The sequence below is a fragment of the Pimephales promelas genome, chromosome 15 (assembly GCF_988280905.1).
Source record: "Pimephales promelas chromosome 15, fPimPro1.hap1.1, whole genome shotgun sequence".
In the NCBI taxonomy this organism is placed as follows: Eukaryota; Metazoa; Chordata; class Actinopteri; order Cypriniformes; family Leuciscidae; genus Pimephales; species Pimephales promelas.
Genome location: NC_142783.1, coordinates 23659325 through 23788262, shown reverse-complemented (window position 1 = coordinate 23788262; position 128938 = coordinate 23659325). Strand labels below are relative to the sequence as shown.

Genomic DNA, 128938 nt, shown 5'->3' with positions numbered 1-128938 from the left:
AAGCATAAAACAAAAGAGATTATGTGTAGGTGCAGGAACACCAGATCTGGGTCAATTGTGATATCTAAAGAGAGAGAGAAATCACACACTGCTGAGGTGAAGTGAAGAGTGGCAAGGGAGTGTGTGCGTGAGTGTCATTGAGTATATATGAGTGAGAGTAAAATCACATATAAACCTAAACTAAAAGAAAACATGAAATGGCTTTCTCTTGCTTGGTACGTGTATGGTCAGATGTTGGTGGATCCTGTTCTCTCCACCCAGTCCGTAGACCACCACGTCATTCATGGCTCTATGGCTCCCCAGGGGTCTGCAGTAAAGATTACGGCAAACACACCGTCCTTCATCACTCACACAGGGACCACGGTCTTTACACCAAACAATATATCCAAGACATACTTGAGTCAATGACATATACGAATGTATAAAACACTACACAAATTGTACTCTTTGTATTCATGTTGGTTTTTATTAAGTTTTGAAAAGAATAGTACCATTTTCGAGAAAAGTAAGTAGACTAAGTAATAAGAATGTCATGTGGCTTTAACCATCAAGTAAAAGTAAATCATTATTTAAAAAAAAAAATATATATATATATACTATATTTTTCAAGGTACATTTTTTGTTTTACAAATGTCATATATTAATAACTCATACATTTTATATATATATATATATATATATATATATATATATATATACAATTAGTATAATTTAAAGTCCATTTTATTACTTTAAATTATATAATTATATATAATTTAAAGTAATAAAATGGAATACAATTTTATGTCAAGGTGAATGTGTATGTTTATGTGTGTGTGATTGGTTCTCATGGTGGTCCAAAGGATAAGGACAGTGGTTGTACAGGCATTTGTGTGTGTGTGCAGAGTAACAGCAGATGTGTTTGAGTCTGATAAGAGCGTCTGGCTGAGGAAGAGGAGGAGCGAGGATCAGACAGCAGAACCCCACCAATCTGCAGCATGAGAGAGAAGAAGATCTCTTCAGACTCCTGCCGAAAAACCATTGGCCTCCTGTGAGCCTTCTTCAAAACACACCACGCTACACACCAGCACTACTTTAAAGAGACACCGTTTTCAAAGAGGTCGATATTAGAAAAGACTGCTCAACGAAACAAGATGTTACAGAATTTTAGAATTGCTAAAATGCACATGACGTCAAGCTAAAACAACACATGCAACCCATTTTACTTCAATAATCTGATGTACGTCTGAGTGAAACAGGATTTCAACTGAGAAAAAAATAGAGCGGGACTTCATACACACTACACACAAATACTTTTTTTACCTTCTTTATTAAAGCTCTGAGGCCAAATCAATAACATTTTTAAGTGCAATTTTTTGAATAAACACCAGAGCTCCTGTCCGTTTTGTGGAGTTGTGGTCGGGTTGAAAGGTGCGGGTGACACCTGAAACACGAAGTCACTCTGAAATAAATCTCCATTGAGCTCAGGGCTTTGCACATGCTCACTGGCTGGCGTTGGGTTTCGTGCTGCCCCTGGCAGATGCGCTGAACAAGAAGAATAGGTCCCAGAGGGCTATTTATTCCTGCTGCTCCCTTCGTTTCCCTCCCTCCCCTCTGCACTGTTGCTCCTAACAATCTGGCATTCTTACAGTCTAATGTTTTTCCTTTCCTCTGCACTCACACCAATGTCTCCATCCCTGTACCGTAATGCCTGGATTTTTATACAATCTACGGAATTAGAATAGAAATAGAAAGGAGCCAAATCAGGCAAATGAGAGGAGACATAAAGAAATAGTTGACCACAAAATTCTGTCAACATTTATTCACCCTCATGTCATTCCAAACCCTGTGTGACATTCTTTTTTTTCTGTGAAACTAAAATGTCTCAGTGTATTTTGTCCATTCAATGAGAGTTGTTTTGGACACTAATGGCTTTCACTGTATGGGAAAAACAGTTGAAACACTTCAAAATATCTTCTTTTGTGTTCCACAGATGAAAGTAAGTCATATAAGTTTGGGGGAATAACAGTAAGTAAATTATTACTGAAGCTATTCCTCTCACCATCACAGTTTCTAGGACTCAAGCTGGGACTCCAGGTCTCTTTATTGACCCTGATTGTTGCAGTAAAACTAATTTGAGGGCAAATCCCATCTCAATTCCCACTTGTGTCTGTTCAGAGCTGTTATTTACAGGCGGTGTGATCAAATCTAGATTGAGTTCAAATGTTCCAGAAATCTCAGCTCACTGTAAACATCACCTCATTGGACTCGCATTTAAAAAAACTGCATACCAGCACAGTTTTTGCCCTTGTAACTGATAAAGGAAATACGTTGGCAAAACAATGCACATCCTTCCCGTATACGTTTACTGTATGGCAGCATGATAAATTATTAGAGCCAGAAGTAAGCAATAAGGTAGGAGAGGCTGTGCTGTATCGTGAATAAGTAACGGCTGAAGGGTGTTGTTAGGCACGATGCAAAGCGGAGGGTTCAGAACAAGCGGCAACATTCAAATCTGAAAAATGAAGCCTACCCGGAAGTGCGAAAAACTGCAATACATCGAATATCCGCTAAAATGTCAGTTTACAGCATAAATTCATGTTTCTACAGGTTGGTCCAAAGGACTTTTATTGTATTTTTCGACAGGTTCTGAGTGCCTGACAACTGTTTTCTAACTCTAGTTTAGATCATATAAAACGTATGACAAATGTATGACGTGGTTAACTTTGATTGACAGCTTGATTGACGGCTGATAACAAGCTGCGTCAAGTGGAATTCCTGAAATTCGACGTCTCGGCCATAATCTAAAAAAAACACGTCACCTCTGTATCCTTTTGAACATTTTTATTGAAATATCGCACATAAAATCGTACTTCGCTCCATTTTTTTTTTTTCGGTAAGTGACATTCCACTACTATAGCACTATTTTAGCATCAATGTTTGTAGGTAGTGGCACTGCAACAGTTAGCATTAAATCGCCTCAGATAAGTTAGCGTCCGAGGTAGCGACAGGTGGGGTTAGGGGGGCTAATACAATGCTAAATCATAAATAAGATGTGTACAATAACATACCTGTCACGGTTGTGGGTGCAGGCAGAAGAACAGGCAGATTCCAAAAGGCTCCAATGCAAGGGTTTAATCACAAATATACAGGATACAGGCAGGCGGAACACGGGGTAACATTTACATCGACCGACAAGGACAGACTGAATGGGAAGGAACTAAATACACACAGGAATCAAACTAAACGAGGTGAAAACAGGTGAAACAGATGAATACAGGACGCTGAACGGGAGGCTGATGAGGGAGTGAGTTCAGGTGTGGAGACAAGAGGATCCTGGGAAGTGTAGTGCTGGAGACGCAGACAGGATGGTGCAGACGAAGACTGTGACAGAACTCCCCCCTCCCGGGAGGCGTGACCTCACGCCGCATAACAGAGGAAGGAGGGGGGACGAACTGGGGGCTGGGCGGGGCGTGGCCAGGGCGGAGCAGGCTGAGGGCGTGGCCAGGGCGGAGCAGGCTGATGGCGAGACCAGGGCGGAGCAGGCTGAGGGCGTGGCCAGGGCGGAGCAGGCTGAGGGCGTGGCCAGGGCGGAGCAGGCTGAGGGCGAGACCAGGGCGGAGCAGGCTGAGGGTGAGACCAGGGCGGAGCAGGCTGAGGGTGAGACCAGGGCGGAGCAGGCTGAGGGCGAGACCAGGGCGGAGCAGCTGGAGGGAGGACCCCTGGTGGAGCCGATGGTAGTGGGGCTGGCAACACCAGGGGGCCGACTGACAGGGGCGGAGCGGATGGGAGAGGAGACCAGGGTGTAGCTGAGGGACCGACGATGTTGGGTGCTGAGGAGGGACCGAGGGAGCAAGGGGACACCGCAGGCTCTGGTGACCGAAGTGCTGACAGGGGCACAGAGGGACACGGTGAGGTCAGAGTGCGTGAGGGCTGACGGGTGACTGGAGGGAGTGAGGAGTCCAACTGAACCGGGGGGGTGACATGACGGGGCGGAGCCAAGGGAAGGAAGTCCAAAGGTGAAGGGAGGATGACGAGGGAGTGCAGGGAGTTCGGAAGGACGAGGGAGCCTGGCCGAGCTGGTGGACTGTGGGACCATGGAGGAGCTGAGGGAGGTAGCAGCCACGGGGGATCCGATGGGACCGGGGGCCGAGGAAGTGTCCAGATAGAGGAGGTGTGAAGCGAAGGCCGGGGATCCAACGACCCAGCTGGGTCAGGGGAGCTGGCAGACGGAGGGGCTGACGGATGCATGACGGGAGGAGGTGGGAGAGGGAGGCTGGGTGGGATCCTGGTCTCGGGCTCTGGCTCTGGTTGGACGGTCTCGGGCTCTGGCTCTGGCTGGACGGTCTCGGGCTCTGGCTCTGGCTGGACGGTCTCGGGCTCTGGCTCTGGCTGGACGGTCTCGGGCACTGGCTCTGGCTGGACGGTCTCGGGCTCTGGCTCTGGCTGGACGGTCTCGGGCTCTGGCTCTGGCTGGACGGTCTCGGGCTCTGGCTCTGGCTGGACGGTCTCGGGCTCTGGCTCTGGCTGGACGGTCTCGGGCTCTGGCTCTGGCTGGACGGTCTCGGGCTCTGGCTCTGGCTGGACGGTCTCGGGCTCTGGCTCTGGCTGGACGGTCTCGGGCTCTGGCTCTGGCTGGACGGTCTCGGGCTCTGGCTGGACGGTCTCGGGCTGGACGGTCCCTGGCGTTGGAGTGGGGCTGGTGCCGTCGTCCACGGTGAAAGAAGATCCACATGACACCAGCACCCACTCCACATAGGCCGCGAAGTTCCCTCGAGGCCCCTCTCCGGGCAGGCGTGCCTGGGTTTCAGCGTTTAGGCCTGCCCGGAAGAACACACAGAGGCTGGTATCATCATAGTGAACGTGAGGTATCAAGTCCAAATACCTCTGTGTGTGGGCCTCGAGGGATTGATCCTCCTGCTCCAGGAGGAGAAGTTGCACTGCTGCAAAATCCATTATTTGGCGGTCGGTCGATCTGTCACGGTTGTGGGTGCAGGCAGAAGAACAGGCAGATTCCAAAAGGCTCCAATGCAAGGGTTTAATCACAAATATACAGGATACAGGCAGGCGGAACACGGGGTAACATTTACATCGACCGACAAGGACAGACTGAATGGGAAGGAACTAAATACACACAGGAATCAAACTAAACGAGGTGAAAACAGGTGAAACAGATGAATACAGGACGCTGAACGGGAGGCTGATGAGGGAGTGAGTTCAGGTGTGGAGACAAGAGGATCCTGGGAAGTGTAGTGCTGGAGACGCAGACAGGATGGTGCAGACGAAGACTGTGACAATACCGATGTACAACAATTGATTTAAATAGTACAGTGTGTTTAATTTTCGTTTAATGAGATCTAAAATGTCATTGTTGGCGAGAATTTTCACACGAAAAAATACATATCCGACAATTATATGCATGCACGTTAATGGTCCAGTGGCAGAACTTTTGCCAAGCGTGTCAGAGGTTCTGGGTTCTAATTCCACACTCGTATAGTTTTTTCTTTTGCGTCTGCCAATGAATAAATGTAACATAAGAATAGACTGATACTGTATGTCCCACATTGGATTGTTCTTCAGCAGCTTTCCAGTGAATGTAGTAGCCATAAACTGTAAAAAGTAGCCTAGTCTGCCAGTTGAGCTTGTAATGTTACAGATAGCTGAGGCTGCTTGGCTGAAGAAGCGCGTCCACCGGCCGGCTCAGTCTTACACAAAGCCACCCCTTTTACCCATATGTGGATTGGCCAGAAGGTGGGTGGGGTTAGGATTTCCCAAGATTCTCAAAAGATGGCGCCGCCCATACCCCCATAAACGGCCTCAAAACCTTATTCAGAATATGGTTCAGAATCAAGGATTGGAACAAACTGTTTTGTAAAGTAATATATATGTAGTGATTTTGAGGGCCTGTTGTCCATAATAACACAGCTAGTTGCTTAATCTGATTGCAAAAGCACAAAGTGAGAAGACTTAAACCATTCAATGCTACAAAATTACTATTCAGTGAAAAAAAACACACTTGAGGCATCTGATTTCACAGGTAAGAAAATATACTGTAAAGGTTGTTAAGCATGAGGGAAGCCCCTGACTGTGTGTGTGTGTGTGTGTGCACATATACTCTGATAAATTAATGTTTCATTCACTTCCATTCAGCTCAGGTTCATGGCTTTCAAAAGCAAATAATGTTGCTATCTGAATACTTGCTATACATGTCATGTGTTATTCTGTGCACTCTCTGTCCCTTCATGTTTAAGTGTACTCTTCATCTAAATGTAGATATATATGTGAATGTGTGTCAGGTTTCTGTGCTTTATGTTTTTTAATTTGAAATTTTGGTATTCATTTATTTCATGTTCTTCTGAAGTTTTGTTTTTGGTCTTTGTAGTTCTTTTGTTATGATTGTCTAGTCTTTTGTGGATTGCTGTTTCGTTGGAAGTAGCTGTGGTATTTCATGAGTTTCATGGATTATGTTTCATATTAGGAGCCATTAAACATATTTTAACTGCATCTAGATCCAGTATCCTTCATCTCAAGGCTATGTTACAATTTGAGAGATTTGTGCTTGGAAATCATCAAATCCATAGCTAAAATCATCATTATTTTAGGGTCATTTTGGTAAAATCACTTTAACATCTCTGCACACACACAAGAACAAAGATTTAAAAACATTCAAATATAAAATAAAAACACCCCACAAAGAGCTGACCCGAAGAGACAGATAAAAAAAGGAGAACTAGATAAAGAAAGCCGGAAGCTGGGGTGTTGAAATGATCTGTTAGTGGAAGTCATAAGTGGGAAGGCGTATTAAAAGCTCAAAGTCTTTAAAATCCCAGTTACCACGGATACACTCATTTGAGATACCATTTGAAAACATGATAACATACTCGGTTACTAACGTAACCTTGGTTCTCTCTAGAAGAGGGAACGAATACTGCGTAATATCTTATGGGAAAACCTCTTTTCACGAAAATTATCCTTAATTTTGAATTAATATAAAACACGTTTCTGCAGAATGCAGACATAGGCAAGACGGCTCGCATGCTTATTGGCTGTCTGGCGGCAACTGCAGCAGACTATCGAGAGAGGCCCTTGGTGACGTCAGATCCAATGGGGGAGCTTTGCGCCCACTCTGTCACCTCCCGCATAAGCAGGCGTGGCCTGGGACTATAAATATAGCTTGATAGCTCGGCTGATATAATCTGGTTTTGCATCGCCGATGCAAAGATGAAACTTAACTCCACCCAAAGAGGAAATATGCACTATAGTTATTATGGGGCAAATGTATTCTCAATTACAGTAGGTGGGAATTAATGGGTAGAAGAGATAATAATAAAACAACAAAAACAAATAATAAGAAGAGAGATTTCAGGTGGCGAGTGTTGGAAGGTGAGTGAACAGCCAGATGGGGAGTCTAACTATTTATTCATTTTTTTCCCCTAGAGAAACCGCTGAGAAAATTGGAAGAAAAAACAAGGAAATGTTCATTATATCAGGAAACAGAGCTATAGATCAGCAACTTTCTGTGAAAACTACCAGTATGATTAGAATAGATTCTGAATAGATTAGAATAGATTCATGATAAAGCTCTTTAACACAATTAAAAGATTAAATTTATATGATCATATCAATATTATAGTGCAGTTTTATTATAATAATATAACATTTGATTTAATTTTTGATTTTATTATATATATATATATATATATATATATAGTAATGTTATTTTTGTAAATTTAGCACATTTTTGTTGTACATTTTTGTAAATATGTCAATTTTAGGCAGATTTTAAGGCAATTTAGGCAATTTAAGTATATATATACTTAAATTGCCTAATATATATATATATATATAGACTGATCTAGATAACAACATGAATTGGATGTGTGTGGATTTTCTACATTCCTCTTTGGATAATTCCTTACAGAATGAAAATGAAATGCAGGTTAGTTGCAACTGAGAGATTTATTGACCCCTGTGCTCCTTGTGTCTGTTGGAAGCTGTGTGTGTGAGTGTCTTCTCTGATTAAGACAGCTCTGGTGCACAGACTCATAACATCTGCATTATGACTTTAATAAAGTCAGAAATTAGGAATGTAAAAAAACAGTAAGGAGGGTGTGATTACATGTTTGAATAAGAATGTGTGTGTGTGTGAGAGAGAGAGTTCTTCGCTCTTTTTAGTTGAGGAGGCAGGACTCGTAGGTGGGCACCATGTATTTGATGTTGATGAAGGCATCCTCGCCCCCGTAGCGTTCAAACACCTCAAGCGTCTCCTGGATCAGGTCTCCAATGTTCTCTCTTTTCTGCTGGCTGTAGTCAATACCGTCACCTGTGTTTCCTGCACACAACACACACACACACATATTGTTAAATTAATTTTGTTAATTAATTTAATTCATTCATTTGTTAATTTGTGTATTTAATAATATAATATACAATAACAGTAATTAAATTACCATTTGTGATGTTTAAAGGTCTAAAAGCACTAATAAAGTGTATAAAACACACACATTCTGAATGAAGCAGCTCTGATGACTGTTCAGCAGGAGTGTGTGTACCTCAGATACACTGAACAAATCTGTAATGATTTATCAGGAGGAGGAATATGTGTGTTTGGCGGATGTTCTTGCGCATATCTCTGCCGCTCTCTGATGTCACATTAGAGAAACCCATAAATCCCTGAGCAACCTACAGCACTCACACACACAAACACACACAAATCGATATATTCACACCATCCGAGTCCTCCACCATCACACATACACACAGACTCCTCCTCATAAACACACAAGCCCTCCTGCTATACCAACCAAACAAACTTTCTTCTGAGGTCACACAGGCCCAATTATACCTGCAAAGAAGCCTGAACACACACACTCACACACACACACACCTTTCCGTCTCTCTTGCCTGCTTATTAAAGGAAAAGATGACAGGCACATGAAAAGAGAGCAGTTAAGTAGGGAGCTTCTCTCTTCTAGCGTGTGTGAGTGACTGTTGTCTGTTTAGAGTTTGTGTAACTGTATGTTTTCATCTGCTTTTCTTATTTACTGACTTGTGGATCATTTCCATCTACTCCGTACACCAACTCCTCTCACACAGGTCTCAAAACACACAGCTGTCAATAAAATATTAGTACAAAAGCAGAAAGTCTTGTGGTGTGTAAATATGCTCATCTGTACACAGACAGACCCTTTTAAGCAGCCCGCAGGCAGTTGCCCAACTAACAGGCAAGGTTCTCTCAAAGTTATGAACAAATATATTAAAAATTAGCTTCTTATCAACAACACTGTCACATACAGTAATAATGCAAAATATTATAACTAAAAACGTAGTTTATTCTTGTGATGTGAACTTCCAGCATCTTTACTCGGGTCCTCACATTATCCTTCAGAAATCATTCTAATATGATGAATTGGTGCTCAAGAAACATTTATCATTACACTCAGGTACAAGAGCTGTCACTGGGATGATGATACCCTTTCAAAAGGTACACCTTATACCTAAAGAGTAGATATTGAATGAAGAAAGAGTGGATCTTGAATAGATCAAAATGGTACATTTTAAAACCTTTTTAAATGGTACCATCCTTGTGATGAACAGAAAGTTCAAAAGAATGGCATTTATTTGAATCAGACATATTTTGTAACCACTGAATGGGAGTATTCATAATTAGGCATGTTGGAAGACACAAAATAAAGGCTGTAAGGCTGCATGTGGTCATCCTGTTGGCTAGATATTCTCTATATAGTCAATCTGGATTGGATCCAAAAATAGATGCAACAGACCACCCTATGCTGTCTGGAGTCTGGACCCCAGACACTCATTTCAATGGTGTGACCGACCGTCTGCTGTGGATCTGTACAGTTGTAAACGACAGGCTGCAACTATCATCCTCATGGGTCACACCAGAGAAACCTGTCAATCACACTGCAGGGCCTGCACTATTCGCACATCAGAAACACAGGAAAATAAAATCAGCTCTCTCCGGTAATCCTTCCTTCAGGTTTTCTACGCTTTCTCTCCCTCATTCAGCATCTTTTCACCAGAGTAGGAAGAGAGAGAGAGAGAAAGTAGGGGGTTAGAATGAGCAGAGTTTTTAAAGCAAAGATATGGAGAATGCTTTGAAGAGGTAGGAGAGCTTAATTTGCCATCTGCACTTAAACCGTACAGATATGCTTCTGTTTGGAATCATGTGGAGTCCAGCCTCTGATGTATAGGGTTCAGGTGTGGTGTGAAGTTCAAGCAGGAATGAGGATTCTGCATATTTCAGAAACCAAAATCATACCAATAACCCAACGGATAGAGGAAAACAAACAACACACGCATAAATAAATACACCTATTTCTGTATCAGTTATTCTCAGCCTCAGATGGCACAATCACAAATATGGATTGCTCAATAACCATCTGATATAAATTGAACACAAAATGGCAAAAGCTTTCTGAAAGTAATTTCAATCGGATTCATGCCAATTCTGGGAATCAGAGTCCACAGATTTCTATCAGTCTACCAGGAAACGAAGCCGTAATTACAAGTTTCCATACAGTGAACATCTCTGATCAATAATTATTTGCTGGTTTGAAATTTTACAAGGTTCATGGCATCCAAAAAAATTTGTTTTTAATTCCTCCACAAGATCTCCACGATTTATCTTCTCCACATTCCATTTTGTTCTGTTTATTTTCTGTTTAAAGATTAAAAATATACCATTTAAAAGTTTGGGGTGAGTAAGGTCTTGTTTTTGAAGTCTCTTATGGTTACCAAGGCATGGTTATGGTTGACAAAAATAATTAAAAACAGCAACATGGTGAAATAATATTATTACTATTATTATTTATAATAACTCTTTTTTTTAATTCTTTGATTAATAGAAAGTAAAACAAAATAGTTTTGAACATTAGAAATGTCTCTACTGTCACTTTTAACATTTCATGTTTCCATTCTTAATTTACTCACCCCAAACTTTTGAATGGTAATGTATCAAAAAGAAAATTGAGAATTAAATATTAACAATTGAAGTAACACTGTGTGATATAGAAACGCAATAATGAGAAATAAAGCCTAAGGAGAAAGAATTTCAAAACAAGCTTCTATACGTTTCAGATTTACTCTCATAAAAATATCCTTGGCTTGTTTTTGTCTTGGCTTGTTCACATGAAATGGTCAGAGAGTCACTTCCTGTGTAAGTAGGCAGCTCTTGGCCAGATTAAGTTGCAATATGGACCAAATGTTAGTCACAATCCGGCAAAGCAACTACATCCAGATTTTGAATCTGTGTGTAAACGGAGGGCTGCTATTTTGTCTTGAACAAATGTTCTCTTTGATTTCTCTTTAAAATGTCAATCATAAGGAAACCCACTTCCATATGAGTATATCTGTACTCTCTTTTTCTCTCTCATCTGTTCATTGTAAATGTGAGTTTGAACAGCTGTCTTTTTCATCCCCCCTCTTCGACTATTTATCCACACCTCTATTCTCACACCTCGCACCATTCTTTCTCCTCTTCGCATCTAGGCAGCCAGGTTGGCGTCAAGAGGGTTGTCATGTCAGAGCAACTAATCCTTCCCTCTTTCTCAGTATCTCTCTGGACATGTTCAGGGCTGGAGCTAGGGCAGCAGCTGGAGAACTCATGGTTCTTGTGTTTGGGTTTAACTGGACTGATCCAAGCACAGAATGTTGATATTGGATTACACTCCCGCTAATGGCCGACAGGGTGTAAAGAGAGTACAAACAGTGGAGCACTGTGAGGCAGGACATTTGCCAAATGACCAAGACTGCTCATCACATTTAAAAAGAGAAAAGAACATAATGTACTTCTGAAAAAAAAAAATGTAACATTTCAAAAAAATGGTATTATCATGTTTTCCAGTTAAAAATCTAGACCTAAGTCTTATTTTCAGAATTTTCATATTTTAAGTAATTTAACCCCATAAAATTGTGTTAGTTTTAAGCTGAAAACAAAGTAACAACAACACAAAAACAATTCCAGTGGGTTAAAAAAATACATTCAATTAATTTGAATACATTCAATTCAAGATCATTATTATATAGAAAACACTGGCTTCTCAGGAAAAAAAAATCTATTGTTTGAATGGTGTTTTTTTATAAGAAAAAAAAATAAAAATACTAATTTAGACTATGATATTTGCAGAAAACCTTGTCTGAAATTGCTTGTTACCTAGCAAAAAAACAAAAAAAAACAAGCTATAGTTTTTTTTTCTTCAGTACAAACAAAATGACTGAAGCATTAAATTAAATGAGCTACCATTTTATGGGTGTGTGAGACTTGTACACACTCAAGCACACATCATCATCACTAACTCAGAACTGCGTCATCTCTGTCTCTGCCATCTCTATCATTAGCACCTCATTAATAGATTATGTAGCTCACACATACATACATACATTCTAATAAACACTTGTTGTTCTTTACATACATATGTACACATATAGCTAGCTCTGATGTACCCATCAGAAACCACTATACCCATCCTGTACTCACACACACAGCAGGTGAGAACAAAGATGTCAAATCAGCGGCTAGTCTAAATAATACATAAAAAATGTCCTTATTTTTTTCTTTAAACATTCTCAGCAGTTCCTCTCACAGGTCCCGACCTTGCGTGAGCTCTGCAAATGGTGGTAGCATTAATATTCATGTCTAACAGCTTGATTAAATGTACCTTTGCACCGTGAACAGGTGTGCATGTGTGAATAGCTCATTTACACCTCATAATGGTGAGAGCAATTGTTCATGCAAAACAAATTTTTTGATACGTCTCAGGTTTCATCATCTAGTTGCTTTGGTTCATAGTTTTGAATTCTTTGTGTGAAGAATTTAGTAACACTATACAATAAGGTTTTATTTGTTAACATTAGTTACCAACATTAGCTACCTAACAAAGAACAACAGCTCTACAGCATCTTATATTGCTTATAATTCACGTTCTTGCATATGTTAAATAATGTTAACGAATGAGACCGTATATAGTAAAGTGTTACCAAGAATTTTTGGAAAGCCCTGATTAGAAAAAAATGAGATATTAATGTTCGAAACATTACTTTTAAGGTGTTGCATTTACAGAAGAAATGAAACTTTAAACCAATTATTTTGATGTTGAGCTACAAATGAAATGTAGAGCAAACATGTGGGCAAAAGAAAGAAAGAAGCAACAGCCTGACACAGCAAAGAAATAGGGGGTGTATAAAGATGGTGTCTGAGTAATCAGTGTTGTTAATCTTCCTAGAAAAAGAGGCGTTAAGCTGAAATACACACGCCACACAGGCACATACAGACAGAAATGGGGAAATGCACCACATGTAACATGAGTGCTGAGAGATTCTCATGAGTTGCTGTTTGTGAAAGAGGAGCTGGGAGCCCAAGACAGCTGGGAATGAGATGAAGAGTTTTTACACCCAGACTTGACCCATCGTACTGAAGTGTAGGGGAAGACGGAAGGTTATTTCAGTGTTATTTAGTCATTTGGCCGGGCAACTTTAGCAGATGACAACTTCAACTAGAGACAAGATCTTAGGGCATTTTCACACCTAGTTTGTTTAAGCACTCCAGGCGGTCTCGGACCGATACAACATGCATATGCGAACAACCCAAATGATCTCACACCCCTTTTCCAGCAGAATGGTTTGCATTCTGCAGCCAGAACCTGTCTTTGGCCAGGCGAAATGGAGAGCGTCACAAACCGGCCAAGTGACTTTCAGACTTGAGGAGCGAACGGTGACATAACGCTGTTACAGTATGTGTTGTTTATTCGACTATAACCAGACAGAAAAAAACTAAACAAAACGTTGCGCATGTGTTTATGCAGGCATTTTTGCTGTTCACATCACTGGGAATGATTCTAGTAAACTAGCTATTCTCAGCTGTCCTTTTCGGAGATAACATTGAAACCGTTGATTCACTTGCTCTCTCTCTCAAGCTGGGTCTCTCTCTCTCTCTCTCTCTCTCTCTCTCTCTCTCTCTCTCTCGGTCTCACACATAGTTTTAGATACATATTTTAGATACATATTTAGATATAAAGAGCAATATAGTGCACTGGGTTATCAGGTTACACATTTTTTGGGCCAAAGTTGATCAGATTTTTTTTACCCCGGAACCCCCTTTTCTGCAGTGGATCTGCACAGACAGGTTTGAGAACGGACAAGGGCCAGAAACCTGCACCAGAACGAATCGCGTTGGTGAAAAAGGGGTATCAGACCACCCAAAAAGGATGCTATAAAGTTTATATAGCCCCTTTTGCACTGGGAAGTTAGTTCTATGAACATAGTTAGATGAACAAGCCACCAGGGTTCCCCAAGGGTCATTTTCCCTGTTGCATTCGCACCACCAGTAACTCTGAAGGGACATGCTTATTGTTGTGACTTCTATTTTGATGGCTTGGAGGACATTTATTTTGAAGGTGCTGAGAGAATGCCAGAGCACACATGTAGCGCCCTGCCCTTGTAGTGTTTTTGTTTTCATTTTTGATTTATATTCTAATAATATTCTGCTTAGGTTGTAGTCCTGTGACCTGTTCCAGTCAGATGTATAAGATGGTGGTGCCATAGTATAGCGATGTTTAGTGTGATTTTTTTTCAAGTAACATCCAGAAAATTAATCAAACTTTCCCTTTAAAAAAATGCAAACACTGCTGCCAACAATCATATATCAACATTTGTTCAGTTTAGTATCTTGGTTTATCTTAATAATTGAGGCATCACCTATACCAGTATGCCACATTCAGAGTGGTTAGCCAATCATAAAATTAAAGTAGTCACATATACAACTTTTAAAGGATGAGCAGCAAAACCAGTCTAAGAAAACGTAATATAAAAAGAGACTACAATATTAAGACATTACAAGTGAGGTTCAAAAAAAGTGTACAAGATGGGTCCTTTAAGCCCATTAAGCGCTTTCCTATTTAAGTGTATGAGATGTAATAAACATTAAAATGTCCATCGTTTATTCTCCCTGTTTGCTGTGATTGGTATTCCCTTACAGTGATCAGTTAGCTGCATGTCACGCTAATGAATTAATGGTCTGTAGCACTTATGCACCTCTCCTTGTATGTCCAAGAGTTAAAATGCTCCCTGCTCCCTCCATTAGTGGGATGAAGAGCCTTTAGACGGAGCGTCTGATCCGTCTCTCCACTCCTTTACCTCCCCCATAGGGCCTATTAGCATTCCAATCCATTCCACTCCAGGGGTTTTCATTGGTGGAGGTTATTCATTTCTTTAATATGATTGGCTGTGGGGGGAAAGGGAGGGCGGGAAAGGAAACCATGGCCTGTCAGAGTGATTAAATGCATAACCCAACCATGACACCAGCACTCTGATGAGCTCTCACTTTCTTTGTATTTCTTTCACTCCCTCTTACTAAAATCCAAAGCTATGTGACAAAAAAAAAAAAAAAAAAAATCTGAGGGTTTGTGTTCTCTCTCTCACTATTACGAGAAGAGGTGCAGCTCTCCAGTAAATGAGCGTTTTATGGGTCTTCAGGCAGGAGCTCAGTGTGTTTATGAACAACACACCCCCATAACAGAGTTTAAGAACACTATTTACATAAAGCCCAGTGTGTGTGTGGTTCTTGTATAAATGATAATTAGTGTTCTTTAAAAAAAGAGGCTTGGTGAGCAGCGGCTTTCAAGGATCACGTAGGAAATCATGGAGATGAGGTAGCTTCTGAGAGCAAAACAACATACTGTATGACTCGAAGTCAAAACAAACCAGTTACACTGACAGCTCCCACATCACTTGATAGATCAGAGATCAGATGTTTTCGTTCTCATTCATGCGGACCAGATTCAGGAAACCATCAGGCTAAATTCCCAAAGCAAAAACTGCTAAAACAAATATCTTTCATTCAGTGCGAGCATGTTGGAGAGTTAGTGAACCAGAGTGTTAAGCACATATGTTGGTTTATTGCTAGCAGATGGCCTTTATTTAAAAGTAAGAGGAAATTGAGGTTACTCACATTGTGGTTTTCTATAAGCTAGAGTAGTACTAAGTCTGTACAGTTATCATAAATTTAGTTTATGGAAACTTCATGTCATCATGTCTTTGCAAATCCATATGACTTTCTTCTGGGGAACACGAAAGTAGGCATTTAGAAGAATGTTCAAACTCACACATATTTAAAAAAGAATGTTCTCATATATTAATTCAGGGCTCCAGACTGCGACCAAATGGTCACATTTTGCAATCAAAATTTGATAGTGTGCGTCTAAATTTTACATCCAGTCGCACATGTGCGGCCAGTAAATTGCCACACGATAAACATGGAAGGGGCGCGTCAATGAACCCGGAATGAATGGCAGGCCAATGAGTGTGACAAGAATAGGGAATGGCCACTTTAATGGCGCTTTTCCACTACACAGTACCAGCTCGACTCGACTCGGCTCGGCTCGCCTTTGGTTTTCCACTGTGTAAAATTTGTACCTGTACCTGCTTTCGGATACTTTTTTTAGTATCATCTCTGGCGAGGTTCTGAGCGAGCTAAGGTGAGCTGAGCCAGAACTAAAATGTGACGTGAAAACAATGCCGACTGCTGATTGGTCAAAGAAAATCGTCACCATTCACTGCGTCATCATTGCACGCGCCAGATGGAGTATCCAGAATATCTCCGCCATTTTTAAATAGTTTTTAATAGTTTCTAAACTTACCACTATTATTATTATGGCAACTCGGAAGAATACGCCATGGTCAAGCGAGGAGGTGCAGACTTTCCTTTGTTTGGTTGCCGAAGAGAGGATCCAGCGAGAGCTTGATAGGGCAGCGAGGAACGAAAGGCGTTGCTATGATGACTGGGTACTATTTGGCGGTACTGTCTGCAAGGGAAAACGGAGCGAAAAGCGAGCCGAGCCAAGTTGAGTCGAGCTGGTAGGTAATGGAAAGGCGCCATAAGTGGCTAATGTGGGGAGGGGAGGGTCCTAGAGATAATCGAGAGCACGTAAACGTCTGTGGGAAGGAGATGGAGACAAATATCACAACCTGCAATGTGCGTCTGGGCAATGAGCAAGCAATATATCGAATCGTTGCCGAGCAGAGAATGCAAACAAAATAATAGACAATAATAGACAGCGCAGCGCCCCGAACCATAGACAGTAAAATAAAGCACCGAACTTGCTAGTCACGGGCCGATCTCAACCACGCGACACTGTTACTAGGAGAACCAGTGAAGAAATCCATTGAATTCGCCTCAGAATTAATAACATCATCGCTACGAGATCCAGTGAGAAACATTCCGATTCAGCGCTGTTCTAAACTATAGATATCAGATCAAACAGCGCTGACCAGGAGAAACCAGCAGAAACACTTACAGAAGGCTTTCAATCCACAAATCAGCAACATTCACCATGGATTTGGGCTAATGTAGTAACTCTAACTATAAATATGATATTGTGACAGAAACAGTCAAACGCTTACAAGTACTAAACATCTTTTTCCAGCACTTCAAAACTATAACTATTGGCTATTTTCACTCCTTAATATGCTACCAGATAATTGTTTTGTAGAACTCAGTGGCTCTGGTGGTGCTGCCCTCAAATTTGAGTCTGGAGCCCCGTGAACCTAAAATAAAACTGCAATATCTGTAATAATATTGTAATATTTGCTTTTTAAATCAATTTATTATTAAATAATTTGTCAGTATTACAGTTAATTTGGGGAAAATTTGAATAATTGCATTGCAAGCTCCTAAAATTTCCAGTCTAAAATTAAAAAAAAAAATTAGTCTGGAGCCCAGTTATTCTATTATATTTTATTCCATTTTTTTCCCAATCTTATTTGTGCTGGCAAATATTCAAACTTGGCAAAACATGAACAGTTACGAGACACTAAAGCAATGCTGTTCAATGCAAAGTTTGACATCACTAAAAAAAAAATGTTTTAAAATAAAATACAGACTTTAAGTGCTTATTTGACAGTGTGACAAAAATCTCCGTTCTCTTGAGCCCAGCAACGACATTGTGCTGAACCAATACTTTTTACTTCTAAAACTGGACATCTTTACATAACAAATACATGCACATTAAATGAGTTAATTTGCTGAAAAATTGCAAACCAAATGTTAAAAAATAAATATAGAAACAGAGAGAAACCACTAGCAAGAAAACGAAAGACGGTACGGTAAGACAAAGAGAGCTAGAAAGACAGGAAGGGAGAGAAAGACCTGCTTTTTCACTTCGTCCCACATGACTACCCTCCTCATCAGTGGTGTAGTGGTAAAGGAATAGCCTCTCGCTGCTCACCTCATTACCGTCTGTATACATGACACAGACTCACTTCTTCCTCTCTCTTCTCCCTCAGGGTGGATGCTTAAATGACAGCTATTAGCCAAACACAGGGCTATTTGTTTTCATATTTCCTGGGCTCGTGCTATCTGACATGATTCTATTTGTGCCTGCAGTGTTACACTGCATGTGTGATGACTGATGGGGCGCCAGGCAGAGCTGGTTTTGCTTGGCTGCTAAACTGGGGCATTCGCGAAGGTGAGAGGGCACAAGATATGATATACCTCATTCATCATATGGAAAGATGGCGAGAGAGACCATTTATACATCCCATTTTTTGGAAATATTGTGATTTGTATAGACAAAGTAATACAATTTGATTTTGACTATAAGACAGAAAGAGATGCATCCTATAACACCAATAAGAGAGCCATAACATGGTAGACATCGACATCATTACAAATATTCAGATATTCAAGTGGTCTAACGATATTAACGATATTTCACCTTTATTGTAAGGCGATTTCTCCTCTGTCATATGAACGACCGGTTGACTTCCTGAGCCTCAGAAACAGGCAGTGGGCTCAGATTGGTTAGCTTGGGCCGGTGTGTTGTGATTGGCTAAACTGTAGTGCACGTTGTCCGGAAAATTCACGCGCATTACCTTTATGGGCGAAGTTGCATATGTGTTCCTGTCCCTAACATAATCAAACATAAATTGTATCCATTGTTGACGAACTACAAAATCTGTAGGAAGCCTGAATACAGAAGACCTGACAGCTGGCTGAACATAACACTTTCGACGAGCCGCAGAAATATGGCCATGCCCTTTTTTGCATATTCCGGAGGGAGGGTTGATGCAAATGTATGGGTTAGTTACGTATAAAACCCGCTGTAGTCCCAATCAAGTCGTTTTTGCAGGCATTTAACTTCCTGATTTTTAAAAGACGATATCTCTGTTTACACTGAACTTTCAGCACTGCAACTTTGCAGATACAGTTCATGCACCAACAGCAACATTACACACTATTTAAAATGAAAAAAAGTGATCACAATCAACCACCCCTTTAAGCAGCACGGCTGTTTTCAACATTGTAAGAAGAGTTTGTTCTGAAAGTTTCTTGAGCACCAAGAATGATTTCTGGAGAATCATGTGACATGCTGAATATTCAGTATCACCATCACAGGAATAAGTTACATTATAAAGAATATAGGGAAATAAAAATGCTAATATGCATTAAGCTACCTATACAGCTTAAATCTAAATTGGCACATCTGGTGTTGATGACAGCACTAAAAACATTTGGACATGAGGAATATTTGAATCGCCAATATTTATATGAGAATTGCACTCTGAATCAGGTACAGAAAATCATGGGGGATCAAACTCACTTTTTGTATTCACAGTATGAAATGCTCCCCTACGGTAGAAGATATAGAGTCCCATTGTGCAAACTAAATTGGTAAGAATTCCTTTGTTCCTGTGTCTGTACGAATGCTGAATAACAGTCTATCTTATCAATTTTATATTTGTAAAATCAACTGTCTTTCCTCTCTTTTATATTTTATATTTATATGTAAATGCAGCAACATGTAGTCCAAAACAAATTTTCTTTCAAGGACAATAAAGTATACTACTACTACTATGTATGCTTCATGCTAACATTATTTTATTATTCATATATTAATTTAAATGGCTTTAAACAAGGAAATAACATCAAAGTTATTGGCCATCAAAAGTCATTTCCTCACCAAATCCCAGTTTTAATCACAAAGAGCACAACTTGGCAAGTGTAATTGTAAAGTATTGTCTCCTTTAATTGAGGCACCGCATTCACACTTCACACAGGAACAAAACACACACACATTTAAACATGAATGCATGCGTTTATGAACAGGTTCAGTAAAATGATCTAGCATGCAGAGAACTACAGAGCCTCCCTTAGGACCTGACCTCTATAACTATCTCAGGGGTCACATGACTAATGTTACCTGTCATTTCATGCTTTCTAAACTCTAATGTTTTTTTTTCTTCCTGTATGTGCCTTATGAGTGCAATCAGAGCTGCAACATTAAACAGAAGCCTGAATAAGGAGCAGTCAAGTTTACTACATCAGTCAGAATGTGTGAGACAGAATGATGAGGCACCAGAGGCTGCCACACACTTCCTCTCTATCTCTCTCTCTCTACACTCACTCACCTCTCTTATCCACTCTGTTTATGCTTTATCTCTTACATCACATTCCTACTTTGTCATGCAAGTGTGTGAGAGCAAGTAGATGTGTGTGCAGGTTAATGTGTGGGTGGTTAGCATGTGGGTGTTTCTGTAATAGGCACATTTATATTACAGGTGTTGGTTTTTAAGAAAACTAACAGAATTAGCCCATTTATTTAAAAAAATGTATGTATATGAAAGTTACATTAAAATGGTCCTGGAACATTTTAGCATGAAACAAATTACAAACGCACCACAATTGTGTCATCATCTCCACAAGTGACAAGTTAGTGTTTTAAATATCCCTGCTGAAAAATTCAGAGCACAAACCAGATTTCCGTGTTGGTTTCCATGTTACATTCCAGCATAGTCATTCTGTTCTCAAGCAAAACTGAGCTGGTGTAGCTGGTCCAACAGCTCTCCCGCTTCCAATGCTGGTCCCAGCATGCAAAACATTATGCTGATGACCAGCAATGCGGAATTTTTCAGCAGAATTGTGAAGAAATCGAAAAATCACACAAAATAGCACCTGTCAACTGAACCTCAAGCTGAAAGTATAACATTATGCAAAACTGTGAACATGTTATTTAAATGTGTACTTAAGATAAATTAAGTAGCGAATTAGCAAGAAAGAGGAATGTGACACTGTATTATGAAAATGTTTAAAAAGTCACCATCATTGTTAGTGAATGGAATAGAGAATGGAAGCACAGATGTCTTAGGAAACGAAAAATAAATAAAGTAAATAAAGATAATAAAAAAGATGAAACCTCACCACTGTTCATAAACTGATCCTGTCCATCAACACCACCAGAGAGTGAAGTGAAAAATAGCAGAGAGGGTATTGACAGAAACGAGAGGATCAGAAGGAGGGCCGAAGAAAAGCGATGTTCTTGTGAGTAAACAACACGCAATCAAACACAATGACACAACATGCTCTACCGAACACAGTCAAAAGTGATTTTTTTTAAGCAACAGAACACAAAACATATCCACTTCTATCTCACAGATCTACAACCCCAGGCTTTAGCCATTTTTCTGCCAAATGATATTACGTTCCACCTTTAAAGTGAAATGAGAAGAGAGTGGATCTAAAAGCATGTCTAGTTTTATCAGAAACAAATAAATGTAAATCTGGCAACATTTTATCAAGTTGTTGTATGTATCACGGCTCTTCAGAAATGAAATGTCTTGTGAGTATCGCTAAAAGGTTAATGCTCTATCGTATCGAACACCACACACTTAAACCTAACCGATAGTGTTGACAAAAGGAAACATGAGTTAAAAAAGCATTTGTCGAAACAGCCATTCCATTTCAGCTTGCTTATAGCTTAAAAGTCTTTGAACTGTTTTATCATGACCCATATTTTACAGGACCTCACAGAATTAGTATTAGCATCCCATGTTTGTGCTTGGTTTTGAGAGAGGAAGTTAGCGAAATGGTTAGCATCACTAAAAGCACTTCAAGCAAGATGACAGCTGGTCAAACATGTTTGTGCATCTGAGCATGTGACTATGTCAAGCTATCATGTAAAACAGCCTTAACTGACATAAACAGGTTTAAAGGGTATCCAAAAATGAAAATTCTGTCAGTAATTATGTTACTATTGTTCATGTTGTTCCAAACCCGTAAAGGCGGTCGCACACCGGACGAGAAGCTCAGCGCCGCATTGTGGAGTGGCACATCGTTAAAATTCGAACACACAATTCTCAACGAGTGTACACACACCGGCGGCGCCCAGCAACGGCTCAGGACCGTGTTCAAAATCCTGCTGCGCCACAGAGTTCCATTTACATAGTTTTATATAAAATTAAAATTATTTTGTCTCAAATCGTTGTTAATGTATCCTGACTTCGCCCCATGCTGTAATATACATTTAGTTTTGCATTCATTTACAGAAATCAGCTGCTTGAATGACAATTGCTGATGCTATTGGGGTTTTCAGGTAAGATTCTCAATTCATTCAGTTAACGGATGCTCTGAGGTAAAGTTTTCAGACTGCAGACTTGGCAACGATTGTATTTAATTGTACAGAACAATCATAACACAGAACAGACATTATCTTCATTACATATCATTAAACATAACAATATTGCTGGCCACACCCCGATGAGAAAGTGCGTGTCAGGTGTGCGATACCTGGAGGTGTCCTAGACGTGGCGCTGCGCTTCTCGTCCGGTGTGCGACCCCCTGAATGCTGCATTCACACCAAATCTGAATAGAGAATCTGGCGCAAGTGATTTCCATGTTACGTCAATGTAAAGAATTGGTTCAGCGTTTTGCGCACAAAACGTATTCTCGTTGCTTGATTAACTTCAGGTTGGTTGAGCCAATGAAGTCACTTGGATTATTTTAACGATGTTTTTACTAACTTTTCTGGACCGCCAGAATGAAATTGCCTAGAAGCCTATGAAGGAGTCGGACAGCTCTCAGATTTACACACAAATATCTTAGTTTGTGTTCCGAAGATGAATGAAAGTCTTACGGGGTTGGAACAACATGAGGGTGAGTAATTACTGACATAATTTTAATTTCTGGGTGAACTAACCCTTTGAACCAAGAGTTTTTTTGAGCCGGGTCACCGTGCGTAAACAAAAACTTTATATTTTACCACCATCAGTGAGTCAGTGTGAAACAGTATTTAACTGGCATGAGTTATCGAACCCAACTGAAATTCAGTTTCACCACCTGTGAAACCAGTTTGAGAAGCTTTTGAAATCTGTACCAATCTACATGTTCAAACACATACACACACAATTGGTGGGGAACATTGATTAAAGAGCAAAGATAAACACAGACTCGCTACTCACGCTTCAGAGTCATTAGTATTCAGCAAACCATCTACTCCCTAGTGTATGTCTCAGCAATGGCTGCAGGTAACAGTTTTATGAAAGCGAAGGATGAGAGATGGAGGGAGAGAGAGAGAGAGAGAGAGAGAGAGAGGGAAGGAGGTAGAGAGGGGGATAATGCTTGCCTCTTTTTCTCCAAGAGAGAGAGAGAGAACAGATTAATCCTGTGATTTCAGCTGCCTGTATCTGCTCAATAGGGGAAATTACGGCTGGCACAAGGCTCCATTTTCATTAGAGTCCAGACTACATATATATTCAGCCTCTAATTGAGGCCAGGGCCCTCCTGCTCTATAATCGGGCCCTCCATAACTGTCTGTTTAGTTCTTTCTGCTCCTTTCCCTGCGTTTTAATGATTTCTGTGTGTAGTGGCCCATGGCTGTTTAACGGATCACTTCCTGCTTGGCTTGCCTGTTCGTTCCAAACAAAGTTCGATGGAATGGAGACGATTCATCACTTTTGGATTCGCCTTTGAGAGATTGAAAAAAAATAAAGAGAATGTGGATAGCTTGCACATCATCCGTATGCCAGATTTAATGAGTAATGTTTAGCGGAATGGGAGAGATGCATGCTGGGAGAATTTTCGAAAGGCATGTTTTTGTGCTTTCAAGACCGTGTGGATGTCAAAATGATTAGTTCTAGTTAAGCGAAAGACTCAACATACACAAAAAGCACACATCACATATACGCACTGTACAGAAATACCTAGGAAAGAGATGAAAACCAACCAAAGCTGTACACAGAGAGCTCAGGGACTCAAGAGAGAAAGTGTACCTTTGTAAAATCTGAATGTGTGTGTAGGTCTGAGTGCAGGGGTCATGATTTGAGCTGTGTGGACAGAGCTTGGGGGTCTGAATGTGCCATACCAACAAAACCTCTGAAATGAATATCCAACCCAGTTCAAAAGATTAGATAAGGTTTTTTAAACATTTTTGAAAAGAGGCTCTTGCACAAAGACTGCATTTGGTTCCAACTGCTCCAAAACTAAGATAATAGTTTGTTTTACTCTAGTTTTCAATTTCCCCTATTAAATCTAGTCACACTGCAGGATGTTTTGCCACTTGGCATGTTCCAGAGGGAAAGTGACATCAATGCATACCCTCTATACTAGAAACAGCATGTAAGCATGCTAAATATAACTTTCTGTTACATGTACTATAAAGCAAGAAAAGACTGGACTGACATGGTCTGACTACCTGTAACTCTGCAAAAACAGACTTAAAGTGATCCAATTATTTTAAAGTTTCCTAATTTTGAAGAAAAGGTTCTATATAGAACCTTAAAAGGTTCTATCAGCGCTACGTATTTGGAATGCCTAAAAGGTTCTATACAGAACCCTTTTAATGGTTCAATAATAAGAACCCTTTAGGGTTCTTTGAAACCAGGAAAAAGGTTCTACATGGACCCTTTTGGGTTCATTCATTATCATTTGTTTTGTCCTTTCCAGATTAAAAAATTAACAAACATCAAGACCCTAAAATGTATTTATGAATGCACGTGAATGATTCAAGATTTGGGGGTTAGAAAATGTATATATTCATATAATTTTATGTAGTTAATGAATATCACACGAAGAGTGCCATTTCAGTTTTTCTCCTCCAAAAATCAGCATGATTAAAATGTGATATTAAGTTACTACAACAGTTTAATAAACAATAATTTAATTACAACGACAAAATGTTGCAGAATAATGTAATATAGAAATGAATAACAGCCTATAAAGAACCGCTGTGCCAAAAGGGTTCTTTTTTGTCATTATAGAACCTTTTTTAGAATAAAAGGTTTGGAGTTGAGTGAAGAATATGCTTCATATATAGACCCCAAATTAACCCTTTTTCTAAGAGTGTATTATAGATTTACAAGTAAAAATAAAACACTTTTCTCATAATACTTGTACATACTTCGCCTTTTTTCTCACTCTTTAACCCCCTCCTTTCTGAGAGACTGCCCTGCTCTGATTGGTCAGATGGCCCAGTCTGTTGTGTTTGGACTTCCTCTTAAAGTGCATGTCAGAAAATTAAAACACCCATTCGCCTATATAAATTTCAGCCTCTGGCTTAATCAGAACTTGTTTAACACTGTGATACAAACAGTAAAAATGGTGTTACTGTAATTATGTTTCTGTATCAAATCAAGCCCAAGTCCTTATCCTTTAGAAGAGCAAGTAAAGTGGTTTTGCTTTCGCAGCGCAGAAAACAGGGTCTTCTCGACATGTCAACAATACGAACAGAACTCTTTCAGGCTTCAGCTATAACTACAGTGTTCAAGGCCGAGGCAAAGTAGACGTTTTTTCGCAGGCAGCCAGTGAAGACCAAAGGCCTGCATTATGCAGATTTGTTACAAACCTTTGTGGGTTTGTGCAAGAAGTAAGACTGACAAGAATGACTGACAACTCTTTTCAGGAAGTTGCAATCATTCCTTTTTGGGGGGGACAATAACTCCATTTATCGTGCACTTTGATTTTAGAAACCTTTTTACATTCACAAACAGTTAAAGGTAATGTCCGAAAAAGCATGGTAGGGCTCCTCAGAGACGGAGAAAAAAGGGTGAGAGGGATGGTAAATTAGCCTACCCGACTCCAAGCGACTTAACTTTGTCAAGTCTACTTACAATTTACAACTTCCAATTACAAATTTAAGTGGACTGAAAGTGATAATATTAAGTTATAAAATAATGTAGTGTTAGCTCATTTTAATTAAGAAAACTGAACAAGCACAGAAAAAACCACGGAGAACCCATAAGAGGATTGTGGGAGATGTTGTTTTTGGGCTCAAGTGCATCGAGTGCTAAAATAGGAAGGAAGAGAAAAGAACAGCAGCGTCTGCAGAGCAAAACAGAAGAAGAGAAATGTGTCTAATAGTTTGAGGCTGTAACGGGTCCAATCTAGCCAAAGATGCAAGCCATACACCAGCCTGTTCACAGTAGTGTGCAGCTTCACACGTGTGTGTGTGTGTGTGCGTGTGTAGACGGGAGGCTGAGGGATTGGTTGCCACGGAGATTCTGACACATTGGACCCCACTCCCTGCTGCCCTGCAGTTTAGCCTTGACAAGGCAGAGAAAAAGCTTGGAGCCGGATAGGCTAATTTACCATCCCTCTCTCCCTTTTTTTCTCCGTCTCTGTTTTCCCCCCACCTTTCCCGTTTCATTCTCTCTTTCTCTCGCTCTTGCTGTGAGGTCTCGTTACAGAGTTAGAGGGTACTTGAGTAATTAATGTGGAATTCAAATGAGCTTATCAGGTCAAAAGCAGCTTTGCTCCTTTAGGATACTCTCCACTCATGAAAAACAGCTCTGACAAGCTTACAGTACAATACCACATTGTGAATACTGATGACAGCCCCAGATTCATTACAAAACAAAACTTACACACATTCTTTCCTCTTCTCAGGGAAAAGGGGATTAACCAGCTTAACTTTATAGTGTAACAAAAATGCATTATTAACTGAAACGGGCAGAACAACAGCTGAAAATAACACCCGACAACTCTCGTACATGCCTCTGGGACAACTTCAGGTTTATCATTTTATCGGGTTTGTTCCTTTGAAAGATTTATGGTATGACAGCTGGGATGGGCAAAATTCTCTTTCGATTCATGAGCTGGAATTTGAATTGGCTACACTACACAGGATGCAATGAATAAAAGAATTGACAGAATTGCCACTTACAGACATTCAACAGTAACAAATCAGAGGAATTGGATTAGTGCAATGCAAGCTGCAACAAACCACTGATGGATGCATATTTTTGACTGATTAGCCTATTGATTCACTGAACATTTTTTTTCCCCTGTTATTGCGGATATTTACCAACATTCAAATGTTTGGGGTCAGAAAGATTTGTTCATGCTTTTAATGAATACTTTTATGCTCACAAAGGCAAAAAAGTAAAAATAAAAGAGTAAAGTAAAAAAAATACAAGTTTGTGAAATATCATTACAATTTAAAAGACCTCGTTTCTGTTTTAATATATTTAAAAAAAAAATGTAACTCATTCTTGTGATGCCAAAGCTAAATTTTCAGCATCATTACTCCATCATTACCTTCAGAAATAATACATTCTATAACCGTAAGAACAATTAATATATTTTATAAATACTAACAAATGATTATGGAATGTTTTGCCAGCAAATATTTACGTATGAAAACGTTTATGGGTAAATCATACTGAACGACTATATTATCTCTGCATCCTATTTGTTACTTCAATTCAAATGACAAATCTAATTAATCTGAATTTAAAAGGCATTCTAAATTAAATTCTGCATGTTACACAACTCTAAACCAGGAGGAGATGGTAGTAGAGATGGTACAGACAAGGTATACTAACTCTTTCTCACATAACTCATGACAAAAATATTGGTTCGTCCATTCTGGGGAAGCTCAAGCTGTCCAGAAAATGCAACAGCTGCAGAAATAGGATATTTCATTACAGCATGAGAATGTGTGTAATAGTGAAAAGCGGCGATGGGATGAGAGAAGAAAATGGGAGTTGTGAGGGAGGCAGAAAATGAGAGATTGACGGAGAGGGTGGGAGATAGACCCCTCGAACCCTCTGCTGCATGCATTTCATGTTTCATTGAAGCTTTCCATCTGTTTCACTGCTTCATTTGAAAAGCCGTCATACAACTTGATTTAAATCCAATCGGTTAGAGTGGCCTCGGTGTGTGCGCGGGCGCGAGTGTGTGTCCTGTGCTTTTCCAGGAAAACAAAAAAACATTTCAGACACATCATTAACCGTCATCCACAGATCCCAAAGAAAAACTGTAAGCCAATATTCCTTTTAGTCAGAAAATGCACGAACACACACGCCCATGTCTGGTTTGCTATCTTTGTGGGGACTCTCCATAGATGTAATGGGATTTATACTGTACAAACTGTATATATCTCTTTACACTAACCCTACCCATCACAGAAAACTTTCTGCATTTTTAAATTAGAAAAAAAAAACTTTATTTACTTGACTTTTATACCAGATTTACAAATGAGGACGTCCCTAAAGCGAGGGTTTTGGAGATTTTGTTGGGTTTTAGTCACTTCTGGGTACAAATTTTCCCCCAAAATATATATAAACACACACAAACACACACACACACACACAGAGAGAGAGAGAGAGAGAGAGAGAGAGAGAGAGAGAGAGAGAGAGAGAGAGAGAGAGAGAGAGAGAGAGAGAGAGAGAGAGAGAGAGAGAGAGAGGGAGTGTTCCTCTCTCTCTCCAGAGTGTATTGAGTGTTCCTCAAGGCAAACACATACAGGGCACCTTTCACAAAAAGTTTGCAAAACAGGAAGTTAGCCATGACCATCTTGGCACGGAATTGTGGGACTTGGATTCCTTTGACTACTGATCAAATTTTATTTTCTCATTTCAGTTCCATTAACTGCTGGTGTCGTATCAGATGAGTTCTGTTTACTCTAATCAGAGCTGAGGTTCAGCCCTATTACGCACCGAAATCAAATCAGCCTGTAAACACAGCAGTACCTCATAAATGGCAGTGTGTTTAATTCTGTTACTTTGTTTGTGAACGTACAGATGCTGTCTTAACTTTCAAGCAGCCACATATGGTGTTGATGAATTAATCTCTCCCTCTCCCGTTCTCTGTAATTTCCTCGTTCTTCCTGTGCTTAACACCTGTCAGAAGAATCTGAACCCTCATCTGACAACCTCAATACAAGATGGCACACAGACATGGATGGCACCCTCAGCGAGCACGGGAAAGTTGGGCATATGCACGCAAACAAACATGCCATGTGCTCGTGTTCCCTGCCAGAAGCAGATTTTCTGGAGTACCCCGAAGTTTGAGTGCAAAAAGTGCAGAAAAAAACAAAACTACAACAGATGTCCAGCGAAAGGAAATACGGCCAGAACGGACCATCTTTCTAATGGATTCATTTATCATGAAAATAGTGGAAAGCTCAGATGGAAGTTGTCTGTAAAGCACACGCACCAGAAAGCCTGAGGGGGTGCGGCAGTTTGGCTGGTTACTAAGAGACATTAGAGTGTCTGAGACAACAGGAGTTCCCCCTCCCTCCCTCCCTCCTTCCTCTCCCCACGAGGGTTTCCCGTCAAACTGAGATTGTAAGCCAGAGGAGTTTAACCAAATCTCCATTCATGTCCACATCTGGAATCAGGAGTAGTTCTGCATTTCATTTTCTCAACATCACCCCTAAAAAAAAGGCTAATCTTGTTCTCTCTTGTATTACCAGACACAAAACTCTCTATTTTCTAAATTTTTGGTAACTTTTTAACATTCATTGGATGTCTGATTTTCGTTTGGCAATCTTTTTGGCAAAAAAAGTCCCATAGACATGCTTTAAAAATGAGGCAAAATAAAATCTTGAGATCAGAATAGCAGAGTGACTTGGGGGTTTCCACTTTTCAATTGGACCCGAAAGCAACCACCTAGCAACCTCAATACTTCGAACACATTAGCAACCACATATGAACACTCTGGCAACCAGCAAAGACAGCATTTTAGATTTGCACAACAAGCCTTGCTTTACCAATTGGACTCAACAGTAAGGATTTCTGGTCAAGCCGATACCTCTTTAGATTTCTACTTGCTCTACCAATGGTTTCAATGGTCCCAACAGACACACAAAGCATTACATCTTTATGTATCAAAGGTACATCAAAGTACCTTTTTATGAATTTAAATTCATATTGTTAAATTTATATTTTTAATATTTATAATTTAGACTTAATTTAATGTTTAAAATCCTAGGCTGCATTTATTTGATCAGTAAAATACAGCAAAAACTATATTGCAGATATTATTGCAATTTAAAATAACAGTTTTTCTATATTCTTGTGATGGCGAAGCTGAGTCTTCAGAGTCACATAATCCTTCTGAAATCACCTGATTTGGTTCTTTTAAACAGTTTTGTATATTTTAAAATTGCTTAAAATATATCGATTTTCAAAATCAAATGTTGCTAAAAATATATATGCAGTTATTATAATTATACAGGAAGCTAAAGAAGAGCAATAAATTCATGATTTATTTATAACATTCAATCTATTCCTAATGATGCTACCAAGTCATTGCTATTTGAAAAAAAAAGTTAGTGTTCAGCTGTTAGATCATTTTAGCTGACACGTTAAAAAGTTGACAAGCAGAATTCACAACAATAGTTCTGTCAAGGCACTGTTACTGTAAACAGCATTATTATCAGTTCCCTGCTGATAATATTTATAGTGAAGTCATAAATATCTCACAGTGCATCATAACTGCACACCAGATGGTTCGCTACACCTTAAATCAGCACAAGAACCTGTACATTAACGATAAACGTTCTCTCTCTTTCATAATTTGTCAATCCAGGTACATTTAATGAGCTCACATTAGTTTCTGATTACAAACGTCTCCCGCATGTTCAAACCTCAACCATGCACTGTAGAGAGAGAAAAAAATAGTGTGTGTGTGTGTGTGTGTGTGTGATAACTTAATTTTTAATATAATCATGATTGAAGAAATATCAAGTGGGGGAAAAAAAATCAATGGCGATATTCCCTGAAAGATGTGAGGCGGAGTGGGAAAATGTCACAGGCGACAGCTAATGAAGGGAAATAAGTTAGATAAATTATTTAAAGGTTGTCATTAAAATATGTCCAGAAAGAACAGAGGGTTGATACTGGAAAGGTCAGAGCGATGAAGGAGAGATTCATTAACCTCCGTCTACCCCAACCATGCAATTATCAAACCGACTGATCTCTCTCTCTCTCTCTCTTTTTCTCTTTTTCACTTTTGTTACAGCAGAAAAATGCAAGTCAGATTGCTTCTCAAAGAGAAACCTCACCTATACTGTCCTCATCTCCAGTGTCTTTATGTGATCATGAACAAACCAGCCCAGACCTTTCCATATTGGTCTTTTCTGCAGGGAGGTCCTCCATCTTGGTGGCTGGTTTAGAATGAGGAAAGGAGGCGAGAGAATTTTATTTGCCCTTCAACCTGCTTTCTCTTTTTTTCTTTACTCTCATGGGTTAGTCTTGCATGTGTGTGTGAGGTTTGGGGAGGCGTTCCCAATGCAGGAATGTTCTCTGGCATTCACGCTCAGCCCATGGATTTTGGTTTGTAATTTCAGGGCCGTTCTGCTAATTCTTCATTTGTGGGTCAGGGGCCAGCTGTGAGCCACGGGGAATTGAGCTCTGGTCAGCTCTCACCAGGCCAGACGCACATTCCGATGGAATTCTTGTTTTTATTATGTTATTATTCTTTGCCCAGTCTCTCTTTCACTCGCTCTCTTTCTCAGAGAAAACAGGAAATGAAAGTGAAACACAGGATGGGTGGGCAATGGTACTCGTTTGAGTCATGTTTGTACTGTTTAAATATGGCTCTAGTCTTAAACAGAACAGTACCAGAAACACTTTTTCAGCATTTTCCCTTAAAATCCTCAATTCTTTCTTTCTCTATTCTCTATTAAGTTTCAATGTAGTGTGTTTGTGCCAACGCACAAAAAAAGTACAAACAAAAAACAAACAAAAGAAAATGAAATGAAACAAATAAAAAATGTAAATAAAAACTGCATTGTGTAAACCAGGCTTATAGAGATAGTTCACCCAAAAATGAAAATTAGCCCATGATTTACTCACCCTCAAGTCATCCTAGGGGCTTATGACCAATACAATCGGAGTTATATCAAAAAAAGTACATAAAAGTTACGCAACTTGTGACATACTGCTGATATTATGCTACGCCATGACGCACTACGCTACTTCCGACGTCATAAGTTGAGCATAACCCCCCAGAGCCGTAAGTCAGAACTCTTGATTCAAACCACACTGCTGTGTGACAGATGAAGGAACCATGCTGATTTTAAATGAGATCTTTCACGGGTTCACCAGAGGCCTGGTCATCAAAGCACACTTTGAAACTTCTGAACACTATCCTTACCATACACACTCAGATTAAAAACTCATCTTGATGTATTTAGGTCACATTCCTGTGGGAGTGGCACAAAGGTGAGAGATTAATTGGCTGTAATCTGTGTGATTGAGCATACATGATGAGAACAAGAACACTGAAGTGAAGCAGTGCTTTAACATTAAACTGCCCTGGATATATCGTACTTATCAGACCGTTACAATTTTGTCTGTTTAAATGGGGAAAAAATAGAAGATACCGTCAGTAGACTATGGGGTGCCGCAAGGATCGGTGTTTGGCCCTCAGCTATTATTAATATATATGCTGTATATGCATATACATGCACTTGGTAATAAAATTAGAAAAAACATGGAATTAATTTCCACTGTTATGCTGATGACACTCAATTATATATTTTATCACGACCAGAGAATTGACAGAGTGGATGATGTGTAATTTCCTGCTATTAAATTCAGATAAAACAGAAGTATTACTTTTTGGTCCAAAAAACTACCAACAAAATCTCTTACAATACAACTTTAATTTAGAAGGATGTCCTGTTACTTTATCCACTACAGTAAAAGACCTGACCGTTACACCAGACAACTTATCATATTTCATCATTTCACAAGTTAAAAGAACAGCCTTTTTATCATCTCTACACTGGTTCCCTATTAAGTTCCATATCAATTACAAAGTATACCTACTGACCTAATAAAGCCCTAAATGGTCTAGCACCTATGTATTTAATGGACCTTCCATCACCCTACAATCCATCGCGTTCTTTAAGATCACTTAATTCGAGGCTTCTGGTCATATCTAAGTCCACTAAAGGAGGGCGGAGGGCATTCTCACATTTAGCCCCTAAACTCTGGAATAGCCTTCCTGATACTGTTCGAGGCTTAGACTCGCTGTCCCAGTTTAAAACTAGATTAAAGACACATCTCTTTAGCCAAGCATTCACATAATGCTGACCTCCACTGTTGAATCAGATCGAATGCATTCATATTATGAACAGCAGCTGTGCTAATTATTTCCCATTTGCTTTTCTGCTGTTATCTTGGGACGCTAGTTCATCAGCTCCCGTTTGTATCCAGCCGCTCACGGAGACTTCAGGTGCCCCAACACCTGCGATGAGACAACTAAACGCCTGTGAAGAGATGACTCAATGCCAGCAATATGTTATGTCCTAAATTAATAGTTGTTTAATTAACTGTATTTTTCTATGTACATTTTTGAAATGCACTTTCTGCAAAGCTGGTTTGAAACAATATGTATTGTGAAAAGCTCTATATAAATAAATTTGAATTGAATTGAACTGAATTGAATTGAATGTAATCTCCTCGGTTCCAAAACCTGTTAAGGAGTTTACACCAAAGATTCAGGCAAAACAAGATTAAACATGTAATTACTTGCAAAATAACTGCCTACAACATTCTAAAATCTGCCAGTTTAATGCGACATGTAAGCTACGTATCGTTTCTTTTGCAACAACTCTTATTTTTCCAGTCATAGACCAGCGTTCAAGCACTGACTAGAATCCAGAGATGACAAGAATCAGCATTCACATGTTAAAAAATGTGTTTTGCGCTGACAACAATCCGGTGGTGGCTAGAATCCAGCGCTGACTAGAATCAAAAGTTGACAAGCTATAAAAAAAAGTCTTAACTTGAGAACCACTTTTATATTTTCAAATATTTTCACTAAATCATGTTCCCATTCACTCCGGCGAAGAATTTTAAAATGAATTAAACTAAATTCTATTTATAAGGTAAAACTTTTTCATGTTTAGGCATTAACTAATGCCAATACCTATATAATGCCAAAATGTTTTCTTTGTTCACAAGTAATTTAATAGTCGGGCATTATTGTTAAAGACTGTAAGGAGAAAACGAGGAATTTTTCTCCTTTGAGGCATCAAATATGTCTAAGACTTTTACACAACTAAATACACCAGGTTTAAACAGTGATCTGTCTCGGCTGTCCATTTGCTATGAGATTTAAATAGGAGGTGTGAACAGGGCCTATCTTCTCCAGTCACTATTACAGAGTCAAGCTCAGCTCTCAGCAAGGGTCTTGCGTTCAGCAGGGCTGGCGAGAGATCGGTAGTCTATTAAACCAAACTCTGCTCAACTCAGAAATAGAAACCACGGCATGAAGAAGTCAATCCAGCCGATTAAAAGAGTCCCTGCTGCGGAGTACAGCTAGACGGAAAACCCACAAATCTAATCTACAGGCCTCAACCCTGTGGATGAGATGCTATTTGCATTGAAATAGAACCATCTTCAGCTGCCTGGTGTCAGGGGTGTGTGTGTCTGGGTCTCAGGTGGCAGTGAGTGAGGAAGCATTCGACTGGAGGGCTAACACTGAATTAAGGATACACACAGGTGCTGTAGAGTGTAAATGAAGTCTGGATAGTAGCCGCACAGATTTAAGAGCTTTGTCACACAAGACGCAGTCTGTGTGTGTGTGGTTTATGTGATTGTGTGCATATGATAGCATAGCCACAGATGGAGTTGTCAGTGGTGACCGATGAGTTCACTAGCTTAGCACAAGAACAGCAGTCGCCTATGATGAAGTACATGTGTTTCTGTCTGGTTGTGTGTGTTTGTGTGCGTAATTCTCTAGTGTGCTCATGCATATGCTGCATCATGAGACTTAACATAAGTCTTTAGCAAAGACACTATAGGGATTTGCGCTACAACACTAAACACTACACATTAACTACTACACCAGACAGGAAGGAAATAGTCATGTAATAAATCATGTGACAATGACATTTGATGCTTCATATGGGGTTTATAAAATTAAATATTTCTTGAGCACCAAATCAGCATATTAGAATGATTTCTAAAGGATCATGTGACCCTAAAGCCTTGAGCAACCACTGCTAAAAATTCAGCTGTCATAACAAGAAAAAATGACATATCACAGTTTTTTTATATATATTGTATATGAAGGCAGGTCTGGTCACGTGCCTGTGCTCGCTAAGAGGTTGATAGTAAAAAAGTACATTCACTTGAGAACTGTTCTTACGTACACTTTTTTAGTATTATTTGAACATTTATTATAACGTAATACACTAATTTTGAAAGACAAAAATATTGTACTTTTTACTCCACTACATTTCTGTCAAGGTTCTTCAGTAGAAAGTAGTAACGCCAGTCGGGGGGGGGGGGGGGGGGGGGGGGTGGATACACATAGATGTGTACTTCTTTTGTTGGCTGGTAGGAGTGTTAAATAACAGTTATTTAATTTCTATAGGTTTTATAAAATTCTAAAAGCTCTTAATTCCACACATACTACTAACTGGTATGTGTATTTACTAGGTTGCTTAAGAGGCATAAGTCAAGTCAAGTCAAGTCACATTTATTTATATAGCGCTTTTCACAATACAGATTGTATCAAAGCAGCTTCACAGTATTTTTGCAGTATAGGTATAAGTATAAGGTATAAGGTACTGGAAGTATTACATACAACAATGCAAAAATAATAAAACAATGCATTGACATTTACTTTTTACTTTTGATAATTTATACTTTAAGAATGAGTACTTCTGTACTTTTACTTAAGTAAAAATCTGTCTTTACAACTTTTACTTATAACGGAGTAATATTTGACCAGTGGTATCTTTACTTTCACTCAAGTAAGGAAGTTATGTACTTTGTGCACCTCTCTCTTTCTCTTTTTCTCTCTCTGTGATGCCATGATTAGCTGTTTTATTGGGTCACAGAAGAACTCAAGTTTTACTGTATCTGCATCAGTGCGTACATAAACTGCAGTCATCCCACCACCCCCTCACTCATTTTTCACACACATGCGTGCAAACTAACCTGCTGTCGACACTAAATGCCTGAAGTAAATGTAATGCTACATGGAATATTATTTTCAAGCTGTTATATTGATATCTTTCCACAGTTGAATCACTGGTTGAGAGATTACAGTGAACATATCAATACTGGGGTGGTGATGGCGCAGTGGATAAGATACATGCCTTGGGTGAGAGAGACCCGGGTTTAAATCCACTGTGAGACACCAATGTGTCCCTGAGCAAGACACTTAACCCCAAGTTAACCCCTAGACCTCAGACATATATAGCAATTGTAAGTCACTTTGTATAAAAGCGTCAGCTAAATGAATATATATATACTTTGTACTGGTGGATCGCCTGTGGTTGACTGTATTCGTTGTGCGACGGCATGCACCCAACTGTGACGTCCGTATCATACGATTCGTGACGAATAATGTACCGTTTCACACTAATGATTATACAGTTATATACATATGATGATATTACATCGCATTAAAAAAAATAGTTTTTAATAAATAATGTTATCAACAGGCCATAATTTGTTATTTTCCCAAGGTTCCCTCTCCCCTTTCTTTCTCTAAAAAAGAAAAAAAAGAAGAAAATCTCAAGATTATAGAGATAGACAATACTTTAAATAATAGTAGTGCATGGCCTTTAAATGTGCCAGTATGAACTTTACGCCTTTGTCCTTTTATGTGGTCTTTATCTTGCAAATGCATCAGCCTTGTTTCCACAGAACATTTCTCACAGCCTTAGATCCGTAGTAAAAATCAATGGACATGCAAATAGACTCCAGTTAAAATACTGACCATTTATTTCACTGAAAATAAAGCACTAGCTATTTCCCCACATATATGTGAGTCTAAATGGGAGATACATCAGAAGTACGTGGTCATGCTTTTTGATTTATCTGTAAGAAGATATCTGTTATCAGCTCAAGAGGATCCTCAAAAAAGAGCTGCTACAAACATTAGGGTTAAAGCACAACAGTTGATGGAAGATCACTGTTTCTACTGATTAATACACAGACAGATCACAAGTCATACAACTTGAGCGATCAATAGAGTGAGCAAGAGAAAGTGAATTAGGCCATATATCATTTCTAAGATCTTAGAATTTAAGTCAGTGTTTGAAAGCGTATTATAGAGAATGTTTAATGCACACACTCAGTCCTGTAACTAATCGTCCAGATCCAGACGTAATGTCTGTCAGATAATTGGACAACTGAGAGCCCTGAAGTCGCATTCAAAAATAATTGTAGAATAACAACTAGAATGGATTTAATTTGTATACTAGCACAGCTAACTTAGAGAGAGCAGTTAACACTTGGCATTAACACAATTAATCTAATGATGTGCCGATATTCAAATTCTGGCCATTATCTCTAAAAACTAAATTAGTCGCTTCCCATGCTGCAAGTGAATTTAAGCATCACATTGTTAAATTGTAAAGTGTGAAAAATGGTAAAGATCACATTTAACAGTTTGATTAAATCATTAGTGTTATAACTGAAAGTGAACTTTAGATGACAGCGAAGATGATCTAAATGGAAGAAAAAAACCCCCCCAGAAAATATGCATGGCAATGAATTATACAATTCCACTTTATAAATCCAATATGATACATTTATATATAACATGTATATCCCTACTTGAAAAAAAAACATTTAGGCTATTAGTTACATGCCAAAAACTATGATCACTGTTTAACCTCTGTGCCTTTGCTGTCCTTTGAAAAGCACTCTTTGCAAAGACTTTCATGGAGAATGTCTTACAAAAGAGAGAGAAATAATAAAAAAGAAAATAATTATATTCAGAGAGGCCATGCAGATACTAAAAGCATAGTCTGGAAGAGAGAGAGACTAGACATACAGGTGCATGAGGTTATCCGTGTGTATGTGAGTGATAGCCAGATGTATGGAGAGAGAGGCATGTGGGAGAATGTCTTAGGGTATTCATGAGCCTATGCCGTTATCAGTTGACCTTTAAATTGGAGCCGCTGCTCGGCAGGAAACCCAAGGGGCCCGTCTCAAATTTGACTGATTTGGAGCCCCCAACCTGCTGATGATAAACATTGCGGAAGCCGACTGCCAAATCCACACCGTATGCTTCTATGCATATATATATATATATATATATTAGGGCTGTGCAAAAGTTAATTGCGATTAATTGCATCCAAAATAAAAGTCTGTGTTTACATAGTATATTTGTGTGTGCTGTATATAATTATTTTGTATATATAAACAGTGTTGGGAGTAACGCATTACAAAAGTAATACATTACAGTAACATATTACTTTTTGCTGTAACGCAGTAGTGTAAGGCATTACTAATCAATTTTCAGTAATATTTTACTCGTTACATGTTCAGTGAGGCTTCTATTACAGTTGTATTACAGTGTATTGTCTGCTTTTACTTCTTAAAGGCAACAGACTATGTGAAAGTTTTAAAGCAGTCTTTTAGTGCCGGTTCAGAGCGGTCGCGTCTGTAACATTGTTTTTTCCTCATAAACGAACACAAAAACTGAAATAAAATGAATATTTTAAGTTCTATGGAGACTGGAGAGCCAACCCTTCCTCATCCGATTTGCGCAGTGTAATTAACAGAATTACAAAAAATATATTTTACCTCCTATTTTTTTGTTACGCATGAATGTGTGTCTTTTCCCTAATATTAAAAATAAAACATAGACTGATATTTGTCTAATGTCTGGAGTCCTTTAAGGAAGTAGCCTATATACGTTTCAATACATGTATTTTCTGAGAATTTTTATTTTAAGTTTTGACTGCAAATGTCATGTCCATAATGCTGGACTTCCCCAATTTTAAATAATTTATCCTCAACTAGTTTTGTGGTGTAGGTCTACGTATTTTATAATGTTAACTTCAAATAATACTAATAGCCTAATTTAAAGATAAGGCAGCATTGGATCTGGACGGTAAGGAGAATAACACTGGAGTTGGAAGAGGTGTGTCGCGATTCTGTAGGTTCGTTGATCTGAGTCGTGTGGCGAATCGCGATTTCGGTTTCATATTGCATATCGTTACAGCCCAAAAGTTAAGTTCTACTTAGTTATTTTGGTGAAAGTAACTCAAAAGTAATACATGAGTAATGTAACGCATTACAATTCTGGGACAGTAATATTGTAAGGTAATGAATTACTTTTAAATAACAGTAACAAGTAATACCTAATGTATTACAGTTTGGAAGTAACTTGCACAACACTGTATATAAATACACACACATGCATGTATATGTTTAAGAAAATGTGTTATTCCTATATAAAATATTTATATTTATATAATATAGATTATGTATTTATATATATATACAGAATTTAAGCGCAAATAATTCTTAAATATATACATGCATGCATAGGTATTTATATATACAAAATAATTATATACAGTACACTCAAATATATTATGTAAAACAGACTTTTATTTTGGATGCGATTAATCGCAATTAACTTTTGCACAGCCCTAATATATATATATATATATATATATATATATATATATATATATGTATGTATGTATGTATGTATGTATGTATGTATGTATGTATGTATGTATGTATATATACACACTGCAGCCAAAAAACTTGCTGTTTGGATTTAAATAGGCAAATTGTCTATTTTCTTAAAAGTTGCTTAAGAAGTAATAAAAAAAAATTACACACTCCCTCAATTAGGCTTAGAAGAACTTTTGCCAAACATGCTAGAAAAAAAAAAGGTTTTGTTTTATGGACATTTTGATGATATGCTGGTCAAATATCACCTCTTAATTAGTCAAGTTAAGGAAAACTGGAGGCAGGCTATGTAACTGAAAAAAATGACATAATCAGGCCGTTTGCCAGGCTATTCAGTTTTGAATAGAAAAAACTTTTCGAAAAAATTGTAGCTTACGAGTGGGCAGATGGAACCACTGATCAAATAGATGTTCCTAATTCACCATCGTACATCGCGTCAGGCCTCTGAAAAAGGCTAGACTGCCTGGCCTGGCTATATTCAAAACATCTCTCAATCGTTCTTTGTTTAGGTCTAAATTACAGCCGTTTAGATGATGTTGTTTTAGGATTAGTTTATTTAAAAAAAAAAACTTGCTGATAATTTACTCACCCCCATATCATCCAAGATCTCCATGTCTTTCTTTCTTCAGTTGAAAAGAAATTAAGGTTTTTGATGAAAACACTACAGGATTTTTCACCATATAATGGACTTCAATGGACCCAGATGTTTCAAGGTCTAAATGACAGTTTCAGTGCAGCTTCAAAGCGCTTTAATCGATACCAGACGATGAATAAGGGTCTTATCTAGCAAAACGATCGGTCAATTAAAAAAAAAAGGTTAAGTTTTATAAGCACAAATGCTTGCCTTGCTCTGTTCTGTGATGCGCATTTGTGACTCTCCTGTTCAAACTCAAAAATTCATAAAAACAAACAAATCTTTTTTCGAGTCATTTCGTTCATTCAACGAACGAAATAAACGAAATGACTTGATAAAAAATTTGTTGAAGCAAGTAGAAAACGCCTACATAAGCAGGATAAAAAATCCAGGTTAATAAGAATCTTGTACTTTACCTCGTCTTGTTGCGCTGTGAGGAATAATAATATCGTAATAATCCTGGAAAAGTTACCTCAGAAGTGCTGGAAGTTTCAGTTTCAACTGGCTTGCTTCAACATTTGCATTTGTAAAGCACACACTCTCCGTGGGCATGGTCAGATTAAAGGCCATTGCACACTGAGTCCGAAATTTTATGGGTTTTTTTGTATTCGTGATTCGGTGACTCTGAATTTTCAAAACACCATTCAAACACTATTCAAACTGCTCGCTACGGATGTGAAAAACGCAGAAAATCGAACCCGATTGGATTTGTTTTTTTATTACGGAAACCCTGATATATATATATATATATATATATACAGTATATATACATATATATATACAAACACACACACACACACACAAACACACACACACACACACACACACACACACACACACACACACACACACAAACAATACGATATAAAAATTGTCTGTCTGTGTGAAAGCACCGTCATTAAGGGCATATTAAGGATGTTAGACACAGAGAGAGAGACGTTTGTACAATGGGCTTTGCAGAGCTGTTCTCTTCTCTCTGGGGGCAGCAGTGGCTGAAGTGATGAATTCATCACTGCTTTAAGAGTCCTGCAGGAGGCCAGATTGGCTTAAATCCCCCATAAGAGGAAGGCGTGTGACACCGACAGGAAAATGACAAGCCTATAGGGAGCAGGGTATGAAAGTTATATTGCGTTGCATTGTGTTTGTGCAAGCATGTTCTTATGAATATACTTTTACAGGAGATGAGGGTCTCGTATCAGCAGTGGTAAACCAGAATTTATTAAGAAATCTCTCAAAAACATGGACTAGCACAAAGATACTGTAGCAATATGAGCATATGTTCTCTAGTGTACAAGTTCATGCACACTGTAAACACAAGCGAGTGGAAAAAACAATTCTTTCACTAATTTAATAAATGTTTATTAAGTTTAAGTTATTAAGTAAGATCTTAAATGTTTAAGATCCTTAAGACTGATCAGAAATTGTGATATTAATCAAATATTTGTATTTTTTTTAATTTAGAGTCATAGTTTCAGTGTCAATGTAATAGATGTAAATATTTTCCAGATGTAATTTCGAAAATATTTATAATATTTCCTAAAGTATAAATGTTTTTTAATACATTTAAATATATAGCTTTTGTCGCAAGTGGATCTTTGAGTCTGTGGCATTAAAAACCCTTGGTCTATATTTTAAATTTTTGTCACATCTTTTGAGTAATTAACACGCTACTATAATTTGCTGTGTTAATGGGACATTTCGACAGTGTGAACGTAGCCTTATAAAGTCCACGTTGCTGTGTGTCATTCATTGTTGCCCTCCAGAGCCAATCACACAATAGGAGGAGACGCTAAGTGGAGGTACAAAGCACAACTGACAACGTGATAAGGAACAACTGACTCTAGGAATAACATCTCCAGATCGCCACAACAATACCACCTGACCCCATACAACTAGCACTCCACGGACAGAAATATTTTTTGTTTTAAAATAAAACGCTTAAGAAATTCCTCCATCTGCCTCGGGTATAGCCAGGCTATGTTTCTGTGTGGGTGTGTCAGCGCTTAGAGTTGAAGAAGATTCATAGAACCAACAGGAGTGTATCACAGCAGGTCTGGTGCAGATTAATGTGGAAAGCAGACTAACAGCACAAAGATAATGCAGGCCAATAAAAAGACTAGCGCACGCACACACGCGGCGCACAGGAGTGAAACAGGGGCTAACGGCAGAACAGCTCGGGGTCGTTAAGCATCATTAGCGGGACATTTGTTCACACACATTTGTCAGGAAGCGTCCTGCTAAGCAGAGAGTGTGTTCTCCTCAAGGAGTGTGTACTGGACAGAGGCAAGCAGGCAGGAAATGAAGTTACTGCCGCGTGTGTGTGTAATCTACTGCATGATGGAGCAGATCTGTCCCTTGTATAAGACGTCACCGTGTTTGATTAACAACAGGACTCATCCCAGCCGGAAAACAAGAGAAGCGTGTAAACTGCATCTGTGATTCGCATGCATTTACAGTTAGAGTGTATTTGGTAGTTTCAAGTACAGGAGCACACAAACACACTCACTCAAGTGCACACACAAGCGAAAATGCAGCACAGCTATAATCAGGAAAAAGTTTATTTGAAGCTCAAGAGACCACAAAAGCCATAGAAAGTGGGGAAAAGCAGTGCTACATATTGATTGAATTATGAGAGGTTAAATCTCCTTACTCTTAATGATTTAAACAGAGTGAAATAACATTGGAAAAATTGCACACTGAAGCAGTTCGTTTATGACTACTTCGGGGTTAACGGGTTCTGTCTAGAACACATTTACCACTAATTTTATATTTAAAGGAATAGTCCACTCAAAAATTGTAACGTTTAGCCTAGTCCAGCTCAGAATGCCAAGATCATTTGGTTTGATTCACAAATTGATAAAATGTATGCTTTAAATTTACTGTTAGACACTTCTCTAAAGAAAAGCATCTATGAATGGGGAAAGTGAGAAAACAGTAGTTAAGAAAGCGTCTGATCAGGACAGTGGATATGTTAGCACCATCTCTGCAATTCACCGGCAACAGATGAGATCATTAAAAATGCAACACTGTTATGTTATTTTCCCGGCAACAAATGTCCCGAGTCCTTCACATAAAAAAATCAGTCTACAAGCTTTTATAACCAACTCAGGAAGTCAGGGAATGTCTAGTAATTTAAGTTTCATTACAAGCATGGTCACACATTGGCAATACAAAAAAGCAATTAATATTTGAAAATTCTTGAATATAGCTCCTTTAAGAAACATTTCTTATGATTTATGAATCACTGATCAATAGAAAGTTCAAAAGAACAAAATTTCTTTTAAAATAGAAAAGTAATATAAAAGTCATTACTGTCTATTACTATCAATTTAATGAAACCTTCCTGAAGAAAAATATTAATGCATTTAAAAAAGGAAGAAAACTTACTGCCCCCAAACTTTTAAACAGAATATTAGGCTATTTAACAGCAACAAATGTGGACAAATGTGACCTTGTGAAAAAAAAAAAAAAAAGAAAAGATTTGAAAAGCACAAAAAGCAGGACGAATCACACGGACACATAACACCACAAGCGCCAACAGCTGCATCCTGGGGAACAAAAGACCACTATGTAGACACAAATTCTCTCTGGCCACACTGCCACAAGGCATAAAACACACACACAGTACACATAGTGGCCCATGACATACTCAGTGATCCGGTTCAGGATATTCACAACCCGCGCCGCATCTACCCCCAGAGGAATCCAAAAGAAAAATCTCTCTCTCATACAATCAGACTATTTAAAGGGATAGTTCACCCAAAAATAAATGTACTCACCCTCAGGTTGTTCCAAACATTTATCTCTCTGCTGAACACTTTGAAGAAGATACTTTGAAGAATGTCAGAAACCAAATAGTTGATGGACCCCATTGACTTCCATAGTATTTTTTTCCCCATACTATGGAAGGTAATGGGGTCCATCAACTGTTTTGTTACCCATGTTCTTCAAAATATCTTCTTTTGTGTTCAGCAGAAGAAAGAAATTCAAACAGGTTTGGAACAACTTGTAAATAATGACAGAATTTTTGGTGAAGCATTCCTTTAACTACACTTTAACGCAAGACTATGAAGACTAAAATAGCAGCTGCTCATTTCTCAAGTTGACAAGATGCATAATGATTTCTGAAACTGATATTTTGATCTAACCAGTCCTGACCTGTACCTGCGCCTGGCATTAAACACTTAAGAGCCTTTACCTACTGGTTATTCCCAGAGGAGATTAGCATGGAGCCTGGAGCTAATGAGAGGAGCTTTTCTGTTCCTCCAGTGCTCCTTCTTTTGCTCAAACAAAACATTAGCAGATAATGTAACGGAATTAAGAAGACAAAAGATTCAAATTGGATATTGATCAGAGGAATGAGGTGGCAGCATTTCCGCTGGTTAAGCCTGTGATGCGGTGATTGATCCACAATGCTTGTCCTCACGTCTGAAGATGTCTGGCAGGCCCATAGTCTGCCTGACAAAGGCGGTGAAAAGAACCGTGAACTTGTCCGACACCAGGACACAATGAATACAGAACGGTCATGTCAGTCCACAGAATCATATTTGAAAGGATGGCAGACATTAGATGACAAAGAGAGACAAATAAAACGACACAATAAATGGAAATACAGGCACTGGTAGACTTGTAAAAAGTCGGTATAAGCATTCAGTAATGATGTAGAATGTTCAATAAGAGTGACTCAGAACAGTGCCGATGCCTGCTGATCTGAGAACAGCTTTAAAGATCAGAGCTGAAGGCTTGAGTCCTAAAAGACAAGCACTGATCTAGCAAGACAAGGGCCTCAGGGATCAATGTAAAATCAATGTTAATTGCCAGTGTTTTTCTATGTGAACAGATCAGATACAAAAAAAAGTTAAATATGCTAAACCAAAGCAACAGAAAAAGTAAAGAATGTAGTCAATAAAAAAACATACTATAAGCTTTGACAGTTTCGACATCAGATTGAATGAGCCATATTCAAAACTGGCAATAACCGCACACCTGAAATCTATACAACACTCATGGTGCATTCATGTAGTGTTGGAATTATCTTAGTTATGTATTTCAGAAACATTTACTGTACATCAGGAAGCTCTGTTGTGACATCATGTGAAAATAAATTATTTTGGTACAAAAGATCAGGGCATGTAAGTTGTTTTTTTTAATGCATATATTTCTGATATTATTTGATCAAAAAAAGATTTAAAAAAAGATTCATTTGATTAATAAAAAATATCAGTAATATTTGGAAATATTATTTCAATTTAAAATAACTGTTTTCTATTTTAACATATTTTCAAATTTAATCAATTCATGTGTTGGCAAAGCTACATTTTCTGCAGTCATTAATTCTGCAGTCTTCAGTGTCCAATAATGGCGTAATATTTTTATGGAATATTTGTGATATTTGACCTTTTTTCCAGGGTTATCTAATTAATAGAAATTTCGAAACAGCATTTATATAAAACAGAAAAATCTTTTTGGAATGTCATACATGTCTCTACTGTCACTTTTGATTGAAATCAATGTATTTTTTGCAGAATAAAAGTATTAATTTCTTTAAAAAAAAAAATCTTACAGACCCCAAACTTTAGAATGGTGTATATATTTTATATAATGTTTTCTAACAACCCAAATTTGTTGTAGAGGTGTACGCTTTGCTTACTGTTCATGTTCTTGAAGATGTTCAGGATGGGGAGGATCTGTCTGTAGTACGGGACCAGCGCCTCACCCACCATCTCTGCTGAAACAACCAGGTGCTGCAGAACCTTCAGCGTGGCGCAGATGACCTGCCTGCACCTCGTGTTGAGGGCATCTGTAGACAAACACAGACAGATGTAGAGACAGATAGAGTCTCCAAAAACCAGAAACACATTGAGGTCATGAGTATTTTCACAATGTGTGACATTTTTTTGCCATTTGTTATAACCCTTACTGGGGTGTTATATTTGCACTTTTTTGCTCTCAGACTATGTCCAAAACATGACAAATGCTTTCTTCACTGGCTCTAAATGGAAGGTATCCTTTAAATTCTTCAAAAAAGCATTTGCATCTTGCATGATATCCACAATCCTGTGGTTCAGTAGTAAGTGGAAAGAATGACAGAGTGTTGAATTTAAAATGAAGTTCCAGTCAGATTGTGTCAGTGAGACACTGTTAGTTTGTTCGCTTCAATTTACTGCAAATTCGTTTTTAAACAAGACACCATTGAGACAGGCCTTCCAAAGGGACTGAAAATAAAAGTGGATGCAGTTTTGACTATTATATTGGATCTAGTCAACACGTGTAACAATGTTTTTTTACTATGTCTCACACTATTGCTTTGTCTGTTACAAATCATTTGAGTATTTATTGCAGTCAAACTTAATAGGTGTGATTTGCTGTTCATTCCTTTGCTTTGGCATTTATCGGGTAAACTATGCATTGGATTATCAGATATGGAAGAAAGCTCCTAGAGAATGCTAACACAGTCTCATCCCAAAAAGTCATATAACTGACGTCTTGGGACGTCTTTTGACCATACGTCAATATCCGCCTTTTTAGGGCCCCCTTAAACGTCGGTAGATGGCGATCCCGGGCCATCATACAATTGACGCTTTACCTTTAACGTCAGTTAGGTGACGGGTTAGGTTTAGGGTTAGGTTTAGGTCTGGGGTAGAGTTAAGATCCCATAACCTCATCTACCGACGTTTAAGGGGGCCCTAAAAAGGCGAATATTGAAGTATGGTCAAAAGACGTCCCAAAACGTCAGTTATATGACGTCTTGGGATGAGACCGGGTTGAGAATGCAGCTTTTGATCTAAGCCATTCACTGTAATCCTGAACAAAGGCTTCAGTGAACAACATCTTCGGATTTAAGACAAACCATTACATCACGTTTCATTTGCACATGACAAATGTTGAACGGTGAATAGCAACGCATTCTCATCCTAGGGCGTCATCAAACTGACGCTTTTGACCATGCGTCTAAATCCGACGCACATGGCAACCTTTAGCGTCAGTTAGATGATGCGGGTAGGTTTAGGTCTGGGGTAGGGTTAGGGTTAGACCCATTGACGCTAAAGGGTGCCATGTGCATCAGATGTTGATGCATTGTCAAAAGCGTCAGTTAGATGACGCCTTGGGATGAGAACGGGCTGTGAATAGCCTATAAGAATGACAGTGCGACCAACGATGGTACATTCATTCATAATTCCATTTACACAAATCATTGTAAGTCATCCTTTGTCAATAATAACTGTGGTAACTCCAAGAACTTTAACTTTATTTGCCACAACCAAGACTTATATGTAATACGCATAAATGATTCATATTGTTGGCAAATGTTTCAACTATGTAATAAGATATTTTTCAACAATGTAAGTTTATAAAATGTAATAGAGGGGCAGTTGAAAATTATTTTTATTTGCAAAACTGTTACCCAATTATAGCAGTAGGCATTTACTTCAAAGTCTTGAATGCCACACACCCATCAAAACAGTATATTTAAAGAGAAGGTCAAAAATAGGATATGAAAATGTCTCGATAACATTATAAGTGAACCTCGGAGAACATTATAAAATAATACATTATTAGACATGATGTTATGATGTATCTCAAGTCTGCCTGAACAAGGTTTTTATGAGATATCTTCATATATATATAAATAAATAAATAAAAACTGGGGGATACTTTACCCAAAAATGTATTTATACACCTTTACGTAATTTCAAGCCAAGCCTGTATGACTTTCTTCCTTCTGTGGAACATAAAAAAGACTTTTGTGTTTCGCAGAATAAAGACATTTATTTTGAGTGGCAGCTGTGTGCTGTACTTTAACAATAATTCCCATCTACTTCCTGCTCTCCTATATCTGAACAGCACACTATGAAATTCTAATTACCAAACAAACACGGCAAACTGTTTTCTAGCGGTGTGACATTTGCACCGAAAGAGTGTTCAATAATTCATGATGTGTGACTTGTCTAGAGGAATGAAGATCTGTTTCTAAATCTCTCTAAATAAAGGAACCATTAATTCCTTCTTCATATTAGGCTCTAAAAATGAATGACCTCATATACCTTTTCCTTCTCTAAATACCACAGGATCATGACATTTACACACTTCAGTAATTGCATTAGTTTATCTCCTGATACAAACACATCTGCAGTCATTCCTGTGAGAGAGGGGGGAAACTGTTCTCATTTATCCATCCATCCATAGTTCAACTGTAGTTCAAACTTCAGTCAAGCAGAAGGAGGATTGTTTTATTTAATCATCCCACAAGAGCTCGTTTATTTTTTGAATCGGGGCTTTGATCGGGCCAGTGCAGAACATCGACCTTCTGGTTTTCACTCTCTTCAGTTTGACCTTTCCTGTATGTATACGGTCAGTTTTTTTTTTCTTCTTTTTTTAAAATTAACCTAATTCATTCTTTTTTTCTATCCATGACCTTCTAGTATATCCAAAGTTTTCACAGTCTATTGCAAAGAAAAGTGTATTTTGTCAGTGCACTGAGTTATTTTGTTATGCTTACAATAGGGCCAGTTGTGCTCTTAAAATGAATTATATAGTACCATTTTTTATGAAAAGGAAAACAAACCAATATTAACCATTAAAAACACAACACACTGTCACGTGTCAGTGTTTGTTTGGACATTCAATTTGTATTTTGCTTGGTTCCTATTCTCCTTTGTTCTTTTCCCGCCACTCCTCCGTATCCATGATTACTGTCATTATCAGTTCAGTTGTGTCACCTGTTTAATCATCATCTGTATCACCTGTGATCTATAAATCAGTGTCATCTGTGTTTTTATTTAAATTCAATCTGTTCAGTCGGTGGAATCTCCGTTTTATTTAGTGTGTGTGTTGCTACCTGTTCTGTCATCCTGTGTTTAATTACAAATAACCTTTGTTTGGAAATATATCCTTGTCTCCGTCTGCCTTCCCGCAACCAACATTGATCCATTCAAAATGACAAATGTTTTAAAATTTGGTATTAAATTAGTTTAAAAGGGGTCTTTTTGCTTTGTTGCAAAAACATTTGTGTTTCTTTTACAGTAAATAATAAAAAAATAACAACAGTAAGTTTAATTCCATAATTGTAACACCTTCACAACAACCCTTGGCAAACAATAAAGCATTAATGGCCAATTTTGCTCTCATCAAACTGTCTTCTCCTTTAAATTGCTGTTTCCTTCACATGACTTTGGCCAAACTCCAGTTTTTATATGGATTTTTTCAAAGTTTGCTTCACCACCATTACATAAACCAGATTTATTTTTCCGCTAGTGTATTATTTATACTTTTTTTTTTTTTCGATTCTAAATGCTTTATTCTTCTTAAAATCTGATGAAGTGCATACTATGTGGGACAGATTGACCACTAAATGATTTTGTGACTAGCAAAAAATAAATAAATAAATAAACGAACGAACGAGTTACTTTGGATAGGAATTACAACTAGAAAGGGACTAGGTGTCATTTTAGTGCCACTCACTCTTGATGGGTATGATGACCTGTGGAATAACAGGAAGGACCTTACTGCCACCGTGCTCCAACATGTCATGGATGCCCTGTCGAGCGAAGAACTCATAGGGGTGAACTGTCTCACACAGACCATCAAAGAACAGGGGGAGGTAGTGATGGTAGTCCAATTTTTCAATCTCCACCTGTTTAAAACACACAAACACACATGCAGGGTCAGTGTTATTCTGAGCTATGGAAGGCCAAAGGGTTTGTGTGTTTTTAAATAACCCCTCTTTGCATCTGTCCTTATATTAGCCTCAACAAATACTCACAGGCTTCAAGCTACATAAAGACCAGCCCCCGTTTTAGTGCCCCCAAGCATGCCGACACACATTCTGTAGGGAAGACTGGGGGGGACAGCTGTTCAGGGGCTTTGGAACACTCAAACATGTGACTTCCTGTTGGATCACACGTTCGCACCTGTTCTCATTGGGTTATGAGCATGGAAACAGACGTGAATAGACCAGGACTTTTTCCTGGCCTTGAGTATTGAACAAAGTCACACACACACTGCTGTCTTTTTCTTTCTTTTCTTTTTTCTGTCACAAGTATCTGTTAAGTAGGTTTCATAGAAAAAATGTATAGTAAGAATAGCTTAAAATGACAAATATATATATATATATATATATATATATATATATATATATATGTATACAATAATTTATCTTTATTATTTTAGAAAAGTTTATTAAAGATACATATCTATTTTATTATGTATATTAGTTCAAAGAGAAAAAGAGACCTTGATAGATCTTTACTTCATTATTTTCCACATTCTATTGGCATATTATCTTTCCTTTTTTAAAGCATAAACTTCACTAAATATGTTAGATTTCTGTTTTAAACATTAAAAAAAATGACAACAGGGTAAAGGAAATCTAAAAAATCTTAAAATTGTTTAAATATTTGATTGGGAGAAATTATATATTGATTAAGAACCGAATACTTTTTTTTTTCAGTGTGGGGTTGTTTATGATGTTTTTCTTCTATTGACCGATTTAAGGATGGTATAGTTGGTGAAGTGCATGACTCCTTTACAACTGTTCTTTGTAATCGTACTGTCACTGATACCAGGAGCTGTAAGGTTGAAAGTGGCCAGACCTCATCAAACCCCTCCTCAGATATCAAAACAGCAAGCACAAAGAGAGAGAGAGAGAGAGAGAGAGAGAGAGAGAGAGAGAGAGAGAGAGAGAGAGAGAGAGAGAGAGACGGAGTGATAGAGTGAGAGAGAGCATCATAAGCTTAGCAAGAGGGCGGATTGCTTAGAGCCAATTTACTGGCTAACCTTGACCTTTTCTGACTTGGTCAAGATCATCTTGGTGAGTCACACAGCAAAACTCAAGTAGAAAAGCAAATGTGCAGTGCGGATGATACTCACACACACACGCACACACACATACACACACAGAGAGAGAGAGAGAGAGAGAGAGAGAGAGAGCCATAGTGATTCAAAACATGAAAAGCAAGAGGAGACTCATGCAGCTAACCACAGACAGATGCCTCGCATCACTGGGGTGATGTCTGTGGGACACAATCTCTGCCTGTAGCATTAATCACTGGAACACTGCGAGTATGTGTGGGCGGATCAGCTTTTGCCCATATTGAGAAGGAATGAATGTCCCAACATGGATATTAAACACCAACATTGTGGGAACCAGGCAACAACAATGGCTTTACTAAATTGTATAAGGAAAATCTGAACATGCAGACGCATTACTGTGAGGTTAGGTTTAAAGGGGCCATATAATGATGCCTGTACACAACCATCATATAATGATAATATATCCAGTATTTTCGTTTAATCTCCTTATACGTTTTTCCCTGCCTCAAATCGAGCTGTTCGACGTCACACGGTTGGACGCCCCTCCCACGATTGTTGATTGACAGCAGCGTTTCAACACATCCCAGCCCTGAGCGAGCGGTCAACATAGTCCGTCATTGTTGATACACTGGAGAAGAATGGCGTCTAAGCGATTGTAGTGTTCTGTTCTTGGGGGTAATAATGAACAGTCATTTCGATGTTCCTAAATCCGAACCACTGAAGACGCAGTGGCTGAGTTTTGTTTTCAAAGGGAATAATCCCAACAAGCAACGACAATGCTTTCATGTTTGCGCGATTCACGAATCTTTTCGCAGACTGCTTTATAAATGAGGATCAGTAAAGCTGGTTTTGCTGAGAAGCTGCTCCTGAAAAAAAAATCGGTACCAACTATTCATGTCCCTGCTGCACCTCCAGAAGAAGTGAGTGTAAAATTGAATCGTACATCTCACTAAGTTACTCTAACGTTCACTGCGTCAAAAAGTGTGTATACGGGAGAATTCGGACAATGAAAATGCCCGCGAAATGTGCTGTTTGGCAGGGATCTTTGGAACTTTGTTATGCGTACCTGTAAATGCCTGTAAAGGCCCGAAAACAGGAACTTGTCTGACCACATGCTGTTAGTTGATAGCTTGGCTTTTTAAATGCTAATTTGTTTTGGGACTGGCTCAAGTTTGCCCCTATTCCCCTGCCCCCCTCATTAGTATTCAGGAAAGGTGATAGGCTTTACATTGTGTCAATCTTCAACAAGTGTTACGGAGAGCAGAGTGGAGATGTTACTCCTTTACATAGGGACAATATGGCTATTAAATCTCTGAGTCCGAACGAAAACAGACTGGTGTATATGGCAAATGAAAGTTTGAAGAGGATATTTGAAAAGCTGGAGATGATGGACATGAGGTTGGATAAGATGGAGGCTGACATCAATGAGCTCAAAGAGGCAAAAGAGGAGCCTGCTTCAAAGAAATTAAAGAGAGCTGGGAATAATTCTGTTGCGGTAAGTTATTTTCTGACCATCACAGTGTCTGCTTAACTTTGTGTGCTTTATTTATAAATCTATTCGAATTGAGCCCTCATACTATGTTGGATTTTTACAGGAAGCTGTATTGAGATTGCACAATGGGGAAAACAACATACACAAATATGATGCACAGACAAGGTATATCTTTAAAACTATGCTTTCATAACAGTCTTTTCTTCTAAATTATATTTTTAATCAACCTTCTTTAATTACTGCTTCACAGTCTATCCTCCCCCCACAACCTCGAGGTCATAATCTTTTTAATGGCTGTACCGGACGTAGATCCTGCTGTTGTTAAAGGTAAGTCACAAGAGAATGTACCAAGGCTACAACTTTTTAACTGTATAGATTAGTTAGTTACAAATAAACATATTCTCCCCCTCTCTATCTCCATCTCTCTAGCATCCTGCAAGCCATATTTTGAAACTGTTAGAAGGGGTTACAGGATGGCCCAAGATGATAACAAAGACAAGATGGAGGACAGCAGGATCATTATGCTCATGAGACAAAGAAAATGAAGAGTAAGTATAAATACATATAAATCTGAGTAAAAGCCTCAGCCTGGGAGAGGCTCCCATCCCAACACATTTGATATTTTCAGTGGTTTAATTACTTTTTTCCCTCCCATTTTGCAGCTACTGAGCTGCAGGACTGGGGTTCCCCAGACAGAGGAAGAGGCAGCTATCTGGAAGACTGCAACAGTTGACCACATGTCTGAAGAGTAGGATGCCATATTGGATGGAAAGTCGGTGTGGGTTGTTCGGGTTATTATATTGTTTTACATATATTATACACAGGCCTCATATATTATATGGGGTTATTTATTGTATGACTAATAGTAAAATGTATTCTGTGCTAATGTTTTTTTTTTTATTTATAGAGTTTTGACTGTGTGTATATAAATATATATGTCATGTGCCCAGCGTCATTTACAAATAATAAAAATAACAAACTCAACTTTGTCTATCTGATTGTCTTGACATTATAACCATGAACACCAATGACAATGAATATTAATAATGAGTAATAATAAACCCAAATGAGGCCATAAACTGGACCAATAGTGTGGGGGTTTAGAGGAGGGACAAAGCATTGAGCACCCAATCCTATGTAAGATCTCTGACCAATTGAAGGAGGCCACTGCCTTGTGTCCCAAAGGTGTGAAATGCTAATGTTCCCTTGCATTGACCCCGACCTGGGGATTATTCACCATGGTAACTGATGGCCCTAGTGGCTCCCTGCTGTGCCCCAAACTTGGTACATATCCAGGAGTTTTCGGGATTGTGTGACGGGACAGCAAACTCCCGTATACACACGTTTATTTGTGGAGTACACAGGAGTACTCAGGAGTTTTACATGCCCGATTACAGCTCTTTTCACGCAGTGGTTACCCTGCCAGTTCATATAAAGTTAGATCTAAGTGACATTACGTTAACCAAACATTCAGAAACGTCCTGTTCGAGCCTGTAATGTCTGGACCAATCAGACACAAATGAATCATTATATTTAATGAAGAATCCAACAAACTCACTCTTCCAACAAAGTTCTATAAAACTTTCCCCACAAATAAAGCCTACAAGAACCTGGTGTCCTGTTACAAGGCACATTAAGACCGATAACAAGCTTTACAACCCAACAGGATTTCCGCAGAGTTGTGACACTCTCTTAATTCTTGCTGAGAAGAAGAAATGAACCCTTTTAATCCTTTATATTCTATATATATAACCATGTGATAAATGTCTTAACGTGTATCTAATTTTCCATCTCATAATTTTCTTTTTATGTGGTTTGGCCTATGTTTCATTCTCTCTTATAAACTATGTTGGTCTGATTCATGACTTTATTTACACTCTTCCAGAGGGTGTGACATCTTCACCCTTTAAAAATCACTGATCACAAGATCAGCCCTCTCTCTTGTCCTTTTAGCTTGTTCGCTTGTCCTCTCTATTCCTCTTAGCCTTATGCTCTCTCACTCTCTTGGTCCTTCTTGAGAAGTCATAACGTGAAGATGAGGCTGAACTATAGAAGTCCCTCAAGGACTCCCAAGCTTGCGGCAGGCTACGGCCTTGTCTTGCCATTCAATTGCACGACCATTCAATAGTATGACTGGATTTCTAACAATGGAAATCTTAATGCAAATGGGTGGAGTGTCGCTTTAATTATTGTATTTTATCATCATTTAATTAAATATGTATGTATATTTTTTTTAATAATTAAAATTAATTAATACAAAAATGAATGTATGTAATTGTATGTAATTAATGCATACATACATTAATTAATAAAATTAATAGAATACACTTCCTGTCACTCAATCTCCCTCACACAGCTTCGATGTGTCATCATCATATCTTCCAGCAGAGCATTGATAAATCTTATAAAAGCAATTTTTGCTCTGAAGGCTGTCCTATATTGTGTCTGCATCATGTCTATAACCTTCAGGCCTGTTTCACGAATTACAACACACAATAACAGAGTGTTTTCATTTTACCGCACATTCTAAAACATTACAGTATTCACACGTTCACTAATTCAATAAATTCCACTTGTTGTTATCCATTTTGGTCTTCAATATCCTGTGGGGTGTGGCAAATTGAAATTTTGTGCTCATCTTGGCGAAAGCCAAGTACAAATCAGCATGAAGTTTTAACATCTACTCTTGTGTAACGGAAATCAATCAATAGAACTGAGAGAGAGACAATTCTAAAATTTTGAACTGTGCTCGTTCCTGATTTGTGAGTGCTTGTCCTTTAGAAAGATTTTGATAGCTTACATCTGTCAAACTATTTGTGCAACATATTAAGGGCTGCCAGAGATGTTAAATGGAAGACAAATGATTTGTCACCACTGCAAAAACAAAGAAATATGAGAAGTGTCACACATGCCGCGTCATAAACCACAGAATGGCAGAATGACTCAAAAGAGACAGCATTGTGTGTTTCTAATGCAATCTGTAAGATTTATTTCTAACCCATTCTTTACTATTTACACCTTATTTCATTTGCTGTCTGTTCAAAAGACATGAGTGAAATGTCAAGTGGGATTTGAAGAGAGCGAGTCTGATCCTAATGGGTCAGTCAGACAGAGGCCAGAGTCACATAGCAGTCACTATGACGACAGTAAAGATTTCAGAGGCAAATAATAAGTGAGCACTGAAACTACACGTGCAGGGAAATAGTCAAATATGGGGATCAGTGAAACGTGTAAAGTGCTGGTTTCGCTGAAAGAGTTTCTGTTGAATGGTTGCAATTATGATCCTTTTGGAAGCCATTAAAACTGTATCTGCCCATGAGCAGGGCTGTTGAAAGCTCTTAATGCCTGACAGATTGGGCAGAAAGACAGGCAGGTGTGGTTTGAGCTTGTATGGCTGCAGTGGAATGGATGAGGCAAAGCTGAAATAACTGTCGGCAGTCCGGACACGCTCTAGCATTGAGGTGAGACATAAGGCTTGATGTGAGCACCAGCAGCACATTTCTCCCAGCGTGCCGAGCACAAAGACACCTGTAGGGGTGAATGGCTATCATGAAGATGAATGACCAAACTGGCCACTTGAGTTTATACCATCACAGGCTCTCAATGTAGACAGGAGGAACTCAATGACACTTTCTGAGTATACCAGAGGACGTGTGAGATTGTAGTGAACACAATATAGACGTGAACTATACAAGAAATACTACACAAATTTCAAGTTGTACAGTCAGCCTGACACACATTATGACAGTTTGAAATTTGCCCTCCATGTGAGAAGGAGGTAAATGCTCAAAGCAATATGCTGGCTATGAGAGTGTGACCTGTGCAATTGAAATATGTCATTGCATTTCAGAGGGAGGAAAATAACTTGACATTCTCTCTTTCCCAGACTGTGGCTGTAAGATAGAGGAGTGTTTTTTCAAGCATGAGAGGAGGGGGTGTATACATTTAGAGACTCATTCTGAAAGGAAATCAGAATGTTTTTTTTTTCTCTCTGAGATGGTTGTGATGAAATCACCAGCTGAAATGCAGGGCATATGGAAGGACAATGAAAAAGCTGTGACAATCACATTGTCAGAACTGTTTACTGTTTACATTTTATATGTAATGGATAGCTGTGCATTAAATTATTTGAATGCACGACAACTGCATCCTCGTAATAATAATGGTTAATTATTAACTTGAGTAATGATTTTCATTTAAATTGATTTATAATAAAATAATGTGTATTCAGACATTCATTCTGTATAATATAATATTACAGTTTTTTTCAATCGCTAACAACCGCTTACCCATTATTCCAGATAGTTTTTCTAAACTTAACACAGACTCACACCTACAAAACACAATTGGGCCAAATGGATAATTTTCTTTTCCAAAACACATTTTGTTTAATATATACTAACTATTCATTTCAAAACAGAAAATATCTTTCTCTACACACTCTGACTTTACCAAAACACTGGAAATCTGACTCAAAATGAAAATATTCTGTCAAAGAATAACACTTGTTTTCACTTCACAAGGTACGTGCAATCAATCAAAGTACACAAGGTTTCAAAATACTGGCTATTGTTGACATTACAAAAACTACATAGACTTGCAAACATGCAATCCACTGTCTTTACATTAAATTTCTTGGTTGGGAACTTGTGGGAGGTATAGGTTGTCTGTTAAGAAAATGTAAGCAATGTGGAAATGTGTTCACTGCATGCATATTGTGTGAAAACAACATGAAATGTGTGAATAGTATGGCCACAAAAGGTCAATGCTGTGCTAATTGTGTTTAGAGTTTTGAAAATGTGACAACTGTGACAACAAACGCTTGTTAACAACTGAAAAAAACTGTAATATAATGTATTGTAATATAATAATATATAAAAAGTTTCTACCTTACTACAGATTCCAAGAACACAGGATGAGATGTTACTATCCTTTGTGCAAGCACTTCCAAGAGTTCAAGAACAGTGAGCCTGAATGAAATTTCGGGAGCGCATCGTCAGTAGTGTACCTTTGGTTCCTAGGGTGTTTCGGCCTTTCATACTATACACCCTCCCCACAGGTGGCCAGCAACAGGGTGATCAATCCTACGCTTGTGTCCCATTCCCAATTAGTCATAGGAGTTGCCTTGTTGTCGATAGCCAACATCCCATGGGACTATGGATGGCCTGGGCGTCCTCCCTGAGTCAAGCATTGTTGACCGCATACCTACTGGCCCTCTCACTTCGGGGCCCAGCTGGGGTCTTTCCTCTTCATCCAGAGCCACTGACTGCTACCTTCTGCTGCCTCCGATACAGCTCTGATTGCCGAATGCTGGCTCTGGCCCTTAATTCCCAGGTCTTTAAGCAGTCTCGTTGTAGATGTTGCCAAAAAACCTCTGTAACCCACCTCCACTGGTCGGACTTCTGTGTTCCAACCATGATGCCGTGTGTGGTGAGCAGGACGGCCGAGGGACGTGAGAGAAAGTCGCGAGGCCGGTGTTGCGATTGCTAATGAGCAGCACCTGCGAAGCACACCGGTCTCGCATCTCTCACGAAGGAGCGGAGCCATAAAGGGGGAGCGACGGAGTGGATGATCGAGAGAGGAACAGGCCTGCTTTTATTTGTATTTTATATTTTATTTTGGTAAGCCAGCAGTCGTCCGTGAGGGGCTGCTGGCCGGTATTTATGTTTTATTTTCGGTAGCCAGCAGTCGTCCGTGAGGGGCTGCTGGCAGGTATTTTGTTTGTTTATTTTATTTAAATAAAGTTTTATTTTATTATTATTATCCGGTTCCTGTCTCCTTCTTCCCTGAACTTTGTTACATTGGTGCCGAAACCCGGGAAGAGGGAGGAACGCGCTGTCCGAGGGTCCTCGCCGCTGTGGGGAATCCGCGGTGCATCGAGCATGGTGCGCGAGTCGCCGCCGCTCGCCGTGGGCCGGAGCCTGCTGCCGTCCGCCGCATAAGGGGAGGAGCAGGGAGCGGGGGACTCGCGGCCATGGACGCTCGAGGCGGGGCGCTGGGATGAGTTGCCGGTGGGACGCCCGAGCTCGCCGCCGACCGCCTGGGAATGGAGGGGCGGCTGCCTTCCGGGAGGGAGAGGAGGAGTCACCGCCGCTCGCCGTGGGCCGGAGCCTGCTGCCATCCGCCAGTGAAGGGGAGGAGCAGGGAGCGGGGGACTCCTGCCGTCTGCCCAAGGCACCCGAGGAGCCGTCGCCGTCCACCGGGGGCGGGGGAGCGTCGAGGCGTTCACCGAGGGCCATCCAGCGTCGCCGCCGGGCACCGCGGAGGAGATCGCCCAGCTGGTGAGGGACAAGATGGCAGCGCGTTGTGGGAGCCGGTCTATTTTTTTTTTTCTCCTCTCTCCCCTCTCTCGTGTCCGTCGCTCCTCAGGCTTCCGTCTCCGTTTCCCTCGGCTCGTCGATCCATACCCCCCAGGGATCGCCGCCGCCGGGGGGGAAGTAGGCACAGTCTCGGGTGTACCCCCCGGCCTGTGAGGGGTGATGGGGGTATGTGGTGAGCAGGACGGCCGAGGGACGTGAGAGAAAGTCGCGAGGCCGGTGTTGCGATTGCTAATGAGCAGCACCTGCGAAGCACACCGGTCTCGCATCTCTCACGAAGGAGCGGAGCCATAAAGGGGGAGCGACGGAGTGGATGATCGAGAGAGGAACAGGCCTGCTTTTATTTGTATTTTATATTTTATTTTGGTAAGCCAGCAGTCGTCCGTGAGGGGCTGCTGGCCGGTATTTATGTTTTATTTTCGGTAGCCAGCAGTCGTCCGTGAGGGGCTGCTGGCAGGTATTTTGTTTGTTTATTTTATTTAAATAAAGTTTTATTTTATTATTATTATCCGGTTCCTGTCTCCTTCTTCCCTGAACCTTGTTACACCGTGCTTTGGAAGCAAGATCACCATAGCGCAGATGTTTTTGCTAATAAGCCTCACCTACTAAGTCCTCCCAGGGTACTGTGAGCTCAATAGTGAACTTGACCAGAGCACCATGTCAGGTCTTAGGGTGGTGGTTACGATTTTACGGAGGAAACACAAGTTGCCGACCAATGTCAGCTAACATTTTCCAGTCGCACCTGGTCTCGCTCTGATGGTGTAAAGGTGCTCTTTGGTGGTTTTTCGCATTCACGGACAAAAGTCGTCCTTAAGGGGTGTGATGCTGCTGGGGGTGGTAGGGAGTTGGTGGCAGCTCGCTTGTCCTCCAGGGTGGACACAAGGTTTTTTAGGACTTGGTTGTGACACCAAGTGGAGCGCCCTTGGGTGAGGCTCATTTTACACCCTGTGAGAATATGCCTGAGGTTGGCTGGCATGGAACAGAGGGCACAGTACGGCTAAAGCTATATTCTCTGAGCAAACATGAGCAGAATAAATCATTAGGATATATAGGAACAGGAAAATCGTACATAGAAGAGGCTTTTCTACTTCTCAGTTCACCTAAAGTAAATAAATCTAAAGCCAGTGATAATGTGTGCATCATACAGTTGGCCTGGATAACTGTAATTCTGTGTGACTCACCCCCAGCTTTCAATCACCAAACAAAAACACCTTCTCATGTACTTAAGCAAATGTCAAGAGAGACCACCAGCACACATCAGCTCTGAAGAGCTCTAGGATGGTGATGGCTTGTAACGGCAGCGCTCCAGAACAGACAGGCTGGAGTTGCAGCCATGAGGCTATGAGAGGTAGGAGAGAGCTGACAGGTATTGTCAGGAAACTCAGTGAGTGCCCAGTAGACGGAGACGCGTTTGTCTCTGACGGGTTTATTGAAAAAGCTGCAGGCGCAAACAGCTTGAGCCAACACGGCTCTACGACACGCACACACTCACCATACATAGACATTCTTATTTCTCATTCTGTTTCTAAGTCACTTTTTTCCTCTCATTTCTTTAGACACTAAATATATTCAGAAGGGAGAAGAGCATGCACACACATACACACACACACACTGAGAGAGAGAAAGGAAGAAATACACGTAAATATTTACTGAGCTATGGTCTATTTATTGGTTAGTAGTACATGAACTCCAACCTATTGAACTGGTCAGTAAAGGTCCTGACTCACAGTATATAGTGTCCTAAATCAGATATTAGGTATGCTGATAAAAATTACCGCAAATTGCTGGAAAATTGTTTTTAAGATTTTTTTTTTAGAAGCGTACTCCAATAGCCTAATCTTTGTATTATTTACAAATTCGAAAAATCTTTTTTAATGTGTATCAAAACAATTACCGATGTACTGTACACCAAAGCAAAACAAAAATACTAAATTAAATCAAGTTTGAAAATAAAATATGAACAAAAATTATGAATTTAAGTTTCAAACATGCAATTAAAAACGGTTACATTCATTTATATAAAAAGTGTCAGTAATAAAAGTCTTGAGTTCAGGTCTCAGAGAAATACACTTTTTAATAAAGCAAGTAAGTTCAAAACTTTAAACGAGAGGGGCAGGCAGAACGGAGAGTGTGAAACTTCTGTGGATGAGTGAGAGAAGTGAAGTGCATGTTTGAGAGCTGTGTGCGAAACACCGCTGCCTTAGGCAACTGCCAATATTACCTATGCCAGGATCCAGCTCTTGAACTAGTACTCATATGGGCCATGTGAGTTTAAATATGGTTTAACATTTCTCAGCCCCGTTCCTCCTCTTTCTCCATCATTTCCTGTCACTTCTTTGTGTCTGTCTTCCTAAGTGGAGTTTCTCAAGCTGAATTGTTCACTGAAACACGGTTAGAAATGATTGGTAAAACCAAAACTCAAACTTTTTCTCTTCTAGTAACTTAGAACAGTGCCAATCCTGTCTATAGTCAGGAGGAAGATAAAGAGAATAAGGAGGGTGTGGAGAGAGGTGGAAGTGGAATTCACTTTTGGGCTTTGCTAATCACTTTTGGGCTTAGAGAAAGATTGGCAGAAATGGAAAAGGAGTGAGTTAATGAGAAAATATGAGGATTCTTGTGAGGCCTTAGAATGAAATATGGCTGATATTCTCTGTGTGCGGTGGAGACAGGGCTGTCTGTCATTAGCACACTGAGGGCAGAGAATCTAGGCTAAGTGTCCAGGCCATTTCTGTTGCCTTTCCAACCGACTGCATAGATATGAGGATTTCACAGCCTATTACACATGATAATTGGAGAACATATTGAACTGAAGGCAATTTTCTCTTCTTCTTTGTAAGCATAAATGTTTACAGTATTCACTGTAAAGCCTTTTCTGGAAGCTTGTGACAGAGCATGCTATAAGACGGATCCAGTCACGTATTCAATATGTGTTTTTACAAATGTGCTTGCCACTCAAATGATAAATAATAATAACAAATTAAAAAAGCATAATAGAGAAGGCTATTTAAATGATTAATGTTTTGTTTACACGGTTTATTAGTAATTCCAGGCACGTATGGATCTTCAATAACACCACTTTACTTGAAGCCTACCTTAATCTAATTTCTTTGTTGAAACTTCTCTGAAATCAATTAAGAGTATGCTTGTATTAGCTAACATAAAAGTGCAGTTACATTAGCGCAGGAAAAAGGGGTCTACTGTCATTATGATGTATGAAGCCTAACTCACAAAGAAGTCACTTCAAAACCAAGTAACATTCTGTATGTCAACACAGTGATATCTGAGGAAATCTTTTGTCCTTTTTGCGAAATCCCCTATCACTTGAATACCTATTAAAATGACCCACCAAAATCCAGTGAACAATGGTCGCACATTTAGGGCCTGTTCACATATCATGTCTTTTGCGCGTTCAAGTTCGTTATTTCAAATGTAGGAGCGCGATATGCGCTCAAAATGGAAGCGACGCGGTTGCGGTGCAACGTGCTCGTTTTTTACAAGCGCGTCCGCGCCACATCGAGATAAAAACATCTCAACTTTTCAGAATGCCGAAAGCGCACCAAAAGCGCACAGTAGGTCACGTGACAAGAACCAACCAGAGCACAACCACCCTAGCGCTTTGGAAAAAGGAGAATGTGGCGCGCCCAGCGTTTTCTACGCATCTTTTAGGCACTATATGTGAATCTGGCCAAAGATAAGCAACTAGACCTTTCTGTATCTACTTCTAAGTTTAAAGCTGCTCCATGTTGAACTCAGTACATCTCTCGGTTTAAGGGCTCTAAATCAGTGTCCAGTAGGCTAGATGGAGGATACTGATCCCTGGCTAAAGTGGCATGGTCATAAAACAGAAGAAATAAAAAGAAAGATGGGAAGACATGAAAGAGTGTATAAAATATTAAGTGCTGACTAAATGTCATCATCACATCCATCTGTCATCATTTTAATAAGATGTAATCACAGTTGTCAGTCGGCTGACACACACACATCCGTACAACTGACAGCACTCTGATCCCATCTAAGGAGACTTGATATGAGAGAGAGACAGACTGGGAGACCAAAGAGACATAAACCTGGTTACCAAAAGATTTAAAGCAATGAGATTTCACCAGCACAGAAGCTATATAGCCTTTTAACGTGACTTGAATAGTTGCTAAAATGCTAATGTGAATTATACAAACATAATAATCATTTCACGTCCTAATAAGCTTGCTTCCTACATATGCAGCATTATAACCATTATAACTAAATAGGATGTGATCGATTTGGAACACTCTACATAATCAAATGATATAAATAGTGTTTTGCACAGGAGACCTGACCCATAATTAATTTCAATAGTTTGTTGTTAGCATGATGCTAAGCTAAAAGTGAGTACCAGTATCCTTAAAGGGGTGGTCGATTGCGATTTCACTTTTTTCATTTTAAATATTGTGTAATGTTGCTGTTGATGCATGAACAGTATCTGCAAAGTTACAGCTATGAAAGTTCCATGTAAGCAGAGATATCGTCTTTTAAAAAGAAAGTGGCTTACAATAAAGGTGAAATTTATGAAAAATAAGACTTTTTAAAAAAGAAAAACCACGAATACATGTTATATTGCACCCCATAAACACAATCATGCAAAGAAAAAAAGCAGTAAACCACCCCTTTAAACCATGTAGTAAATAACCATGCCAAACCATTTTAATGCTCTTCAGTGTTGAGTTAAATGTTAAATGTAATAATCAACATTTTTCTCTCCTCATCTGTCATCTAGGATTTGAAACAAATACATGCTCTTTTAGTTACCATGATGGTTGCTAAAGCAAGCAACAGCCCTATGTATAAATGTAAATGCAATTATCACTTCATTCCTGATTAGGTCTGAGTTCATTAGCAACACTCTCTTTAACAAAAAATAGCTTTTCCCTGAGCATTAGCAATGAGGAGCATTAAGAGGTCTAGACTTGATTCCCTCAGTGGCTGGTTTAATGCTTAGAGGCAAAAAGGTATACTGAGTTATCAGTTCTGTTCTCTCCCTGTGAGGATGATTTTAATAAGTACCGGACCAGGAACGCCCGGAGACTCTAGCCAAACACATTACACATGCTGATCTGATTGCCTTCATTCATTATTAAATCAAAATGCTGTGTGGCCTTCATGTCGGCCACTTTATGAGACTTTAAAATTTAAACACTTGGAAACTGACGGGTAATTTTGACTAAACTATCCAGTAAAAAAAGCAGGAAGTGCAACGCCCATTCCACTCCCAGATGCAATTGGTGATGCTGATGATACTTCAAACACAACCCATCAACAACAGCTCAGAGACTAATTAAACTGAGCATGATGCTGACCAATTATACACAAAACAACCTCATTAGAGCACTGTACGCCTGTTTTATTAATAACCCCATTTATTTCCATAATTAGTTCACTTTTATCTGTAAACATCAAAGAGATAAACTGACATCTCTAATAAAATATCTATCTATCTATCTATCTATCTATCTATCTATCTATCTATCTATCTATCTATCTATCTATCTATCTATCTATCTATCTATCTATCTATCTATCTATCTATCTATCTATCTATCTATGTACTAGATATCTATCAATCGTAGAGATAGAAAGGAGAATTTGTGTATTGTGTCTGACCTTATTCCCTACGGTCTACCCCAGTGACCCTTAATATTAGTGTGTGTGTGTGTGTGTGTGTGTGTGTGTGTGTGTGTATGTGTGTATGTTCTAAACTGTTACACTTTTTATATAAATTCAGGTATGCATGTGGGTGGATGGATGGATGGATGGATGGATGGATGGATGGATGGATGGATGGATGGATGGATGGGTAGGTTTTTGGGTGGTTGGGTGGATGGATGGATGGATGGATGGATGGATGGAACTGTAAATGAATGACTTCCTATTGCTTCCCAGCTGCAAATCAGTGTGACCACCCTTTAAGTCTGACCACTTTAAATAGGCCTCAATTATGTGTAGCAGTTTTAATGAGCAGATGAGTGAGAGTCCAGCTGCAGGCAGAGCCTCAAAGAGACCTGCTCTCCACCACTCCAGATTGGCCAGACGGCGACCACTGCTGTGCCCGGGGCTCAATCTGCACACTCAGCTGCTCTTAATACACCTTTATTAGACTCTCCCTTTCTGTCTGCCTGTCTCTATCCCTTCTCCTAAGCTCTCCAGGCTCTTTTGCAATGTTTTAATTAAATCATAATCAGAGGAGAAGTTTTCTGACAGATGTTTGTGTTAATGTGTAAGAACAGCTCGCCGAGGTATTGCATTGAGGTCACACCTCAGCTGCTCTCATACATCCTGTAAGCACAACGGTTTCTCAACATGACTGATCGAAAGAATATCTAATTCTGCAGAAATGTATAGCACACATTGTATTATGAAAGCTACTGTATCATTTTTATAATGCTATAAAAACTGAAATGACAGCATGGAGAGCAACATTGTGCCTTTTTTCAGTCTGTGAATCCATATTTCAGTCTGTGAATCAGCACAGTCTGAGATCTGTGCTCTCTTCTGCCATGCTAAATAAAGCCCTCATTGTTCCTACTACAGGCACCCGGCGGCACATGCATGATGTCATTACTCCATAATTTCCCCTCTCTCTATCTTTGTCCCAGTTATTTATTACATTTTATGGCACACATAACACAACACAAAGAATCAAGGTGATAGGATGTGAATCAGGTCTATTTACTGTACTGTCATATATCAGATGTGTAGAAGAGACCTGAGGACTTTTTCTTTCTTTTATTTTGCTTCATAACTCACAGGCTACTACGAATCTACTCATCATTTGGTATAAGAAATGTACTGTATGTCGACAGTCAGTATTTACAAATTGGAAAAGACTAGAAAATAATGAATTATAATACAATATTACCCACTTACAAAAGAATGATATCATTTTTTTTATACTGATTAAAATACAAGTTGGATACAGTATGGTTGTTTTGGCTGTCATGAATATGTATGCATTTAAAGCAAAAGCAATCCACTTTATGGTGTTTACGGTGTGTTTAAGCTGGATTTTCGCCTAGATGGTATTGAAGTATTAAACGAAGTTAAACTGAACAGTGTGCATTCACTGACCAACTGACACCAGAACGAATGAGTTCACAGTAACATTCACCAGGCAGTAATACTTATTGTTTTTCTTAATGTTTTCACAAATGGGAACAACCAATACACTTTTGAATTTTTTTTCAAATTGTAAGACACGCCCCCTTTCAAAAGCAAAAGCACAATGCAGATCTGATTAATTAGAATAGAGTTTAACAAGGACTCTTAAGGCTTGTTCACACCAAGAACGATAACTATAATGATAATTATATTAGCGCATTACAAAGTAAAATTAAAGTATAATAAAGTAAATATAAAGTATAATTTATTCTAAGTGTGCATTGCAGTTGTCATCTGCCACTTAAATTTTTTTATTGTTATTATCAGTTGGAAAAAAATGCTAAAGTGATTCCAATGATATTGTTCCTCTGTGTCATTATTATAGTTGTGATGTGGACCACCCTATTCTCGCACAATTAAAACAATTGTTACAATGTTATAGTTATTGTTATACTTACCTTATTATTCTTATGAGCAAGCATTTACATTACTGATGCATCATCAGCTCAATTTGACAAATGAAGGCTTATATTACAAGTCAGACATGCCATACATACATTCATTTTTTTTCCCTCTGGTTTATAGTTTGTTTATTCTCTGACAGGGGGACAGGGAACACTGAACACACATGAACGAGCCGTGATGGTTCCAAATCACTGTACAGCACAAGACGTGAAGATCATTCCTCATAAAATCGTGTATGTGTGTTTGCTGCAGTGATCCACAGATAGCTTTGATTGTAAAAGACTACCATTCCACACCAGTTTACTAATGGCTGCCACAACCTTGGTTCATTATTATCAAAGATCTGTGTCCAGGGTGCTGGTAAGGAAAAAATATGACTTAAAAGTGTAAACAAATCCGAATGCTGAGAGAATGCCAGAGACATCTGGGAGACAACACGAATAAAACAACAGCAATGGATGTGTGAAATTATTAGTATGTTCAACACTATCTCACGACCAATTCGTACGAATTCGACGCATGATTAAAAAGTGGCTAATTCGTACTAATTCGTACGACCTCACTCGTACTAATTCGTACGATTTGTCTAAACCCACGTGATGGTTAGGTTTAGGGGCGGGGTAAGGGGTAGGTCATTCGTACGAATTCATACGAATTGGCCAATTCGTAAAATATGTACGATTTAGCAAAATCGTATTAATTCGTACGAGTGAGGTCGTATGAATTGTTACGAATTAGCCACTTTTTAATCATTCGTCGAATTCGTACGACTTGGTCGTGAGATCGGGTTGGTATGTTTATGCAAATAGAGAGAATGTGAAGGATAAATGCACAATTTGAGATGCCACATGCAGTACTGCCCAGAAAGAGCAATAACTAAGCAACATTGCCTACATCACACACGTGCTAAAATGCCGGTACGCAAAAACACCCAACAGGGAGCTATTCCTGTGTCTTCAACCATAAAATGGTGGTTTTGATAAGCTGCTTTGTCAGGCAAGCTTTGATGATTTGGTCATTTGGATATGATTAGTCCACTATCAGCAATAAACAAGCTAAAACCACGCAGCCGATGGCAGCAGAGTCGTAAAAACACCTTGACGGGAAGACTTTACGATCTAAATGCTTTTGTATCCTCGTAAATCTGTGCCTGTTCAACTCAGAGCATAGGACGCATATAGAAACATGCACCTGCATATAGCACATACATACTGCAGACTTCTATTGTTTTAAATAAAGCTAACTACAAGTACTACAGTAACATTAAAGGGATAGTTCTCCCAAAAACAAAAATGGTATCATCATCATTTACTCACTCATGCAATTCTAAACATGTAGGCTATGGCTTTTTTCTTCTGTGGAACAGAATTCTTCCACAAAGAACAGTATGACAACAAAGCAGTATGTCTGAATATGTAGTATTCAAATAAAAATAGGTAAAAAGTACCAGGATGACTACTTTCGTTGAGATTCTGAAGAGTGCATTCGATGGAATTGTGAATGGCAGTGAAGCGAGACAACTGAGGCTGTAGTAAGTCACATGACAGTGACAATACGGTGAATGTCCAAATTTCATTCATACTACTCATATTCATACTATGTAGAACATGTGTTTTTAATGGTTGCAAAAAAGTTTCAAACAAAATGCATACCTTCACAACAGTATACAATTTCTGATGCAGCGACCTAAAATTGTTTCAAAATATCTTATTTTGAGTTCCACATAAAAACTAAACCATGACACCTTGCTATCTATACTGACTACAAAGACAGCCTCCTAACTAAAATGGCAGATTTGGGGCGGACTCAGCACACTAAATTTGGTTAAACTGTCCGATTACACTGTATTACTTTTGTTGACAATACCTGGTATTAAATGATTATGAGCACATTTATAATCAGCATTTGTCAAATGCAAATAAAGCATTTATCCCGCATTGTCCATCAACTTTTTACTGAGCTCATTATGGGATTGTCTTTGCCACAAAGTATACAAAGGGTATACAGCCTAAAAAGATGCCTTAAAATGCTGACTATGAATGTTGGAAAGACAATGGACATGGACTGACCAAAAAAAAAAAAATGTTTGAAGGGAAGACCCAGATCAGCAGTCAAAAATCTGTATTTCTATAGGAAGTAAGAGGAAGGACTCTTAAGTTTGTATCTCACTCCAGGTGAAGCTCATCTTCTCTCATGTACAGCTGTCACATGAAAGTATTAGCAGGTAGCCTGAGGCCATACATGCTGGGCCGGCTCTGAAACCTTAATGTACTCACAAACTCCTCTCCTACAGCGTCCTTATCATCTTCTTCATTTTCTTGCACACCCTCTCTCTCTCTCTAAGACATATTGAGAATTCTCTTTGTACTGATTTGTAATGGTACTGCTATATTGCTCACAAGGAGTCATACACATTTAAAGTTATTATTGCTGCTGATGATTGTGTGTGTGTGTGTGTGTGTGTGAGAGAGAGAGAGAGAGAGAGAGAGAGAGAGAGAGAGAGAGAGAGAGTAAATGCCCACACCTCATTTCACAGGAGAGTTTGACTCTTTCACCCCTCCAGCAGATATGAGGCGTTTCATGTTCTAAGAGGCTGTTTTGAGGACAGAGAGTGGTTTGTACCCTTGAGATTCAAACCCTGTGTTATCATTATATTGCTTTCTGTCTCACACACATACTTGTTAAACTGATCTTTCACATGTAATCACTTCTGTTTTGTTTCACAGTGAGAACGTGTATATGTACACTGCAAAATTCAAACTTCAAAAGTTTGAGATCGGTGTAATTTTTTTTTTTTTTTGAAGGAAGTCTCTTATTCTCACCAAGGCTGTATTTATTTGATCAAAAATGCAGTAAAACAGTAATACAATTCAATATTATGACAATTTAAAACAACTGTTTTCTATGTTGATATCTTTTAAAAATGTAATTTACTCCTGTGATAGAAAAGCTAAACTGCCATTGCTGCAGTCTTTTCACAAGATCCTTCAAAAATCATTCTAAAAACCTGATTCGATTTGGAACATTTATTATGATTATTAGTTCTTAGTATTTTTGTGGAAACTGTAATACATTTTTTTCAGGTTTGTTGGATGAATACAAAGTTCAAAAGAAATATTTTGTAACATGTCAGAAAACATGTGAAGAACATTGAAAGAGGAACCCAATGCATATCAAGGCATATGGGATTTAAGCCAATAAAAAAACTCAAACTACCTAAAACACCCAAGCAACTGCTTAACAAAAGCTAAAAACCACACAAAACACCTTAGCAACTCCGTCGTAACACCTTAAAAACCATCTACAATATTGTGGCAGGGACTTTTGTGCTGTCAAGGCTTGCTATAATGACTGGGGGTAGTGATGGTGCAGTGGTAAGTCAAGTGCAATTGTAAGTCGATAAAAGCGTCAGCTAAATGAATGAATGTAATGTAATGAATGCAATGACAGCTTTGCATAGCTTAATCATCGCATAACTTCCTCCCATCTCTGTCTTTCTCTGTCAATCTCACAATATCCAGTGACATAGCCAGAGAGCCATCCATGTTCAGTGGTTTATGTGATGCATGTGTGTTTGTGATGCCTGCATTCAGAGATCGAGCAAAAGTTTGCACGTTTGCATTAGTACTAACTGGCTAAAAGATTACAGCCATTTGTGGAACCATGATGCTGTGTGGAGAAGGTTGAAGTTTAGTTTAGCTTTTTAGTATGAAACAGGGCTGACAGCCCAAAAGCATGAAATTAAAAACGTCCTCAGCAATAACAAACGCAGCTTATGAGCAGACTCACAGCTTGCAGTTTACAGTACACTCACATCTAAAAGAGCTGCACACATGAATATTTATGAAGCTTTGTTGAAGTCATGACTTTATGATTATCTCACCAGGCTGTGTTAAAGGGGACATATGCTAAATCCACTTTTTTAGCCCTCAAATGCATTTTGTTGTATATTTGGAGTGTTTATAAGTACAGAAAATTTGGAATTATTCTCTTCAGGTGCTTCGTTTATATCGTCATATTCTGTTTTGGTAATTTTTGCAACCTGTTCTGATTTTTCTGTTCTCTATGATGTATTTTAAACAATTACATCACAGTATTTGCAGCGGAACTGCCAAATACTGCCAAACACTGCAGTGAGCTAGATTGATTGTATAGTAAAACATGGTATTCATGACAAATCATGAAAATTTAAACAACAAGACTAACTGTACACATAATATAAACACATAATATATTAAAGCATCTTTGGTGTTTCCATCGTTTCTACAGAATAAACCTTAAATTGAGGGTAACGCGGGTATTATGTCATTGACATGCGACACACGGACAGTACGTGTCCTGGTTAAAATGGCTTTTCTCTGGATTTAAACATTCTTGGAAACATTTGGGATAAGCACACAAGTCAACAAAATATCTAACATAGTGTTTTTTTTTTTTTTTTTTTATTTTAATCCAAAAATCTTACATATTGTGCCTTTAAACTGTCAAAAGCTTACAGACAGACAACAATAGCAATAAGAACAGCAATAAAGACACCAATAATGTAGTCTGGATTCAGGGGGCCTCGCTCCAAGGGTTAATAAACCACTTGGATACAGGGCCCAAAATTGGGAGGATTTGCAAATAGTTCATTTTGGACCTTGCCTGAATGTATTCATCCAGAAATACTGTATGTCTGAAAGCACTAAAGGTCGTCTAATCCAGCTATGGGCTTCCTGATTTCCTTAAGTACATTCCTCTCATGCAGGCTGCTGCCTCTGAGGGAAAGGTTATCCTCGTTAGCCAGATTAAACCTTTAAATGCCCTGTCATGGGCTTAATCGATGGGCCACTTCATTGCTGTGCTGTATCGATCCATGTCGTCAGGGGGTCGGCCTCAGCGCGGGGTTATAACACAGCAGGCAGGGATGCTGTCAGGCCCCTCTGGAGACCAAACACCCACACATCTACACGGGATGCAGGATCTGTCTGAGCTCTCCAGCCAGGGGAGAGAGGCCGAGAATGCAAAGAGACTGAGTGAGAGAGAGGAGAAAACCAAACTCAGCAGAAATCTCTCACCTTTGGCCAGAATGTTGGATGCTGAAATCTCTGCCAGCATAGCTGATAAAGCAAAGAAACAAACTACAGTACCTTAACACAGACAGTATTATAGATGGGAATTCAGACTGTCTTGTATGTTTTTAAAGAAAAATCCAATAATACAGTTTTCACTGTAAAACAACAAATGTCAAAGAGATCAGCATCTCAGTGGGGGCCTGTACACAGTTTTCTCTCTGCTGCAAGAGATCTGAAAGGTCCAGAAAAACATTGATTCTTATTCATTGTAATAGCTTAACTATTGCATCCTCCATCCAATACCTATAAAAAAAATTGGAAACATTAAACATTTTAATGTTTTTTTTTTTAAAGAAGTCCATTATACACTGAAAAAATATATTGTTGGTTTAACTTGATGAAAAATGAAGTAACCTGGCTGCCTTAAAATTTTTAAGTTCATTGAAATGGAAAAATTGAGTGAATACAATGAAGGAGATTGATTTAATCATTAGAAACTCAAAATATTATGTTATCTGAACCACATAAATAATTTACGTTGATTTGACAAAAGAAAAAATGTTGTGATTACAAATCATGAAAATATTTTTTACACTCACCATGCTACATTTAATTAATCAAAAATACTCTATAATAATATTGTAAAATGTTATTACAATTATAAATAATTGTTTTCTATTTTAATAAATATAAAAATGTAATTTATTCCTGCGATGGTGAAGCTGAATTTTCAGCATCATTACTCCAGTCTTAAGAAACATTTATTATTATTTTTATCATCATCATCATTATTATTATTATTATTATTATTATCATCATCAATGGTGAAAACAGTTTTTGCTGTTTAACATTTAGTAAAAAATAATGATACCATTCAAACATTTGTGGAAAGATAAGAGAAAAAGAGAGCATTTATGCTTTTTATTCTTCAAGGATGCATTAATTTGGTCAAACATGACAGTAAGACATTTATAATGTCTTATAATTTATAATTTATGGTACAAAAAGATGTCAATTTAATAAATGCTTTAATCAATGTAATACATACATTTAATAAATGCAAATAAATTATGTTCATTGAACTTTAGATTCATCAAAGTTTCCACACAAATTTCCTTTCCTAATAATAATAATAGTAATAATAATAATGAATCTTTCTTGAACAGCAAATTAGAATGATTACTGAAGGATCATGTGACCCATAAGACACGAGTAATGATGCTGAAAATAAAGCTTTGACCATTTTTATTTTATTTTAAAAATACATTAAAAAACTAATAATTAAATAACTAATATTTCAAATTGTATTACATTAAATAACTAATATGTCTAAATATATTACTGTTTTTTACTGTAAGTTTGATTGAAGCCTTTGTGAGCACTTGTACCAAAAACATTAAAACCTTTTAATGTTTCCAAACATTTGACAGGTACTGTATCTAGAATGGTCCCTTCATGCATTTCGATTAAATGTAAGCAGCCTTGGCGAGCATAAGAGACTTCTTTGAAAAACATTAAAAATCTTTTGAACAGTAGTGAACTATATTTTTTTTTATTTAATATATGTATGCATGTACAAAAATGTGCCAATCAATCAATTTCAGGGGCAATAACACACAAAACTCAGATCATTGAAAAAAATGCATTTCCTCTAGACCGCATCTAACCGCAGCTGAGCTCTTTACTCAGCCAGACCCAGACTAAAGGGGCAATGCAGTGAAGAGGAACCATGCGCTGAAGAAAAAAACTCCACTGATGTGTCATTTTGCTCTTAATCAGAATATAAATGAGGAGGAGAAGAAAAGGCTTCTCTCTGTGTCTGCTCCAGACACCTGCTCGGCTCTTAAGGAGAAAGGGATTGTGGAGGAAATGTAAAGGAATGTGAGCACATTAAATGCTGTGAATGGAGCACTTTCCCTCCCTGAATGGACTAAAAAGCTCACTTGTGCTCTTTTCCTCTCTCTCCCGATCACTCATTCAACATCTCTCTCACCTCTGATAAAAGAACTGCAATATCGTAGAACTAATGCAGGAATTCATTTACAAAGCTCTAAAATTTGACCTCATGCATATCTGCCAGTTCCCAGCATCATTTCGTTTATTTAAACCTCTCTTGTATTTGAAGAATGAATAGCAATCTGTGAACATGCACACACACACAAACACGGGGTGTACATGCCGTTGCCATCCAGAAGAAATATTACTTATATTATCACATTACATAACTAAATACAGGAGAAAAAAGAAATAATTTTGACTTTAAGGAATGGCCTTTTTATATAGACTTAAGGAATAGCTCATCTGAAATGTAAAACTGTTGATGTTCCAAACATGTATGGAGATATTTATGGAACACACAGGAAGAATATTCATGCAGTTCTTTTCCATAATACAAAAAAAAAATGCTTAGATTAAAACATCTAAAAATATAAAAAATCTTCCAATAACTAATATGGCGCTAAAATAAAAATAAACTAAATAAATATTCTGCAAAAAAAAAAAAATCTCCTTTTGTGTTCCCAAAATTAAAAAAATATGTGAGAAAAATAATGACAGAATTTTGTGTGCATGTGCCAGCTCTCACATTAATAAAACACGTCCTTGTAATTGTCCTTATAATTTCAAGGTACTGTAGAGAGAAAAAAAAAAACAGCCTTGTGTTCAAGTGCATAAGTCCTAACTATCAACAAATAAAACCATCTCAACGTGTATCAGCGCACACTATTTCCTGTCAGAAATTAGTACAAAATTCATCAGGAGCTGTAACTGATTTGAATGAAACTGATACGTTCAGTCTATTTGTGGGACACTGGTCTTAACTTTTCTCTCTAGATTTCCCCCTTTTCTTTATTACTTCAATTTGCATTTGTCCTCGTCATGCCCTCTGATGGTAAATGAGCTGAGCCATGTCCTCAGCCCCAGTGCCTTTAATAAAATCTCATCTGCATGGAAACATGAGGAGGGGACGAAAGACACAACCATCAGGTGTACATGCTGTCAGAGTCTGGCGTGAGAAGGGTCAGCCTATCTTCATTTATAGCCTTAAAATAATACAGCACTTCATCTCACCTCTAACTGTCAGGGGTAGAAATGGGAAAAACATGCTAAGCAGTATGGCAGAACCACTATGGCTTAGGACCAGAACATTTCTGTCCACTTAGGAAGTGATTTAGCGTTGCTTGAGCACTGGAGCTGCCGCAGACCCCAGCCTTTGGGGGAGGATGGGTAGCAACAAGCGTCCTCACGTGAGACTCAAACCCTGCAATGCGTACTCTTGTCTGGGCCAAGGGTCATTTATTGTGAAAGCCATTACGGTTATTAAAGTGCTTAGACAGGAAGATGAAAGTGGTGCTTGTGAGTCAGAGGTGGCACAGGAGATTCTGGACTCGGCACTGACGTTCATTGAGACAGAGGAGTAGACTATAGGATGGTAAACACACTCAATCCTCTACCGACCAATCAAATGCAGCTCTGATTGCCCACCAGTTCAAATAAACATCTTTATACAGCCCTACCCAATTCCATCCTACTTTGATTCTCTCTAAAATGCAACTTAATTTCATTAAAGCTCAAATTTACTCATAGATTGTTTTTACTGTTATTATTTCGAGACGGAAAGCAACACTACAATGTTTCTCATAATGGAGTCTCCCTTAGTGCGCCCATTTCTTATAAACGCCATCACCTCCCAGACTGACAGATTGCATTGAATTTTGTCATAAATAAAAGCCCTGACAAAGAGCCATTATGAAAGGTCATTAAGACTGTGGAAAATGGAGGCCATTTCTCCAAGCTGGGGAGAGGGCGGGCCGGCTCTGAGGACTGAATGAACACTTTGCTTCTAATTTTCCTCCGACAAATTCGAGCTCCAGGGTTTCCTGTCATCCCATCAGAGACCAGAGAGAGTGAAAAAATGATTTTGCCTAGGCTGTGAAGCCCTTGCACATCTGAAAAGTAAACTGAATCAGGTGTGACATCAAGTAAACGCTCTTTAACTAGTCACCCCTGCTCTAAACGCCATGATCAAAGATGAAGAAATCAAGGATGACCAACGGATATGTTCGAGCACTTCAAAGTCTCGGATGCAACATCAAAGTGCTTGCTTCACAAAGATACACAATTTTACATAAATACACGGAGAGTCTAAAAAATGCTGAGAGTTCAGAGCAGGGGCTTGTAGATTCACATAAATAGTTGAAAAACAAAGGGAAAACGTGGAGTGCAGAATGGTTAATAATGAAGCTCAACTACAGAGTGTAAACCTTGCGGGTTGTCGGATGCCACGAGGCCCCCTTGAACGCGACCGTGACAGAGAGCCGGTGAAAAACATTTGTAGTGCTGATGAATTGAAGTCGACAGAAAAAGCATCAAGGATGTGCAGTCATCAAAACAAAAAAAGGTCATTTCTTATGGATCAATCTAGCATTTTGCTTCACAATAGCTGTACGTTCACAACATCACAAAAAGGGATATTTCAACAAAACAATTTTGCTATTTGTGAACGCATCCAGAAGATTAAAGGGGTGATTACACTCGACTTTTCTTCTCATATGCATGCAAATTCGGGAGACCAGAAACACAAACTCATTTGGATCATGTGAAGATGCATGACCAATAGAAGAAAAACGTCACATTATGATCTCTTAGATGAATTAAAGAACGAATGAATGAATGAATGAAATGAATGAATTTAAAAGCAACATGCTAGTTAACGGCAAAATCTATTAAATCAACTGCGAGTCTATTTTTTTGAGTTCCTGCCTATGTAGAGGATTTGAGCCTGGTCTCATTCCAAGCCATCATATATGCCGCTTTTGCCAAAGCGTAGACATCCAACGCACATAGCACCCTTTAGCGTCAAATGAGACACAGATATATATGGGGCAGAAGGCGCCTCCTAGTGGTCTAACCTTAACCCTACCCCATACCTAAACGTATAACGAAGCGTCTCATTTGACGCTAAAGGGTGCCAAGTGCGTTGGATGTCCACGCTTTGGCAAAAGTGTCATATATGACGCCTTGGGCGTGAGAATGCGTTGAGGATTTCATATCAGTCACTAATGAGTTTCCATATCAATTATGATACTGCCTACTGTAGGTAGCCAACAAGGCATTTCACTAGGCTTTGGAACAGAGCTTGGTGCAGAGATAATGGAAACCCACACAGAGGCTGTTCAAACCTCCTGTGAACAGGTCTGTGGGGGGTCTGTGTCTCTCACACATGCTGTAAGCAGTTTAATGGGGTCTCACACACGCAAAAGTAAATAGTGGGGGGGTCTGTGTCTCAGAGGACCTCTGTGACAAAGAGAAAAATATGCTGATATGTGGAATTTAAGGGAGGAGGCAAAAACACCAGCTCAGCGCTTTAGGAACCTGGCTACTTCTCTGCCTCATGGTAGTGACAACAAAGCACACATACCCCTACATTATGAGACACAAAACAAACACTTACTGTACAGCCACACATCGCAATACAAACTCACATACGCTGGCCGTAGTCAGAGGTGCTCTGGAGGCTGTAATAAGATTTAGTCACAGTGCTGGGTCAGTTCTCAGCCATATTGGGGTCAGAGATGTGGTTGTCACCTTGGCCCCTCATAAATAATTCAGCGTTTTAATAAAGCCCCACCTCCTCTGCCCCACTCTTGCAGGCTTACAAGCCACCATTCGCATCTCTCCCTCTGTTTTTCCCTCAACCTCGCTTTCCTTTTGTTTTGCCCTTTTTTAGTGTGACACAGACTGACAGTAGCTGTCTGTTTGTTGAGAGCAGTTGGTGTGAAAGGAGGTATTTGATACAGCCGCCAGGACGTCACGTCATTCTCTGGCCTACCCAGTCGTTCTGCCTTTTATGCACGGCGAGAACAAAGCAAGGTGACACTTTGACAACATCGGTCGCTGTCTCCTCCATCACTCTCACATTATCACAAAAGAAAGGCAAAGAAAGACGAACGCAGTCAGCAACTCCTCCCCTCTCTATATTCATCTCTATCCTGCATGTTTGTGTGTGTTAGGTGGGGAGATAAGGACTCAGGGGCAGGATCATCAGTTCTGATGTAGTGACTCAAAGCCACATCCATCAGGACACAAAGGCCGTCAGACCCCATAATGGAAGAAAGTGTGACAAATTCGCTAATGAGCTTTACAATGTGACCTAGACAGAAATTCAGTGGCATCCACTCAGGATGAGACAGATCTATACAGCTGCTAATGTAGGTAATCATGGGTAGGGTGGTGCAGTGGACAGATCTGGGCTGGAAAGCAAAGGTTGAAGGTTCATGGTGATCCCTGTGCTTCAAATGATCTAGAGCAAAATTCAAATCATGATCAAGGACTTAGTAATTGACTACAATGTTTTTTTTGTTTTTGTTTTTAAATAGGTTATAAGTCACACACACAAAATGTTATTTAAAGGGATTGTTAACCGAAAAATTACAATTGTGTCATCATTTACTTGCACACCTGCATGGATTTCTGTCTTCTGCCAAATACAAAAGAAGATGTTTTGAAGAATGTTTCAACACACACAATAAAGGTATCTTGTAAAAACATCAGGATCGGGCACGCCCCAATGCCTTCCACCTCTGTGAATTCCGTATGCCATTTTCCAGGTTTCAGCATTTTTCAGGTTTCTTAATCTGAACCAACCATACAAATCACATCCTACATACAATAGCTAAACTGACTGAAGATCAGTCACTGTTCTGCAAATGTCTGGGGGTTCTCAGAACACCCTAGAGCACCAGAAATAGGTGATTGTGCCTAATCTCATCTACCTTTAAATGTCATTTGTGTAACAGAAAGAGAGATAAAAAAAGAAAAAACAAGAAAGAAAAAAGTGACAGTGGTGAGGCTACAACCTACTTTTTCATCCAGCATGTGGCGTCGCCGTAGCATTAGTTATTAGAGGTCGACCTACGCTATCTCACGACCAATTCGTACAAATTCGTACGAGTGATTAAAAAGTGGCCAATTCGTACTAATTCATACGACCTCACTCGTACGAATTCGTACGATTTGTCCAAACCCACGTGATGGGGTAAGTTTAGGGGCGGGGTCAGGGCTAGATCATTCGTATGAATTCATACGAATTTGCTAATTCGTAAAATATGTACGATTTAGCAAAAAGGTACTAATTCGTACGAGTGAGGTCGTACGAATTGTTACGAACTAGCCACTTCGTAAAATTCGTACGAATTCTCGTGAAATCGGGTTGGGTCGACCGATAGTTGATTTTACCAATACCGATATTTAGGTTTGACCATCCATGTCGATAACAAATTATTCAACCGATATTGTTTTAAATGGATACTGGATCAAGAAACTCTGTATAATTCCAGCAGTCTCTTCTGAGCGTTCTCGTGCAGTGTAATGACCGCGCACACTTTTCAGCCGCTCCAGCAACGGACGTTTTTTGTCGATAACGATAATTCCACCAATCAACTATCGGTACCGATATATTGGCAAAAACGATCAATCAGTCGTTCCTCTTTTAGTTATCTTCATAAATATATTCACGGAATAAACAAAAATTGATCTATAAATCACAAACTGATGTGGTACACACTGTAGCATCCGATATATTCCATAAGAGTTACGGATGGATGGATGGATGGAGGTACTCAGAGAGAGATAGATATACAGGCAGGCAGATAGACAGATGGATGGATGGATGAAGACAGAGAGGAAATGGATGGCTGAATGAACGCAGACCGGCAGGTAGATATGCCGACAAACAAACAGGTGGATCGACGGACGGATGGATGGATGGAAATAATAGATAGAAACCGTCAGTGTGACAGACCAACAGTTCAGTATTATTAGTTCAGTTTGAGATGGAATGGCGAGTAGGTGCATGTGAGGACAGAGACAAAGTATTTACAGAGAGAGAAAGACAATCAGAGAGACTGTAGACAGAGAAAACAGCTGTAAGGTGACTGCAGAGCAGTAGGAAGACAGGAACCGCCAGAGAGACAGTCAGTGAGACAGGCAGTCATCATCTGAGCAGCTGCAGGGAGAGAGAAGGTCAGATCAGTCGCAGAAAGTTACAGAGCAGCCATTTGGGAGACAGACAGGGAAAGAAGCCAGATAGAGATGCACCCAGGGAAGAGGTGTCGCTACACCTGGGAGACATGAACAACCCTGTGGGTGTCTGAATTTGAATACGAATGTCTTTCCTGATTCGGAACAAGGGCAGTGACAGGGGCACTTTCATCTGCGGCAAGCGCATATGTGCCTGCGCATCCTACAGTGCATTAATCACAGGGACGCCAATCCAAACACGCCGACCTTGAGGTTACAAGAAAGACATTAGGACCGTCTATCCTCTCAAAAGAGGGAGGAGAAAAAGCTTTCAAGGTAATGAAATTCTGCCATAAGTTAAATAAAACACTTGTGGGCACAGGCCAGGGCGAAATATATTTAAAAAAAAATAGATTAAATTGGATTTCTTTCTCTCCTCCACCCCCACCCATCCTTTCTTTTAAATTAGGCTTAAGTGCGTGTGTGGCGTATTTCTTCCTTCTCAGGATAACAGCATTACGGTCCAGAATGAATAGAATCATTTCCAAACCAATTAACCTCTGACAGAACGGATGAGTGGACAGGAATGAGAGCAAGTGGCGAGAGAGAGAGAGTGCGGTGGAGAAAGATGCTGATATCTTTTAGAAAAAAAAGAAGAAAAGAGGGAAAAGCTCTGCGCAAGGGAACGAAGTGAGTGACAGGGGTCTAAGATAGTGACGCGACCAGCATGACAGCGACAGTTAGACTGCAGAGTGAGGCATCTACTGACTCCCCCTAATCCGTTTCCCCTCCGCCATCTCCGGTGTGCTGCTAGCATTAGTATTTGACATTAGTGCGTGCCCTGCTCATTCTCTATGCTGAGGAGTGTTTGGCATCCAGCTGCTTTGGCTCCATTTAGTTAATTAAAGGCTTCATTTAAATCTGCAGCCTGCTGGCTATGAGCATGTCAATCAATTGCAGCTCTGTGGCTCAATGTGGGGTACTTACCCCCGGTGTGTCTCGCTCCTTCGGCCAAAGTCTAGGCTCTCTAAGGCACCCATATTTAAGTTCAGATACGTCAAAGACTGCAACTCACAGCAACTTCTAAATTTCTCTTAATAGTGAATGGCATGGATAGACTCTCTTTATTCAGGATTGTAAGACAGAGAGTGCTGGAAAGAGATTCATTAGTGATTTTTAAAAAAAAATCGAATTTTAAACTTCCCAGCATTTCACATTCTTTTGCTTTGCTTTAAACCCCAGTAGATCTGGACACTGTTGCTATACAAACAATTACATCAGTTTGAGGTTTCTGACATCAAAATCTTCAAATGTCCTTTTATAAATTGCCACAATGTCTTTCTGGAGTTATTCCAGGCCATTACATTAGCAGGGCTACGAGCAAATGTACAGTACTTGATCGATAAAACATATTTTCTAGTAGCAGCCCATAAGTAAAATTAATTAAGCACTTTCTCTACATTCTCGAGAGAGTCGTCTTTCATTTTCATTCCTCTCTTTTTATTTTTTGCCTTCTCTGCTGATTGCGGGCTGGGGGGGAGGGGGGGGGGGGGTCGGGGCAGTGGTGCCCCTTTCACATATACAGTCTTTACTGGTAAATTGCTGGTAAGAGCAGTGGATGCCAATGAAAAAAAATGTGAGTGGGCCTGTAGTTTTTCCTAGAAAAAAATGACAATAATAATTAACCTTAGAGAGTAAAAAAATTAATAGACAAACTACAAAAACAGTTACACTAGTTATATTCGGCATATCATCATGTTCAACCAACAGAGCTCAATAAAGGCTTGACAAACCAGTATAGACAATAACCTGTCTATTTTATTCAGGCTAGTCAGCAGTGCAAATACAGTTCACCTAAAACTAAAGTTAGCTAAAATAATAATATCGCAGTTAGATCGGCGGGTAAACCCGTGTCAGACTGACCAGGAGAGAGGGAGCAAGAAGCGGCCGCCGCCAGCACCTGACTAGCCTTCTCTTGGGGTAATGAGTCTGAAGAACTGGGCTGGGTGGACTCGGTAGATGAAGGCAGTGGCGTGTCTTCTTCCTCAACTCTTGCTTTTTTCAAATAGCACATTAAATAAAGTTGTTTAGCCATTATTGTGGTGCCGGCGCCACTGAGAGTTTTCCTGTCGGAACCCCCAGTAACCATAGCAACCAATAACGTTCCGGAGGCTTTCTACAACTTTCTTCAACATAGTTCCATTTTATTCGGGAAACAAATTAAACACAGCAGTCAACAATAAATCAGGTATATACTGTATTAATATATTTTCTTAAATACATTTGAATAATAAAATAAACTAAAAATGTATTTTTATCAAGCTTGCCTGGGCGGGCCAGTGAGTAATGTGGGCAGGCCAGGGCCGCAATGGCCCAATACTATCTACACCCCTGGGTAAGAGATTATGTGTGAACAGGACCTTTTCTAAAATACTGGTAAATTGGTTCCAGCAGTTTACCAGTAAATGAAGTTTTAACATTATTACCGGCAAAAAAATTCCTGCAGGTTTGGAATAACATAAGGGTGAGTAAATGAGGACTATATTCCCTGTCTGCTTCCTTTAACGTCACAGCCCAGGACAGTCATAGTGCTGCCATCAACTAATCAAAATGTAATTGATTAATGGCATGGCATTTATGGCTCAGTTGATTGACTCAAAACAGTGTTCCAAACTTAGTGCCCATGCCAAAGATGGCATTAGCATTTGAAAACGACACTGCAAATATGCTTTCACCTTTTTCCATATCAACTCTCAATATATCCCTTTGAAGGGCAAGAGGTTGTTATTGGACTGCCTGATCTTTACAAAAATCTATGCTGGAAACTACCAGTGACGGGGTATTTTGCAAAAAGATTGAATGAAGGCGTCTGGGAGGAGCAGGTCTTCTTTTCCCTCTGTATTTAAACAGGTGTACACCCTGCCAGGTCTATAATGAGGCTGCTCTCGGATTCCAAAGTGGACCATGGGATTAACTCCTGAGAGTAATGCTTCTCCTTGGACGGGTCATATAGCTGTCAGGAGAGGGTCTGTGCTCACATAAGGTACCGCCCATTAAAATGCTAATGTGCAGATGGAGATAAAATGGAAGGGAAATAAAAACACCCCACCTCAGCACTGTGTCTGCAGTGTTACACACACTAATACACTTACTGATACAGGTCTTCTCCTCCCCCTCCTCATGGCATAATTCAATCAGGGAATTGAATGAATGAGTTCGCTTACCCTCTCCATTTCCTAAAGCACTAGATCAGATTAATTGATTCCCAGTCACTCAACTCCCCTCCCCATCCCCAGTCAGTAGCATATAGCAAGTTTATATTGATGTTTGCTATGAAATGCTTCTTTAATTTTACACTCATGTCACAACTCTTGACGGGCGGATGGATTTAAGAAATGGAGAGGGTAAAGGCCCTGAAACTGTGTGTTTTTTCATTTTCATGATTCCTTGGCTCTGAATTGTCAAAACACATTCAAACAGCTTGCTACGGATGCGAAAAACGCAGAAAATTTAACACAATCCGATTTTCTTATGATGGACGAAAGTTTCGGAGGCAGTGTGCAAACATGATTGACATAACGTGAGGTCGTATTCATTTTTTAAAGTGTGCAAATTTCGGACGCAGCGTCCAAGGTCGTAAGGCAATCTCAATGGATGGATGGATGGATGGATGGATGGATGGGTTAATCAATGGATGGAGAACCTGTTCTTAGTCAGAAGAGTCTGTGGTTTGAATCATGAATCAAGACTCTTCTGAGCTAGTTTATTTGAATGAACCTCTTAGGCTCAAACTCAAATGTATGATTTAAGGATTTGTATTAGTATAATGACTCAATCACTGACTGAATCAGTTCTTGAATAGTACACTGAGCCTCAAGTCATTCACAAAACAAAGCATAGGGAACCAGACTTGTTAAGTGGAAACAGAAACAGAATCATTACATTCCCCAAAAGCCTGTAGAACAACATGTTTGGCACAAAAAAAATCTGTCAATTCAGTCACAAATCCTATTGGTTGGCCAGTACTTATCACAAGTTTGATGGCAAAGAGATTAGAACACCTCTTTGTAAAAGAATTGCCACATTCACAGCATGCAGATTTTCATGTCAGTCTGAACAGATGCATTAACAGCATTAACATTCATTCAAATTCAAATGTATTGCACCGAATTTTCACACTGAATATTCATCTTAGTGTGAAACAGGCCTATTAGCCTAAAGCTAGTTCGCAATGCCCCAACCAACAACATTGTTTTTAAATCAGTATTGTCTTGCCTTTTGCTGCAGTCTGTTATAACATGATCAATTGTTGTTTGTTGAGTTTTGGGTAGTTTGAGAAGTCATTTTACAAAAATGCTGAGCTAATCTGACTTCATTGCTAATCATTGCCATGGCAATGAGGACAAATTAATAGAAGTTCATACTCAGCTATTGTGTGTGTGTGTGTGTGTGTGTGTGTGTGTTTGTATAGTAAATGGATTCAAGCATTTAGTTTTTTTTTTAAGTACAGAAAACAAAATATGGGCTCATGTATTTAGCATTAAACATTTAATCACTAAAGCGTCTAATCTACAATCTCTTTTTTTTTTTTTCTTTTTTTTTTTGCAATTGGCATTTAGAAGCAAGCAGCACTTTTTTGGGGAGGACTGGCCAGATTCTCATCTCTATCAGTGACCAGGTCATCAGATAAACCCCCCACCACCACCCCACTTTGGAGCACCATAAAATTGATGGACTGTTCTGATAGCAACAGGGCCAAATGCGAGAGATGCACAAACACACAGAGAGAGAAAAAGAGTGTAAGAGAGAAAGAGAGAGACCTCCTGCTTACTGTTATCAGTCCACCGCACATGTTCTTAACACACCACATGTCAAAGCATTAACTCCGGAGACAGCACGAGAGAATTGTGAGGACTCTAAAAATATCAGTTCTCTACTTCACATCCCTGTGCATTCAAACGCTGCCCTTGACATTTAAACAGCAGCGTCTGTCCTCATACATCACACACACATACATCTCCTGCCTGAATGCACACATCTAAAGGCTCACACATGAGCAAAAGTTTCAAACTCAATGTTTAAAGATGCAAACGCACACAGTAATAACTAACTCGAAGGGGCCTTCTGAAGGACCATGTTTACCTTGAAGCAGAAAGACAGGGAGGTACATAGGAGAGTAGAAGGGGAAACACTTTGAAACGCCTGCAGGAATGCACTGCTGCTCCCTACTGCACAGAGAGGGGGATACACACTCAACAGAGGACATGAGACGAAATGAGATGACAAGAGATATACAAAGTTAAAAGGCATTGGATACATCATCTTTGGCCATCACAAAGGTCAATTCTTACAAATTCATTCACTCTTTTTCACTTGTTGGTTTTGAAAAACTTGTATACGATTTTAAAGAAAAGCTTAAAGTTAATAACTTTAAAAAAAAAAACTTTAAAAAAATATATGTTTAAATATATTATTCAAAGGTATCCCGAATAATTAACATATCATGAATTACTCATTCATAAACATCATTTTTTAAATATCCAGAATTCACAGCACATGACATTTTGCATCTTAAACATACCTTGCTTTGTCAAAAGTCCAATTATTTAATACTTTAAGATATTCTTTTGACCATGACACACTGTCATGAGGGTCCACAGGGGTCCCGTGTATAATTATTTTATATATATATATATATATATATATTTATTTATTTTTTATTTTTTGATAGCCTTCAACAGTTCACTAAAAAGTTGAAATTAAGTCACTTACATTTTAGTTGCAATATTGTCTGTTTTTGTTATGTTTCAACAGCGGAAATTGTTCCAAACAAAAATCACAACAAAACCACAGCGCATCTCACAGGAGCACTCAACCGTGTTATCATTACTAAATGATTCAGCATTTTGAACGAATCGGTTGAGTCAAAGATTCAATGACCCATTCATAAACTTCTGTCTCATTCTTGAATGAATCAGCCGTTTGAACGAATCATTTGAATGAATGAATAAATGACTCCTGCCATCACCTACTGGCGGTTTAGCATTATGTTTAAAAGTAGTATCATTCTTTCCAACGTTTCTTATTTGTATATTTAAATCAATTCCATAACATTATTTTATGGAATTGTAATTTTTAAATGTAAATGATTTAATCTGATCAGCCCTACCTAGGGTAACAGTCCTATAGTGTCTTATTATTCTAAATAATTTATAGATCAAATTTAGAATTTTTTTTTAGACATTTTAATAAGATTGGGGGAGGGGCTGCTCTTTAAATGTACATATATTACAATATGCCAATTTAAATATATCAAAGTTGATTGAACACTGATGAGAATATAAATAAACACACACTTACACACACACACACACAAAACAACCTTCGGACAAGCAACTTTTTTACTTGGACAAGTGAATGACAGATTTAAAAAGCTTAATGTCGAGCCCTGCAAATTGCATTTTTTTGTGTATGTATTTTTTAAATAAGAATAGATCCGGAGTGTTGTATCATTGACCCAATGACAGATCTGCAGTGTGTTGATCTGACATCACATGATTAAACCGGCTAGACAAAAACAAGACTCTATTACTGCTTTCTCTCCCTCTATTTTAGACAGATTGATCTGGTCACCTCATCTTGAACTATTGCCCCAAGGGTTCCTCTGCACTTCACGTAATAAACCAGCCTTTCATATGCACATGTGCTGCTACCACTTAAACTAACCTAAACCTAATGAAACACTTACAAATGCTCTCAGCCACAGCATGACCTCTAGGTGACCTATTACCCCTTATTTCAACAGGGGTCGATGGGGGCATGATTTTACTCATGGATACGCGTTTTATATTTATGGAGCGAAGGCGTGTAAATACTGCGTGTGAAAAGCAGAATCAAATCAACGGCAGCATGAGAAAGAAAATCAATAAGCATTACAGATGCATTAGATGTGACAGCTACAATTTCATACACCACTTCCTGTCGGCTCCCAGCAATTTCATAACAACACAAAGAAAAAGAGACATTCTTTTTTTCAAAACGTAGGAAAATTCATTTTGAAATTTGCTTTAAATAATTCATGCCGAGGCTTTGAGTTTTTCAACCTGGAAAAGGAGAAATACTCATGAAGGAGAGAGAGGTGAACGTCTGTTTTTTGTAAGTTGTGCTTGTCTGGGACTGTTCTGATCCCTCTGAATTTGAGCGAACACAGCAGGTTAACACTGATAACACTACTGCCGACCTTTATAAAATAAACACAATGTCTAACCTGCAGGCATACCCAGACTAGTAACAGTCAATTTTTCAATCAGCCACAAACAGTAAGACTGCAGTACAGTGGGGACAATGAACATCAGAGCTCTTTTACTTTTACTTTCCTATCAAGATGGGGATCGTTCAAACGTTTGGGGTCAGTTCGATTTTTTTATGCCTTTGAAAAAGTCTCTAAAACTTGCCATCTATTTAATGGATGAATAATTGATGAATCACATCTAACATAAAAGTTTTTGATTTGTGTGGCTATGTAGGTCTATATACACACCATGCACACACATGTAATATACATACAAAAATAATAATATATACATACACTGATATGGGAAATGCTAACTTTAGCCTGCTAGCATTGAAAACATATGATCCCACCCTCCCTGCAAATCACTGTCCAAGGCTACGTCTCCTCCAAAACACATGAACACGCACAGGCCAGAAGTGAAACGACCAGGGACAACGTTATTGGACAAAATCCAGCACCGCTGCTAGTCATTTTGGTGCCCTAAGAATAATTCCATTATTGTATGGTATGTAATTGTGAAATAACTCCAGTTCAGAAGTTGACAGAGAAAAGAATGCACTGCATTTCAGCTTGAGTCATTTGCGATTTCAGGACATAGCGGCAACAAAGCCGAATCTCACTGAATGTCAGCAGTACATAAAACTGTACTGTCAAACATGAAATTTAGATACTTGCCACTTGTTGTCGGTTCAGAAGGAAAGTTAGGTTGTTTGCCAGCCATTCTCGCTCCGTCTGCACAACGTACGTAAAATGCACTGATGACAAATGATGTCTGCACGAACAGGCTGCGCAGTAGTATGTAAACACACGTTGACTGACAGGGAACACATGCTATCATTTAATTCAGACCGAATGCAGTGATTGAACAAACATTTTATGATTCTATGCCTTCCACAGATTATATATAATTTTAAAAATACATTTAGACCGCTTAACATAGTGATATCAGCATATAACGAGACTTTCAACCAGTGTAAAAAAAAAAGTTTCTGTAGAGAATCACCTATTGCACCTTTAAAATGTAATTCATACATAAAGTGTTTTGACTTGAAAACACCTCTTCTGTGATAAAATTGATAAATTACTTATTTAATTAGCGAAAAGAAATAAATCTTTCATTGTCATGTGCAAAAAAAATACTTTTACAAAATCAAGGGCATGTGGTCCAACAAAAAAGCAGAAACAAAAAAGGAAATGTTCTCATAGAGATCATCTCATGACTGTCTCAAGGTAAATGAGTCAAAGCAAGTTCAGTTCATGTAGTAAAAAGAGCACTAGTCATCCACCTTGGTTAACTTCAAAGGGCCTTCTTAAGGACCTTCTGGGTCCAATACCCTCAAATTCAAGGACTTAATGTGGGGACACATTTCAAATGAGAGCAATACATTGTGTTACCTTGTAGGATACATTGTTCGTTTTTTGTGAGTGAACGTCATGGCAACGTACAAAACAAAGTACCTCACGCTGGAAACACTTAACGTAATAAAGCATTAATACGCGTAATTAATGTAAATCAAGCAAGCTAGTATGCATAGGATACGAAGTGTTGGCAAAATAACACATTAGCGGAGCGGAGGGTATAATATGGAATTTTTTCCAGAAAATTTCTTGCACAAAATAAATTCAAGCACTTTCAAGGACCTGCATGTTTATTTTCAAAAACTTTCCAGGCCTTGAAAAAAAAAAAACTGATTCACAAACTTTCAAGGATTTCATTGGCCCGGGGGGAACCCTGAGTTATATTTGACTGTTTGTTGCTTTAGTCAAATGTAATTGAATAATTCAAGAAAGTGGAATCTAAAAGAAGAAATCATCTACAGGTTGTTTAATGTTTGAATTTTAGAAGGTGTGTCTGAATATCTGAATAGCGATACACAACATACTAGAAAGACAACAGAAGCACAAGCCATGTTTTACCTACCTTCCATGCAATGCGGTTGCCTTTAGAATCATGTTCCAGGGCGATGGGGAAGTCTCCACGCTCGTAGAACTTACGGAAGGCCGTGGGTTTAGCTGGCCTCTCTCTGAAAGCCCCTGCAGCTGGAGGGCCCACCACCTAAAGAACACACAGAGAGAGAAAGCCTGTCAGATACCGTCTCATCAGAGGGACTGGCAGTCCTAAAACCATCACAGAAAATGAAATACATTTGATCCTCTTTCATCTCAATGTAAATCTGCTTTCATTCTGAAGTCTGAGGAAGCATTTATCTGTTTTATAGCGACACACAACAAACCATAAATGATGCCTGATGCCTGCCTCATTAAATCTAATCTACCAGATCACACAAAGTATGTATTAGCAGCATGAATAAACTGATGCACTCGCCACAACATACGGGATACTGAGTACGTGACAAGCTAAAGAAAATGAAATAAGAGATGTTTATTTCAGGAACACAGTTGAACTCATGAAGGCCCCTGCAGTGAGAATGTGGCAGCCCGGGGCTTTGCTCCAGGCCTTGGTGTTAAACTCTGACTTCATCTGAATAAAATCATGCAGCAAGTCACACACTGGTGCTGTTTTGCTTAATTGCAATGGTTGTTCAAATTTAAATGAATGCATTAAGCTAATGGTTAACAATGCAAATATGCTGATGTGTTTATATGAGAATCATGCTTTTGGCACATTCATGCATATCTCTGTGGCCACAAACAAACTTTTGCAGGAGGGAATTGAGTTGTCTAATGAAATATATTGGATTTTGACCTACTATCCTAAATTAGTGATTGATATATTCTTGCTGTAAACATGAATTACAAATGCCAGCTAGGCTATTTAAAGGAACACTCCGACTTTTTGGGACTTTAGCCTATTCACCTTACCCCCCAGAGTTTGATAAGTCCATACATACCTTTTTCATCTCCGTGCGTGCTATAAGTCTGTTTGACGCACCCACCGCTAGCCTAGCTTAGCACAAAGACTGGATGTGACTGGTTGCAGCTTTCATACTAATCCAAAAGAGTGGCAAAATAATGCAAACGTTTTCCTATTTACATGTTGTGATTTGTATAGTCACATAATGTACAAATAACAAAGTCAAATGAGACGCAGACATCTTTTAACCGTATAAACCTGGGAACTATTCTCTGAAGGCGAAGCACTGCTACTTTGACGGAGTAATAACCGCATCACCTGAGACACGCCGTGGTAAGGAGCGGAGAGTTCGCTCAGTATTTGGGTAACAGAGTCAGAAATTTATAAATAGTAAAAGCGTAGTTTAGAGTCATGGGTTTTCGCTCTATTGTAAATAGCTGCGACTGTAAACAGGGGAGGTAACCATGTTTCACAGAATTCCAACTAAAAATGCTGACTGGATGAAGAAATGGCTAACTTACTCTGGATATTTATCCAAATACACCTAAATAGATTATCAAGGGACATTATGTTTGCTCGGTACATTTCAATGGACGACTATTTTGAAAAAATGGAATTTGCCACACGGACCATAATGTGCTGAAGGATACGGCTATCCCATCGATAGCACAGACAGGACAAGTGGATCACCTGCGGCTGAGGTAAGTGTTCCGTTATGTTTTTAGATGACCTACTGTAACAGTGCCATTAGCCAGAGCTAATGTAACGTTAGTGACACTATTATATGATTAGGGTATGAATATGTTTTTATCTTGATGCGGTGCGGACGCGCTTGGAAAAAAAACGAGCGCGTTCACCGCGTTGAACTTGCACCCTGCGCGCGGCGCGCCTAGTAGCCTAAATTTGAAATAACCATGGAAATAACGAACTTGAGCGTGCAAAAGGGTACGATAGGCTGTGAGTTCATTGTGCAAAAACAATTTGTGCTATTACTTTCCCCTTATTCTATCCTATAGTAATGCAATTATACTGTATATTATATAGGCTACTGTTGAATACATTTGGTTCAGCTAATAAATTGCATTTAAAATATATTGATTCCTGTAATAATAATTATTTATTCATGTGATATTTATAAATCTGGGTGCGTTTTTGGTTGGAAATCAATGAAACATGGTACTGTACTACCTGGTCTCCCCTGTTTATTGTCACAGCTCATACAATAAAGCAAACACCCATGATAAACTATGCTTTTCTATCTATTGCTGACTCTTTACTCCAACACTGAGCGAACTCTCTGCTCCTCGTCACGGTGCGTCTCAGGTGATGGTTATCACTCTGCCCAAGTAGCAGTGCTTAGCCTTCAAAAATTATATAGTATTTATACGGTCAAAAGATGTCTGTGTCTCATATGGCCTTGATATTTGCACACTCTGTGACTATACAAACCACAACATGTAAATAGGAAAACGTTTGCGTTATTTTGTCACTCATTTGGATTAGTATGAAAGCTGCAACCATTCACATCCAGTCTTTGTGCTAAGCTAGGCTAGCGGTGGGTGCGTCAAACAGACTTATAGTACGCACGGAGATGAAAAAGGTATGTATGGACTTATCTAACTCTGGGGGGTAAGGTGAATAAGCTAAAGTCCCAAAAAGTCGGAGTGTTCCTTTAACCATTAGCTGGTTGAGCTCATTGAATCAGTGAGTTGAACTTGAAAACTAACCAAAAAAATTTGGCAAGCAAAAAATGTCAGTTGTCAAAAGTGTAGACACTTTTGCTTATGCAAAACCCCAGATTAAAGGAACTCTTATTTAAAGGTTAACTAAAACCAGACCCCAGCGGAGATAGAGGGGACGAAAAAGATGCTAAAACACTCCATTTTCAATCCTCGCAATTCCAACTCCTGACTCGCTACAGTGGTTTTGACGAAACAAGCTTTTTTTTATACTGCCGCTCGTACCAAGAGCGTGGTGAGCTGAAACCTGCGTACGTCACGAAGTGCGGAACATCCAATAGGAAAATTCAACTACAGTAACCACCGTTTAACCTGAAGAGGGCAGCACTAAGACGTTTTTACACCATATATTGTAGAAATAAAACACTTACACAAATATCAAAAAAGTTACTCGAATCAATGTGTTATTAATAAAGATCCATTCTTAAAGATTATTTACAAAAAAAAAGTTGGTTTAGGGTTTAGTTACTCTTTAAATGACTGGATTTCTCCCTCAAAATTTTTGCAAAAGACAGCAACTTACCGCACCTTTAGGGGGCATTCACACAGGACGGATTTTTCCATTTCCACTGCGCTGAATTTCCATAGTTTCTTCTATGTAAACATCTTTCATAAAAGCAAAACCTCGTTCTGTGTGATTGGCCCTTTAGACTATTCTTTGCAAATTGAATCAAGTGATCCATTGAAGAGATCAGATAGCAATTCATTTACTGTGATTCTCTCAGGAACTTTCATAAACGCTTTGAAATTGCATGCATTTCTATTGAAATGACTGGATTTCAGTTGTGAAAATTCAGTGATCAACAGTAAATATGACTACCCATGTTTAACCATTGCACTTGTGTCCCGCATCTCACTTCATTTGCAGCATCTCATCTTTTTTCATTGATGATTTCATTTTTTCCCCAGGCAGATGACCAGGCAGGAAGTAAATGTTCACCACACAGTAAGGGTCAAGTGAGCTATTCCTGTAAGTGAAGGAAGATGATGACAGCACAGTCCATTCTATCTGCCGTTGACCTGAGAACACACACACACACACACACACACACACTCATCTGGGAAGTGAGTTGTGAGTCCTCAGCCATCTCTTTCTATGAAAGCTGTGTTTCAATCACTGAAAACCGCTCTACCTCAGGGAGAGAGAGCAGCTCATTAATCCTAGGGCTGACTTCGCATTGGAGAAGGTGTAATTCCGCGAAGGTGATCAATCACCTGCCCAAGCTGAGGCCACATATCTCTAGCTCTCTCTGGGCGCCTAAACTGCTTCTGAGAGCATCTGATGGATGCTTGGTGAGTGGCTGCAGCTCTCCGCTTGGGCAGGTGAAACCCGCATTAACATTTCCACTGCTCTCTCTCTCGCCTACTTCTCTCATAGGACACATTCCCCTGACAATATCATTCAATTTCTTATAATGTGTGTGTGTGGCTGGTGACTCACTAGGTTTAGCAGAAAAAAACAGAGGCTGCTCTGATAAGGTCAGAATGCACACTACTGCTGCAGGCAACTAAATTACCTCCCTTTATTCATGGAGCATTCACCTCCACACTTCAGACACACATACTCACCCATCCACCCACTAATATGCAGTCACACACACACACACACACACACACAATCTAAACGGAAGGTCCCCAGAAAAGTCACCCAGCACCAAACTTATCTGTCTAATCTGGAATGAGTAGTACAATTCATTGAAGAAGCAAATGGGAAAATATGAGCGTCAGCTGTTTGATATGGTGTTATGTCCATAAAACCATAGAGGCTTTAATCTTATTTTACAACTTTCCTACATGATGATCCACATTATATAACGTTTACACTGCAAGTGTGAGATTTTAAATGAGTAGCCTTCTGTGATGGTGATAAAATGTGAAATATCACTGTCTGGTTTGTTTCGGATAGGACGTCTGCTTTCGACTTTCTTCGGTTACATGCTAAACATGTACAGCCATTCAAAAGTTTGTGGTCAGTATGATTTTTAAAAACGAAATAAATACTTTTATTCAGCGATTACGTGATTCATTGATTAAAAGTGAAGGTAAAAACATGTAGGCCTATAATATAACAAAATATGTTGATGATTTCAAATAAGTGAAGGTCATTTGAACTTTCTATTCATCAAAGAATCCTTAAAAAAAATTATCACAGTTTCCACAAAATGTTTTCAATATTGATAATGATAATAAATTGTTGTTGAGCCCGAAATAGGCATATAAGAACGATTCCTGAAGGATCATGTAACAATAAAGACTGGTGCATTGCTGGATATACAACTTGCAGTCAAGGTGAGCTTAAGAGACTTCTCATCCCCACTTCAAACTTTTGAATAGCCTAGGTAGGCCTATTAAAAATACTAATACATTTACATTTGTTGTTTGTTAACTGTTTGTTGCAATTAATACAGCAATTTGTTAATCACTTTTAGCTCATCTATTATCAAGTTTGTGCAAACAAAATTTGACATTTGAGATTTCCTTCTCTGGGTAGAATACAAAATATGCAAATAATAGAAATTCTTTGCCATCAGGGGAACTGGAGCCTAAAGTCATGTTTACAGCTTGATTTAACATTCATCCCCGCTGGTAGCTTGCTGAATTCTAGTCAGTGTGTTGCCCCTGTGAGGAGACTATGAGCTCAACTGAGTCACTCCTGATTCTGAGGAAAAATGACAACATGCAGGCAATAACGCCAACGCTCACTGCGGAGAACAAAAGACAACAAGGGATGAAACAAACATGATTTCAATTATAAAAAACAGTCAGTGTTAAAAGGTTGAAAATGGTTACTTGATGGTTATTTTCTTTAGACTGTAGCTCTACTCTTGCACATAACCTAAATGCATTTGGACTGGCAAATCAGTGGGGCAACATAGGCTTCTGTACAAAAAGGCAACCAGCTTTCAGCCTGCGTTGTAATATATCAGCCTGATCATAAAGTGCATTAAGATCACAAGCATTTCCACAGCACTACAAATACAACAAAGCTGAGTAAAAGAAATATAAAAGTAAAATAAAAAACACCACTTTGACAACCCTCATTTGCATTTTTCAGCCTTCACAGTAAAAGTCTCCTCCATAATCTTATAATCCTATAAGCATCACATTCACTCAGTTACGGCACAAAAGTTTGTTGAAAAAGATGTTGTTGTTTAGAGTTTAATTATAATCTAAACCTGGATGAGCAATGTGCTGTTGGAAAAGAGATAAAATTTGTATGTCATTCCAATTTGTATCAGAGCGAGTACACTGTCCATACACTTAACCACCGGCATGAGAAACTTACAAGTGTTTAAGGCAAAAATGTTAAATGATAATATTGCCCCAAACATTTCAAATCAGGGAGTAAAAATTGTGAAATATTTATCTAGGGCTGGGTAAAATTAAGCGATTTTTAAGGCCTTTATTTACCCCCCAGAGCCGTGTGGAACACTTTTTTCATGGGTAAATGCACTAAAGAACCCGATGGATAACTGTCATTATAAAGCTTGGAAGAGCAATGACATTTCTAAATATAAGTCAGATCGTATTTGTCTGAAAGAAGAATGCCATATACACCTGGGATGACTTGAGGGTAATATTCATTTTTGGGTAAACTTTCCCTTTAAGCCTGGTTTGAGAAATCAGGGGTAAATAAATTAGAGGACATAGTGTTTAACACTCTAAAAGCAGTGCTGGTATGTGGATAGAGAAAGTCTTGTAGCTCTTTGCATCACACACACGCATCTGGTCACCAGTGCTGATTTTTGCTTAGCCAGCTCAATGAATCAAGAACATTGATCAGTTTTGCCAGGCTTTGCACTTACTGCCATGACCAGTAATCACCCTGCATCTATTCAGCCCAAACCAATTTAACAGCACTCCAAAGAATAACACCCATGGCCATGAACGTCGGACATGTTCTATTAGCACACTCTCTGCAATCTACAAAAATCTGAACACATTTAAGAGTATGTATACATCCAGATGTGTGAAAGCTGAGAGATTTTGGATAGCAGCTGTTTAGATTGTCGCTGCATTATAGGAGGCAGACATTGAGACTCATGCTATGCTGCCAGTGTATAGCCTACTGTAGACTACTTTGTAATGGTTCAAGTTGCTTCTAGCTCCTTTGGAAGAAAATGTTTTTAACACCAGGAGATTAAGCTACAGCTGCATTTATAATGACAATAAGCTCATAACATTAGTCATCTTAAACAGAGATGTCTTTTGGCTGACAAACACTTAGACAACATCCCATTGCGTTCAAGCTTGACAGCCACCACAATATTGTCTATAAACAAGTTTCATGCAAGGGATATTGTCAACATATGGTGCTTGGAATCGTTGGAAAGGGAACCTTTTAGGCTTTCATTTAAGCCTGGTACTGAAACTGTCTGACAAACACAGAAGAAGTTCACATGACTTCTTTAAACCAGAAATAACACACTTTTTTTTTTTTTTTTGCCTGTATGCTTTCTTTTATCCCTGTGCCATGAAAGAACACCAGGGAGACAAAACTCAACAACTTACAACAACAATACTCAAGGCACTCTGATGACTCAGAAAATGTATAATATACCCATACTATTTATTTGTGAGAACCTAAAATTAGACTTGTGCAGCCAGCACAGGTCTTCAAAATAGAATAGAGCCAAGAATGGACAAATATAATATACCCTATTTGTCCAGGGCCAAATGGCCTATTTATTCATGTAAGATTGTAATAAAAAGTAATTGTTTCAATTGTGTTGTCAACACAACACTTGTAAGTGGTTTAACAAAATGTTTGTATCATGTATTTTAATATTCACCCACTTTCAGTTAGAATGTCAGAAAGTAGCTCATGCACGGAATGTTGATGAAGTTTGACAGTTTGACAAGGTTTTGTCAGTTTTGTGAAAAGATTGTTGGTTCAGTTGACTGGTTATAACAAAACTACCAACTATGCCATCTTCAATAAACTTCCATTGAGCTGCAGGGGTATTAAATGTAAGTACAAAATGCTTTCTCTTGTGCTTGTGAGTTGGTGGGGAATGGTAGCTAATTTAAGCTTGGTGTTTTTAGCAGGCTAGCTACTGTATCTAATAGGCTAGCTACTGTATTTTGCAGGTTAACTGGGGACTAAGCCAATCCAATAAATGTACAACTAGAGAATTTCAAGAGAATTTTTATTTGTGTCATTTATTACTGAAATACACACCACACACAACAATAGTGAAGTTTTTGAACAGAAAATATATTTTTCAAACCCTTTGCTTGACAGACATTTGTAATTGTTCAATCAAAAGTAAAATATTTCATCAACTGTGCTGTGGAAAAGCTGTTAGCCTCAAATTTCTCCTTGTCAAATTGTCAATTGTTCCAGAGCTTGTTCTGAGGTAAATATTTTACTGCTTGCCATCAGCTATTATACTATATATATATATATATTATATATCGTATATATATATATATATATATATATATATATAATCGTTCTGTCTCTCTCTCTCATATAAATCTCTGTGTGTGCACTTTAATATCTCTGTAATATCTCAATCTCTGTCTCCGCTCCGTTCGCTCTCTGTCTCTTTCTCCACTCTCCTGTCTCCGTCCAAGTGGATCCAGATCCAACTCCTCCCAACTTACATATACCTTAACCTATCTCTGCCCCTGATCCCTAACCCCACCCCCATTCCTACCCATCTCCACCCCCTTATCCCTAACCCCACCCCTAATCCTACCTATCTCCACCCCTTAGATCTGGATCCAACTCCGCCCCCTGGAACTTGTGTACTGCAATGAGGTGCTACTGAAAAAACATGTGATAAAACATCTGGAACATTTATCCACACACACACACACCTGGAACCTCTTGCTGAGAACCAGGGCATTTCTAAAATAGCTGAGGGGAATTTAATTCACTAAAACATAAAATAATAAATGAAAAGGACAATTTTCTTTTTGACATTTAGGTGTAGAAAATCAGAAATTGACATTGCAATTATAGTTTTTTAGTCAGGCTTAAATATAAATTTGTCACCACAATCTGGTCACCTATAATTACAAGAAAAGATAATAATATTCTTTAGACAATTGTTTCACATCATTAAAAAAGTCAGCTAACAAGTCTGTTCATTATTTCATTAAGCTATCTAAATGCTCTATTGTTAATTCCATCGAATCGCTGATCTGTGTTTTTTGCTTGAGTAATCAGAACAATTAATTGCCCAGGACCAACATCTGAAAAAGCCAACTCATCAAATCCACTGTATCTGCAATTGTTTTAGAGCTGCAAGCCTTTGTGATTAACACATTGGTGTTTTTCACAAGAGAGAATTTAAGTAGTGCCTCCTCAAAGCTGTGGTAAGAGATGTTGCAATTTGCAAAGAAAACTGCTATAGTGAAACATAGCCTACACATTATGTGAAAAGAATACTGTGGCAAGCAGGATGCGGCCGACGTGAGAGGACAGTGAGAGGCAGGTGGTGTGAGTGTTAATGAACGTCACCTGTGAGACGCACCGGTCTCGTATCTCTCACGGAGGAGTGGAAGCATAAAAAGAGGAGCGACAAGCTGAAAATTGAGAGACTGATGCGCCTCACAGGTGATGAGTTACAAAAATCGGTATGTATATTGTACTCCTCAAGCCGGACAACTTTATAATTTAAAGCCATTAGCTCCGACCAACAGGAAGTCAAATATTTTGACATTGACAAAAACAAAAAATGACGTTGTCAGATGTTCTAAGAACATAAAAAGAGGAGGGGTTTGGAATCAATTCCAGGTGTGATTTACAAATTGTTTGCTGACGCAACCTTTTATACACGGTCTTTGGACACACACATTTGGAGATACCAGATACGCTTTCAAATATGCAAATGACAGAGCAGTAATCAAACAATGTGCACCATGTGCTCAATCAAACAATGTGCGCCGTGTGGGCAGTCAAACCAGACTGATCTCATGAAGTAGCGTGTGTATGACACGCCAATTCGTATTTCCATTTTTGGCGTGCTATCAAGACGCATAATCGCCTTTCAGCGTGTTTATGAACGCCGTTGACTTAACGTTATATAAATATATGACTTACCTCAACCCCGTCCCTAAACCTAACCGTCACTGGGGTTAATGGCATTTATGACTGTTCCCTTACCATCCTAGGTAAAAAAAAAGATATGACTTACCTCAACCCCATCCCTAAACTTAACCGTCACTGGGGTTAATGGCATTTATGACTGGAGATTTGACTGCGTGTTCAGACACGCGGAATGACGCGGACGTTAATGGCGTAGACATATACGCATACACGCTGACACACGCGGATAGCACAAAATGCGTGGAGATAACACGCCACCCGACTCGAAAGTGGCGTATATGTTTACGCAAAAGTCATGATGTCATGTTGGTCAAACAATGTGCGCATTTTGGCCACATGTAATCCATCTTCATTTATAAGCTATTTCGTTTACTTTGCTTGTCTATTTTATTGTAATGTTTTTTAGGAAAATTGTATTGTAGTTTTTCAGGAATAATGGTGCAGTAGGCCTAAGCCTTATCTAAGACCTGTACTATTTGTCTATATGGGAGGGGGTCTGTGTAACGTACGGACAGAGACGGTCGGATCCATGTGCAGCACTTTATTGAAGCAAGCAGACATGAACACACGCAAACACTTAAATAAAGGGGCAATCCAGAAACTCGTGGTCTAAACAGGCAATGGTCGAGGCAGGCAGCACAGGTTCGAGAGCAGTCCAGGAAACAGGCAAGGGTCAAGAGTCCAGGGAAACACGGAGACACAGAACAGGGAATAACGCTCGGAATTGTACGCTTACAGGGTAACAAGACTTCGCAAGGGACACAGGGAAAACTCAGGCTTAAATAAGGAACTCAATAACCAATAATGAAACACAGCTGAACATAATGAAACACAAAGAGTCCATGGGGAAACAAACATGGGGAGAGGGTGCCCTCTAGTGGCTCTCGAGGGCACCACGGCTGCTGATCGTCACAGTCTGCTTTAGACATTGCATTTACTCTGTTTTTTAGGGAATTTTTATTGTAGCTTTTCTGAGATAATGGTGCAGTAAGCTTTATCTAATTTTTGATATGTGGGAATCTAATGAAAAAATCTGTGTGTTTTATTGTAAATCAGGAAACCACAGAGCAGCCGAGTACATCTACTGAACCCAGGACTCCCGACCACTCACCCTTTTCCACCCAGCACCGATTCTTCACCTTCTGCAACCCACCGATCTAGGTCTCCTCCTGCCCTTTTCCACCCAGCACCGCCTCTGCACCTTCTGCAGCCAGCAGATCCATTTATCCTCCTCGACTCGGCTCCTCCAGCAGTGCCACAGAGCCACCAAGATCGTCTGCAACCCCTGCTATGAGGTCGCGTCATAGGGGAAGGTGAAAGGGAAGGAGGCAGTCACTTTCACCAGTCAGATGTCCAACACCACCAGACCAGCTGGAACAAGGGTGGAAGACCGAAAAGGATCCTGATGTGGACCCCATTCCACATAGGTTCTGCCCCAGACTGGAACCTGGAGTGCAATTGGACACCTCCGTAGAGCAAAGCCCCCTCTGCCTTTTCAAGCACTTTTTTAGTGCTGATTCAATCAGGACATTGTGTGCCAACACAAAAAAGCTGACCGAGACAAACATTTCTGCTGGGAAAAGGTACAAGTGGACCATCATCAACCCTGCAGAGATTCATTGGCTTAGTTTTGTACATGGGAGTTCTAAAGCTCCCAGCAGTAAATTACTATTTGAAGAGAAAAAAACATTTTTTCTGTAAATTTTCCAAACACGGTCATGACAAGGGATAGATTCCGTCCCATATCCTGGAATATATTAACATGAGTGACCCAGAGGAAGATGTTGTGAATGACATAAAGAAACATACTCAGCCAAATGAGTATGACACACTCTTTCGTTTGCAGCCATTGATGACTGAGATAAAGGCTGCCTGCCAGTCTGCCTACCATCCCAGGAAGCAGCTTTCCATTGATCAGAGGATGGTGGCCACCAAGGCAAGAGCTGGGATGACCCAGTACATGAAAGCGAAACCCACCAAGTGGGGAATAAAGCTGTTTGTGCTAGCAGACTCCAGCAATGGCTATACACCTGTGACTTCAACATTTACACAGGTAAAAGCAGGTTGCCCTCTGGGCTGGAGCTCTCCTTTGACTCAGTGGTGAAAATGATAAGGCCATCTTTCCTAAGCAGTGGTTATCACCTCTACTGTGATAATTTCTACACCAGCCCAAAACTCTTCAGGCACCTGCTGTCCCTCAATTTTGGAGCCTGTGGTACCATACGTGAAGGGAAGAAGGAGACTCCAAAACAAAAATAAGCCAACTGACCAATAAATCCCCCAGAGGAACTCTCGGGTTGATAAAAGAAGATAATCTTCTCTTCACCAAGTGGATGGACAACAGGGTGGTGGCAATGAGCAGCAGTTTCCATGTTGCTTATGATGGGGACACTGTCAAGAGGAAGCAGAAAAAGAGGGATGGATCCTGGTAGGAGACAAACATACCAGTACCAAAACCTACTGTGGACTACAACATCTACATGGGGCAAGTGGACTTATCAGACCAGCTGATACAGTACTACTGAGTGCACGACACGAGAGGAACGAGAAGATGGTACAGAATGTACAGAGAAATTCAAAAGCTGAGGAACAGCCAACCAGCTCACCACCCACAGGGCCTGCGTGGAGCAGCTTGTACAGAGGAGAACTGGACATTCACCTGTGCCAATCTCAATTCCAGTTGCAAGGCTGAGGTGTAAGAAATGTAAGGCAGATGGGCACCCAAGAAAAGACACCTCATGAAAATGCAATGACACTCTGCCTACAGCCAGAGCGCAACTGCTTCCACTTGTGGCACAACATGTAAGAAAAGAATGACTGATAAAAAGCACATCAATCTTGCAAGTTTTTTAAATGCAGTGCACAGTGCCATCTAAGAGTGTTTTTTTTTTTTTTTTGGACATTTAGTAAATTGAGACAGAATAGAAAAAAAGGATGGTGACTAGTCACAGAAATGTAAATAGTTGTTTTGTTTCTTTATATTTTTTCACCAATTTGTATGTGTTATAAAGCCTTTGAGGAATAAATATTTGTTCTCCTATATATAATATATAATTTAAATTCTATTCCTTTATTCATTTGTTTAATATTTTTACATAATAAAAACAAAAAAAGTACTTCTGTTTTTGTATTTCTTGGTTATGTCACACATTAGAACACATATAAGTGTCTCAAGAAGTGTATTGTCAATGATCTTGTAGCTGATTGTTGCTGAGAATCTATAGAATCCAGAAATATGACCCTCTTTAGTTTACTTTAATCGCTATGAAAATTGACCATTCCAGACGCCAAAATATCAACATAGTGCCAGGTGGACATAAAACCCCTTAGACTTTGAAGGGTTAAAGATGAATGTCAGAGAAAGGACATTTTTACAGTATAGACCATTTCACAAGATGTAAACAACACTGGTCCAGAAACACTTCCTGTTTCAGTTTGTAACTGTTTTCTTTATTTCACATGTAAAGAAAACATCTTAAAGATGTTTGTTTAACTTTTTGATTCAGTTTTAAATGTTCTGTTGGTTGTATTTTATCCCAGCTTTTATGTAGTGTTAAAAAACTGAAACAGGAAGTGCTTCTGGACCAGTGTTGTTTACATCTCGTGAAATGGTCTATATTGGCATGATGTGACTTCCAGAGTTTACTGATTTCCTCCCAACCGTGTATGCTAACAGCAAGTGGGTGGTCACAAGGCCTTGAGCTAAATAACAGTCCATGACACCTGGTTCATCTTTTGGCTGTGACCCTGAACCAAAGACACTCTCTTTCATCTCAAAACGATTCCATCGTCTGCTAAATCATCAGATATCCATCTTCAGCAACAGGTTCATCTCATTTTAACTCTGCATTTCTTTTTGTCCATTATTGTTTTATTAGCCTTTTACTCATAGTTCTACTTCTAATTTGTTTCCTCCAGGATCCTATTAGCTGTGAAACCTAAAACAAATTGGTTAGTTTTATTTTTTCATCTGAGAATTTATTTTCTAATTTTTATACTGAAAAGCTCATGTTGATGTCTTCCCTTCCTGCCAAATGTTTGTAAGTCGTCTTATCTCCAGAACGGCTAGCATATGTTACGTATTGATTGTCTTTTGTCTGCCTTGCGCTAACCGATATTGACAAACACATCCAATCATACTTTCCTAAGCCTGCTGTCCATGAAGACACAGAATCGAACCCCAATCATAGGTCACAGATGCTATCTAACTGCTTTATCTGAGTCGTGCTCTGACTATCACCATTTCCTTTCTATGCTTCTGTCACTCATGTCGGCCTCATCTTACGCTTCACCATCATACTCACTGAGACACCTGTTGAAAACCATCTGCCTAAATTTTGAGGACAGTCCCAGACACTCTTTCCCACACAATGGCAGTGTATGGGTAGGGTATTGTCCTTCAAGGGCCAAAAAAGCAAAAATAATAAAACAAAAGAGGAGGCCAATAATGCACAGCAAGGTTTTTGCTAAATAATTATTTAAATTTAAAGTTGCAATGTAACGGACGTGGTGTAATTGTGATATATACCTGAGTTAACCCGATTATCCAGATTATTGAAAAAGAAAGAAAATTCCAAATCCATTGGATTTTGTTGTTTGGTTGGAAGCAGATCTGAATGTGAGATTGCAGTCAATTAGCAGACTAAATCATTGGAGAAGTCCGACATACGCTACCAAAGCAAAGTCATTTCTCAAAATATTAATAGCAAAGTATTTCAATAATCGATGAATTCGGATAAAAAAAAATGGAAACAAAACAGCATTAATTTCCGACCCTTTATTCAAAAACAGAACTGACAGTGCAAATTCAGTGAAAAAAAACGGGTTGCTCATCCCTGAGCTGTTAAAGTATAATAATTGCGCTGTGCCGCATCGAGTCGAGTACAACTCACATAAAGTTGATGATTTTGCAAATGACTGCAATTGCAGATTTCGAACAGAGATGGCGAGAAAGAGGAAAAACTGCAGGCTGCAGCTTTAAGACAAATCCCCATCCATTGCCACTATATGGAAAAATGTGACCTGTAAATTCCTAGAAATTTCTCCTCATATTACACAGAAGAATAATTTACAGTAATCTAAAATTAAATATGTGATAAAGCTGACTATAATATCAGCCATTAAATCCTGAATTTCGATCCCGTACATTTAGATGCCTAGACGTCATTTTAACAGAACCAAATTTAAAAGAGCAACTGTCTTCAAAGTTCCACTTTTTCTCAACACCACAGAAAAGGTCAAAGAGAGCCTGAGAGTGACACATGCAAACATTCTTCTGAGTTCTGCCTATTATCCATTCATCTTTAAAGCAGCTTTTTCATAACAAGGCGCTTTTGGAGATAAACTATAAAGTGCAGAAATATCCAGTTATCTAATTTTAAAGAAAGAGTGCATTTAGAAGTTAGCGTGCATATGCAGCCTCTAAAGTCCTAATCCACAGTTTCATGTTGCTGTTTGAAATGTGAAATGCACAAGAAAAGTGCCCAGGGAAAGGGGAGAAAGGTGAAAAATTATGCAGGCAATAACATTTCCAGATGCTATGTGTTCAGTCAAAGACCTTCAGAGCAGAGAGTTTATTTGATCAATTGAGAGCCAGTGCTGAAATGCAGCCCTGCAACTGACACTAACACCCTGTCTCCCATATCCATTTCTCCATCAGCCATGACAAACGGACGGACAGACGAATGGATGGATGAAGAAACTAGAAGAGAGACACTGTGGCACAGGTGGCAATAGCTCCATATGAGGGGGCCTCAGAGCCCATGGGCAGTAGCGTTCTACCAAAGTTGAAGAGACTTCTCATCCCCCCAAATTTAAAGCTCAGGGTCAGTCTCCCAACCACTGAAATATAAGTGGGACTCCCCCCACGAGCTCTCCAGCGGACGACTAAAGGTGGGGTATAGGGTAGGGTTAGGGGTTAGTATTTGTTGTAGCATTGTGTAAGAAATCAGCACTGTGACTGACATGATCAATGAAATATTTGGGGGAGGGAAAATGCATGCATGCATTGTTTGTCTGTCAATTGGAAAAGCCACACAGAGTTTTGGAGTTCCCACCCCATTTAGAGATCTCCGGGCGGCAGCTTTGTCCTTCTCCAAAAAGACTGGCTTTGAGGTGTTTTTCATTCAACGAGTCTTCAGCAATGCCCCCCTTCAATCAAATAACACCAAAGCCTGCATTTCTTCTTAAGAAGATGTTCTGAACTTCTTAAGAGTTTTTCAAGAATTGCACTTAGTAACATTCTTACGAACTTACACCAGATACTTCTTAAGCCCCTTTCACACAGAGATTCCGGAAAATACACAGATAATGTAACCTGGCATTTGTCCCGGGATTGTTTGATTTCGGTTCATTCACACTGCCAGTGATTTGACGGGATCTGTGAGTGCGTTCACACACAACCCGGAAAGATCCCGGAAAGACACATGACGTCAGGATGAGACGTGTAACGCACGCGTCGAAAACATGTATACGCACATACCGTTCCACAAAGCTGGTGAACAATCTCAGCTTAAGCGCGGATAGTGAGGAGCTCCTGGTCACTGCTTCGTTCCAGTTTGCAAACATTTGTTCGTCCTTTCTTTGTTGATGACGAACACAAATTTTCTTCTAAAAGCAACAGAGTCGCGCGATGGCACGAGCGTCATCACTATGACACACCCCTTACGTCATTGGTCCTGGCTTTTGTTCACGCAGCAGCGCATGTTCGGGGACTGATTCCGGCAATGTTACTAGGTCCCCAACCTGGCATCAATACTGGTATCAATCCCGGGTGGTGTTTGCGTTCACACAGAAGGCGTTCTGGCAATTTCCCGGGATCAACGCGCTGTGTGAAAGGGGCTTTAGAATGTATCTTGACAAATTTATTTACTTCTTTCTTAATTACATTCTTCTGAATACGGCCCCTAGCCTCTCCTGTTCTGGAATGCATGGCAAACAAAAAAAACTTGTCAATGAATGGTCCTGTAGAAACATTTACTCCTCACCTCTAGAGATTTTTCGTATGTTTCTTTCCCTTCCGTCCCCCTGAAACATCTTCACGCTGTCTTCCCCCAAGCATGGATAAGAATGATGCATTTCCCACTCTAAAGGGTGGTGAAGACCATGTGAAAATATAAAATGGTCTTCCACACATTGTCTTCGGCAGGATAAATGGGAGAGAAGAGGGTGATGCGAGGCCTTGTATTGATTCAGTTTCTATGGACACAAATATCTGGCAGCATAATAAGCCTGTGTGCTTCAAGATTCACAGCTTTTAAGGCATCAAATGGCCTTGCTGTTATCAGCAAATCATGCTGCTCACCACACAGGCTGGCTATACATCAGCAATCACATGAAAAGACCAGAGAGAGAGGTAGATAATAGTTATAGAGGCAGATCTCAGGTCAGTGGTGTGTTGAAGCGATGCTTAATGTCCAGGAATGTAAGTAGATGGGTTATGGAGGGCCCTTCATAGGGGCTTTGTTTATGACCTGCAGAAAGCAATGAAGTCACTGGCTGTGTCTAAGAGCGAAGGCACCTGCCTTGCTTCCTAGTCAATCAATGACTCAAAAGACAGCATTTTTATATGAAAGAATTTTTTTCGGACAGGATTCCAAGACACCCAATGATGTCATGTCTAATGATCTAATGCCTATTGTAATTAAAGCTGCAGTCCTTGGCTTTTTTTGAGTTCAAAATGATCCAAAATACATATTTGAGAAAATACATAACCAGCCATTGTTCAAAACTACCTACTTGCCTTTGCTTGTAATAGTGTTTTTAATTCCATTGGTACTGGTGGATTTCTGAGGGAGATTCAAGCATGTCTTTGCGTCATTACGTCATATCTGTACATATAAAGAAGAGTCAGCTTGTAGGCTATATTGTGTGTGAGGATGCTGGAGGTGGAGAGTTATCGCCTTTTCTCACAGCACTTGATATAATTAAACTAATGAATTTGATGGCGGATCACCAGTGACAACAGATTCACTCGTTGTAAAATGCAAAAGACTTCGTTTGGACTTCGAAGTGGCTACAGAAAAAAAAAACTGCAACCGGCCCATGCGAAAACATCTTCTCTACCATTTAAAATAAATGTTGATATTTAGAATCTAATTTTTTCATCCTAATAATGTGATTATATGACTAGCTGCATTTTATCAATTGCATAGCACTGTTTTTCACTTCTGTCTGTGACCCTATTCAAGTTTATACAAGTTTAGCCCGGAGATCTCCAAGGGTAGAGCAGGAACCCACCAGTTGAGAACCACTTCACTTGATCTAACAAACAAGGCTCTTGAAATAAACCTAAGTTACGGTTATAAATGTATGCTCTCCTCTTTTGAGATCAACAGAACATAACACAATCTTGACTATACAGTAAACCTTATGTCTACCAACAAACAAAATACCAAAAAGCACTCCTCCACCAAACCCTCCCTTTCACAACAATCAAAATAAAATAGGTGCCATTTAGCACCAAAACAAGTTACCCTATGATTACGAACCAAAGAGCCACTGTTGGGTACTGTTAAACACCATTTTTTGTTGAAGCATTATAGTGCTAAATGGCACCTATTGGTTCTATATAGGACCAAAACTGATTCCCCTATATGATTACGAGCCAATTAACCACTTTTAGTGTCCTATAGGATGGCTTGAGGGTGAGTAAAATGTTGTTGTTTTTTTCATTTTTGGGTGAACTATCCCTTTAATTTACACAGCAAACAAACATAAAATGAATGAGAATATAGCAGGATGTGAAAAAAATATTTGAGTCTGCCTTCCTCTCCTTCTCTTTTCTTTCTGGTGCTGACAGTAATGAAAGGCATTGTGTTATCGAAAAGACAACACTTGAAGATTAACTGCTGGGGAGTTTGACAGGAGACGTACGTGTATGTAGCCTAGATTTTAAAATTTTTGAAAACCTGTGTGCACATGGAAGTGCACGCGGCAAAGACTGTGTGACACGCTTTGTTGTACAACGAACTAAGCAGAGCGTTTCCCCGCCTTGCATTTCTAAGCACACAGAACACTGCTCTCTGAGAGCAGTACGGGAGATATTAATCGTCTCCCGGTGATGAGCTTACCATCAGAGAGAGGATGTGACTGTTAGATGAATCATCCAGTGACTCTTACCTCTTACACACATAATGAGCTACACACCTCTAAATGTTTAATGCAGCCAGTAGGATATGTGGGCTGCTGTGCCAAAAGCAGAACTGTGTCGATGTGCAGATGACGATAATCTCCACACATTTACAGGCAGCAAGTTATGTATGCCATGTCCCATATTCCACAAACAAATCGATATATTTTGATTAATATGTGCCAGGGAGAGAGAGCAAGACCGTGGAGGAGCAAGACCATGGAAGGAGACGGAGTAGCCTTGTTTATACTTTCGCCTGGCTCCAAAGAGAAAGAGTGCATGTGCGATCGGGGCTCTCACTCTGTGCTAATCACTCACACACGCACAGCAGTTCATCTACATTACTCACCGATCAAATAAGACTAAGACGCCTGGGCCTTGGACACTATAGTGAGAAGAGGTGGAGCAGTGTATAAAGTAATAAGTACATTTAATTCTACCAAACTACCCCCAAACTTGCTGGATTACTCACACAGGTCAGTTTATTCAAGACGAATTAAACGCAGCGCTGCTTCTCTTGGTCTAATGTTACACTATCACACTAAACTGTATTTAAATGTGTGTTGAAAGTTATGTTATACTAACATTAGTTTGTTTGCAATACGAAAAAACTAGCAGTAAGTTTGATCAACATTAGAATAATAAACTGACCATATTCTAACATTTCATCATGTTGAGTGAACATTAACATTATATAATGTTAATTTGTTTTAGGTACATTTGCACACCTGTCTAATAAAGCTGTCAAGCCGTGACTTGTGAAGCTCTGTCAAGTCCAAGTTAGTCGCAGACGCGGAGCTCTCGGTATTTAAAAAACGTCACGCTGAAATTGATCCTCATGTTAGTTCTCCTTGTTTGTCCCAAAAAAAGCTTGCCACTGGTCTATGTTTGAAAGAAACAAGAACTGCATGCCGCTAAACGTCACGCACTACGCAGTTGTCCACGTCTGTTGCCATGTTACGTCATGGCTATGGCAGTATGAACGGAAACAGAGGATAGATCAGATATTGCGTCATTGACAGGTGACATTTTTTTCCGGGACGGCCACTTATTTAAAATTGGAATTTCAATGAAATAAAAAATCTTTTGAGACTTTTGGGACATTGGAAGTACACAACTGCAGGAAATATATCACACTTTTGGGATATTTTATTACAAAATTCTTACATATTGTACCTTTAAACTTAGGGTTAGTTGTTTGTAGTGATGTAATAGTGTAATACTGATGTGAGTTGATGGCTGTAATGACGAATAGTCATAAATTAATAGACATGCCCTCAACACAGCATCTCCTGTGAGAGACCACGCTTTAGATCACAACCTTAATTAGCACATGGGGGAAATTTAGGTCAGTTTAAGCACAGGAGCGAGGGTTTAGCCATGAGTTAAGGAGGGTAATTAATTAGTCACATACAGATGCTAAACAGGCTCATTAGTGAAAAAAGACTGTCGGCTAAATGACGTGTGTGTGTGTGTGTGTGTGTGTGTGTGTGTGTGTGTGTGTGTGTGTGTGTGTGTGTGTGTGTGTGTGTGTGCATGTGTTAATAGTTGTGAACATCAATACACACAATCCATGTTGTGAAATTGTTAATTTCATGGTGTGTGGCTGTAACAAATCCAGCTCTGGTTTAGGACACAAAACTGAGGCCTCCATGAATTTCATTTTTTTTATAATCTGTCAGATTATTTCTATAATCTACGGTGGCCCAGTAGTGCACAACACAAAGATATAAGTTCAAAGATATAAGATATAAGTTAAGGATATAAGTAAAAATATAAGTTCACCACGAAATTAAGCCACAACACAAACGGAATGAATCCTACCACTGAGCCCGGCGTGACGTCACGTCCAATAAAGGGCACTCGCGTCCTCATTGCATCATGGTCCAGCAGATTGGCCATGGCTTAGCGTATAAGCGGGGCTCGGAGGCTGTCTCCCTGATTTTCATCTCTTAAACGAAGCTCTCCGCATCGCTGGACTCCGAGAGAAGGCGCCGCTGTCTGAGGAGCGAACAGCCAGCTTATGACAGCGCCTGAAGAAGCTGGCCATCTTCAAGCCATCCGTGCGAGCTACGCTATTCGGTAACTTATCCTTTTCTTCTCAGAGCTCTATATTCCTGTGTGTGTTCGCCTCTGCGACACCACTTTTCTAAAAGAGCTGCAGCGAGACGTCTTTTTCAAGATGCCTCGCACTTCCGGCAGCTCGACCCACATCTAGGCCTGCGCCTTTCCTGCCAGTTATGCCTTAAGTGAACTTATATGGTCAAGAAAGACACTCACAGTATCGTGTACTGAATCAGCTCTGAATTGAATAGCTTTTGTAACTTTAATCAGCATTAATCTTTAAAATCAATCAAATATCCAATGTTATTTTACATTTGATTCAATGACTGTACCTGAAATCTAATGTTAGACCTGAAAACCATTGTTTATTTTATTAGTATCTTTACCCTATTGTTTATATTTGTGCTTTTGCTTGTGGTTAGATTATTTTTACATATTTGCTTTATTTTATTTGACAGTAGTCTTTTTTTCCCCCTGAACACATACCGAAACCGTGAACCTAAAACCGTGATACAAACTGAACCGTGAGCTATTTGAAACGTTGCAGCTAGTAGCCTACAGTGTTACAGTTGAAAGATGATTCAGAGTGAGTTTTTTTGTGGCAAAAAAGGCCAAACCCACCACAGCTGGTTATGGTAGTACTGTAAGGAGACAAATTCCATGACCTGCGAATGTTGCAGTCGCGGCTACCCCATAACTGCAGGGAACACGGAGTTTGCAGACAGTGCAGGCTCTTCACAGTTTAAACACAATACATGTTGTGGTTTCAGTCTTTTTATGAAATCATTTCTCAAGAATCTTAGATGCCAGAAATATTAGACTTTATTAACAAACAAGCCGGGCGTCCCCTGCAGGGGATCACTCCCTCCTGCAGGCAATCACTCTCGATTTTAGCTTGGTTGCATCCTTTTCAAAAGATGGCCATACATATTGATATTTAGGGGTAAAGGTCTTGTACCATGTGACTTCTGAGAATAGAATTTTCTGCTGCATCAACATTCAAGGTCTTTTTGTAGGCTTCCAGACACACACAGAGGACATAATGGTGTACTAATATACAGCTAAATTACTTATTTTCTAAATAATAAAATCTTCAACATTCACGCTAGTTAAACAAAACTTAGCCTAAAGCATAGAGTATACGGAGTGACATGTTAATAAATCAAAAAGCAACGCCACTGCCAGTTGATTTTAAAAGACAAGAGGTTGTAACGTTAAATAAGAGCATCCACAATTTCACTAGGTCACTACCACAAGCTTTGGAACATGAAAAAAACCTTTAGGTGAATTGGTGTTTTTATACAAAAAAAAAAAAATTGTGTACTGTGCATACAGGGAGCTATTGGCACAAGTTTACCTGTAGACTGTAGTAAGTCAGTCTGGTTACTTGGTTACCAACGTTGGCCAATAGTGAGCCTACATGTGACGTACAACCCGCAGTGTTCTTGTCACTTGTTAAACTTAAGATTAAGCCACTATAGTCACTTGGACTATTTCAAGTTCAACGATGTCTTTAACTTTTCTGGGCCAGCAAGTTTCGATCCCTTAGAAGTCTATGGAGGAGTGATCCAGGTCTCAGATTTCCTCAAAATCTTAATTTGTGTTCCGAAGATAAACGATTTAGTCTTATGGGGTAGGGACAACAAGAGGGTGAGTAATTATTGAATTCTTTTTCATTTTGGGGTGAACTAACCCTTTAATTATCTCATCAATTATCTTTGATTGACACGCTTTGACACAAGGGGAGACGGGGCCTTGAGTAATTTGCAGGGCCCTGCGCAACTTGCGTAGTGTGCGTAGAGGGCTGATACGCTCTGTTAGCTACATAGTTGTGGTGTTGATATATTTTTTGACTGCTGACTCTAGAACAGTTGCATGTAAAACTAACTTTACCCCACTCCAAGAGCCCTCTGGTGGTCAAGTGCATTTCCGTTGTGTTGCAGATTTATTTCGTTGTGTTGTGCATTTTCTGTTGTGTTATGGCTTGTTTCCGGTGTGTTGAACATTTTCCGTTGTGTTGTGAATTTATTTTGTTGTGTTGTGGATTTATTTCTTTGTTGTGAAATTATGTTTGCGTTTTAAATTTCGTTGTGTTATGCACTCTTGTGCCACCGTAATAATCCATCTTTATGTCTTTATTTTTGAAAATGCTCTCCTCAACTATTGCACAGATTCAGTCTAAAATAAGAAAATCAACAGGGCGATAAGAGCTGCCAGTTTAAACTGATGGGCTTAATTTATACTTGTTATGGCATCTAATACATCTTCATCTCTGGCCAACAAGTAGACGCTATCAAGAGATGAGCCCATTTTAAGCAATTATACCCCAGCCAGCACTGATGGGGGTTATGTCGTGGGGCATGAGAATGATGGGTAACTGTCGGTTCAGCTGTCTAGTGAAAAAATGGGATCCACATTGTGATGAAATATGTGTAAAGCAAGCAGAAACTCCATTTTGAAGAGACTGTTTGTTTGTGGATGATAAAAGGGTGATATGAGTGAAAAGAAAAAAAAAAGAAAAGAAAAGAAAAGAAAAGAAAAGAAGAAATAGCCTACAGAAGAATGTAGCACATCCAGGACAATGCTACAAATCATGACCAACCTGGTCAAGTAAGCAAATGTCCTCTTTGTTTTTACCACTTAGACTAATACAATAATACAATTGTTAGGAATGTCATCAACTATTCTCTGATTAAAGGGTTAGTTCACCCAAAATAATAATAATAATAATTCACCCTCCTGTAATTCCAAACACATAAGACTTTCATTCAATCGTCTTCAGAACACGAATGAAGATTTTTTATGAAATCTGAGCTTTCTGTCCCTCCATAGACAGCTACCCAACTGAAACTTGATGCTTCAAGTTCATAGAGATCGACAGATCGTAAAACTAAATTAATCCACGTGAATTGAGTGGTTTAGTCCAAAATTTCTGAAAAGACTTGATCGCTTTATATGATGAACAGATTGAACTTAGGCTTTTATTCACACTCGTATTAATCAGAGATAATAGACGCTCAACTGAACCTGCTTGACGCACGATAACAAAGCTCTTGTGGAAGCTCAAACGCGCTGAGTAACACACAAGAATGAACCTCATTGGTTCTCAAAGTTCAAAGCTTCAAAAAGTTCATAGAGATCGTAAAACTAATCCACACGAATTGAGTGATTTAGTCCAAAATTTCTGAAGAGAATTGATCGCTTTACATAATGAACAGATTGAATTTAGGTTTTTATTCACATAAACATTGATCAGAGAACATAGACGCTCAACCGAACATGCTTGATGCACGATAACAAAACTCTTGTGGAAGCTCAAACCAGAGCCATGTATTCAGAGAGTTATGACAGTGCCGTAGACCGCCATTGTAACTCAGGAATGCGGAAGTAACGCGTGTCATGGACCCGCCCATTAGTTCCAACTACTGATAGTTCCAGCATTGAACCCCATTCATTTTCAGTGCTTCCGATGTCTTCTCGCTGGTAAATTAATGAAATTACTGTAATTTTTACTTTTACACACATTAGCCGACCTCTCGTGAATCTAGTCTGTAGTTATATGTTATGTAGCCAGATCTAGTAAATGTTTATTGGAAGATAATAGGTTAATTGCAGCGATAGCTTACGTGACCAACACTTCACTGTTAGCTAACTTATGGTTACCTGATGTATATAATATTTTTTTCTAACATCATATAAATATATATATATATATATATATATATATATAATATTAGATATACAATATATATATATATATATATATATATATATATATGAAGAGTTCAGATGCAAAAGCCTCTAAGTGCCATTTGAAATTTTCTTCTATGGTCATTTTTGTCAAGCTTGTATATTTAAGTTCAGTGATTTCACTTAAATGGCAATGATAATTACCTATTAATTGTTATTTAAGTGAAATTACTGAACTTAAATATACAAGTTTGATAAAAATCATCATTAAAGAAGAACATTTCAAATGGCATTTAGAGGCTTTTGCATCTGAACTCTTCATATATATAATATTAGATATACAATATATATATATATATAATATTAGATATACATATACACACACACAATTGATTTATTTAAATGGTTTAGGGTTATGCATGTGTTTGTGTAATGTATATAGGCATACATAATATATATATATATATATATATATATATATATATATATATATATATATATATATATGTATTTGTGTGTGTTTTCTGATGAATGGTTTAGTCTATGAATAGGGTAGGATGAAGGGCTACATTAGCCACTGAATTGAATCCCAACAGTTATGGATCATATTTAGGAACAAATATTTTACTCATTAACTCATCATCATCATCATATCTTTATTCAGGACATACATATTAAATGGTCCATAGCACTATACAAAATAAAGTACATTCAAAATAGAAAAGATACCTAACAGTTAAAATTTACCGAACATTACTGTAAATATGGTCATTGCTACGTCATGGGAGCAGTCTATATCCCTCCTAAATCATTCATTTGTACATGCACAGCGTAATTATTTATATTTTACGTTGGTTGTCGTGATTGTTATCCTGAACGGGCCACCGGTCCACAGGTCTTTGCGTGATCACGGTAGGCTAATGGCTGAATCGGAATTTATAAGCAAGATCACGGCAATCAATAACCTACATCCCAGTTGTGCAAAAATAAATATCATGAGACGTCCATCATCAGATGAATGACATGGAAAAGTTAAGTTAGAGCCGCTAAAGCCAGTGCAACTACCAATGCGAACATAAACACAAGCTTTTCCCTCCAAAAATATAGCCTAAAAAACATCTAAGTTGTCACCCTGCCTCTCCAAATGCAACACTGACATTAATCAAACGCAATAAAAGCTTAAAAAGTACTTTGGTGTGCGTTTTATTTTATATTTACCGTTTAATAATGCAATCGCTGCTGTCTGTCCATTGAAGAACATGACAGCCCGCGTCTGTTTTGGAACTATTGCGGCTTCCATGAACCACGTGACAAAAGCGTGTCGCATCAAAGCGTGTCGCAACTCTCTGTGCACGAGAAAAATGCTAACTTCCGCCTTGAGGGCGGATGTTGGGTACTTAGGTTCCGGTTGCCGTTGTTTACATCCTACATCAGTGGACCGGCTATCTAAAGCTTAGCTATCTAAATATATTTGTCTAAAACTATGTTCGTTTGTTCATTGTCAAGTCAACCAACACAGTTTTCACTCATATTTGGGTGGAGCCAGGCGCTGCTGCATTGTGAAAAGTAAACGATATTTCACATTTTGTCACCGCACCCAAGCAGTCGCTTTACAGAGTGGAGCGTTGCGTATCCATGACAACTAGAAGGAAGTTTTTAGGCTACTAATTATTTATTATATTATACCATTTAACCAGGAGAAGCCCCTGGGTTTAGAACCTATTTTGCAAGGGAGACCTGTTTAGAAATATGTGTGAACAGCCTAATATGTGTTAAAAAGCCTAACTTGATAACGAACGAACCAACGTCGGATACCTTTACTCCCTGTATGACATGTATAGTGGTTGTCAACACTGATCTATATGACATTCTATATAGATAGTGGTTGTCAACAACATAGCCTCTGAACATCATAAACAAAACAATGGCCAACACAAACTGTTCTGGAAAATGCACTTTCTAACGCATGATTTCGCATTTTATAATGTATAGAGAGATATAACAGTTACCAAATCGCATAGCTTGAGCACGTAGCATGGCAACATTAATGTCCGAGTGATTCCACGTGTACCGCGTATGTACACGCCGTCAAATGTCCGAGCGAAACAAAACAAAATGTAGATCTACATCTGGGGAGCGAAATTTATTTTTTCCTAGGATGGTAGGAGTGACGGGTAGGTTGGGGTTGAGGTAGGTCATATGCTATATATATATATATATATATATACACTGTGTGTGTGTATATATATATATATATATATATATATATATACACTGTGTGTGTATATATATATATATATATATATACACAATAATAACGTTAAGTCAACGGTATTCATAAACACGCTGAAAAGAGATTATGCGTGTTGATAGCATGCCAAAAATACGTGATACGTGTCATACATACGCAATTTCATGAGATCAGTCTGAGCATGGATGTTGTTGTGACTTAACGTTCCCTTCAAAATGATGCAAATACTGAGAAATGTAATATTTAAACCCCTTCTCTCTTGCTCTGGGGAGCTGGAGGAAAATCATTAGCCAGTCGATGAACATAATCGACTGTAATATTCGCCAAATGTTCAAGACATCTGGAGAAACATACATCCTCTACGTCGTCCATCAGGCTACCGGAAACTAGACACCCCATATCGGTTTCGCAGCCGGAACTAGCATATGCTAACGTGCACATAGTCCATACATGGCTCTGGCTCAAACACGCTGCGTAACACACAAGAATGAACCTCATTGGTTCTCGCACGTCAAGCAAACATGCGTAAGCTTCTGTTGGTTTGCAACAAAGTCAATATTTCATTTGCATAGCTGTCTGAGGGACAGAAAGCTCTCAGATTTCATCAAAAAAGATCTTCATGTGTTCCGGATTTGGAATGACATGAGGTGAGTAATGATCATTTTTGTGTGATCACCTTTAGAAGCTAAATGTCTTCTGAGGGATTTTCATTATGTATTTAACTATTCTAAAGAGAATCAATATGGAAATTCTGATCATAAACTTCTCAGAATTAATGAAGTAGACAGGATAATTCTTCCTTTAATAATATGACTGATGCTAAAATTATATATCACACGTACGTCATTAAATCACAGGTGACCTGTGACTGCAGCTTCATTTTCAAAACAAGTCTCATTCGCATGCGGTTTTTAAGTCAGAGAGTAGGACATTCACCCAGTCACAAATACATTAAAACAGGCACTAAACCATTAACACAGATTTGTAGAAGCAAAAGATTACAGAACGAAACGTTAGCCTTTATCACAACGAATCCTTTACAATGATTAGCCCTAACGTTAGCTAGTGCTAACGTTACATGAGCAAACATCCCACCTTGAAAAAGACTAATTTCTAGGAGATGGCACAAGTGTCCTGTCTAGTTTAACGTTAAATAAATAAAAAAAAAAATAAATAAATAACAACTTCAAGTCACTAAATAAAATTGTTCAAAACAAGAAAAACAAATCAACCATGAACTTACCACGGAATTTCTCATGGTGGACTTCACCGTAAATCCCTCCGTTTGCATGTTTGTACACATTCATAAAGGATTAACGTTAAACCGCACGGAGAACGCCAGCGTCTGTTTGGGTTGCCAAGGACTCACTAGAGGACGCGCTGCGGTTGCTATGGAGGGTTTAAAAAACCCGGATGTTCATCTTGCTATGGAAACACAACATCTGCACCACAGTCTATGATCTGCACAACACGCACTCCGTTGTCGTTTATCAAACGTCGTCATTTAGAAATAAAATGGAAATAATAGGAAATTATAGTGTAGCAAAATGATAATCAATACCGGAAAGTGTGATTATGTTCCAGTGATATATGTGCGTGCTGCATAAGGTATAGATTTTCTCAGCACATCTATCTTTTATTCAGTCTAATAAGATTTTTGTTTTTCCAATAATTATTTTAGGGTTTTGGTTTGGCTCTCCTTTGTATTATTAAAAGTAAACATGTCATTTTTAAAGGTCTAATACAGGCTATAATTACATTCTGCAGTGGTTCTCAACTGACGGTTTTGCCATTAAATTTAAATATAAAATGCAGTCATCCGTTTTGAAATGTACTTTATAGTTCTTTAAGTAGAAAATATAATCTACAGTAAATATAATTGTATGTTATGTTCTTTTTTTTTTATTATATTGAAAAAAATAAACTGCATTTCGTACACTACATACAGCAGAAAGCCTTAAAAGTCTGGAAACTTCTTTTCTTTTCTTTTTTTAATAGCCTAACTAAATTACAGCATTTAAATTTTTTTTTTTTTTTAATGTCACCAAATTCTTTACAGACATATATTTTTATTGACAACTCCCACTGAGGTTGAGAACCACTGTTGTAGTTTGCCTTGGGGCCTGCACCTCCCTCAATCACAGTGCCTGAAGGAAAGATTCCCCGTTGCCCTGCTTTGATGATGGCACCGTGTCCATCCTGCATCATGTGCTTAAGCACTGATGCTGTATCATCAGGTTTACTAGCACATTGTCTGCTAAATCTAGAGAGAATTCCACTGTACTAAATCATTCCACTATAAGAGTTTGGCACTTTTAATCTCTGGTGTGTCTTTGCCTCTGGACTCTTCGCAACAGTAGGCTACAGTAATTAATCTTCAGTGTGGTGTGCAAGCAGTTTCTCTGAAAACTCCTATTTGGTTTTATGACTCCACCGAGGAAAGAAATGTCGTGTGTGTGTGTGTGTGTGTTTGAGGAGACGATTTTGCAATGCTATTCTCTTATAGCCATTTGTGATCATTTTAATGCATCAAAAATCTTTTACAACACAATAACGTTAAGAGTCCCTATAGTAACCAAATCAACTAGCCATGGTTTTTACATTATCTACCATCTTGTTTTGCCTCTCCAATCAAAACGACACATAGTGGACAGTTTCACATATTTTTACTGTTATCATGGTGTTTTTCCATATGACATCGCTAAAAGAATTGCCCCCAGACACAAACCATTAGATGCTGAGTGTGTGGGCCTCATTTATGCCATTCTCGGCACTAATGATGTGTATGAGTGAGCCCCATTTTGATGTGCCAAGACTGAGTCCCACTGCTTCCGCCGCACACACATGATATGTAATGAGTAAACAGCCGACCTTCATCTTCATCATCACGGCCTCCGCACGCGTTTGATGCGTGTCTCATTTGGCCGCTTCTCTCGGGGCTGATGCAGCATCCCACTGACATAGGCAGCAATTAGACAGCGATCACCAGAAAGTTTGGTGCTGCAGGCCATTAACAGAGGAAAATGCACGCCTCAGACTAACAGAAGCTGGAGCTGGGCTGGACACAGAGAAAACAACCGACAGGACTCTTCGGATATGCCAATCAGCATCCCCCAAACGACCCATTAGGGCTGCGGGTTTGAGTTTCTCTGCCGGACAGCCGCAGATACGACACATAAGCATCTTGACTGTCAGGAAGTGAAACTGTGCAACTGTAATGAAGAGAAAACGGAATGGTAAACAATGCATCTGAAAGCACATTTTTGTACAGGATCACGAAAATTCATCAGCACAAGAGTTTACTTCAGATTCACAGAGCACGTAGCAATATTCCCTCAAACTCGGTTTCATTGTTTACTTGTCTTTTCCCTTCCGCCACTTGCATTTGCTGTTTTGTGAGAGTATGCTAATAATTCAGAAGCTCAAAAGCATTATATACAGTCACCTTACGCATCATATTCCAGTGAATATCTGCACTGGTGCAAGATCAAATACCACAGAGTTAAGAGTAAATATATGTGTACACACATATACACTACACACACCACCTTTGGAGAGTTTGGAAAGTCTCTTATCCTCACTAAGATTACTAACACCTTGCACCAGCACAAACCCTCTTTTGGGCGAAAAACTACTGTCAAGATTTACTAAAGACACTCTGAAATGCGCTGAAAAAGCGGGGATGGGTTGATTTTTTCTGTTGACCTTATTGCATGTTCATTTATAGTAGTTTCCCTTTCAAATGCAAAACTTAAGGGAGGAGATTATTTACATGAATCACACAAGGTGATTTACTAAGGTGTTGGCCCCTAAATTTATATTTCTCAGCAAATAGCCCCTAACTTGGCACAGAATCCTAAATTATAAAAGCTGTTTTAAGTCTTCCTTTAAAGGCTGTGGAAAACAACACACTCTTAGATAATATTCCAAAGATCAGATCCAGCAATGAATACCCTGCAGGGACATATTAAGGCCTTGTAATTTGTTTTGTTTTCTGTTGTCATCCATGGTTGGCCTGTTTTATATTTTAAAATCCAAATTCAGATCTCTGATCCGACTGACTTTTCCTTTTGACAATTTTTTTTCTTTTGCCTGAGAATTATTAACTGAGCTTAGTTTAAATGTCATAGAATAAAACACCAATTTAGTCAGGATTTTTAATCAGATGGGGCTGCTTTTTTAGTGAATCCCACTGGTTTAAACAGCACATGAAATCTATTATTTTAGTCTTTGCAATTTCATTATTTTATTGCCTTTTTCTATATCAAGTCAACATCAAATACTATTTGAGACTCATTTTTCTTTCATAATGTAATGAATGAAAGAAACAGGTTGGATAGGAACTTATGTTCTCCATCTGGAATTAATTAGGTGGTGAAATGTGTTGCATTACAGAATTTGCCAAAAATGACTAACCAGCTATCTGGCTATTGATTTACAGCATCCAAATTCCTGGTATAAGTGATTCCAGCAACAACAAAAAAAAGTTGTTTTTGTGATGTACATTTTGATGAAGATTTTTAAAAAAAAGTAAATGGTGTAATTTCAATATTGTAAATGGTGATTCGTATTGACTTTAACGAGTGATATTACCTGGTGAATCTCATTCTCTGACAGTTTGAGATCTTCTGTGGGGTCTTATTTCATTAATCTCCATGGTGACTGGCACATGTTTTCTCCAGGTTAATCTTCAGAAGATCAAATGGGCCTCCACACACATATTATATTCCCTTGCGTGACACCTGCAAGTTCAATAGCAACAGACTGGACTTTATACACTTCAGTAGTATCTGCGTTTACTCTCCTAGAACACTGAACATTGCTGTTGTGAAAACCCACACATATTTTCAAAACAACTGGCTTTAAATTAAGACAAAAATGTGATGCAAATCTTTCAGACACTTACATGTACAGTAAGTTTCACCATTAGAATAATGTCTCTCTCTCTCTCCCTCCATGCTGTCTTTTTCTCTTCTATTCCCTTTCTCTCCGCCTCTGCAGTCTGAGCAGATGGTGTTTAAGTAAAATATTATTAACACCTCCTTACAATCACACACAGCAGCAGACTCTCTTTGCCCAGCGCACAGGTGAGAATGATTAACAATGAAATCAAAGACTTACACAAGTTGAGGCTGCTCATATTTTTAGCGTAAACAACAGTTTCCTTTCGATATGGTTTACTCGTATCGCGAGTGACAATCAAATGAGGTTACTCGCTATATTTCACTTGCAGGTCCCCCTTCTTCAGGGATGTCATGTGTACCTTGGTTTAGAGCAGCTTGGCTTACGTTCTTCACACCGAGGCATCTAAATCGCACCCTTATGAAACAGACGTTCAAGATGTTAACAATGAAATGGATCTTCTCGCAGGTGTTCCAGGGGATTTTTTTTTTTTCATATCCAAATAGCCCCCCATCACAGACCGTTCTTGAGATCCGCATTCGAGGGGGTGGCTTACCAATGTATGGTCCTCCATTCAGACTGTTTCACAAAGTGCATGGATGTGCTGAATGTTCTCTATGACTGACTCATACTGGCCCAGTCGGAGACCGAGCTGGACGCTCACAGATCCTTGCTCCTCAGCCATTTGAAATTCCTGGGACACAGGATCAACATTGCCAAGAGCTCACTGTCTTCCAGCAAATGGATCTCGTTCCTCGATTCAGCCCAAATATGGGCCATGCTCACACCAGAGCAAGTCTTTAAACAGCTTACGGCGTCTTTCAGGGTCGGGGTCTCAGCCTCCCTCAGAACGTTTCAGAGGATACTGGGCCTCATGGTCTCTGCGTCACCAGTACTTAATCTGGTTCTGCTTCACATGCTGCCCCATACAGTACTGGTTGAAACCCCAAGTTTCATCACATCCACATAAGATTGGATCACGGCCACATCATGGTTCTGACCCCTTGGAAGTACCCTCATTGGTTCCAATCCGGCGTGGATCTGGTAGTGGCCTCCAGAAGGAAAGTGGTCTTGACAAATGCTTCCAACAACGTTTGGGGAGCTCTGTTCGAGGGCAGGCTGACTTCCGGCTCCTGGTCAAGCATGGAAAAAAAGGCTTAATATCGACTGCCTGGAAATGCTGGCAGTCTTTCTGGCCCTCAGAACCTTCCTGCCAGAGCCCCATCCACAAGATGCCTCTACACCCTTAAATGGTCTGTTTTCTACAGCTGGTGCGCAGTTAAGAGTGAATACCCAGCATCCTAATAAGAAATGTTTCATAATAAAAAAATGTTTATTGAGCACCAAATCAGCATATTAGAATGATTACTGAAGACTGGAGTAATGGCTGCTTTTCCATCACAGGAAGAAATTGCATTTTAAAATATATTAAAAATAGAAAACAGTTATCCTAAAATGCAATAATATTTCACAATATTACTCTTTTTACTGTAGTTTTGATCAAATAAATGCAGCCTTTGTACACTTAAGAGACCAAAAAAACTGTTGACCCCAAACTTTTAAACAGAACTGATTGTTTTGCTTAATTAATAAGCAAGACAAGTACATAGGCTACTTCATAATGAAGAACTACAGCACTGCAAGATAAACATAAAAATATCAGAAAAAGAATACTATCCATGAAATGTTGTAGTGATTTTGTTAATAAATACCAGCTGCTTTATAATGCACAACCGCATAATCATGTCACAGACCAACTGTTTAGAGATCAAAGTCCTTGCTAGTGCCTGAATTAATGTTCACAATCTACTAATTCACAAAGGGAACTAGGGAGCAGAATGACTTACAGCCAGAGAGATGGAGAGGGACAGCAGATGAATATGAACAGAGGGGTGGAGTGAGAAAGCAAAAAAAAAAAAAAAAGGGCTGTGCTACATTCTGAGCTGATATTTCAGCATGTCAGTGTTGGTGTGGGAGACAAACACATGAAGAGAGAGAAAAAAAATTAATATTAAGGGAATAAAGCAATACGTGTGTAGTCATTCACATCCATACTGTCCAGAATCCCCCACTATTCTGACCTTTGACCTTCACTCTCCTATCTCATCTGCATAAAGAAAGCATTTAAACTTTGTTCTCTACATGAAAGCACCAGTCAAAAAAAAACCCTCCAGTGTCTCCTCGAAATCCATATCTCAGCAAACACAGAGGAAATTATATAATTAAAAAACAAGGTATAACTTTGGCATGGTACACATACAAAATACTGATACACATATACAGTAGTAGGGCATTACTAGGCTGAATATTTGCATTTTCAATCCTAGGAGAAATAAGAGGAAGAGTGTTCAGGATTCAGGCACTGTCAGCTTTCCCAGTATTAAAAGGAGAGCTCAGAGGGGAAACGGTGTTACCCAGGAAACCACAGGAGAAAATATTTTTTCTCTTTTTCATTTTTTCCCCACACTGCTTACCATAGCGACATTGTCTCACTCATGATCTGTCTTATCTTTGGCCAAGAGGTCACAGGGTCAAGTTCAAAATTGAAGTCATACTCAGCTTGTGTGTGGAACAAAATGCTCTGTGCATGTCTGGGTGTTTATGTGTGTGTCGGGCTGCTGTGCCGTGTGTGTTTTAGCTGATGTTCCTGTTTTCAGCCAGCTCACTCTGAGATGAATGTGTCTGAATGTGATGAATGGTCTCCCTCCCGGAAGAATGTGTCTTTCTGTCCCTCAGGATGGACAGTTTGCTACTAAATGCTCATATAGAAGAAATTTGTCATTTGTTTTTGTTTTGTTTTTGAAAAACTAATTCAAAATATTCAAATTACTATAGTATAATAGCATTAAAATCAAATAACACTGACTAGGACTTTTAAGACAGGCTGTGAATGTAAAATATACTAGAAAATGCATCCAGACCGTGGCGTGAGACCACACAATGTCGATTGTAGTAACATTTTCTAACACAGTCTCATCCCAAGACGTCATATAACTTATGGGCCCCAGGAAGACTAGCAACCACATTGTGGAAGCTAATGGGGATCCAAATAAATAAATAAAATAAATAAATATAACTGATGTCTTGGGACGTCTTTTGACCATACTTCAACATCCGCCGTTTTAGGGTACCCTTTAACGTCAGTTACATGATGATCCTGGTCATACAACTGACGCTTTACCTTTAACGTCAGTTAGGTGACGGGGTAGGTTTAGGGGGGTCTGGGGTAGGGTTAGGATCCGATAACGTCATCTAACCGACGTTAAAGGGTACCCTGCATTTTCGCAGTGAGACATGAGATCTCACAAAGACTCACTTGAGAAGAAAAACAAATAGAGGGCAATCAAATGTAAGAACTGGAAGATTACTCTCTGAGAAAACAAGGGAAATTAACATTTAAACTGCTTTGCTATATTACCATCCCCATTCAAGACACGATCACACTTTAGTTGATCACATCCCAATTTACACATCATTCCCTTCACCTATCCCTACCTTAAACTGTGAGGACCTCAAAGATTCACTCACACTTAATGTCGTTCAGATATCATAAAAACCTTTTTCCATTTATGGAGTCAGATGAAATAACCGTTTTAATCTTATTGTGTTGCATAAAAGGAACGACAGTAACGCACAAAAATCTTCACCCGTTCTGTCGGATACCACCATTGGACAGATTTGGATCTATTCATCAAAAAATCGGCTGTGATTGCTTGCTGTAAATGTGCTCGGTTAACAAATGAATTCTTGCTCTATTTGTTGTCCTTGTATGAAAATTCATTTGTAATAGTGACTAAACAACAAATGCCAAGAATTCACTGACAGGCTGGATCAGGGTGCATAAGACCAAATAATGGATCCCGACAGGATTTTCTCCAGCAAACTACATATAAGAAGACAGAGGAAGAGAGTGAGATATAGAGAGAGTGAGTGCCTTGCAGAATTGTCTGCATTTATACTGAATGCTTGAACGATAACTGGCATTATCCTCACCATGAGGATAAAAAGACTGCATTAGACTTGTGCTAAAAACACCCACACACAACCATATTCAGTGCCTGCCTGAGTTTCAGACGGTATGTTTTGTCTAATATCAGACTACACAAGACTACAATGGATTAGACCGTTTTTCAGTAAAGTGGTCAGGAAAATAGAGAAAAACAACCAGAAAAAATACAAATTGAAAGAATCAGATAGGATGGCTGCAAAACTGCTATCAAGTTGATCAGATAATTTGTTTTTGTTGTTGTGTTTTGCCATCAGCAGCAATCTGTCTCTGAGCAGGGGTCCACTAAAGTTGAATTGTTCAGACGGCGTGTTGATTTCACTTGTGCACTGGTCTAACATAACACAGGCTTTCCATAGCTCAAAAATTAGAGCGCTTGCAACACCAAGGTCATCATGGGTTCAATTCCCATGAAAAGTAAGAACTGATAATGCAATGCAAATGTACCTTGAAATGCAATGTAAGTCAGTTTGGATAAAAGCGTCAGCCAAATGCAAAAATGGAAATATGCTTTTCTCTGGAGAAAGCAGACACTGCTCTCCTCAAGTGATGCATTCAACAACGGCATTATAGACTTGGCTGCAACATGACAACAAGCAGACTGAACATAGATAAACGCATAGTAGGCCTGTGACTATATATCCAACACATTCTCACCCCCAAGGCATCACCTAACTGACGCCTTGGGAAGCATTTGACCATGCTTCAATAGGTTATCTGACGCTTTAGGCGCCCTTTAGTGAGATAACGCCCTAGGATCGCGTGTAATCCTACCCCTACCCCAGACCTAAACCTACCCGCGTCCTCTAACTGACGCTTTCCTTTAGCATCAGTTAGATTACGCTGTAGGATCGTGTCATATAACTGACGCTAAAGGGCGCCTAAAGCGTCAGCTGCGTATCCAACTGTGGCATCATTTGAATGAGTTGTTTGATTACAACAGGTATCCAGCAATACATAAATATTCACACATTTTGTAAAGTCACAGGCTACGAAATATATACAGTATATCTAAACATTTCTGATGGTTTGTGAATCAGAATACATTTGTGCTGTAAGTTTTTACCCTGTCTATTTTTTAAATGTATTATTTTTAACAATGACAAAAATCAGCCCTTTTAAACAAGCTAAAAATATGACTCATCCTGATTACTCATCCAAGATTTTTGACTAATCAAATCCAATTTTTGCCAGTTCATGGAGTCTTTTCAGCTCATCTTTTTTAGCAGCCCAGCACAAACTCTCAGACATCTGCCTGTGACTCATAACCTCCTAGTATTTACATATTAAAAACCAATGTGCTTATAACTTCACATTTTCCTCTCTGCACCCTCTTTTATAGAGCCCAAAGACTAACCTTTGTGACACCCAATGGACTAGTGCTTTTATTGTGTTTTCCTTATAAAATGAAAGTGCTGACAGGGATTTAAAAACATGGCTTATTGTTCTCGCTTGAGATGCACAGCTTTAATGTTCGTCCTCCAGCAGGGTTTAGAGGCTGCAGAATGAGCTAAATAATATTTATTCTCTTTAAATAGGGAGAATGTCAGCATGCACGAGTCAAGGTCAGAATGACTTCTCTGAACAAAACATGTTCAGGTGGAGAAATATGGTTTGTTTCTTTTTCTGTCATGTTTCAAAATTTCACCATATCAGATACTGCAGCCAAAAAGGTTTTAGGCGAAAACTCACTCCAGCAAACCTTGATGATATTTCTAACTTTTTTTATGGACATTGACATGGTATTAGTGCTCCTGAGGCAGTTTCAGATTATCTGGGGATGTTGTTAGTTTGCAGTGCTGGTCTAACAATTCTAGGTTTGCTGACCATAACTTCACCCGTGGGAGCTAAAACTAATCTGAGAAACTTCTTGAAGTAGTAACAGCACTGTTCACAACGACAGCGAGAATGATTCTCTCTTTCATCTTTACGCTGTGTACACAAAATACACCTGCCAGGACCGTGGTGATGTACATTCTGTTTGATTTAAGTTCTACTGAAACCACATCAGAGCAGTTTAATATTTTCATTCAGCAATTTCCCAGTAAACAGCATTTTAATAAATCTTGCCCAGATCAGCTGTTATGAAGAGTCAGCTAGGTTTGCCTCAGGGGGATAAATTGTCTGAGAGCATCACAGAGCTCTTATTCAGTCAAAGTCCAAGCAGGAGAACTCATGTCGAGAGTGTTTCTGCACTGCCTGTGGAATCATTATCTCTGTCAAAGATCATTTCTACTCTCTGTTCATAAGGTACACAATGTTTTTAACATTTAAAAAGATAAACATTTACTCAACCCTCAGACCTGCTTAAGTTTGTTTTATCTTTTTATATTTCGTTTTCACCTGCTTTTAATGCCTGCAGGATTGCACCTACATGAAAATTACTGTTCTTCCATTTTCACCTCTAATATTAAAACAGTTAGGTAATTTACTCTAAAATAGTTATTAATTACGAACTAGAAATGACATCTTCAGCAGAGTAATTAGAGTAATTTCTATCTCTTGAATGTATTGGTTTACTTATTATTAAATCAACCTCAACCACTTGAACAATACAAGGATAGACAAGACACTGCACTTTTAATGCTTTCAAATTAACAATATACAATTGAATGAATTATTATTGAATTAACCGAAGTGTGTAGAGAGAGTCACATTAAAAAAAAAAACCTTTTAAAAATGTATGTTAAATCCACTATTGTTTTACTGTAGAACAAAATTGTTCAATGGTCTATGCAGTATTTAATACAATTACATCAGATTTTACGGTGTATACAGATTTTACTTTATATTCTCTTTAATTGAATTACTGTATTTAGATTACTTGGTAATTAAATACACCCAACACTATATAACAGTAATTAAAATGTAAACTTAAGCATTGACTCGAGCAACTATTTTCTCCCATACTAAAACAGTTCTGCTGGTGGGAAATATGCAGATTTTAGTCTGGTGCTGTTGCCATGGTGACTCATAATATCTGCGCTCCATTGATAATGGCTTTTTATAGTTGTGGTGTACGCACTTAACTCAGAGTCAGTCAACTTAGAGTTGATTGAACTAACTAATTTCAGCTGTTCTGTGAACGAAAATTCAGAGTTTCCCATCTCAGAGGTCAAGTTTTAACTCAGAGTTGGTTGAACCTCCTTATTGAAATGCGCCCCTGGTGTATGGATGTACCTTCCAAGTAAATGCTTACCCTTTCTGGTCATTTTCTTCATTGCTTTGGCAACAACCTTTATTGTCCTCTGATTGATGACAATCATATAGGTGTATATACCACCAATTGTCAAAATTTAATTGGAGATTAAATGAACAAATTTGAAGTTTGTGAAGATACTGAAAGTGGAAGATTAATTCAAAACACTTTTGATAAAGTTTGTTTGCATTGGGCCACCCAAGGCACTTATCCACTGAAGCAAAGCCATGAAGAGTGTGCACACTTCATAATGAAAATGATTATTAAAACTTTAAACAGTTCCCCTCAGGTGGATGTATTTCAAAATTTAACTGCTAAACCCTGCAGCTGTTCATTAAAATTGTAAGGTTAATTGCTCCCTTTGGAGCTCTCTTCTTAGAGATTTGTTAAATTTGTCCATTTGTTGAAGCTTTGTACAAACCATGTTTGCGTCTTCATCGCTTCGCTCAGTAAAAATCCTTCACGAGCGATTACACAGATAAAAGGGCTCAAATTAATAAACACTCACTTTTCATTCGGCTGCTTTCTCTTTGCCTTGGCGTGAACTCAGTGCAGTGTTTCCTCTGTTCTCTCTTTCTCTTTCAATTCCTACCCAATCCCAGAATGCTCCACTTCCTCTGTTCTTTATTTACTTCTCTCTGCATCATGAAGCCTTTAAAATATTAATTATCATTTCCACAAAAGACTTTTGGGAGGCCTGAACTGACTCCATTATAATAGCGTATTTGCTGAAATAAAACCTCTTGTGTCTAGACGCATAAAATTGGAAATTACAGCTATTGACTAAAATGATAAATGTTTGTTTTGTTGAAAAGAAAATCATAAAAGACAAGATAAAACTGGAATGCAATACTGTGTGAAAGATGACCTAACCCGTACTGGACATTTTACTTTTTTTCATTAGTAAAATATTTTACATTTTGTGCAGTTGATTTGTTTGTTATATAAGGCAAAACTTTATATTTATAATTAAACAACAGTTTGTGCAGGTCCTCGAATTTGATAACTGTCTTGACTATGAGGGAGTCCTTCAATAATTCACTCAAACGATTTCTTGTTCAAGGTTACTATTATTGAATATTAATGTATAGGACGAGAGACGCAGGACTGTGTTTGTGAACGAGTCATTGAATCATTCACTCATGAACTGATTGGTTGAAAGACTGATTCATTCAAGAACTAAACTGTGCTTTTTGCTCGGAGGTGCACAGCGGCTTTATGGCATCGTTTGGAAATATTTTCCAGGGGAAAGCATAAATAAGTAATGCAAATACTGTTTATAAAATGAAAAAAAAAAACTAGTTTTTAAACTGTAAAAGCAGTCCTTTCCTCTCTTGTGAACAATGAGATTTCATTAGCCCTGTGAAAGGCTGTAACTACACCTGTTTTATTCAGAACATCTGTT

General features: G+C 38.9%; 2 protein-coding genes and 1 long non-coding RNA gene across 4 annotated transcripts; 1 reads left to right on the top strand and 2 right to left on the bottom strand.

Moving 5' to 3' along the window:
- Nucleotides 1-7381: 7381 nt before the first annotated feature.
- Nucleotides 7382-116807, bottom strand: pacrg (PARK2 co-regulated). Its single transcript, XM_089120401.1, has 5 exons — nt 116670-116807; nt 88599-88733; nt 49556-49727; nt 45744-45893; nt 7382-8311 (listed from the first exon to the last, which is right to left on the bottom strand). Exons 1-5 carry the CDS (start codon nt 116727-116729, stop codon nt 8151-8153), a joined length of 678 nt encoding a protein of 225 aa, XP_088976527.1. The 5' UTR covers nt 116730-116807; the 3' UTR covers nt 7382-8150.
- Nucleotides 51879-53806, top strand: LOC148973569 (uncharacterized). Of its 2 annotated transcripts, none has more exons than XM_089120402.1 (5): nt 51879-52400; nt 52501-52562; nt 52648-52724; nt 52827-52945; nt 53060-53806. In XM_089120402.1, the coding sequence occupies exons 1-4, from the start codon at nt 52203-52205 to the stop codon at nt 52940-52942; spliced, it is 453 nt and encodes a 150-aa protein (XP_088976528.1). In that variant the 5' UTR covers nt 51879-52202; the 3' UTR covers nt 52943-52945; nt 53060-53806. The 2 variants fall into 2 exon arrangements, with proteins under 2 accessions (XP_088976528.1, XP_088976529.1); XM_089120403.1 differs by having other exon boundaries at nt 51880-52400; nt 52858-52945.
- Nucleotides 116808-118001: 1194 nt separating the features above from the next.
- On the bottom strand, nt 118002-120401 carry LOC120480851 (uncharacterized). Its single transcript, XR_005623176.2, has 3 exons — nt 120333-120401; nt 120020-120168; nt 118002-118638 (listed from the first exon to the last, which is right to left on the bottom strand). It is a non-coding gene; the product is annotated as an uncharacterized LOC120480851 (long non-coding RNA).
- Between the last annotated feature and the right edge of the window lie 8537 nt (nt 120402-128938).

Bases quoted from the DNA above. Each gene is read 5' to 3' on its own strand.
- LOC148973569 (XM_089120402.1), top strand. From the start codon at position 52,203: ATGGCTATTAAATCTCTGAGTCCGAACGAAAACAGACTGGTGTATATG. The intron at 52,563-52,647 runs GTATATCTTTAA...ACTGCTTCACAG, and splicing joins AAATATGATGCACAGACAAG to TCTATCCTCCCCCCACAACC. The intron at 52,725-52,826 runs GTAAGTCACAAG...CCATCTCTCTAG, and splicing joins AGATCCTGCTGTTGTTAAAG to CATCCTGCAAGCCATATTTT.
- pacrg (XM_089120401.1), bottom strand. From the start codon at position 116,729: ATGTGTACAAACATGCAAACGGAGGGATTTACGGTGAAGTCCACCATG. The intron at 88,734-116,669 runs GTAAGTTCATGG...TGTGTTCTTTAG, and splicing joins CCACCATGAGAAATTCCGTG to GTGGTGGGCCCTCCAGCTGC. The intron at 8,312-45,743 runs GTAAGCAAAGCG...TGTTGTGTGCAG, and splicing joins CATCTTCAAGAACATGAACA to GAAACACAGGTGACGGTATT.